The 135,053-nt window shown below is 51.6% G+C and overlaps 11 protein-coding genes across 18 annotated transcripts; 6 read left to right on the top strand and 5 right to left on the bottom strand.

Moving 5' to 3' along the window:
- Positions 1 to 15,930: 15,930 nt before the first annotated feature.
- On the top strand, positions 15,931 to 37,243 carry AGFG2 (ArfGAP with FG repeats 2). 3 transcript variants are annotated; one of them, XR_013993663.1, is made up of 14 exons: positions 16,076 to 16,492; positions 24,644 to 24,737; positions 25,539 to 25,654; positions 26,749 to 26,902; positions 27,477 to 27,642; positions 28,279 to 28,404; positions 29,080 to 29,112; positions 33,647 to 33,767; positions 33,950 to 34,035; positions 34,208 to 34,291; positions 35,267 to 35,395; positions 35,700 to 35,785; positions 36,139 to 36,284; positions 36,373 to 37,243. XR_013993663.1 is itself a non-coding variant. In XM_081054002.1 (13 exons), the coding sequence occupies exons 2-13, from the start codon at positions 24,684 to 24,686 to the stop codon at positions 36,196 to 36,198; spliced, it is 1,215 nt and encodes a 404-aa protein (XP_080910128.1). In that variant the 5' UTR covers positions 15,931 to 16,111; positions 24,644 to 24,683; the 3' UTR covers positions 36,199 to 37,243. The 3 variants fall into 3 exon arrangements, 2 of the variants coding, with proteins under 2 accessions (XP_080910128.1, XP_080910127.1); XM_081054002.1 differs by having other exon boundaries at positions 15,931 to 16,111; positions 36,139 to 37,243; XM_081054001.1 differs by having other exon boundaries at positions 36,139 to 37,243.
- A 4,092-nt stretch (positions 37,244 to 41,335) lies between these two features.
- On the top strand, positions 41,336 to 44,066 carry LOC308499730 (insulin receptor substrate 1-like). Of its 2 annotated transcripts, XR_013993634.1 has the most exons (4): positions 41,336 to 41,984; positions 42,189 to 43,318; positions 43,422 to 43,531; positions 43,670 to 44,066. XR_013993634.1 is itself a non-coding variant. In XM_081053565.1 (3 exons), exons 1-3 carry the CDS (start codon positions 41,498 to 41,500, stop codon positions 43,425 to 43,427), a joined length of 1,623 nt encoding a protein of 540 aa, XP_080909691.1. In that variant the 5' UTR covers positions 41,336 to 41,497; the 3' UTR covers positions 43,428 to 44,062. The 2 variants fall into 2 exon arrangements, 1 of the variants encoding a protein (XP_080909691.1); XM_081053565.1 differs by having other exon boundaries at positions 43,422 to 44,062.
- Positions 44,067 to 44,239: 173 nt separating this feature from the next.
- SAP25 (Sin3A associated protein 25) lies at positions 44,240 to 45,426 on the bottom strand (the record flags this gene model as incomplete). The annotated part of the gene is made up of 5 exons (XM_081052864.1): positions 45,279 to 45,426; positions 45,086 to 45,192; positions 44,841 to 44,991; positions 44,624 to 44,721; positions 44,240 to 44,542 (listed from the first exon to the last, which is right to left on the bottom strand). The coding sequence occupies exons 2-5, from the start codon at positions 45,173 to 45,175 to the stop codon at positions 44,240 to 44,242; spliced, it is 642 nt and encodes a 213-aa protein (XP_080908990.1). The 5' UTR covers positions 45,176 to 45,192; positions 45,279 to 45,426.
- Positions 45,427 to 46,143: 717 nt separating this feature from the next.
- LRCH4 (leucine rich repeats and calponin homology domain containing 4) lies at positions 46,144 to 57,861 on the bottom strand. Of its 2 annotated transcripts, none has more exons than XM_081053843.1 (18): positions 56,763 to 57,861; positions 53,097 to 53,241; positions 52,864 to 52,990; positions 52,564 to 52,669; positions 50,620 to 50,756; positions 50,365 to 50,480; positions 50,127 to 50,226; positions 49,786 to 49,876; positions 49,619 to 49,695; positions 49,449 to 49,510; positions 49,221 to 49,340; positions 49,026 to 49,094; positions 48,822 to 48,931; positions 48,622 to 48,702; positions 48,319 to 48,404; positions 48,005 to 48,142; positions 47,830 to 47,907; positions 46,144 to 47,542 (listed from the first exon to the last, which is right to left on the bottom strand). In XM_081053843.1, exons 1-18 carry the CDS (start codon positions 56,980 to 56,982, stop codon positions 47,345 to 47,347), a joined length of 2,061 nt encoding a protein of 686 aa, XP_080909969.1. In that variant the 5' UTR covers positions 56,983 to 57,861; the 3' UTR covers positions 46,144 to 47,344. The 2 variants fall into 2 exon arrangements, with proteins under 2 accessions (XP_080909969.1, XP_080909970.1); XM_081053844.1 differs by having other exon boundaries at positions 46,151 to 46,525.
- On the top strand, positions 57,498 to 65,625 carry FBXO24 (F-box protein 24; the record flags this gene model as incomplete). Its single annotated transcript, XM_081052984.1, is given in 11 exon segments — positions 57,498 to 57,542; positions 57,544 to 57,561; positions 59,597 to 59,695; positions 59,792 to 59,975; positions 60,958 to 61,196; positions 61,417 to 61,651; positions 62,289 to 62,447; positions 62,722 to 62,843; positions 63,098 to 63,229; positions 64,533 to 64,703; positions 65,017 to 65,625. Coding segments are annotated over 11 exon segments (1,767 nt in total). The 3' UTR covers positions 65,380 to 65,625.
- Positions 65,626 to 66,546: 921 nt separating this feature from the next.
- Positions 66,547 to 71,721, top strand: PCOLCE (procollagen C-endopeptidase enhancer). Of its 2 annotated transcripts, XM_081053558.1 has the most exons (10): positions 66,547 to 66,763; positions 67,622 to 67,730; positions 68,123 to 68,381; positions 68,578 to 68,652; positions 69,243 to 69,367; positions 69,899 to 70,035; positions 70,368 to 70,639; positions 70,886 to 70,963; positions 71,100 to 71,270; positions 71,399 to 71,649. In XM_081053558.1, exons 1-10 carry the CDS (start codon positions 66,669 to 66,671, stop codon positions 71,563 to 71,565), a joined length of 1,488 nt encoding a protein of 495 aa, XP_080909684.1. In that variant the 5' UTR covers positions 66,547 to 66,668; the 3' UTR covers positions 71,566 to 71,649. The 2 variants fall into 2 exon arrangements, with proteins under 2 accessions (XP_080909684.1, XP_080909685.1); XM_081053559.1 differs by lacking the exon at positions 68,578 to 68,652 and having other exon boundaries at positions 71,399 to 71,721.
- A 1,352-nt stretch (positions 71,722 to 73,073) lies between these two features.
- Positions 73,074 to 76,173, top strand: MOSPD3 (motile sperm domain containing 3). 3 transcript variants are annotated; one of them, XM_081053696.1, is made up of 6 exons: positions 73,074 to 73,170; positions 73,635 to 73,902; positions 74,129 to 74,204; positions 74,427 to 74,656; positions 75,648 to 75,812; positions 75,931 to 76,173. In XM_081053696.1, exons 2-6 carry the CDS (start codon positions 73,698 to 73,700, stop codon positions 75,960 to 75,962), a joined length of 708 nt encoding a protein of 235 aa, XP_080909822.1. In that variant the 5' UTR covers positions 73,074 to 73,170; positions 73,635 to 73,697; the 3' UTR covers positions 75,963 to 76,173. The 3 variants fall into 3 exon arrangements, with proteins under 3 accessions (XP_080909822.1, XP_080909823.1, XP_080909824.1); XM_081053697.1 differs by lacking the exon at positions 73,074 to 73,170 and adding an exon at positions 73,229 to 73,377 and having other exon boundaries at positions 75,931 to 76,163; XM_081053698.1 differs by lacking the exon at positions 73,074 to 73,170 and adding an exon at positions 73,240 to 73,381 and having other exon boundaries at positions 75,931 to 76,163.
- A 3,015-nt stretch (positions 76,174 to 79,188) lies between these two features.
- TFR2 (transferrin receptor 2) lies at positions 79,189 to 94,200 on the bottom strand. The gene is made up of 19 exons (XM_081053519.1): positions 94,144 to 94,200; positions 92,986 to 93,046; positions 92,492 to 92,744; positions 92,207 to 92,393; positions 87,503 to 87,643; positions 87,315 to 87,426; positions 87,111 to 87,233; positions 86,708 to 86,824; positions 86,442 to 86,581; positions 85,908 to 86,071; positions 84,959 to 85,078; positions 84,450 to 84,532; positions 84,307 to 84,370; positions 84,151 to 84,218; positions 83,990 to 84,066; positions 83,815 to 83,899; positions 83,502 to 83,729; positions 82,998 to 83,138; positions 79,189 to 79,933 (listed from the first exon to the last, which is right to left on the bottom strand). Exons 2-19 carry the CDS (start codon positions 93,016 to 93,018, stop codon positions 79,649 to 79,651), a joined length of 2,421 nt encoding a protein of 806 aa, XP_080909645.1. The 5' UTR covers positions 93,019 to 93,046; positions 94,144 to 94,200; the 3' UTR covers positions 79,189 to 79,648.
- Positions 94,201 to 94,573: 373 nt separating this feature from the next.
- ACTL6B (actin like 6B) lies at positions 94,574 to 107,169 on the bottom strand. The gene is made up of 14 exons (XM_081053520.1): positions 107,031 to 107,169; positions 106,503 to 106,579; positions 106,138 to 106,303; positions 105,731 to 105,831; positions 100,065 to 100,162; positions 99,326 to 99,420; positions 99,155 to 99,261; positions 98,300 to 98,389; positions 98,078 to 98,139; positions 97,864 to 97,978; positions 97,648 to 97,728; positions 97,453 to 97,548; positions 97,161 to 97,247; positions 94,574 to 94,857 (listed from the first exon to the last, which is right to left on the bottom strand). Exons 1-14 carry the CDS (start codon positions 107,053 to 107,055, stop codon positions 94,777 to 94,779), a joined length of 1,281 nt encoding a protein of 426 aa, XP_080909646.1. The 5' UTR covers positions 107,056 to 107,169; the 3' UTR covers positions 94,574 to 94,776.
- A 6,647-nt stretch (positions 107,170 to 113,816) lies between these two features.
- Positions 113,817 to 119,282, top strand: GNB2 (G protein subunit beta 2). The gene is made up of 10 exons (XM_081053521.1): positions 113,817 to 114,259; positions 116,471 to 116,616; positions 116,831 to 116,869; positions 116,986 to 117,092; positions 117,420 to 117,483; positions 117,576 to 117,738; positions 117,833 to 117,899; positions 118,208 to 118,409; positions 118,501 to 118,717; positions 118,797 to 119,282. Exons 2-10 carry the CDS (start codon positions 116,560 to 116,562, stop codon positions 118,901 to 118,903), a joined length of 1,023 nt encoding a protein of 340 aa, XP_080909647.1. The 5' UTR covers positions 113,817 to 114,259; positions 116,471 to 116,559; the 3' UTR covers positions 118,904 to 119,282.
- Positions 119,283 to 119,595: 313 nt separating this feature from the next.
- GIGYF1 (GRB10 interacting GYF protein 1) lies at positions 119,596 to 129,011 on the bottom strand. The gene is made up of 25 exons (XM_081053518.1): positions 128,878 to 129,011; positions 128,511 to 128,621; positions 128,287 to 128,416; positions 128,082 to 128,177; positions 127,841 to 127,952; positions 127,625 to 127,733; positions 127,235 to 127,275; positions 126,856 to 127,026; positions 126,374 to 126,627; positions 126,146 to 126,254; positions 125,476 to 125,613; positions 125,182 to 125,282; positions 124,795 to 124,966; positions 124,501 to 124,667; positions 124,285 to 124,385; positions 124,082 to 124,198; positions 123,858 to 123,958; positions 123,650 to 123,732; positions 123,398 to 123,547; positions 123,088 to 123,315; positions 122,701 to 122,888; positions 122,438 to 122,598; positions 122,186 to 122,349; positions 121,976 to 122,105; positions 119,596 to 121,876 (listed from the first exon to the last, which is right to left on the bottom strand). Exons 2-25 carry the CDS (start codon positions 128,543 to 128,545, stop codon positions 121,824 to 121,826), a joined length of 3,111 nt encoding a protein of 1,036 aa, XP_080909644.1. The 5' UTR covers positions 128,546 to 128,621; positions 128,878 to 129,011; the 3' UTR covers positions 119,596 to 121,823.
- Between the last annotated feature and the right edge of the window lie 6,042 nt (positions 129,012 to 135,053).

Raw genomic sequence — 135,053 nt, 5'->3', positions numbered from 1 at the left:
ATGCATATTTTTTCCATCAACGGCAGCACAACTATCTTCATGGGGATCAGTGAAACTTTTTGGTGTTAAAGAGAGAGCCCTAACATTAATGCCACAGATTTATTTGTACATGAGCAAAGTGTAAATAAATTATGGAATACCCATACGATGGAATATTTGACAGCCATACAAAGAAACGAAGATGCTTTTTAGGGACTTCTATGGAATGATTTCCAAGATATATTGTTAACTGAAAAAAGTGAGTTGCAAATGCAGTGGGCTACAAATTGTTTATACGCCCATAAGATACTGGAGACTCTGGCACATTTACTTTCCCCCAGAGAAGGAGCTGGGGATCACACAGTCTAGAAATTAGGGCTAAGAAGAGAGATTTTTCACAATAAACCCTTAGCACCTTTTGTATTTTGAATCATGTGAATATATTGCCTATTTTTCAAAATCAAATTAAATTAAAATTTTAAGAAGGGAGAGTCTTCCAAATAGGTTGGAATCGATGGATTTAGATTCTGTCTCCTCAACATCACTCACACCCATCCAATCTTCTCATAAAATTCTTGAGTAGCTCCTCACTGCTTTTTGCATCAGTTTTAAATTCATCAACATGGCATTCACAGCCCTCTTGATCTGGCCCTTTTCAGATTTCTCTCTCTGTCCTCCCTTCTAAACTCTCTGTTCAGGGCTGCTGACCCCCTCCAACGCCCTGAGGGGACCTGGTTTTTCATACCTCCATCCACTGCTCATGTTCTACTTGGAGCCCCCTTCCTCCTCTAATTTCCCTGGCTCATTTCCACCCATGTTCCAGGATTCAACTCATGTGTTACCTCATCTAGGAAGCACTTTCTGCCCCTCTTCCAGGGTGAGTTAGACAATCCTTCTCATTCAGTCAGTCTTTTGTAAAGGTTTATTGTCACCACTTCTGGCCAGGACCCCTACTAGTGCTGTGGGTACAGAAATTTAAAACATAGCCCCTGCTCTTAAGAAAATAGCCAGTTCATGGAAAGTTACCAGTTAAGATTAAATCAATGCCTCCTAACCAAGTTCTAAGCCTGCAGACTGGGAAGCCAACTTGAGTGTGAAATTTCAATCTTTCAACTGACAAAGCAGTTTCTACCTTCTTCCCTTGTCTTCCTAAGACACTGTGCACACACCAGTCAAAGTATTTTTACATTGTAATACAGAACTCAGTTGTCTCATTTATCCCCTCTACCAGACTGTGCTCCAAGAGAAGGAAGTAAAATGCAGAGACAGACAGAGAGAGAGAGAGATTACATGAAGGTGGTAGAATTATCATCAGGCCTTGAAGGACGGAAGTAATTTCCACCCTTGTAGAGGAGGAGAAAGGACATTCCAACTTGAGAGAACAGGGTGAGCAAAGGAGGCATGTGGCAAGATTAAGATTAAAGAAGATGTGTGTTCCCTGTGGCTGTAATAAAGGCTGTGTGTGTGTGTGTGTGTGTGTGTGTGTGTGTGTGTGTGTGTGTGTGGAGAGCAGGATTGTGGAAGAGCTGTGGGAGATAAACTGGGTTCAGATTCTTTGAAAGAGTTTGAGAAATAAGGTGACACAATTCAATTTGGGTTTTAGGTAGAAATCTATGGTGGTGGTTTAGAAGATGGATTAGAATGGGGGGGTCTGTTTGCACTGCTATAACAGAATATCATAGACAGGGGTGTTTATAAACGACACAAATTATGTTTCTCAAAATTCTGGAGGCTGAGAAGTCCAAGATCAAGGTGCTAGCACATATGGTGTCTTATGAGGGCCCACTTCCTGGTTTGTAAACAGCCATCTTCTCACTGTGGCAGAAAGGGCAAGTGAGCTCTCTTGTATAAGGGCACCATCACATTCATTAGGGCTCTGCCAAAAGGGCACACCTCCCAAAGGCCCCGCCTCCAAGTGCCATCATGCTGGGGGTTAGGATTTCAATTTATGAATTTGATGGAGGACACACATCCAGTCTATAGCAGGAGGGGGGCAGAGATAGGCAACCGGGAGATGGGTTAGGAATCAGGACACGCTAACTAACTGAACATGGATAGTGAGGGAGACACTGGACCTTTCCCTTTCCTCGGTCCCCATGTGCACCAATCACCACGTGCTATTGATTTTAGCATCTGCATTGCCACTGCCTTAGCTTAACCTTCCCTATCTTGTCCTCCTGTCTGGGGCAAGCTGTATAACTTCATGATGCCTTCCAGTTACATTGCTCTCAACTGCTAAAGAAAAGCAGCCTTGGTCTTTTTTTTTTTTTTTTTTTTTGGATAACAGCTTTATTGAGATACAATTAACATACAATTCACCCACTTACGGTATACATTTAGTGTATTCATAGAATTGTGCAACTATCACCACAATCAGTTTTAGAACATTTTTATAATTTCCAAAAAAAACCTCATACACTTTAGCTGTCACTTTTCAATGCCGCCATCCCTTCTCAGTCCTGGACAACTACTAATTTACTTTCTGTCTCTATAGATTTGTCTATTCTGACATTTCATATAAATTAAATCATGCAATATGTGGTCTTTTTTGTGTTTGAATTCTTTCACTTAGCAGAATGTTTTCGAGGGTCATCCATGTAGCATATATATCAGTACTTCATTCTTTTTTATTGTCAAATAATATTCTATTGTATTTATTCATTCATTAGTTGATGGACATTTGGATTGTTTCCACTTTTTGACTGTTATGCATACTGTTGCTATGAACATTTACATGCAAGTTTTTGTGGGGACATATGTTTTCAGTTCTCATGGGTGTACACCTAGAAGTGGAGTTGCTGAGTCCTGAGTAACTGCCAAATGATGTCTCCAAAGCAGCCAAACCATTTTCAAGCCCATCACCAGTGTATGAAGGTTCCTAGTTTTCTGCAACTTCACCGATACTTCTCATTTCTATCTTTTTTATTATAGCCATCCTACTGTGTATGAAGGGGTATATCATTGATTGCATTTCCCTAATGACTTATGATGTTGAGCATCTTTTCATGTGCTTATTGGTCATTTGTATATCTTCTTTAGAGAAATGTTTATTCAGATCCTTTACCCATTTTTAATTGGGTTATTTGTCTTACTAATACTGAGTTGTAATAGTTCTTTATATAGTCTAGATATGAACCCTTTATCACATATATGATTTGCAAAAATATTCTCCCATTCTGTGCTGTCTTTTTGCTTTTTGATATGCCCTTTGAAACACAGAAACTTTTAATTTTAATGAATTCCAATTCATTTATTTATTTACTTCATGGCTTATGTTTTTGATGTCATATCTAAGAAAAAATTTCCAATACAAGGTCACAAAAATTTATGACTATATTACCTTCTAAGTGTTTTATAGTTTTAGCTCTTACATTAGGTCTTTAGTCAAGTTTGAATTAAGTTTTTTATATGATATGAGTTAGGAGTCCAACTTAATTCTTTGGCCTGTAGATATCCAGCTGTTCCCTTAATGTTTGTTGAAAAGACCATTTTTCCCCATTTAGTTGTCTTGGCAATCTTGTCAAAAAATCAATTTACCACAAACATAAGGGTTTATTTCTGGACTTCACTTTTATTTCATTAATCTATTTCTATCCTTATGTAAGTAACACACTGTATTGCTTACTCTAGCTTTGTCATAAATTTTGAAATCAGAAAGTGTGAGTCCTCAAACTTTGTTCTTTTCCAAGATTGTTTTGGCTATTCTGAGTCCCTTGAATTTCCATATGAATATTAGGATCAGGTTGTCAATTTCTGCCAAGAAGCTACCTGGGATTTTGATAGGGATTGCATTGACTCTGTAGATCAATTTGGGAAGTATTGCCATCTTAACGATAGCAAGTCTTCTAGTCCATGAATAGAGAATATTTTTCTACTTATTTCATTATTTTTAAATTTCTCTCAACAAGTCTTTGTAGTTTTCAGAATATACATTTTGCACTTCTTTTGTTAAATTTATTCCTAAGTATTTATTCTTTTCGATGTTATTGTAAATTGAGCTGTTCTTAATTTCACTTTTAGACTATTCACTGCTAGTGTATACAAATGCAATTGATTTTTGCCTATTGGTCCTGTATCTTGCAACCTTGCTGAATTCATTTGTTAGTTCTATTAATTTTTAGTGGATTTCTAAAAATTGTCTATATACAAAATCATATAATTGTTAATAGTTTCATTTTTTTCCTTTCCAATCCAGATGCCTTTTATTCAATTTTCTTGCCTAATTGCCTCGGCTAGACCTCCCGTACAATATTTAATAGAAGTGGTGAGAAAGGACATCCTTGTCTTGTTCTTTATCTTAGGGGGAAAGCATTCAGTCTTTCACTATTAAGTGTGATCTTTGCTGTAGGGTTTTTGTAGATTCCCTTTATCAGATTGGGGAAGTTCCCTTGAATCCTAGTTTGTTTAGTGTTTTTATCATGAAGGGGTGTTGGATTTTATCAAATGCCTTTTTTTGCATCTATTGAAATGGTCATAGGGTTTTTGTTTTTTAGCCTACTGATATGGTATATTACATTAACTAATTTTTTTGGATATGAAACCGATCTAGCATTCCACAAATAAACCCCATTTAGCCATGGTATGTAATCCTTTTTATATGTTTCTGGTCTCAGTTGGCTCATATTTTGTTGATGATTTTTGTGTCCTTATTCATATTGGTCTTCATCTGGTTTTGGTATCAGGGTATACTGGCCTCATAGAATGAGTTGGGAAGTATTTCCTCCTATTTTATTTTTTGGAAGAGTCTGTGAAGAATTGGTATTAATTCTTTAAATGTTGGCAGATTCATCAGTAAAGACATATGGGCCTGGGGTTTTCTTTGTATGGAGTTTGTTTTGCTTTGTTTTATAATTACATCTCTTGTTACAGGTCTATTCAGATTTTTTTTCTTGACTTAATCTCCATAGTTTGTATGTTTCTAGGAATTTGTCTATTTCATATAAGTTATCTAATTTATTGATATATAGCTGTTCATAGTATTCCCTTATAATCCTTTTATTTTGGTAAGGTCAGTAGTAAGTAATACCCCTCTTTCATTCCTGATTTTAGTAATTTGAGTCTTGTTTCCAATTATTAGTGATAATTAGACATTATTAATTTCTTGCTCAGTCTAGCTAAAGTTTTGTCAATTTTGTTCATCTTTTCAAATAAGTAAATTTTGGTTTCATAGGTTTTCTCTACTGTTTTCTTATTTTCTATTTTATTAATTTCCTCTCTAGTCTTCATACTTCCTTCCTTCTTCTTGCTTTAAGTTCAGTTTTCTCTTCTTTTACCAGTGTCTTAAGTTGGAAGGTTGGTTATTGGTTTCAGATCTTTCTCGTACTTTCTAAGTACTGCTTTAGCTGCATCTCACAAGTTGTGGTATATTGATTAATTTTCATCCATCTCAAAGTATTTTCTAATTTAACTTGTGATTTCTTCTTTGACCCAAGGTTATTTAGGACTATTGTTTAATTGTCACATATTTGTGAATTGTCCAAATTTCTCTTTATTATTAATTTTTAATTTTATTTATTATATTTGAAGAACATGTTTTGCATAATTTCAATCTTTTTTAATTTATTGAGATTTGTTTTATGGCATAACATAGTATATTCTGGAGAGTGTTCCAAGTACACTAGAGAAATACATATATTCTGCAGTTCATGGGTGAAATATTCTATGGATGTCTGTTAGGTGTAGTTGGTGTATACTGTTAATCCAATCTTCTATTTCCATGTTATCTTCTGCCTACTGTGTTTCCCCAAAAATAAGACCTAGCTGGACCATCAGCTCTAATGCGTCTTTTGGAGCAAACATTAACATAAGACCTGGTCTTATATTATATTGTATAAGACCCAGTCTTTATATTATATTATATTATATTATATTATATTATATTATATTATATCTTACTTTAATATAAGACTGGGTCTTATATTAATGTTTGCTATATTAATGTTTACTCCAAAAGATGCATTAGAGCTGATGGTCCTGCTAGGTCTTATTTTCTGGGAAACACGGTACTTATTCTCTCCGTTATTGAAAGCAGGGTATTAAAGTCTTCTACTATTTTATTGAATTGTGTACTTCTCCTTTTGATTCTGGCAGTTTTCATTTTATGTATTATGGGGCTCTATTATTAGTTGCACATAAGTTTATAATTGTTATATTTCCCTGATGGATTAACCATTTTGTCATTATAAATTGTTCCTGTTTATCTCTAATAACACTTTTTGTTTTGAAGTTTATTTTGCCTGGTAATAGTATGGCTTTTTCATCTTAATTATTACTATTTTTATGGTAACTTTTTCCATCCTTTTGCGTGCAGCCTTGGGCCTTGAGTAATCATAACTGGACCCTGAATACAGAAGATTGAATTATAGGCTGCCTAATAAAAACATTCTAAGTCTGAAAATGATTAACCAATCAAATAAGACCCTCCCATGCTTAGGCAGGTGACAGTGAGAGAGAGAAGGATGCTATGAGAGAGGTTATGTGGACCATGAGAGACAGAAGAGATAATAACCAATCCCCAGCCTAATGTCAGATTCTGGGTAGATTTCCAGTTCCAGCCCACCTATATTCTTACACACTTTTTCCCCCTAAACTTTTCATTTAGACTTTATTTCTTGCAAACAAACTACCAAACTACCCTAACCACCATAGAAGTTTATTCCAGGAGTGAAGTTGCAAGCAACAGAATCTCAGAAGAGGTATGAAATCTGTAATGACATAGTGGAGAAGAAGCAGAAATAATCTCTGTATCCCTGAATGGGAAATTAGAAGTCTATGGATCAGTAAAACAGTTAATGGAGTCTTGTATTCAGATATACGTTCATTGAAAGTAAAGCTTTGGTGGACTTTATTGCCATTCCTTTAGAGCACATCCGATCACTGGAAGTACTTTCAAAACCATATATGCCTGGATTGCATCTGCAGAAATTCTGATTTAATTGTTCTGGGGCCAGGCCAGGGTATTAGGATTTTTCAAATCTTCCCAGCTAATTCTAAATTAAATTACGGTTTGAGAGATATTCTAAGAGAATAAGGAATATAAAGACTGTATGACTAAATTAACATTTTTCACAGCATTAAGTGATTTTCATCAAGATGTAACAAATTTTAGTCCCAGGGTACCTGGGTAGAAACAGATAACAATATTCAAGGCCTCTCTCCTGCCCTGCAACAAAAAACACCTTTTACTATTAGCCAATGGTTGAAGACCACTGAAAATTTGATCCCCAAAGTGAATATTGATTATATTCTACTTTTTGAGTGGCGAGCTTACCAGTGCTTATTTATTTTTACACATCATAGTTAATATACAGAGGGTGCCAAAAAATGTATACACGTTTTAAGAAAGGAAAAAACTGTATTAAAATTGTAATACTCAATATATACCGGTAACAAAAGATGAATACAAGTCATCTTTGACTTCTGCAGTTACAAGAGGTGCTCAAAGTGGTTACCATCAGCGTAATTATAATACAGTTTTTCCTTTCTTAAAATATGTATTCATTTTTTTTTGTTTCTGATTTGTTTGTCCATTTATTTATTTATTATGTTTTTATTTTTTTAAATTTATTGGGGTGACAATTGTTAGTAAAATTACATAGATTTCAAAAGTAATTCTGTATTACATCATCTATAAATCCCATTGTGTGTTCTCCACCCAGAGTCAGTTCTCCTTCCATCACCATATATTTGATCCCTCTTACCCTCTGGTAACCACTAAACTATTGTCTGTGTCTATGAGTTTGTATTCATTTTTTTGGCATCCTCTGTATGTAATATATATTCTTTGTATATTTTTAAATATGTTATCATAAAATTTTTCTGTCAAATTGTAGGAAAAGGACACAGTAAATTGCCAAACATAGCGGTAGCTATGTTCACAACTGTGCTGGACTTCTATGGTTAAAATTAGTCTTGATTATCAAGAACTGAAATCCTGGCAGTTGGAGTAGCAATATCTTGAGAGGATGGAGCTCTCTAGTCCTCTGGGCCCCTACAAATAATTTCTACTGCATTCTTGATTGCCAAGCAAATGTGATGAACCCCCTCATCATGAGGAACATCTGGTCGTAGTAGTTTGGAAATACCATAAAACCAAGAATGGTGTGCACAATCTGAGCAGGGAAAATAGGAATTATAGACAAAATGAATTGCAGGAATGTTCAAGGGAGTTGTTGCAGGACTGACTATGTGGCCTTGAATCCCATGGTGTTAAAATCAAGGAGGATAAGGGAGGTTAGACTATTATTTATTTCCTTCCTCCCTCTCTTTATTTCTCTTCTTCTCTGTCCCAACCACTCCCATTTTCCTTCTCTTCCTGCACAGTTTGGCTGATTATACTTCTTTGAAGAGCCTGATGGCTTTTGCCACACTGTAGATAATTAAATATCAAGATTGAGGGAGAAAGGAATGACAGTCTGTCACCAATGACCTGCTAACATCTGCCTACCTCCATCCGCATTTCTTCAGAGAATTTCACCACTGATGAACGACTAATTTAGCAAAGCCTCTTCGTTGTGTGTGGTGGGGGAAGGGTGACACAGGAAGAGCTGTCTCAGCCAGGAACATGGAAGGAGGGTGGTTAATCAAAATGAAGTTACTGATAACATTGGGAAAGGAGGAAGCTAAGCTAAGTGGTCAGAACCAAAAGCAGACATGTATTAAAAGCAAAGTGAGTGGACCATCCAGTCTCTGTTCTTTGCTGAGGCCACTCTGACATGCTACCTGTGGTCATATTGGTTGTTGAAATTCTGAAATGTTTTTCTGTCAGTTGGTAAATTGCTGCCTAGACTCTCCTGGTGCCTCCAACCCCATCTATCTGCCTCCAGGCCACCAGACTTCCCTCTCATCCTGAAACTAAAGGGTTAACACATGGCACAATTATTGGTCACCAAGAATCTGACTTAGTGCTAAAGTCAGTGTCTATTCTAACTGGCTGGTGACCAGGTGGTAACCAACTGCTAAATATTTTGGATATCACCCCTAGCTGTGGCCACAAAAGAAATCAAGCCTAGCAGGTGTGACCATTTTAGTGCAAAAAAAAAAAAATGGCCTAACACACTGAGTTGAGGTTTTCGCTTCTGCTTGAAATGTTGACAGGAACAGAACCGATAGGCAGGCCTGGGTTCTGCTTGATTTACATAGCAAAATAATTCCTTAATTTAACAGACAAAGATGTAACTCAAGCCAGCACACTGCATAGTGGCAGGCCCTCTGGCTGTAATCATCCCTGAGTCATAGACCCAGAGCTCCTTGGAAAGGATGAGAACCTCAAAGAAAGACTGCTACAGCATCATTCAATTCTCCCTGCTGGTTGGTACCAAAGATTGACAGGACTTGAAAAATAATGGAGGGTTATCTCAAGCTGAATTAGGTGGGTATATGATATATGATAAAACGTTTTTTTCCTGTTTCTCTTTACCCACACCATCAGAAGCTATTTGTCTTCAGCTGGTAGATGTAGCAGCATGTCTTCACAAGGACCTAATCGCTTTACCTAGGGTGACCAATGATCGAGTTTGCCCAGGACTATCTGAGTTCTGCATCCCAGGAAACCCCTGGGTTCCTGGCAAACAGGGATGGTTGATCATGTTAATTTACCCCTCCATTAGACGTCACCCTAATCTTCTAAATCAATGATATCACACTGATTTGCCTTGAACATTAGGAAGTAGCAAGTATCTTTGATATCTAGTTGAGACATGAACTTAATGGAGATGTGAGATAATACTTGCACAAATACAAGGACCTGCCATACATATCAGTGAAGCGCTTAGGGGATGACTGTATAATGTATAATAATGTAATATAATGTATATAATATAATGTATGTAATGTAATAATGTATAAAAGACTGTCTCCTGCAAAATGAAACGAAGGGGTAGGAAATGAAGGACAAGGTTCGTACCTTTTCAACTAACAAGGAGTTTTGGAAGCAGCACGTACCTCTATTTTAGCAGAGCCTTTTTCACTGGAAGAAACAAAAGTTTGTTCAACAAAGATCTAATAAGGAAAACAGAAGAGAGAATGAGAGAGACCAAATCTCCTAGATCTGAGGTTATAGTGGATTCAAGCTTCACTGAAACCCAAGGAAATTCTGGGTCCACAAAAATTCCGGCAATAGGAATTTGTGGATTTTCTTCTATCTCAGATTGTTTATGTGGCTTAGACATCATCTACCATTCCCCTTGGTGTTTGTTTCCTTCCATCTGATTCCATATTTCTCACCTGAAAAGCCCAAGAAAGAGAATCTGATTACCTTGTCTTTTTTTCAATTTTTTTACCTTTTCTTTTTTAAGTTTATGTTTTTATTTATAATAAAATTTGACACGTACATAATTTAAAGAGTTAACTACTTCCAATGGCTTGTTAGAAAAAAAATAATAGAAGATCCCTTTCAACGCTTCTCTATTTCCAGCTCCTCACAAGTAAGCACTTTCAGTTCTTGTAGATGGTTGTTTTGTTATTTGGTAGTTATCACCATATTTCCAAATAATATGGTTATATATTTAATTCTTGGTTTCTTTTTCAGTTTTAGCCATTATATATTGATCTACTAATGTGGACAATAAGATCTAGCTCTCTTTCACTTCCAGTCTCTTATTCTCTCTCTCTCTCTCTCACTCACACACACACACACACACACGCTTCCCATGTCACCATCCTCTGAACATATTTGTCATTTTAATTATGGTTATATTTCTATAACTATGTAAGTGCTATTTATAATTGAGCCATACAATATAATGTTGTTATTATTCTATTTGTTTTCCCTGGAGTTAATAATTGTCATGTCTTTTTGTTTGCCTAGTTTTCTAGGTATTTCTCGCTAATTGAACCCCTGATGTATAATTGTCTTCTATTATTCTATTATTTTCGAACATATGCAATAGGCTGTTGCAGATATAAAGGTTTGTTCTCTGCCTTCAAGGAGAAGGTAAGTTATTGGGTCTTCTATCAGTTTCATCTTCTTAAAGAAATCCCTCCTAGAACTTTCTTCAATATGAACTGGCTGCTGTCTAGGCCTGCAGTTCAGCTGTCAGCTTGTAATCTCCTTTTACCACCCCACTAGGAATTCCCGTTATTTTTCTGGTGTTTGATATCCTCATTCATGGATCCCGAGTCTTCCTCCTTCCTGCTTCATCCCTTCACTTTGGTGATATACTTCACCAGTAGCTTCTGAAAAAGAGTGCTCAGAAAATGTTTAAGACTGTGTAGCAAAGACTGCTACTTATTCCACCCATGTCTGTCTTCTATTTTTCCACAGTAATAGAGTTTTTAGCTGGACACAAGACCATCCAAAATAAAGTCTATATTTCTACATTTTCCAGCCTCCCTTGCAACCAAGGTTTGGCTGTGTGATCAAATTCTGATCAATGGGATGTAAGCAGAAGTGATATTTGGCAGTTTGTAAGAAACTTCCTGAAGAGATTGCTGACAAATACCCCTTGTTTCCCCTTCATCATCCCTTCCTCCATCTGGTATCTGTGACTCATTTGCTACTATCCTGAACCATGAGGATGGCAGCCACATCCTGGGCATGGCAGGGAGTGGGGGCTGGAATGAATCTGAGTTGTTGAGAGTTTCATAGAATAGAGCCCCTCTAGCGACCTGGATTTTTATGAGAAAAAAAAATTGTAACTATTGTTTTGGGTTTTCTGTCACTTGCATCTGAACTTCGAATTAATGAAAATGTCTTTATTCTAGAGTAATTGATAATTGTAGGTTGGCTGTATAAGGAATTGCAGGTTAGAAATTATTTTTCTACAGAATTTTTAATGTATTGCTCCTTTGCCTTCTACCCTCCAGAGTTGCTAGTGTAAATTCTAGTTTGGATCATTTATTTGTCCCCTTAGAAACTTACAATACATATAAATAGTTTATCGCCACTATACGAAAGTTCACAAGGATATGCCTGGGTGAGGTTCTAAGTTTTTCACAATTGTGCTGGGACACTTGATAGGTCCTTTATTGCAGATCTCAAAAAGAGCCAGCACAATACATTTCTCAAGGGTGAGGGGCATAACATGAAGCACAAAAGCCATTTCAGGGTCTGTCTCAGGTGTTTGACATGGGGAAACTGGGTAGGCAGAGAGGCAGGCAGAAGCTTCCTAGACCTAGTTTAGCTCTGAGAAGCAGTAGAGTAGTGGAGTGTACGACAATCAGACAGGCAGGCACTGCATGAGGAAGCCTCTCTCTCTGGGATAGCAAGGTAAAAGAGGGATTTTACATTATGAAAAATGCTATAAGTCGTTGGATGTACAAGTAAGAAGTTGGACCACCTCAGTAGCATAAATTAATAAAGTAGATCTGATATTATCAAACACACCTTCATTTCAGATACTCAGAGAAACCTCACAAAAGTTGGCTACACGTTAGGCTACAAAGAAAGACTCATTAAGTTTTAAAAAATAGAAATAATACGTATGTCATTCTCTGATCAAAATGCAATACAACTAGACATTAACATTAAAACTAAGAGAAAAAATGTCTCGATCACCTGAAAAATTTTATTGTTCATTTTTAAAAGAAACTCTTGAATCAACAAAAAAAAATGCAAACCAAAATGCTGAATATTTAGAAAATAATAATAAACACCATATCAGAATCTGTGAGCTACAGCTCAAACAGTGCTCAGATGAAATATTTTGGGCCTTACTTAATAAAAAGAGTAAGTGAATTAAGTAGGAGGCTGGATACCATAATAGTCTGAGGCCATAATAGAGCACCTAGCTTCTTGGGAACCTTTCAGGAATCTAGTGGCAGGTTCAACTCTCATAGAGGGTGTGGTGATTTATATGCTCTAGAAAAAACATTTATTCTATACTTGGTTTTCTTTCCCAGCCTCTGACTATTTCACTATCTCTGGAATTACTGACTGCATAACACAGGGTGGTGCGGACAAAATTATCTCCAACCAAGGGAGAGAAATAAAACAGTTGGCAAGCCATGGGCCATTATCATATTTCCCATCCACCAGAAGCAGCTGGTCTTATAGAACAATGAAATGTTGTTCTGAAAACAGATCTGACAGTATCCAGGAGACTGCACCTGTGAGACTAGGATGCTTTCTTGCAGAAAGTGATATGTGATCTCAAACGGTAACTGAAATGCAGTGTCAATTATCCCTCATCCAATATAGAGGTTCAGAAACCAAGGGTTGGGTGAAGAGTGACAGCTTTCACTATTACTTTTCTCTCTAAAAATATTTGCTTTCCATCCCCCAATTCACTCATGATCTGTTGACTTAACTACCCAAGGGTGAGGTGGTTTCACCAGGGAACCAATAAGAGTTCCACCTAACCGTTTGGGATTCTTCCTGACACTGGGGCAATGGTTCCTGTGCTAGCTCTGCTCCCCTGATTAAGAAGGGGGAAATAGTGTTATTCCCTAATAAGGCCTGGGGGCTTCCTTGCACCACCAAACCCCGTGGTACAAATTAACAGAAAACTATCACAATCCATATCAACATTCTAATTTCCCTCCCCCACTATTGTATACATCAGGGTTTGGTGGTAGCTTAGTCTACCAATTTTTTCAAGGTTTCAGGATAGTAAAAATAACCTTTGGTTAATGAGAAACCATACAAGGAATGGGCAGTACTTGGAAACTGTTGACTCTGAAACTTAGAAGGAACATTTAAAGTGATCTGAGATGTCATATCTGCATATCTGGATGTGACTTGATGTTGCCTCCTTTTAGGGATGTTAATGTGCATTTGTGGCTGTGATAACTAGAGAGGTGGAACAAAGTACACACTGAAGTGTTCGGGGCTTAGTTCTGGGCCGTCTTCTCTGTCTCCATGCTGTACCTAACTAAGCAAGCTCATCCAGTCCCATGGCTTTAAATAACTCCTCTAGACTGATGACTCCTAAACCTCCTGCAATTCTATATATACCTTACACCTGAAACTAATAAAAATAAAAATAAAATAAAAATTCTATATATACCTGCCTATTTGATCAACCCCTTGGAGGCCTCCAAAGGGTCTCAAATCAACATGTCCAAAGCAAAACTACTAATTTCTGGCTATCAGCATCCTCTAACCTGCTCTTGCTACAGTCTATTCTTTTCCAATAAACGGCACCATAAACAAACCAGTTGTTAAAAAATAAATCTAGAGCTGCCCTGTCCAATACGGTAGTCACTAACCAGTGTCGCTAAATTTTATTTAATTAAAATAAAAATGTCAGGTCCTCAGTTTTACTAGTCTTGTTTCAAGTGCTCAATAGCCACATGTAGCTAGTAGCGACCACATTAGACAGTCAGATATGGAACATTTCCATCATCACAGAGAGTTCTCTATTGGATGGCGCTTCTCTAGAGAGGTTGCCTTTGATTCCTCTTTCCCTCACCTCCTACCACCCTGATCTATGCCACCATTTCCTTTCACCTGGACTGCTAAACTCACTTCCTAATTGCCCTAATTCCAATCTCACCCACCCATAACCATTTCTCTTATAATGGATAGAATGATTTTTTTCAAAACTGAAAATCAGATCATGTCTTGCCCTTGCTACAATCCTTCCAAGGCTTCTGTGGCTGAGACTGGTTTTATCCTAACATCCTTTCTCTCCTTCCACCTCTGAAGTTTAGATGAGCACGTGGAGGCCCAAAATAAAGAACACATTCTCCAGAGTCCCTCCTTACACTTAAGTGTGGTCATGTGACTGAGTTCTGACCAATGAGGTTGTATGCAATTTCCTGGCTTGTCCTTAAAAAGAGCAGGCTCTTCCTGCTACTGTAACAGACACATGACTGAAGCTATAATAGGTCATGAGGTAAACTTGGGAATGAAGGTAATGCATTATGGAGCAGCATTACGGGTCGCTGACATAATGGACCAACCCACCAGCCCTGGAATGCCTACCTAGACTGTTACATGAGAGAAATAAACTTCATCTTGTTTAAGCCCCAATTATTTTGGGGTTTCATCATAGTGCGACCTAATTCTAACTAATACTGCTTTCCATCACACTTAGAAGAAAATCCAAACTGCTTACCAAAGTCCAGAAGGTTTTACATGATGCGGTCCCACTCCAGTATAATCCCTCCACTTTCCCCTCACTACACTTCAGTCATTCTGGCTTTCTTTTTTTGCTGCTTAAACACACCAAGCTTCTTCACATGCTTTTGCACATGCTTTTACCTCTTCCTGTCTTGCTTCTCCTCAGATCTCATCATGGCTGACTCCTTTTTGTTATTCAGGTCTCAGCTTGCTTTAGACGTAGTTCCTCTGAACCGTTTTAAAATACCCAACAAGTCACTCTCTTTTACAATACCGTATTTTAATTCTCTGCACAAAACTTATCACTCACTGATGATTTTTTAACTAGTCTGTCGTCCGCCTCCCCTTGCTAGAATGTAAGCTTCATGAAGATGGGAGTTTTGATTGGTTGTCTAGAACAGTGCCTGAAACCTAGTAGCCATTCCGTGTTTGTCAAATGAATGGTCAAATACTATTCCATGGATAGTGTGGTTATTAAAAGCAGTTCTAACGTCAGACAACCCAGATTAAAATCCTGGCTGGGCCACGTACCAGTTGTGTGACCTACTGCAAATTATATAACCTAAAACTCTCTGTAAAGTGAGATTTCCTATGGCATAAAGTAGGAGTAAGTAAAATAGCATTTATAAAGCACTTCCTCTCCTTCTCCCTCCCTTCCTCTAAGAGCTCCTTCGTTCCCGCCCTCCCCTCAGCCCCTCATACTCATATGGCCACCTCTCTTCGGCGCTGCTAGCCTCTCAGCAGTCCAGCTGAGAGAAGGCCTTTGAAATTTGGCGGGAATAAACATCGTCAGACGGGAGGACCAGAGCTGCGCACGCGTGGGACCCCTACTCTTTCTCGCGCACGGACGTTGCAGTCCCGGCAGCCAATCATAGTTAGCGTCGGAGCCTAAATTCCGAGAATTCACCAATCGAATCTGGGAGGCGGGCCGCCGTGAAAGCGGTGGCGAGAGGGGGCGGGGACAAGGAGACGGCACGCACAGTTCTCGCAGCCAGTTCTCTGCGGGCCAATGGGAGAGGCCTGAGGTCTGAAGGCAGTGAGGCGTGGCATTGGCGGCTCCGCAGCTTGAGGCCGTGCAATGTCGGGCCAATCAGAGTGAGGAGACTAGCCAATCACTGTGCAGGATAGGTGAGACTGGGGGTGAGGAGTCTCGCGCGGACGCTGCGGGCTTCCGAGCTTCTGTCAGGGGAGCCGGGCGTGCGGAGGCGACTGAGGAGGCGGGAAGTGGGTTGTGGTTAAGGGGCAATTGCTGACTTGCGGGGACGAGGTCCGAGACAGTGGGGCAGCCATGGTGATGGCGGCGAAAAAGGGCCCAGGGCCAGGTGGCGGGGTTGGCGGGGGAAAGGCGGAGGCGGAGGCGGCCTCGGAGGTGTGGTGTCGCCGGGTGAGGGAGCTGGGTGCCTGCAGCCAGGCCGGGAATCGCCACTGCTTCGAGTGCGCCCAGCGCGGGGTCACCTACGTGGATATCACCGTGGGCAGCTTCGTCTGCACCACCTGCTCGGGCCTCCTGTGAGTGGACCGGCGCGGGGGGAAGACCGGGAAGGAGTGGCGGAGAGTCGGCGTGGGGGACAACGAGGATAAGGGGCGTAGGGACAGCCGAGGTAGGGGACGCGGAAAGGCCTGGAGGGACGCGCCAGGTGTGGCGAGAGGGTTGTCTAATGCAGAGGTGTCGTGGTCAAGGAAAGGGGACAAGGGAGTCTAGACGCACGATTGGAGTCGCGTTTCATGGAGAGGAAGGACACCGGAGAGGAATGGAGAAACAGCCTTAGGGAGACGAGGAGAACCGAAAAATGGGGGAAATTGAAGGGACCTGAGGGGAGAGGGTTAGAGATTTAAAAGGCCAGAGAATGACATATACCTTGAAAGGGAATTTAATGTAGATTGGGGGCGTGGGGTGCAAAAAGGAAAAAGGGCAAACTGGGCTCAAGATGAGGGAGTGCCTTTCTTCCTTCCTGCTTGTGCCCATCCTCGAGTGTGAGACGGAGAAACCGAGTTAAAATAGGTAAACTAACCCAGGTTGACAGCACGGAGATAGAGGTAGGTAAGGAGCCATGTTCCAGTGTTCAGATGCCGATTCTAATCTTGCAGGGTTTAGAAATGCTACCCAGAAGTAGGTATCGTACAAATCTAAGAGATGAGAACTGATGGGTTGCCTTGTTAGAGAGCTTAACTTTTCCGAAGGTTTGGGGATCTGGATGAGCCATCCTTAAATATAATAATTTGTACGTTTGAGCTCCTTGTGGCCATGACTCGATCCCCGTAGTAGCATCTGGCAACTCTTTCTAGATTGGGGGTTGTTGTATCATCTGATATGCTACGCTTGGCACTTGCACTCTATTTGGTCATGCCTGAGCTAATTTAGAACTACATTTCTAGCCCAGATTTCTGATTATATAGTAATTTTTTTTCCCCTTAGGGAATTTGGTTAGATGCATGATTAACATTTGATACCAAGCCTGTATCTCTGTTTTTTTAATGTTTATCAAGGAATTTATTTTGACGTTTTGAGTATTGTTTTAATACATGGGGTGGTTGGTTTGGTCGTTGGCTTTGTTTTTAACAAGGAGCACTTTCCTTGTTTCTTTTTATACCTTTAGGAGCCAAGGAGGGAGCAGTATTGTTCTTGCCTGACAGAAGGGAGAACAGAAGCAAAGAGGTTCAGTAACTAATCTAAGGCCATATGGAGCTCGCTGTTGTCAGCATTTGTTGTTTGACATTAGTTATGATCATGGCAGACCAGAAATGAGGATCCAAGCCTTCTAAGATACAGTTTAGGATTGTTTTTCTATTCAGTTTTTACCTCCTTTGCCAATCTTCTATGTTCTGATCAACCTCACTTATGTGCTGTAGAAGGGACTTGATTTTGGTCTAAGTAAAAACCACTGTGGCTCATGGGACAATGATTTAAACAGAATCCAAAGAGGAATGAATGTGTCTGTCACAAGTTGAGATAGAGACTCAAATGAAGCAAAAGGATAAGACTTGAGACTGGGATAAGTACTCTGAGAAGAGAAGGAGCAAAGTTTAGGAATATGAATAGCGCAAAGTGGAATGCGAAAGCAGATTTCTGGAAATCTCATTATGAAAAGGAAAATCTGATTAGAGAGTCTGGAAAAAAGTAAAGGGAAGCAGGAAGCTAAAGTTGTTATATCAGAGTCTAGGTCTTAGGAAGAAAATGTTAAGAAACAGTGTAGTTCATTCAGATTAGCTGTGCCGGAATGAAAAACGCTGAGTACATTAGAAGTGCTGCCATCATTATCATTATTTTATCTATCTTGGTTTAAAGTATCCCATTGATAACATTTCCCTTCTATAATGAATCTCCTTTAGTCAGGACCACGGAAGGACCTTTAGAAGGAGGGCCACGGGATCTGGGACACATTAAAAATCTGGCTTTTTTTGCTGGGATAGTTAACTCCTTAAATGTCAGTGCACAATTTGCAGAACTTTACCACTTTTCCCTGTGGTCATTATTGTTGATCCCATTAATGAAAAGTCAAACACCTGTGATCTGGAGAGACACTGGGTGGAGGTGACTATGGCCTGAGGATTAATTTAATAGAGAAGTACCCCCACGAGGCCTGGCTTTGTCTAGGGTATGTGTACCTCCAACTAGAGGCTTAGCTTTTTAGGAACTTAAGTTCAGTGGGAACAAGGGGTAGGAATCTACCAGCCGCCCCCCCCCCCTTTTTTTTATTTTTATGTTTTTTAGTTTCAAAAGTTTCTAAAAAGGACATTTTTGCTTAGTATTTTGGTAAAGCATTGTGAGACTTACTCAGAGTGGTTCTTGAGGTGGTAGACTGTAGGGAACACATTTTGGTGGTTGGGAAATGAGACGCCAGGCCAACCCTTTGTTAGCAGGAAGTGAGAGTAGCGTGAGGGATCAAGAGGAGGCTGGACCAATAAAAGAAACTGAACTGAAGGCATGTTGTGATTATAAAGAGAGAACTATCAAAAGAAACTCTACACGAAAACTGTAGTTTCCCTGACTGTCTGGGTTCTGGTGGTACTTCTCATTTGTTAATTGGAGTGCTAATTAGCACGGACTAGAGCAGGGCACATAAAGCTTTTAAAAGGGTCTTAACAAAGTATTACCTGTGTCCTTTGGTGTCTTGTGGGAAGGGCTGGGAGCGGGCAGGTGGGCCTTAGGCACAATGTGTGGGGTGGGGCGTGTTTATTGCAGCTGCAGAGTGAGGGAGCACACGCAGTCCAGCAGGTGACGGAGAGGAGAGGCATGGCTCCACAGTGACACGTACAGTTAACATCTTAAATCCACATGGTTGATTGCCCATAGGTTAGGATTTTGTGGTACTGGGAAGTGAAAATTGTGGTAGGCCAACAATGTGCACATACATTAAGTCAGTCAACAAATATTTATTGAGTGTCTATCAAGCCCCAGATACTGTTTTAGGCACTTGGAGGTATGGTAGTGGACAAAACTGACCAAGTACCTACCTTCATGTAGCTTACGTGCTAGTGGAGGCCATGGACTTCTATCATGAAATATATAATTGCAGGTAGTGATAAATGCTTTGAAGTAAAATAAAGCTCAGCATGGGCTAGAGAGTGGTAAGGACTCATTGAGGTACAATGATGAAAAGAGAAGAAATATTCTTTGTTAAAATGAAGAGGATATGGGGGTGAGGGGGTCGGGAATTGAAGTACCAAAGTTAGCGCCATAGCCAGAGAAAGGAAATGGCAGGATTGGCTTTGTAATTTGAAAGCTAGTTTTCTGTTGAGTATGTTTCAGATATGTCTGTTTCTTAGGGGGATGAAGTATTCTGGAGGCAATGACAAGGATTACCAGAGTTCCCAGCTGGCCAGATTGGCTGAGGTGACTGTTCCAGCCAAAGTTAAATTTTCCCAGATCTGAAGAAAACTTCAGATTTTAATGTTGGTGGGTGGGTATGACTATGCCTTCATTTCTGCATATGTGAGCTCATTCTCGATCTCACTTTTTTAATAAGAAATACTTCTCAGCTGTAGCAAAAACCCACAGCGTTGGTGTGAAGGATTGAGAGAGAGGCTGTCAGTTTCTGCCGTTTCTAAATTTATATACATGCTGCCACAATTGTAGGTCCCAAATTTGACCTAGTTTTTACTCATTTGGTTTCTTTCCAATACCTAATTTCCTTAACCTGGATATAGATCCTTTTAATTTGCCTAATATATACATGGGCGTGTTTGTTTAGTTGTATTTCTGACTCTTCTACTAGAGGATGAATCTGCCATTTGAAGCTAGGTTGGGGTAAAAATTACCGCTAAAAAGGATTCATTTCCAAAGCAGTGCCTTGAATGTTCTTTCTTGTTCTGTTTGCTGGCATGCCTCATGAGTAAACCACTTTTCCTGAAAAAGAAAATAGATGTTGAGGCCTGAGATCTCATTGACATCAGGGATGGGCACTACCTTGGACACCAGGTTTTTCAAGAAGTATGTGATGTGCTTCCCCGACCCGGCTGTTTGGATCCATCCTTTAATCTGTCTTCCTGCGGGTCTCAGTAGTGGATACTTGTCTCTTCTATTTCTGCACAATTTTACTCTGATGACCGGATTAAGTCAGGATTAGGGCCAACAGAGCTTGGAGCTGGGTGTCAAGAGATGTGCTTGACAGACAGCTCTTTATTTGTGACAAGTTCCTAACCCTCCTTGTCCCTCAATTTCCCTATCTGGCTCGCTGGTAGTGGCTCCTTATTGAAGCACTTTTATCTCCATGGAGGGAAAGGTGTAGTATGTTATTCAATAATTCAGTACTTTTCCATCTGTCTGGGCTGGAGAGATAGACATGTGCCTTGCCCTTATTTTAGTCCCATCCCACCATCCCCTCTCGCCTCACCTTTCATATTCACCTCTGCCCAGCAGCGTCTCACTAAATTCCAGACTTAAGCACTTTATCATATTGGGGAGGGGAGCCTTGGAGAACTTGAAAAGCCCCTAAAAACATAATAAATTACCAAAGTGATGAAAAGAAAGGGAAAAACAATGTGAAAGGATTGGCCTTGAGCCTGAAGAGGAGGGCAGCTGGTAATATGATTCTACATAGAGGACAGCTGTTTATCATTGTCACCGAGGAACAACAACAGGAAATGGGTTGAAGCAGGGGAATTCAGATTAGGAAGAAGTTTCCTAAAATTAGTGAAATTGACCCTGGAGCAGGGTAATAGGGGAACCTTCCTATTAGAAACTATTAAGAGTCTGTAAAAGGGACTCTTGGTGATGTTTGAGTTCAAGATAAGAACTGAACTAGTTAACTAAACCCTGCTCAGACTCAAAGGTGTGGAATCCCAGGAGCAAAGAAACACAGTCTGGGTGTATGAATTGAACACAAATGTTCCGAGGTAAGGAATTCCCAACTTCAGATTTGGCACAAGTGAAAGAATTCGGGTGCTGGGTGGAACTGTTTTTTTCCATTGTTGACCTGGCAGAACCTTCTTATCTGAGCAGCTGAGCAGGTTTGAGGCTTTTATAAAGCAAGATATAAGCAAAATGTGGGCCACTCTGAGGGTGATGACCACAGAGAAACAACAGGCATGGTATTTGTAGAAATAGTCGGGTGCTTAATGGAGGGGAGAGAAAGTCTAAGGAAGAATTGGGCAGACTTTAGGATCTCTGCAAGTTACTTGCCAAGAGTATTTCAAAGAGTGATTCAGAGTACTTCAAATGTCAGTTAGGTGCATTTCTATGAAAAAGAAACTGAAATGGAAAAAGACATCATGACTGGGCTGAAGGCTTGTATCCTAATGTACTAATGTACTTGCTTTCATTTGGAAAAACTTGTACTATTCTGGGCAAATAAATTTATCTCTATATTTCCCCAGCACCTCCTGGTTAGAAATAACAGAATGGATTTGCTGTGCTAACTGAAGGGCAGGACCTCCTTCTAGCTCTCACTTCTTCTTTTGGGGAGAGCCTGAGAGTTAATTTGGGGAGACGAGGTGCAAGTTGGAGAGTTGGGTCTGTTTGATTTCAGGCCAGTGACTCACCTCTGGCCCATTGTATGACCATGGCATGCACACGACGAAAAGCAACACTCCTAGACCACTTGAGGTCAGCTACTGGAGGGGAGGGGATCTTGTTTCTAAATTGCTTTTCTCAGCCAGCAGTGGCCTCTCTGATTCAGAAACAAATTCTCTGACTCATAAGCCGTGTAACTAGGCCCTCTTCCCGGGATGCAGAGTGTTGTGTTGCCGTGTAGAGAATTCTCTCTGCCCCCAAACTGTGGCTCTGGTTATTGCACATAATCCAGTCTGCAGACATCAAGGTCAAAGCAATGCTTTCTGTACTGTGCTATGGAAATATCCTGTTCCATCAGATTCATTTGGCCCAAAGCACCTAAATCACTCATTTTCTCTGCCTTCCCTTCATCCTATCTCCCCCCCACCCCACCCCCCAAAAAACCCCTTCAGTTTAACCTCAGCCATAGAAAATTCTGTTGTAAATATGCCCTCTAGATTCCTGTGTGGGTCAAGCCCCCCCTCCCCTGCCCCCTACGAGGAAGCACACCTCCCTGTTTATACTTTGCTAATACTTCCTGGTTGTCCTTTCCGGAAATGTCAGTGACCTTTTTGTGATAGGCTTAAAATCTGTTTTTCTAGTATAAACATGATACATTTTCCTTTTCCCATGGCCATTTCTCTTCCCCCGCTGCTGCATCCTGGTGCCACATTCTTCCCGATTGGCCTGTGTGCCTAAATGGCACCCTACTGCGTTGAGAAGTACGGGCGTCCAGGTTCCCTGAGTCCTTCTTATAAGCCAGCAGCTGGTGATCAAGGACGGGTCCTGTACTTTTTGCATCCCCCAGAGTGCCTACCACAGTACCTTGTGTTTTGTCAAAGTGAACATTTGTTAGTCGGAGGTGAGGATCGTCAGGACAGAGGGGTCTGCTCGGGCTGGACCTCAGGAAGGTCTGGCATTCTGGGGGGCGAGGGTCTGCTTACGGAGAGAAAGGGGAAGGGAAGGAGTACAGAGAGAAGCAGGCTGTCTGGCCTTCAAAGCAAAACAAAACCAAGCCATTAGTAAGGGAGGCTTTAGGAGAGAAAACTGGAATCTCTCTGAAATGTGATCAGAAGAGAGCCTTCAGATCAAGTTTCAGAGCTACTGTTTGACATATAGTAACAAAGCTTTACTTTTGGTTTTTCCCACCCTTGTCTTTCCTAGGGGCATCAGTCCTCTTTGATATTTGTTTTTTTAAGGGGTATTTTGAGACCCTTTACTTAAAAGTCTAGCAGCAGAATTGCTGAAAACGCCCTCAGCTATAGCCTGCAGTGTTCTAGCCTTTGTTAGAATCAGTAATCAGTCATTTATCATCCAAAAGGGCACGTGCCCTTTGCTATTCACTCTGTGCTGTCATCTGTGCCCCCCTCCCTGCCACCTTCACTTACACTAAACTGGAACTGCCATGCCGCTCGCTCTTCCAGACTTGGCAGGGGCACTTTTATGCTGTGTGTACACCTGTAAGTGTGAATATGCGTTTTCCCCACCTTTTTCTTGGTATTTCCATTTGGTGAATTTTGTTATCGCTTCCTTCTCCTTTTGCTTTCCTGAGGGCATCAACAAGGAACCTATTCTAGCGTTACAATACTTTTATTTTCATCTTGATTCACTCATTTTTTTTCAGGAGAGTAAAGGTCTGAAGAGGCCTCATCAGTTGAGACTTTCCCACATGTGCCAGTGGTCTTTCACTGCTGGTCCCAGGGTCTACTGTATTTGTTTTGGTCCATCCCTTTTTTTTTTTTTAATCTGATGAGGGCAAGACGTCTGGACCCAAGGCAAAGTTAAGGTATAAGGAAAGGGGCACCTATGAAACCCTGCCTGGCTTAGCCCCAAGTTTCCCCTGTTGGAACACTCTGGAGGGCAGTTGAGGGGGGTAGCAAGAAAGCCTTCTCCTCTGTTGTAATCTCCACAGGGCTTCTGTGGGCAGAACTGGACTCCCAGGGAGTTAACAGAACACACAGAGCTGGTACAAAAGCATTGCTACAGGATATATGTTCCTGACTCATTCCAATCTCACATCTCATTGTTGAGCCTCACTTCCTCCTGCCTTACTGAAAGATCTAGAAATGAGAAAGTAAAGAACATTTCTTTTCCAGAGAGCTGTTCCATCCCTACCACCATGCCAACCTTCTGTGTAGACAAGAGGAGGGGCAGCCAGCCTAGAGCCCCTGTTTTTTGTCTCCAAATCTTATCTTTTTCCGTACTACCAAGAATAGTCGTGGGCCTCCCTTTTTGCCTTCCCTCATTCTGGAGGGATTTGTGGCTCATGGGCTCTGGGACCTTGATGATGTGCTATTGGCGTAAAACAGTGCTAAACCAGGAAGTGGTAAGTGGTACGTCTGAGTTCTCAGAAGTACCCCCTCAGCCTGGAGGCTGAACACTGAAATGTTGGGGTCTGAATCGAGGGAGAGGAGGGACAGTCTCCATCTTCCTCTCCCGAATGACTGGGATCACAACATATCCCTGACTCTGTTGCCCCTATCTCTTCTAGAAGCCTCTGAAACATCCTTGCTTCCCTTCTTTCCTTGAATTAGGAAGTAGCTTCAGGCAGGGAGTTCTACCTGAGCTTAATTTATGTGCTGTTTTATTCTTTCTCCCTTCTCCTCCTCCCATAAACAGACCTGCAGTGCTAACTGCGTTATACTCCTCTCTCTGTTTCTCTCTCACAGGAGAGGCCTGAACCCCCCTCACAGAGTCAAGTCCATCTCCATGACAACTTTCACTGAGTCTGAAGTACTATTCCTGCAATCCCGTGGAAACGAGGTGAGCTGCCCACTGGTGGACTGTTTACAGACTGTAGTTGCCTTATCTGCTGGGGCACTTTGGCTCAAAATTAAAACCCTGCAGTTTTCTTTTCTGGTGGAATTTCTCTATTTTAGTATGTAAGGTATCTTATGTATATTTGTATATTTACAGAATCTTAGTTATACAAATTGTGGTTTGTCTGGGCCTCTTGTTGGAGGAATCAGGGAAAGGAGCAAAATCTCTGCAGGGGGGTTGCCCCTGGGCACTCGAAGGGGCAAATGGGTCGAGTTCCGCCTTGATGAGCATTTAGAGTTGACCAGGCTACCCCCTCTGAGTAAGATCTCCAGGAGCTGACTTGCGCTTTGGCAACCCAGGTTTACGTCCATATCATTTCCTGGAAAGTGAGTTAAACCCCTTCCTCAGCCAAATCTGCTGGCAGGAGCATACCATTCTTGGTGTTAGCAGTACTTCTAGCTTGCGGGCAATTGGCTTCCTTGGAGGGTGTTCTTACTGGAAGCCACAGCTCTGAAAATTGCTCCTGACCCCACCCAAGTTTAGTTCCCCATAATTCTCATGGCCTTCTGTTTTCTAGGATGTGTCACCATGTGTAATTATAAATTTATTTTTGTTGATCTAAAGCATGAGCTCCCCATGAGATGATAATGCTGTGAGGACGGGTCGTGTCTGTTTTGTAGGTGTGCCCATCCTCAGACGTGTCCATGATCGATAAATATTTATTGATGAATAAATTGGATGCAGTATCATTCCCATTTCATCTTTCGACCCCAAGTCCTCTGTCACCTACTTCCATTCCTTTAGGTTTGCAGGAAGATTTGGCTGGGTCTTTTTGATGCTCGAACATCTTTAATACCCGACTCCAGGGATCCTCAGAAGGTGAAGGAGTTTCTCCAGGAAAAATATGAGAAGAAGAGATGGTAAGAAAGAAGAAAGAGATTTCTATCTTGGAGACATGTGTCCAAGACATAGTTCATCTGACAGTCCAGTTTCTAGAGTTGAATTGGGGCTTCTCTCAAAAGCTAGACTTGGGTAGAGTTTGTTCCACTCAGATGCAGTTAGGGCTAAATTTTGACTTCAAAATCATAAAACTAGATGAAAGGACAACTTGGTCTCGGTCACTGACCTTGCCAATTTGATGTCCCCTCTTTCGGGGAGACAGTAGACTGATTGGAAGGGGGAGCTAGGCCTTGGGGTGTGGGTTAGTTTTTATAGCTCAGCCAATGACATATATGGAGAGGGGTGGCTGGAAGCACATGTCCTATATAGTTTTATGCTTTATCTCATCATTTCATTCATGATGTTATATGTTTTCCTCTTCAGGAAAACAGCGTCTCTGTTCTCCCTTGCCATTTTTCTCCCCAGGTGTCACTTCTTGTTGTTTGATTTCTGGGGTATGTGCATGTTGAGGGGTACCTATAGGGTGGAGAAGAGAATGCAGACAGCAAGGAGATTGATGTGACTCAGGCAGCATTTTGGAGTCCCTACTGGGGATGTCCAGAAGATTCTTCCAGAATAGAGACCACACACACTATAGAGGGAGAGGTTTTATCAGAAGTAGCAGGAGCTGGCAGAAGAGATTGTGAGAACTTAGAAGCTGAGGTGGCAGGAACTTTTTCTATGGGACTGAGAAGGAAGAATCTGAAGAAACTCCCAGGAAATAAAAGGGGGGACCTTGAGTAGGAAGTTGGGAAACAGGATCATCCGTCAGCGTTATTGCAGGTGCTATTACTTAAAACCCAGATGGTATCAGAAAGAGGAGGGGATAATAGGCACCAGCCAGAGCAAACTGAACATTCTTGCCGAAAAAAAGGAGCATCTGGCCGTAAAGGGGAAGCTCAAGAGAGGCAGAACTTTGTTAAGTTGCTAAATTCCCTTCAGTTCAAAAAAGAGAATTAGTAGGGAAAAATGAGAAAGGATTAACTGCTGTAACCTGTGTTTTCTCCAGCACCTAAGCGGAGCATGGTCCAAGGTTTTACACCTCTTCTTCCAGCCTAACTATTCTTTCTTGCAGGTATGTGCCCCCCGACCAAGTCAAGGGGCCCCCTTATACCAAAGGCAGTGGCTCCGCCCCTGTTCAGGGCTCCATGCCAGAAGGGAAGCCCCTGCGGACGCTTCTGGGGGATCCTGTGCCATCTCTCTCAGCTGCTGCCTCCACCTCTAGCCAGGTAACTCTCACATCTGCCCTTCAAGATTATTTTGGGGTTTGGGAGACAGGAGTGTCAGTTTTCTAAATCAAATCTCCTGGACTTAGCAGACAACAGTTCAGGAGCTGAGAGTTGGTTCTCAGCCCTGCTCTCACCTAAGTCTTCATCTATCACCTTGGACTCGTATCTTTTGGAACAAAGAACCCAACAGGGTTTAGGGAAGTCGGAGTATGAACTCCAAACCTGACCATTCCTCCAAGGAAACACAGAAGGGGCCGGGACTCTGCTTCAAGTACCTGGGAAAGAGGAGGAGGTAACAGCTTCAGGGGGACTGTTGGGCAACACCCCTGTGTATGTCAGGGTTACCGTGACTGCTGTGCTCTAAGTGTGTGGTTTGGGAGCTGGTGTCCTGAGAAGACAGAGGTAGTAGGTATGAGACAGGCTAAGGCAGCTCCTGCCCGGACATCCTCGCAGCTGAGGGCAGTTTCTCACTCTCTCTCTCCCCTGGCCTGTCTGGGGGCAGCCTGGGGAGCCCTGCAGGGGCTGGGGCATGTCTGGGATTCCAGGTGCTACATATACTGCCTTCTCCTCCAAGTCTGTCAGTCAATCCCAGGCTCGGACATCCCAGCTCCGAAGCGCTCAGCCACCGCCCCACTCCTCAGTCAAGAAAGCCAGCACTGACCTGCTGGCTGACATTGGCGGAGACCCCTTTGCTGCTCCCCAGGCCGTACCTACCTTTGCTGCATTCCCAGCCTTTGGGGGTAAGTGGGACTTGGAAGGAGAACCTTTCTATAACATATGTACCGTAATACAAGGAATTCGCTCCCTTTGGGTGACCCCTAGCTCTCTTCACATGAACGAATGTGACAGGAGGGTTGGGGTCAAATGGGTGTGGCATGGATTATGTTTGGGAGTTGGGGGCTCCTAGCACTTTCTTTTAGAACACTGGAAATAACCTTTTTATTACTTTCTCTATTAAAATGAGGGCAAGGGGATTATGTGTTCCATTTCCCCTGCCCCCTTCCTGAAGATCAGCATTAGCCAATAATAGAGTGTTGAATAAAGTGGTATCTAGTTTCCCTCTTTCCTTTTCAAGCCCTTTCCCACCCCCACCCAAAAAAAATTTTTTCACATGATTCTGCCCAAACTAAGCCTTGACAAAAATATTAACGCCTTACGATGCAAGGTGGTGGGGAGTGAGCTTGGAGGCGTCTGAGATCCCCTGTCCCCCATATGTGTCTGGCTCTCTGCGTCAGGCCCCTGCCGTCTCCCTCTGAAGAAGACCCTGTGAAAAGGCAGATGTCCCATCCAGTGGCCTTGGCTTTTAGAATTAGTGTGTATTATATAGATTAATATACATGTTATATACATAACCTTTATATTCCTTTCACCTATAGGCCAAACACCTTCCCACGGGGCCTTTGCCAACTTCGATGCCTTTGGCAGTAGCCCCAGCTCTTCTGCATTTGGAAGCATTCCTCTGACTGGCCAAGCCCCATTCCAGGCCCAGCCAACACCCACAGGTAAACTCTGCCCCACCAGTTTCCTTTCTCTCTTCCCACTGCATCCAGTTGTCCACATCCATTCATCACCCTTCGTCCACATCTGCACCAGCCTACAGAACTATACAAAGGAGACAAAGAGAAGAAGCTCCAGGAAAGGATGATAGGAATCTGATGAGATTCTTGTAAGGAAGAGGGGGTTCTACTGTTCTATGTTTTCATGGAAGGAAAATGGCTAAAATTACCACAGGAGCTGTGGAGGCTGTGTACTGGAAGATTTCTGACTGGGAAGTATGGGAGACCTGAGTCCTAGAAAAATTGAGAAAGGACATGATATTTTCTCTAGACTGAGTGCCCAGAGGGCAAGCACTGGGTCAGAGTCTGAGGCGGTCTCCAGAAGTCCCCACCCATCCTTAGCAGAAGCCTGTAAACTCCATATTGTGCAGTCGATGCGTATGTTATACTATAGAAAGCGAGTCTAAAGGCCGCCTTAAAGCATTCAGTCCCTCTCTAAGCACCCAGGCATCGAGTCTTCAGAGGCTTTGGACTGTCCTTCTTCCTTTGGACATCCTTGGATGCTGGAGGGCAGCTGGGACATTATAAAGACAGATGTCTGAGGAAAGCCAGTGACTTACGCTCTCTCCTTCTCTCTTCCCCCATCTATGCACCCTTTCCCTTCTCTACCCTCACTGCCAGCCAGTCGGATGCTAACTGGAAGTTACAGCTTTGGTAAGTTACTCTGCCCACCCCACAGCCTACCCAAGGTAGGAGCCTGCCTCGGGTCCTCTGACCCTAGAGTTTGGAGGTTCCGGAGGAACGTTTCAAATTTAGCCATTTTACAGATGAGGCAGTTCAGCAGTTTCCCTAGTTGTGCAATGCACAGAGCGGCAGAGCTCACCCCGGGCCCAGACATTCTGACTCTCATGTTGCCCACAGTCTTCCCACTGTGCCATCATGAACTGGCTACTTGCTTTTGTTTTTATTTTATTTTATCTAAAAAAAAAAAAACATTTTATAAAAATAAAAATTAACAAAAGAAGTTCTCACATCATGAAATTTCTAAAGCAAACACTGTCAGACACGATGACAATCTAATAAAGCAACAGAGAGGGAGACGAGTAGACTCTCACATGATTAATAGATGAAGGTGATAGACAAAAAAGGAAGGAAGGAAGTCGACCTTTTGAGTAACACTTCAACAAGTTTTAACTATTAAATGTAATAGAACTTTGTAACCAAAAGACAATATATAGTGTTTTCAAACATGTAACCATTTTATAATTTGACCATATAGTGGGAAACAAAATCTCCATAAATTCTAACAAATAGAAATTGTTAGAACATTCTGTGTGACAAAAGATGTCCCAAACAAAACTTAAAGGCATGAAACAGATAGCGAGAAGATACTGTCAACATGGAAAACAAAAGCTAAAACAAAAAGCTAATAGCCATAATGTGTGTTTTTTAAAATGCCTATCAGTAAGAAAGAATAGATTCATGGACAAAAGATACAAGCAGATAATACCCGGGGGCGGGGGGGGAATATGAACGTGTCTTCAACCTGACTAATCAGGGAAAATACAAGTTAAGGTAAAAATCATTTTGAACATTATATTCGCAAACATTTTAAAGACTGATAGTGGCCAATATTGTGTGGGGAAATGGGCCCTTTTGTGCACTGTTGGTAAGACTGTAAATTGGTATAGGGATATTCAGTGTAGCAAGAGGGAAGTATTCCTGGGAATGGAAGCTCAAAATGAAACAGCCTGCAAAGTTGTTATAAATTGGTCTGTTCAGAAATAGTCCTAGCACCATTGATTGTTTTAAAGACTTTAAAGGAGAGAAAGAAGGCATTGACCCTGGAGCCATCCCTGGCTGAACCTGGGATGAACCTTTTGTTCAGCATCTGACCAACTCAGAAAGCAGAGTCTGCAGCCATATCCAGAGCCAGCCCACATTTATGAGGCTTTTGTCATTGCAAGGGGCATCCACGGATCATCTCCAGGAGGAAAGAAAGGTTCCACATTTTGCAGTTGAGGAAACTGGCTAAACTTGATCAGTGACCTGGCCGAAACTAAATGGCTGCTAAGTGACAGATTGCATTCACTTTGCCCCACGCCCTGCTCACAAGGTTGTTTGTGTGACATAAAGAACTACTGGGTATGAAGTAGGGAAATTTGGAGGAGAGGTGGGCGTCTCTTCTGACAAGCCTGGTTGTATTTTTATATTTCTGAGGGGGAGTTTGGAGAGGGGAGGTTTCTAAAACTGCAGTTTCCCCCCTGAAATTATTATAAGGCATGTGTACAAATACAGCTTCCTGGAATGAGGCTCTGGACGTGTATAAGAAGAAAACTGAAGCACGGGTATTCCTGCGGCAGCGTCCTTTCTGAGAATGCGCCATCTGTGCGGGGTTCCCACCGCACCTGAGCAAGGGCTGGCTCTGCCCTCTGGTGTCCACAGGAGACACACAGCACTGCCCGCAGGTGGGAGGACAGCCTTCTCCAGCCTGGCCGAGCAGAGGATCTGGTCCTCACTGAGCAGAGCTCCCTGACATGAAGGCCCAGAGCAGGCCTGACGAGCCTGACCTAAGTGAGGACAGGGAACTGTGTTCGCTGAGAAAATCTATGTACCCTGAGTCAGTCAGGTGAGGGAAGGGCCTGGGGCTGGAGAATCAGAAGATTGAACACTGCCTGGCTGACTTCCCCGCCTTCCTCATAGCCAGAGGAGTGGAGTGAGGACCAAGCATGCACTGTAGCATTATAGCTTCATACTTGTTCCTCTTAGAAGTCCAGGGTTGGGGAGGGAGAGAGGCCAAGGAGAGCACTGTCCTTTAAGTGGTGACATGCTAGAAGCAGCCTGTCTTTAGAAACTTGTAGCAGGCAGGCACTGGGCACTTGCCTTCCCTGCTGGAGTCTCAGCTCCTCCAAGGTAGAGCCTGGTCATGGTCAGTTATGCTCAGTGCCTAGCACAGGGCAGATACCCTTTAAAAGAGGTTTTGGAGAAATACAGCATAAGCCTTTAGAAAAGAAAGAACATGGAGATTCAAATTACAGTTCTGAGCGTTCCGGAAAAAGCCCAAAACTACTGACAAGAAACTAGGCTGGTTTGAAGATTCGGAGGGGCCAGAGAGCAACGCAGATTTGAGAACCAGCCTGGCTTTGCCATTTCTTTCCTGTCTCCTGTCTTTATCTTTTCCCTTCCCTTCTTCCTCTGGTCTCTGGGAGGAAAAGTATCTTCCAGGGTGAAGGACACGCCCTCATCTTTCCCCACTTTCTGCAGGGTTTTGTCACATCAGCTTTCTCATCTGAATTTTACCTCCACTTCCTCCACCTCTCTGGCACATTCCCTTTTTCTCAGAAATATGCTTAAAGTCGCCCATCCTGCAAAATGTTTCCACAGCCTTCTCATGCTAGTCTCTTATCTCAACTCCTTTCCACAGCCGTACCTCTGGGAAGAGGAGTCGATGGCCTTCGCGTACTCATTTTTTGTTGGCCTGTTTTATCATTTTTTTTACACATATTATGGCATAATTTACATACTGTTCTGCACCTTGATTTTTTTTTAAATTTAACGGTACTGTTAGATCTTTTTTATCAGTACATTAAGAGCTTCCTCATTTTTTATAGCTGCACAATAGTCCAACATATGTTTATCATAATTTATTTAATCGATCCCGTTGATGAACATTTAGGATGAGTTAGTCTTTTGCTGTTAAACAGTGTTACAGTTAATAACCCTGTATATTTTGCACTTGGAAGTTAGAGCTGTAAGAAAATTCCTGGCAGCGGAATTGGTCTTGTCCCGGGGACACAGCTGATACAGAAATAAATTATATCACTACAAATAAGTCAAGTGCTATGAAGGAAAAGAACAAGGTGCTATGAGAGGAAAACCAGGACTGAATTCCCATTACTAATGGAAAGGCTTATCCGAAGACCCGGTTCTGTTAAGCCTGACGGGTGAGTAGGAGTTAAGCCAAGACCACAGTTGGGGCCTCTTGTTCAAGGCAGAGGCAGAGCATGTGGAAAGGCCGGAGCTGAGGGTCCAGGGGAGGGTCTTGTTCCCTTGTGTTCATGACCCGAGCCAGCCATCCTGTCTTCGAGACCTTGTCTTGTTTCTCTGACCCTGGAAATCATTTCTTAAATCATAGATTATGATAGTACCTCACATTTGTGTTACGCTGTACAGATTTCAAACCACTTACCTCTGAGGGTCTTTACAGCCACCTTATGAGAGAGCGAGGAAAAAATGGCTTAGGAGAGAAATGGTTTGCTCAAGTCACAGCAGTAGCCAGTGGTAGAGGCACAAGTAGAATCCAGTTTTTCTCACTCTACCTACTCAAATATTTATTCATTCTTGAGCACGGTCATGTGACAGACACTATGCAAAGTGTGTTTCCCTTCAGTATGACTCTTCCAGCCTCATAAAAATAAACGCTTTTCCCATTTGTAGCTTTGTCTTACCCTCAGAACAGCCCAGAATAGTAAACACAGATAAAGAGGCTTTCATAAAATGACAGGGCCTCAGGCCTCTTCTTGTGACCCAAGGTTGCTCAGGATTTCCAGGACTCCTGCTCTTTTGTAAAACTCCCTCTTACTCTCCATGCTTTTTCTTTTTAGATGTGAAGACCAGGGCGGGCAGGAGAACCCTGCCGACGGCCCTGCCCAGTGAGCAGTGTGCCCAAGCCCTGATCTCAGCTCATAACGTCAGGATGCCCCCTGCCTCCCAGGAGGAGGCAGTTCCCGTGGGAGAGGGCAGGGTGCTGTCATCGCCGCCAGTGCCATCTCCACATTCCATGAGACTCTCCCAAGTGCTCTTGGACCTTTCTGCCCTTCACAGCTCCTCCCCGACCCTCTCTACCTGCCCCTGTAGGTGATTTATCTATAAATGGAAATGCTGCTTCGAAGAAATTACAGACTTTTCCATCTCTTGAGGGAAACGGGAAGTGTAAGTCACACTAGAGCAGGAAGGACGATGGCCTGACATGAGGAAGAACTGCTTTTCTCTCAGTGGTGATGGCTTTGAGTGCTAGGGAGACAGAAAAGCTGAGTATCACGTTGCCTGGAATTCTTGGCGGGAAACAAGCCCTCCTGAACTGGGTGACCCACAGGAAGAGTCATGGGAAGGCTGGCTCAGAGACCCCAGCTGGTGGCTCTCACGCCACCACTCCACTCTTCCATTGCACCCCCACCTCTGTCTCTTCCTGCCCCTTCCATCTTGTCTCAGCCCAACATGTCCTGTTTTATTTCCTATGACTGCCCAGGGAGCAGCCAGGTGACGCCATTTGGTGTCTCTCCTCTTACACCGGCCAGTCAGCCAAGCAGCCTCGTAGACATGGGTGGCCTGCTGGGACCTGGGGCGTCAGCTGGAGTTATCCCTAGCAGGTAGGCCCAGACTTGGGGGTTTGCCTTAGGACAGGAGAGCTGGCCGAGAAACCTGGCCTTGCTTTTCCCAGCCCACCCAGCTGCTCATGTCTGGCAGGACTGGCTTTGTGTCTCCCAGCCCCTTGCCCCGCTTATCTCCTTGCTCCTGGAACATGTGCATGCCAACTTCTCTCCCTATATAGCAGCGTCTTTGGGATGACCAGCCAGATCCCCACACTCCAGTCAGCCACACCTGGTGGAGCAGGCAGCACAGGGCTTGCCTTTGGAGGTGAGTCTTGACTGTGGAGCCCAGGGAGGGGCTCCAAGGCCAAAAGGACACTGGGCAGGGAGGAGAGTGGAGGGAAGATTTAGAGGAATGCTCAGTTATCACAATATTAAGCAGATGAGGAAAAAAATAACCATCTCTTTTTCTCACCTCTACCCTATTCCACCCTGAGCAGCCTTCACCAACCCTTTCACAGCACCTGCTGCTCACCCCCAGCTGCCTTCCACCAACCCATTCCAGCCCAATGGCTTGGCCACAGGTAAGCCTCCCAGACTGTCCGGTGGCCCTTTCTCTGCAGGGTGCAAATTCCCCAGCACCTCTCACCGGATACCCCTCTTCTCACACTGTCAGAAGTAGCAGCAGGCGGCCTCAGCTGGCACTTGTGGTCCTCCAAAACAACTCCCCCTGGCCCCCTTCACCAGCCCAGAGAGGACCGATTTGAATTTCCAGGCCGCCTAGTGGGCAAAAAAAGTAAAAGCAACCAAGTCACAGACTCAGAACTTCAGAATTCGAAAAAACAGAGTGCTACTTAACCTGTAGCAGTTCTGAAGCTTGTTTTAGTGTTGACTGATAGTGGCCATGAGTCTCCTTCCCCAACCCTTTGTCCTCTAGAAGCCCAGCCTCTCTCCTTTCTGTATCCTAAGGTGAGCCCCTGAAATCATGACCTTATTCCCTGCCCTCATCAGGCAGAGTCCTGTGGTCTCCTCTCACCCAGCTCCTCAACCTCTGCTTTTCTCTCTTCAAACTCATGCTCCCCCTTTGTTTTGTTCTCAAAAACCTTGAGGCCATGACGAGAGAATTATAGCTGCCAGAGGTACCCATGTGGCGGGCCCAGAGTGGAGTGCTTTCCCTGTGTTATTTAATTTTCACAGCAGCCTTAGGAGGTAGGTACTGCCCCATTTTAGAGATGAGAGAACTGAGGCACAGAAAGGACTAACAATTAGCTTTAGTTTATGCAGTTGAATAGGTAGCCAAAAGCTGCCCCCAATTCCATGCCATGCCCATGCTCGTAACCACTGTGCTCTCCGTGCCACAAGCCATGCGGGCAAGAAGGGGCAAGTTTGGTGAGTTGCATGGAAGCTGAAGAGTTCCGTGGCTCATGCAGGGTATTTCCACTGGGTACCTCTGGTTAGGGAAACAATCCCAATTCCCGATCTCGGAGGGATTTCGGAAGAACTGTTCTCCAGTCGCCCTTTCAGAACTTCACCTGAGCCTCATGTCCGTCACTCTACAGGGCCCAGCTTTGGGATGAGCAGTGCTGGGCCTGGCTTCCCCCAGCCAGTGCCTCCCACTGGGGCCTTTGCCAGCACCTTCCCACCACCGCTGTTCTCCTCACAGGCCTCGATGACCCAGCCGCAGAACGGTAAGGGATTCAGACCATGCCTTCCTCCCCACCCCAGGGACTGCGTGTGCACACCCACGGGAACATTAGGGAGCCAGGCAGGTGGGAGCTAGTTCCGTTTTGGACCACTGGGGAGGAGTCAAGCATCAGACCTGCCTGCGTCCTATGACTGCTCCATACCTCTGTTCGCGTCCTCGGAAGGGCCCCTGTCACTGCCCCCCTGGGATGTGGCTGTGCCTGCCCTGCAGGGAGGTGGTCGGAGTCGGTCAGCACCAGCGTGAGGGTCAGGGCTCCCATCTGCTGAGTTTCTGCTCTTGCTCCCCAGGCTCTTCCTTCAGCGACTTAGGATCAGCCAAGCTGGGACAGAGGCCACTGAGCCAGCCAGCGGGCATCTCCACCAACCCCTTCATGGTGAGTGGCCGGGCGCAGCATGGTGTGGGACGTGGCCTCTCCCTCCGGGGCTCAGGGACAGAATCCTTGCAGGAGAAGAGGGTCAGGTGGGCTGGAACTCAGGCCCCTTCCTCATGAAATTCTGCCTCATCCCAGCCAGGGATGAGTGGGGTGGTTAGTTGATGACCTCAGTCTTTCTGGCCCTGTCATCTCCCACACCCCTGTCCCCCTCCATTCGCCTCTTAGCTCCCCATGTTCCCACTCCCCTCAGCACAGTAATACGGAGGGAGGAAGGAATCCTTAACTGCATTTCTTCTGTGGCCTCCAGCTTTTCTCCCCTCATCTAACAATTTGTGGTGGTTGTTTCTTTCCAGACTGGATCCTCATCAAGCCCATTTGCCTCCAAACCTCCGACCACCAACCCATTCTTGTAGCACTGTGTCCTGGGGGCCCTCTTCCCTGCTCTCTGGGGCCCCTCTACTGCCTGGAGTTCTGGTGACCACAAGCCTGTAGCATTTCTGTGGGTTTGAGACCAGAACGGGCCTTGTTTTGCAGGGTAGGGGTCTTGGAGATGCCGGAGGTGCTAATGCTTTGCTTGGGGCTTGCAGATGAAAGGGCAGGAGGCGCAGGAGGAGAGAAGGCAGAGCCTGGCCTGAGGAGCGATGGTGTTTTATTTCTGCAGTTATTAATTATGAGGACAGTAATCTTCCTCCTGTCCCGCCTTCAGCATATGCAGCTCTCCCTTCATTCCCAGCCCCGCGGGTGGAGGAGGCTGTAGGCACAAACTGGCCACTGTTCCCCTGTGGGAACCACTCTTTCCCCATGCCCAGCTTTCAAACACTGTTCTCCCAGACAGAAGCTCAGGGGGGAGACCAGGCTAAAGGTGGGGACGAGGCCCAGTGTTGATGTGAGACAGTCATCAGACAGGCTGAGAAAGCCCTGGGGGGCCAGAGCACCCTTTCTCCATGTGTTTGCTTCCCCAGCTCCCTCCCTCATCCTGGGCACTCGGGATGACTAGTTTTACCTACATACTTAGACATGCCCAACTTCTGTCAAGCACTTTAGTTAGCTGTGGTGTCATGTTTGGATACCAGTGTTTTATATTTATACATAGAGAGAATTTTCTAATATAGCCTATTATATATATATATATATGTGTGTGTGTATGTATACACACACACACACAGACACACACACACACACACACACACACACGTGCAGCCATTCTCCCTCTCCCAGACAGCTCTTTTACATGGGGAATGGGCTGAATCCCCATCCGTGCCTCGACCAGCAAAGCTGGAGCTCCAGGGGGTGGGGGGAGGGCAGCTACATGTCCTGACCACCCCAGAGCCGGGGCTTTTCCAGGGAAAGGCTTTGTGCAATTGACTATTTTTGTTGCTTTTTTCCACATGCCTCCCTGGCCCCCAAATCTCTGCACCAAAGCTGCTGCGGGCAATGTTGGAAAAAGAACTGTATTTGAAAGAAAAAGAAAATGGCTCTCGTGGTCTTGCTTTGGGCCAGCTTGAGGGACCTCGTGTCAGTCAACGTGACTGCCTGGGGGACAGAACCAACGCCAGGGCTCTTGGTCTCAGAGCCAGCCCCTGTCTGAACTGGAGTCCCGTGTTAGTGCCGGGGTGGGGGGGGTGGGGGGGGGACACGGCAGGACAGGGGCTGCCTCTGCCAGGACGGAGTTGGTGATGGTGGTAAGGGGGTGATTCCTCCTGGGAGTGGGCAAAAGAGGTACCAGCTGGAAGGTGGGGGTAGACCACTGTTACACTGTTTCCACCTGAGGATGTTGTGTCAACAGCCTTGGTGTCTGGGCTGTTTGTGTGGTGACAAGACTCCTGGCTTGGGTTAAACACCTCACCTGGCTGAGGAGAGGCCCAGGACTCAGCCTTGGGGTCAAAAGAGGTTCCTCCCTTTTCCATGTTGCCCAGGAATTCCTGGCCCTTTAGCTGCTCATTCTTGGGGTTTCTGTGGGTCTTTCCACCCAATGACCTTTAACAGCTTAACAGCAAGGAGAGGCGGGGATTGAGTTATCACTTTATTTGAGGATTTTTCTGGAAATACATCCAGCTGCTGCTATTTGCCCAGCCAGGGATGGGCTCCCCACATTTCCACCATTCCTGTCTTGTGTCTGTGTTCCCATTCTCCCAGCCTCCACCCTCCTTCCATCTCCTGGTGGGATCTCCCAGGGTAAACCAACATCCCTTTTTCCCCTGGATTTATCATGTTCTGTCTATTCCCTTTTCCCAGTATTTCTCTCTGCCATCCTTGATTATCTCTGGCCTTCTCCCTGTCTGGCCTTCTCTCCGCTTAGAGCCGGGGAAGGTGGGATGGAGCTGATATCTGTTGTGGTATAGTAGGGGGAGGAGCCTTTTCTTATTCCCCCACCCCCACTCCTCCTTTCCAAACCAAGAAAACTGAGGTTTGGAAGTGCGATTTAAAGGACCAGGAGCTGCAGTGCCTCTCACTGCATGTTTCAGTCACTCCTGCTGTTTCCCAGGATGTCCTTACTGCTTGGTGCTGGGCCCAGGGCCTCCCTGCAGCGCCCCCGCCTTTCCTCCCAGCCCCTCTGTCCAACATGGACTCCAGCCAGCTCTCTGGCCAGAGCTGGATGACCAGTCGGAGAAGTTTTACTGGGTCAGCCTCAGGCCCCAGGACAGAAAAATCAAGAGTTCCCTGGGCACAGGCCAAGACTAGAACTGCAGCTGCCTCTCGGCCTCGAACAGCCTCCATCGGGCCTCCTCTTCAGGCGAGTGGCAGAGAATGGAAAAATGCCTGGCCTGATAAAAAAGATCTAAATGGCTGGGCCTCACGCTGGTTCTTCCTGCCTCACACCCTGAGACATCCCAGCACAGCCCTGCCTGGTAGTTGCAAATCTGAACCCCACTACATAAACATGAAGCTGGAGGGATTCACCCAGGCTCCCACCAGGTTTCTCACCAAGACCTCATGTCTCCCCACTCTCCCACACACACCACTGTTGTGACTATACTTTTCAGACAACTGCCCTCTGGCTGGGTCCCAGCCTTCAGCAGGTGACCTGCAACTGCCCCTGTGGGTGAGGAAGCAGGAGCCGTCCCCAGGATCTCTGTGAAGAGCTCCATTCTGTCCACAATGGTTCCGTGGAGCCATGGTGGGGGAGGGCTAAAGGAAGGAAGGGGCTCAATGTATGGCACAGTTCCTCTATCCCCCTCCCTCCACAAAGGAGTGGGAACTCAGGATGGGGGAGGGAGGGGTACACAGGAACAGCCCAGCCTTGGTACCCCAGCCTCCTCCCTCTAGGTTCCTCTCCTGGGTAACAAGATAATTCCACAGGGACTTAGAATGTGGAGATCACATCCCACCACCCCATTCTCCTGCACCTGGCAGGAGAATGCATAGGCGGACCCCTCTGCTTGGGGTAAGTATTCTCACCTAGCAGAGCTGAGGTTCTGCCACTTCCTCTCTCTGGGGAGCAACTCAAGTTACCAGGGCAACAGGCTAGAATAAATCTTGTCTGGGTGAGGCCAAGGGCAGTATGGTTGCTAGGGCAACTGATTAGGCCAGTTGTTTGGCTCCAGGCTTTTCCTGGTACCCAGCAAGCTAAATCACCTGGCGCTGATTACCAACCCATCTACCACTGCTGCTTGCCCAGAACCCAGGCACTCCGATCCCTGCTGTTTCCTACGTTATCTTTACCCAGCACTTAGAGGTTTGATGACACGAAGTGGTCTGGAGCTGCTCTCTATGACAGCAGCTGTGAATTCACGGGACTAGGGTGCTGCAAAGTGGTCTGGTTGATGGGAACTGGGAAAGAGTAGGTGTGAAGAGACCCTCGTGTGGGTAGTTTCAAATCAAGCCTGGGGAATAAGGCTCCAGGCCAGGAGCAGAGCAGGTGCATGAGCTCTCTGCCACACTCTTTGAGGCAGCACCCAGCCTAGGAAGTGGAGGGGCCTGCAGACAGCTTTTGTGTCCCTGCCACTTGGCACATGGTGCATATATCAAGGCCACACTGGGGACTATGGCCTTGCACATAATGTTTTGGTTGCCACTTAAGGATCCATCACATACCTGCCCCTCCCTGGCCAATACCCATCAATTGTGGCAGCTGCCAATGGCCCCACTGTGCTCCCTGAGCTGCCAACCCCTCTCCTGCACCTTGGTGGGGCTTTAGCTGATGGGGGGGGGCACCTGGAGTAGGCCCTGGGCATCACCTGCCTGCTATCTGGATGCCCATCCTCAGGATACTTGTTGGTTCAAGGACCTCGAGGGGCCATTAGACTCCTTGCCCTAAATTTCAAGTCAGGAGAAGGGCAGAGACGCTGGGAATCAAGACGGCATCCCTCTCTCAGCATCACCCTTGAAAAGGTGTTCAAGGATCCTACCCTCCACGCACACTGCATCAGCGGCTCCTCTAGTACTCCAGCCCCTTCCTTCCAGGCCTGAGAAGTGGAGAAGCTCTGTCTCCCTGCTTAGGCTGTCCTGGCCCTTGGACTGGTCAGAAAAAGGTTTCTTTGCTTCAGTACTCTTGTTACATCTCCTTCAGTACCTGACTGTCCACGTATACCATCTTTAATACTAGGGGCCACATGTTGCCCTCTTTCCCTTCCCCACCCTCAGCTCCCCCCTTTAGGTACCTTACTCGCCACAAGAGATATCATGAGGTCCTCTAAGGCCCCCATCTGTGTCAACCGCTGGTTTGTCTTGCAGAATGTGCACTGACCAGCGCCATCTCCCCCCAAGTGAGTTGGTTTGTGAAAGGATCAGAAGTGGGCTGTAAAAATGTCTGAATTCCAACCCCATCTCAAACCTCTGAGGAAGCAAGGGGCAAAGGGGGTACCTCCGCCAGAGTCTGCACTTCCTTGATCAGAGCTATCAGCTGGCCCATGGAGGTATTTTTGGACTGTGGTGGTGAGAAGGCGCTGGGGCAAAGGGGCAGCATGAGGGAAATGCCCCCTAAGGAATGGCCCCTTCCTCCACAGGATCTCCTCCAGTGGCCACTTGCTGGGATCCTGGTGGGCATGCGCCGTGCACAGGGACCAATCCAGAAGTTTCTTTATCCCAAGACACCTTATCACCGCAAACCCACAGACCCACAGAGAAACTAAACTTTCAGCTCCTGGGAAATCAGAACAACCCCAATGTTCAGCGGCTGGGTCCTGGTATTATTTGGGAAGGAAGAGTGCAAAACCAGTCCTGGGTAGGAAGCGGGGACACAGGTGCTGCAAGGCGAGAGCCCGAGTGGCGAATGGCGGGAGCTGAAAGGAGGTGTTGCCCTAAGGATGGCCGGACTTAGCCGCCCCTGATCTCCAGGACTGCGGACGCCGCTGCCAGCGCTGTCAAGGCAGACATTCGCTTGCGCCGCCCACCGTCGCTTTCCCCAGCAGTCAGCTCAAGTCGGTGGAGACGCCCCCACACTCCCCGCTCCGGCCAAAGCCCAGTACAAGGGGGTGGGGGTGGAAGCCGTCTCTCCTAGACTTCCCAACTCAGACTCCGCTTCCATTGCCAGGCGTCCAGCGCCCGGGTCGCGCGAGGGTTAACCCCCGGGGGTGGGGACTCCGGAGCGGTCGGAGGAGGGAGGGAGGGAGGGAAGAGGAGGCACGGGGAACCGCCAGGGTCCAGCCTCCGAGGCCTTTGGAGACCCGGGCAGTCACTAGGCACACGCTGCGCGCAGCGAGGGGCCACTGCGGACTCCCCGCTCTAAACTTCAAGTCCGGAGCAGGGGAGAGACGCTGGGTATCAAGACAGATGTCAGCCACCTCTACCCCACTTCTTCTGGCCCTTCCCCAGCCGTCTCGGCCCCTCCTCCAGCCATTTTATAGCCTGTGGTCAGGAATGAACCCCAGAGACGGCGGCCCCACGGCAACCCCGGAGTCCGAATTGACCGACGTGCCCCTGGGTCCGCCGCCTCCCTGGGCCTGCCCGGCTGACGTGCGGCTCTGCGGCCACCTGCGGAAGCAGAAGTCCCAGCGCCGCCGCTTCTTCGTGCTCCGCGCTGACCCGCCGCGCCTCGAGTGTTACGAGAGCGAGAAGAAGTTCCGCGCCGGCCGAGCACCCCCCAAGCTTAGCATGAGCCTGGCGGGCGCGTGCACCATCAGCAAGCGCATGGACGCGCGCCAGCGCCACCTGATTGTCCTTTACACGCGCGACTGCAGCCTAGGCGTGGCGGCGGCCAGCGAGACGGAGCAACAGGCGTGGTACAGCGCCCTGCTGGAGGCGCGCGCCACCGCCGCCGGTGAGGCCAGAGCCCGGGGCGGAGAGGGGCTGGGGGCCGGGGTTGGATGGTCGTGGATCTGGTCTAGCCACAGCCAATCCCTCCCCAGGTTACCGAAATCAAGCTCAAACATTGAGCGTTTATACACTTTTTCAGTTCTCGGGGCACAGTGATTCTGACCACCCAGCTCAGGAGCCCTCTGTGACCATCCCATTGTCCCTCCAGATCCCAGTTCCCACGAGGACCCCGGGACCTGGATCCTCACTCCGTTTCAAGACGTCTGGCCTGTGACGCTGCGGCCCAAGGGCCTGGGGCGGACACCAGGTCTAGGAAGCGGTGGCTACCGACTGTGTCTGAGTTCAGGGGAACTGAGCCTGCTGCGGGAGCCCAGGAGCAGAGGTTCCAGGGACACCCAGGCATCACCACCGCCAGCCCTGCGCCTGTCCCTGCTCAGCGTGCGCCGCTGTGGCCACGCAGACTCCTTCTTCTTCCTGGAGCTTGGTCGTTCGGCGCCCACGGGTCCCGGGGAGCTGTGGTTACAGGCGCCCGACTCGGTGGTGGCCCAAAGCATTCATGAGACTGTCCTGGCTGCTATGAAGCGACTCGGGGACGGTGGTGTGGGTGGCCGGGCTGAACCCCTGCCAAGGGATCCTCTGACAAGCGCCCCTAGGCCGTCATCTGTCCCCCAACCTCATGAGACCCCAGTCTCTGAGGCCCCATCAAGCGGCCTGAGCCATCGGGGGTGCCTGGGTAAGAGGAATGAGCCTGCAACAACCCTAGAGAGCCTGGTGTCGCCGGGGGAGGCAGCCTCATACCCTGAGGGGTTGGAGCAGGGTGGGGGCCACATACGTGTGGGAGCTGGGAGTGATTACCAGTCCATGCAGGGCAAGGAAGCGGGTGGCTACATGGTGATGGCAGCCCCCAGCATTCCGGCTGCTGCCAACACCACTCCCCACCATCCGCGCCAAGATTGGGAGGGCACTGAATACATGCCCATGAGCCACTTTCCGCCAGGGTCCTTTTCCTTGAGTTCCCTGCCCTTTTCCTACAAGCCTGGGTACCCTGGACACTGGCTCCAAGGCCCCTATCGGGGCACTGGGGACAGCTGGGGTACCGCAGGGGCTCAGCCCTGCTTGCAGCCACCATCTGAGCTAGCGGGGGAACACGTGTACATCGAGTACCCAGCCCCAGACTGTGTCGGAAGGGGCACTGCCATACCGGACACCCCCGACAGCCACCTCAACTACGTGGACCTGGACCTGGTCCCTCCTCTGGAGGCGCAAGGCAGTGCCCCCGGGGCCAGCACACACTGCCTGCACAGCTATGCCAGAATCCAGTTCCAGAACGACGGGGAGGTAAGGGTGAGAGAGAGCCCGCCGGGTCTAGCTGACAGGATGGACCAGAGGCGGGGAAGAGAAAATAGGACAAAGTTATAAACGTCTTCCCACCTGTTTCCAGGACTGAGGGGCTCAGATACCCCAGATACCCCCTACGACGTGTGACCACAGAGGCCTTGAGCTGCCCTTACAGCCTGCTGCCCACTCTGTCCCTTCCAGCTGGGGTGCCTGGTAAATCTTCAGGAGGAGGTTCCCCAAGAAGTTGGATTCTTTTAAGAGAAAATTCTAGAACCCCTACCAACAAGAAAAACCCTATGAACTTCTGGGCTTTCTCAGCCAGAGCCTGACCCTCTCTGTTTCCCCACACAGTTCCTGCGACATCAGTCCACAGTCTCGGGTCAGCCCTGGCCCTTCACTCTCCTCCTATGATAACTCCCACATGGACCCGCCCCTCCCCCCCCACACCTGCAGTGCCGCTGAGTGTCTCCTCCAAGGCAAAGAGCTAACCTCCAGTCCCAGAGCTGAACTTCTGGGGTCCCAGCACAAGAAGGATGAAAGTACCAGGTATCTCGCTTTTTAGTGCCCCCCAAAAGTGATGTGCCATCCCCTTACTCCCTCATTTGCCTCTCCCAGTGCCAGCTACAGGCTCACACAATCCTCCCTTCTGGCGGACCTGGCAAAGCAGATGGAGTCCTTGCTTCTTATATACTCAGTCTGGGGGATTGGACTGTGGATCCCCCCCTCATTAAAGGTGCCTTGACCAATGAGTGACAAGAACTTGAGGGGAGGGCAGCCAAAGCCATGACTGAGAAAGAGACCCCATCCCTACCTCCGTGCCCCTCTCTGCTACAGGCCACAAGGAGCCTGTTTGCAAACCAACACTTTTATTAATAGAAACCTGCCTGGAAGAGTAGGGGGCCCAAGGAATCCCCAGAGGGGCTACGGTTGATGGGTGTCTGGGGTCTGTGGGAGACATGGGTCAGTGCAGCGAGAACAGCTAGGGCAACCACTGGGGCCTGGCTGATCAGAGACAGGGTCTGGGGGACCCGCCGGGGGCGAGGGAGCCCCTAAGGAGCCGGAGGAGCTGGACCTTGGCTCCCCCTGGCTCATCTGCAAGAGGCCGGTGAGGGCGATCAGCTCAGGCCCACTGAGCCAGACAGTGGGGCAGCGTGGGGACTGGCGTGGGTGGACCCAGGGAGACATGATAGGGGGTGGGAGCAGCAGCTTCAGAGAGCCCGTGACCTGAGGAGAGAAGAGGGGAAGTGTCTCCTTCCAAGGCCTGCATGAAGGCTGGGGTGAGGCCAGGGAAGGAAGAGCGCTCACCTGCTGAGGGGCCTCAGACAGGTACAGGGGAACACGCTGCCCACGGGGCAGCAGAGGATCTGAAAGAAAGATATCTTCACAGCCCATCACCGGGAACCCTGGGGAAGAGAAGCTGCTAGGGTAACAGGCTGGGGCTCCCACCCCAGGGAGCTCTGAACCAGTTCCCTGCGCTCACACCACCATCAGTCCCGAGCCTGAGGGGACCAAGGAAAATTACCTGCATCCCTGGGTGCCTGCTCACCATTCTGATGTCCTGCCGTGGGGGCCAGGGGCCCGCAGCCCCTGCCTGAGGCTGCCTCGTACAGGGGCCAGGAGGGATGACACAAGGTCCGGCCTGAGAAGGAGGCGCCAGACCCACAGCTGGGCCGCTGTGGACGGTGGGGAAAGCGCACTGGAGCTTCAGCCAAATCCCAGGGCATCCCTGCCCCACGCCCAGGCAGAGCCACAGCTACCCCTGCTCACCCACACCAGCTGAGAGCCCGCTTTAGCCTCATAGTTGGGGTCCCATGGTGCCTGCAGCGTCATCCTTGAGGGGGCCACCTCCCAGGCCATCTGAGGGGAAAGGGGATCTGGGGGGGGGGCTTGCAGAGATTAAAAGAGGCTCAGGAGTCCGTGAAAGGGTATCGGGGCGAGAGGTGCCAGGCCTGGTACCTACCCGGGGTTCCTGGAGACTGCTCAGCAGCCAGGCCTGAGGGGGCCCGCGCCAGCAGCTGCTCTCTCCGGGTCCAGGACGGCCGCGGGGACCTGGGCTGAGGGCTGGGGGGCAGGGTGGGTAAGAGGCGCACCCGTCGTAGCCTCCCCGCTCACCAACCCCCCCCAAGTCTGAATATTTGCAAGGCAGCGCCGAGGGCACCTGGTGCAGGGAAGCTACACATACGCATTCTTTGGTAGGTCCTGTGAGATTTCCTCACTATGGGACCCCTCCCACGTCGAACTTCCCCCCGAGTGCCTCTCACCTGTCCTGTGGGGGGGTTCCTGGCTCCCCCAGGGCTTCCTCTCCAGAGTTCCAGGCCTGGCTGGGGGCACTGCCCACAGAGGGGCCCTGGTCCTCCGGCGCCTGCTCCTCGCCGGCGCCCCACCGCCGCGAGGGCCAGGGCAGCATGCCGCGTCTGAGAGGAGGGCAGGGTAGCGCAGCACCTCGGGGGGGTACCCTGGGCTGCCCGGGCCTCCCGCCCTGGCCGCCTGGCGCCCCGCGGGCTCCCAGGCAGTCCCAACCTCCCTCGGCGGCCAGCACTACCTTGCGGGGCTCTGGGAGCCCAGGTCACCCGCCCGCCTCTCAGGGCCTCGCCTCGACGCCGGCGCCCAGCGCGTTTCCGGGCCACGTGGTGCGCGCTCCCGCCGGCGCTCCCGCGAGCGCCCCCTGGCGGCGGGGTGGGGGCGCCGGGCCGCCTGCAGCCGGGTGTGAAGGGTGGTGGCGCGGGCCAGTCACTGCACAACCTGCACATGGATGTTGAGGCGACGCCTTCCCCGCAACGCATGGCACGGCTTTCGTTCGCAGACACACACACACACACACACCTGAGCCGCAACTTCGAGACCTTCCGGCTTCTTTATTGCACTTGATACAACATCCGGCGCCCGTCTTCCATCCCAGACCCTCAACCACACCCAGAGGCAGCCAGGTGCCTTGCTGGGCAGCACTGCTTCCAAGCCCTCGGGCCAAACGGGGCCTGAGGAAGAGGGCCAGGCCCGAGGCCGCCCTCACCAGTCCTTGCTAAAGAGCAGAGCCCAGGAGCAGCTGTCTTCTCTGTTCCTGGGTCCCAGGCGTGTCGGGGCCCTGCGCCCCCAACTCCACCCCTAAGACTGTTCCAGCAGTGCGTGGACGACAGCAGCGATGTAGGGGAGGCCCCTTCCCGGGGCCCCCTCCTCTTCCAGGATGTGATGGGGCTGGCACAGGGACTCCTGGGGGGGAGGGGCCCAGGTTAAGTCCCCCTTGACACCTTCTCCTCTGGGATTCCCTGCCCTTCACAAAGGGCAGGGGGGAGACACCCTAAAGGAGCCTGGTCAAAGGGGGCTGACAGGATGGCCCTTCAAAATGTAGAAGGTGAAGATCAGGGGCACTTGGACACAGCTTGGGGACAAATGTGACGCAAGGAAGCTGCCAGCAGATAACAAAAGGGAGATGACACAGGGGCCCACGGCTCAGGGGGAAGGAGAGACCTGTCATTTCCAGAGGGAAATGCTGGAGTAGGCAGGCTGGCACATAGAACCCAATGGGCACTGCAAGGACTGGGCCTGGCCACAGCAGGAGCAGACGCAAACACACACACACACACAGGCAGCCACGGTCTGTACAATTTATACAAGAGACGGGGACCCAGCCTGGGCCCTGCATCCCCTACAAATATAGAGTTCTCTCTACAAAATATAGATAATTTAGCCCCCTATAGCAGGGGTGGGAAGTGGGGGTGGAGAGAATAAAAGTAGGAAGGTTAAGGTCTACCCCATCTCGGGGAGCAGAGGGCAGGGCTGGGTGGGAGAGAGCATCAAGGCACCATCAGCACTTGAGAAGGGAGGGGCTACAGGAGGGCAGCCAGAGGCTGGGGGCCCAGGGTCAGGGGGCACCAGAGTGGGGCCTCTGAGGTCAGTGTTTGTGAGGGGAGGGGGATTCACTAGTGTCTTTGGTAGGGACTGAAGGCACCACTGGTGGGGATGGGGGTTGCACAGGAGTCTTATAAATAGAAACAGGGCAAGGTGGTGTGGGAGGGATGACTTCAGGTTCTAGGAACCCAGGAGCCGAGTGTAGACGACATAGAGCAGCAGCATGAAGACCATGTAGAAGAGGATGAAGCCGCCCAGGCCAGAGGGGGGCCAGAGGGGCGGGGGGGGCCTGCCCCCAACCCGCTTCACGACCTCCAGGGTGGTCCACAGCCCCTGGGCAGTGCCCTGGAGGAGATCCGAGGGCGAGCACAGGTCAGCCTGGGAAGGGAGAGTAGGACAGATGGACAAGGACAAAGGGCAGACGTCAGCAGCAGCAGCAGCAAGACAATTCTCGCCCCCCCACTGCCCTCACATGCCAGAGCCAGAGACACGCCAACATGCAAAGTGCAGGGAAGGGAGGCATGCAGAGAAGGGAGCCGTGCAGGACAGGGGCTCCCTTCTGGGGAGCAGACACCCCCCGTGAATGGAACCCTGTCATCCATGCAAAGGGCTCAGCTGAGCCCAGGACACCACCATTCTTTATAGGAGAGACCAGCCCCCCATACCTCAGGCACCCCCATTTTTCGGCAGGCTTCTAAGAAACTCTCCACATTCTTCCGAGACTTGAGGGTACTGAGTTTTGGCTAGGGAAGCATAAGAAAGGAAAGAGGAGAGAGTAAGGCAGGGGGCACAGGAGTCCCTTGTCCCATTCCCTATTTCCCACCCTGTGCCCCAACTGACCACAGCCGGTGAGGGCACATGAATGAAGGGCACAGAGCGGGGCCTCAGCTGGTTGGCCAGCTGACAGAGGATGACGCCATTGGCCAGAGCCTCTGCCAGGTCCTCCGGCAGAGGACGCTGCAGCCGTGATTCAAGGACCTGGGAGGCCATGGAAGATGGGGAAAGAGGTCAGGATCAGCCGGGTACGCCAGCCCTCCCCTCCCATCCTCAGCCAAAGCACCAGGGTGGACAAAGAGGATACTGAGCTAGGTTAGGAGACTCCAGGAGGTGCCATGCTGAGCCCATGCTCCACCCACACAGATTCCAACTTTCACCTGGCGCAGCTGAGCCATCAGCTCCTTCTCATCCGGAAGCTGGGGGGATCGTCGAGGTCTCAAGACGGAGTCTGGTGAGGAAGGGCCTAGAGAAAAGCAGGCTGTGTGGGCTGTCTGCACTGCCACCCTAGACTGTGGCTGGGTCACAGTGCCTGGCGCCCACATCTCCCGCCTCTGTGCTTGTGGGATTTTCTACACAAAGGGACAATTGACCAGAGGACTCCCAGGCCAGAAGCAGTGATCACAGCCCAGGGGTTAGTGCTGGGTTAGCACTTGGGTAAGTGGTAGGGAGGGGAGACCCACCTGAGCCACTCTGAGAAGAACGAAAGAGGAAGCTGTTTGGTCTCTGGATGGAGCCGAGTAACCGGGGAGCAGGCGCTGTTGCTGGGAGCCAGAGCCAGGGAAAAGGGGCAGGTGAGAGGCAGCCCTCAGTGTCGCACTTCTCCCTCAGGCCACCCTCATCTACACAAACCCCCATCCTCTTCCCAAAGCCCTTGTCCCACCTGGTCCAGATATAGGAAGGGGCTCCTGGGAGGTGGGGGCTGGGGCAGGGTTGGGGGGCCCCTGCGCCCCTGAAGCTCCCAGTTGGGTGGCACTGGACTTTGGCGTGCCGCTGAGGAAAGACAGAAAGGGAATTAGAGGGGATGATCAGGGAGAGGCTGTTTAGGGAAAGGGCTCAGGGAGGTGGATTCTAGGGGGACACATACTTGTAGGTGACCTGAGCGGACGAGGCAGCAGCACCTCCACCAGCAGCCCTGACCCCCAGCTTCAGAAAACTAGAAATTGCAGGAAATATGGGGTCAGCAGTGTCAGGCAAGGGGCTGCCAACCCCGAATGACTCTGGAGGATTCATTTCCACTCATTTCCAGGGCCCACCACCTGGCAGTAGCCTGCGCCCATACCTGTCCTTTTTGGGGGCTCCCCACATTCCACTCTGCTGCTGCTGCTGCCGCCGCTCACGCTCCTGCCACAGCTGCAAGGTGTCCGGGCGCCGCCGCTCCTCCCCAGCCAGTTCTTCCCGCCTGAGGGGCAAAGGCAGGATGAGAAGGGTAGAGAAGTTCAGGGAAGAGGACAGGGTGCAGGGAGATGGAGTAAAAGGAGGAGGTGCCAGCTCAGGTGGCTCTGGGTACCTGCTGCTTGATGCCCTCTCCCCGTCCCCTGCCACAGGGCTTAATTCTGGTGGCCGCTGCTCCTGAAGAAAGAATAGGGGAGAGGCTGAGGGAGTGCCTGGTCCTCAAGCCTGCACTGGCCCCTCCTTCCTCACAGCAGAAGGACATAAGGACAAGGGCTGGCCCCTCACCTCGGCAGCACCTCGCTCTTCGTCCTCCCCCGGCACATGGCTGTCAATGAAGTCAATCTGCTCGGGGTCTCCGTCAGCTGGAGAAGCCAGGACACGTCAGCAAGCAGATGGGGGCCTTCAAGCTTATCCGTTCATCTTAGCCCCAGGCCCCTGACCCCACTACTCACCAGAGCCATCCTCCTTACGCTCTCGGGGGCCCCGAGGCTCCCGGGCCAACTCGGAGATCCGGAATGACAACTCCGAAAAGTCATCTGTTGACTATAAATGTAGAAATGCAGACATAGGAGGCATTCTCTCTGTAGTACTGGGGACCCACCCATGGGGTTCAGGGCCTTGGGATCTGCTGCTGAGCCAGCTCTTCCCCGGAATACTTGGGCAAAGGAAGGAAGAGGACAGCTCCAGCCACCATGTGTCATTATGAGATTTAGAGGCACAAGGCAACGGGTCCCGGCTCAGATGCTCCCCTGGGGCCGAGACTACCAATGTCCCTTGAAAAGGAGGCACTTACCTCGTTTCCAGACCACCTCTTGCTGCCACTGTCAACACTGTGGAAGCCTGAGTCCAGCCCACCATCGTACCGACGTCCAGGAAATAAGTCCTCAGCTGGGCTGGGGCCAGCCAGGGAAACCCAGTCAGTGCTATACTGGGTAACAAGCCTATCTTCCCTCCAGAAACTATGGGGACCCTGGTGCCAGAAAGGGGCATTAAGGCTCCAGGAGCTTCCTTCCTTCCCACATAGGACTCACCAGGGACTGAAACTCGGGGGGCGGGAAGGGGCCAAGTCCCCCAGTGCAGCACCCCCACGCCGCCCAGCCTCTGTTGACAAGTACTTGAAGATGTGAAGTTTCCCCTTCAGGCAGATCTAAGTGTAAAGAGGAGCATGAAAGGGGTCAAATGGAAGCAAGGGGGCACCTCAGATCCTGCTTGGCTACCAACGGGCCCCCCCACTACTGCCCGATCTCAGCCCTGTCCCTATAGCCCTCCCCAGGCCCACCCCTCACCTGGGCAGGCGGACTCTGCAGGGGGTTGCTGTCCAACAGGATGATCTGCAGGTGCCTGAGGCGGCAGAAGGAGACCGGGATGCGGGAGATGCGGTTACAGGAGAAATCCAGGCGCACAAGAGGAAGGTCCCCCAGCTCTGGGGGTGGGTGGGGAAGAGTCAGAAGTATCTCCAAAGTGGGGTGGCCTTGTGCTCACTTCCTCTGCCCTCTGCTCGGGCCAGCCAGTCTCCTGTGGGTCCCCCACAACCTGTGTCCTGGCTGGCTGAGGGCACCGCCAGGAACAGGCTCCCTGCACTCTTCCCCCTCAGCTCTCACCCACCTGCAGGCTTCCCCTCCCCCATGAGGCCTGACTTCAGCTCCTGCCCATCCCAGGTGCTTGCTCCTGTTTTCCTCCCTGCCCACTCCGGACTCCAACTGCTCCTTCATTCTCACAAGCCCCAACCAACTGGGACACTACTTTGCTCAAAAACGTTCCATGATTTGCAGCTGGGGCTACCGAGGGTGAGTGGGCTGTGCCCTACACAAGGGCACCCAGACAGTGTGCAATCCCACCTGCCCTGCCCCTGGGTGAGGCTGTGCCTGCCCATAGAAGGGGTACCTCTGTCTACTTCCCAAAAAGGCACTATTGGATTACTGGTGGCCCGAGACACAGAACAAAAATCACCATTCCCTAGTCAGACAACCCTCCAGCCCATCAGCTTCTGGGCCTTTTCACATGCTGTTTACTCAACTGGGAGAATGCCATTGTCTGTCCACACATCTTTCAAGGTTCAGCTCAAGTGTGTCCTCCTCCATGCAATCTTTCCAGACACTAGGTTGGAATTCATTGCTCCTTCCTGTGTCCCCTGGGCATTTTGCTAGGGTCTCTTTTATGGTCCAGCAAAAGCCCTGATCAAAATGCTTATTTGTATCCCTACTGCCTTTGAAGGAAAGATGGCCAGCGTAGGAGGAGGGGGCAGCCCAGAGAAACTGGATGACCCCCTGAGCTCTGTTTCTTGCTCTTCAGAACCAAGATTGACATGGCACAGGTCCTTCCTGCCTAGCCTGGCTTGCTTTTCTAATCACACCGGTGCTGGGCCCGGCTCCTGCCCACCCGCATGCTCTGCACATGGGATTTCCTCTCTGCGATGCCGAGTGGGGAGAACGCTCCCTTAATGGTCAGCTCCCTCTGTACCTCTGGGGCGAAACCTTCCTCAAGTCGCCCAAGCAGGGCCTGTGTCTCCTCTCGCTCCTGCAGCTCTCTAAGGATCCTGTTCAAACACTTTCCTCTGCTTGTTTCTCCCATTAAGATTTAATTAAGCCATTACATTTTAAGAGTTGGCCCCAGATCTGAGTGACATCACTCACTTCTACCTGTTCCCCACATAAAACACAGAAACACACACACAAAACAATGCTGGCTGAATTAAAGAAGGTATGCCTGCTTTGGAGCAGAGGCTATCAAATGTTGGGGTGCACCACAATAAGCTCATTAAAATAGGGCTGCTTGGGCTCCAGCTTGTGGCCCCACTGATTCAGACTCTCTGGGGAGCAAGCGCAGGGCAATCTGACCCAGGTGTTGGAGAGCTCCTGTTGGGGTGAGTGGTGGCACTGGGTAACCCTGAAGGCCCCTTCTGACCTTGGGATTCTACAGGGTGCCAATGCACTCACCTACCCCCCTTCCTGTGTCTTTCCCCACATTTGTAAGATAGATGTGGGGAAAGACACAGGAAGGGGGGTAGGCCGCCGCAGACGTGACTCAAGGACCTGGGGCCTTGTCAGCCTCAGAGGGTTGCTGGTCAAGAGCAAATAAAATAATTTATAGTCTGTTTTATACACTGCAAAAGCCTGGTCAAATAAGGCATTATTTTTGTGTGAAGATCCCTTTTCTCTGACTTCTCCAAAGTAGTGTCTCTGTCTGTCTGTCTCTCTCCCTCTCCCACCACCTCTCTTCATTTTCCTTACCATCAGGCAGGGTGCTGAGCTGGTTCCTCCGCACATTGAGATCCCGCAGGGAAGGGAGGCTGCAGAGCTCTGTGGGGAGGGACTGCAACTCATTGCTGCTCACGTCCTGGATGAGGAAAGAAGCAGGGAGGAGCCACAAGACCCGGAGCATCAGAAACCGCCTCAGTCTCTGGCCACCTCCCTTAGTCCCAGCCTTTCCCCTAGGGCGCATCCTGCCTTTCCCCAACTTCCCCCCAAAAGGGCCGGGGGCCTGGTGCCTGGCCCAATAGCCCCTCTTCTCGCCCTCCTCTCCGTCCTCACAAGCTGTCGCAGGCTTCCCAAGGTGCTGATGTCGGGAGGCAGGGCCCCCAGTTTATTGTTGCTGACAATGAGCACCCGCAGAGGCAGCTGGCAGATGTAGGGGGGCAGCGACGACAGCTGGTTTCGGCTGTGGAAGGGAAAACGGCAGCGGTCTCACACTCCCCAGGCACGTGTCCCCGCATGGCCCTCCTCTGAAGGTCACGCCACACCCTCCCCTGGCCCTGCCTCCCTACCTGAGGTTGAGGTAGGTGAGGGCTGTGAGATTTCCCAAAGCTGGATTCAGGCATCTCAGGCAATTGTGGTAGAGACTCAGGCCCTCCAGGGACACCAGCTGGCATGCTGCCTCCGGCACCTCGGGGAACCGGTTCCGGGACAGGTCTAGGGGAAGCAAGTGTCAAGGGAGAGCTGTGGAGTTGCCCAGCCCTGGACAGGAGGACCTTGAATTTCTCCAGAGCCAGCTGCCGAGCCCTCTACCATCCTCGCAGACCTGAAGAATCAGGACTATAAACCTGGGCTCCCGGAGAGAGAACAAAGCCTACTGCAAACTGGAATACATTCCAGAATGGCAAAGGAGAGGCAAAGGCCTTAGAGTCACCGGGCTGGAGAAGCCCAGATTTGGGGGAGTGGGGACAAGTCCACTGTCTTCAAACACAAATGGCAGACTACCCTGGGAGGGTGGCTGGATCCTATAACTCTCGTGCTTCCTGGTGCTCTGTGACACCAGGAGAGATGGAAGGCAAAGGTTGTAGGAGAGGGCCGGTACTCCAAGGAAAATAGCAGGTGATGGGCTGGAAGGCTCAAGACAAGAATATGGACCACCTCTGGGGAGACCACTGAGAAAGACCATCCCTCCTCAGGGGCTGTCTCCCAACCTCAGCCTGCTTTTAACTCAGGGGAGAAACCAAGGGTCATTAAAGCCTGGCTCTGGAGTTAAGGCTCCTGACAATGGACAATGGTTTGTCACCAGCCCCTGGGATCTGCAAGCCAGGTCCAAGATCCTATGAAGTAATAGATCAGGAAGAAAAGGAAAGTCACCCAAGCGGGAGGTGGGAACTGGAGTCCTCTGGTGCCTACCATCTGGGCACACCTTCCTGGGCTGGCTCCTTCCCACCCTCCTCTTCCAGCCCTCCTCTGCTTCCTCTCTTACCACCCCAGACTTCAGGCAATCAGGACCATTGTCTGTGTCCCGGGCACAGAGAGGAGTGGAGAGCGTAGGAAGGAGGGTAGAGTCTATGACGGCCCCCTAATCTCAAGTGGCGGCTTGCTAGTCCAACACAAGGAGTCCGGCAATTGGGGTTCCCAGCAGTCTGGAGGCACTCACGGCTTAGACCTCTACCAGCCTGGGTTTCTGTTTCCTCTGCTCAGCCTGAGGGGCCCAGGGCCTGCTGGGGGAAGTCCTGGGCAGTAGTACTTGTGTGAGCTTCTTACATGGCCCTCCTCAGGGAGAGGAGAGCAAAAGCTGAGGGGAGGAGAAGCTGGGGTATATCCCCCAAGGAAATGAGTCTTGTGCCAGGAAATGTAGTAGAAACAATCTGTCAGGTTCTGTCTCTGGTGGGCCCTGTGTTTGCCAGGGCAGATGACAGCCTGATGCCCCAGAAATCGCTCTCTCTCCCTCTCTGCTCCCAGCCCTGTGGTGCACACAGACAGCAGACCTGTCACGGGAGAAGACAGTTCCACGGAGGGTGGAAGGATCACATGCAGTCCTCCTTCTCTCACCTTCCACCTGCCTGCTTTCTCTGCACCCACCACACGTGTGTGCACGCATGCATGTGCATGATGGGGGAGGAGAACAAGTGCCGATGGGAAAGTGGGTGTCAAGGGCAAGAGCATGGAGCGGAAGGGAGTGCAGAAGGGAGCCCCGGCAGCAGCAGGCAGGGCACAGGAGGCACAGGATGTGGTCTGTGAGAGAATGAGCGCCACTTCTCCTTTGTGAGAGCGGCCCCTCCCCCATCTCAGGAGGCGTCCTACTCTCTGGCCCCAGGAGCAGAGTCTGCGGGATATCAGGGACCTGTGCCACAGGACACAGGCACCAAAAACACTGGTTCAGAAAGAGCTGGGAAAGCAGGGGGAGGTTTAAAATTATTCCAGCAGCAGCGAACTGAAGCTTTTAGTCTGGGTTGGAGGGCAAGGAGGTGTGGAGGACAGGGTACGGGCAACACTGTGTTTCTGTCACTTCCCCTTTCCACCCCATGCTATAAGCACCCTGCTGGTGGAGAGGGGACAGAGGAGAGTTCTGGACAAGATAGGCCCCGCTGGGCTTAGAACCCGGGCCCTGAAAGGACTGAGGATTCTTGTGTGAACAGGGCAGAGAGGGGTTCTCAGAAAGCTGGGATTTTCCCACTTCACACGCAAGCTCACTCACAAGAGAACTGGCTGCACCCTGAGCGGGAATGCTGGGGGAGGAGGGTGAAAGAGGGGAGAGCTGGGAGGAGCAGGGAGTTCTTGGTAGTTTTCCCCAGGAGTCCACTCACAGAGACAGAGCCCTAAGGAAGTAAAGAATAACATTTGGTCTTTGTCAAAAAACAAGCAAGGGGGAGGGGAAGGGAACAGACAGCGCGAATGTCACACAGCTGCTGAGGTCAATCTGGAGCTTGGGGGTTAGGTAGCTGGAGGAGATGGAGAGGATGGCTCCCGGGGCTCACCCTTTTCCTGAACCCACTCACTGCACAATGGGCAAGTCAGTTTACCCCACAAGCCAAGAAAAGTAGAGAGGTTTAAACTGGTTCTCCCCAGAACAGTGGGGGAAGAGAGAGTGACTGTGCCCACTTAAGTGTTTGCAAGGGAGCAGGCACCTGCTAAGGGAGAAATGTAGTCTCAGGGCAGTGTCAACAGGAGGACACTCAGCCCCAAATCCTACCCTGGGCCAGGCTGGGGTGGGGCTTCGGGAATGTAGTCCTCCTCTCCACTTCCAATCCTCAGCACCCCCCAGCTGCCAGCCCAAAGTCACAGGTTGCCTCCAGAGCAGCTAAGGCCCGACTCACTCACTGTTCTAGTAGAGTCCCCCAAACCCTACCATCCACAGACACCAGAATGGAGGGAACATGATTAGAGGGATCCGGCGGGTGGGGCCGTGGGGGGGGGGGTAGTAAGTCTCTAGGCTCCCAGCACTCCCAGCTGGGAGATAAGGTTTTCCTCCCTTTCAGCAACTGCCTCAAAGCCCCTCTCCCTAGGGAAAGCAGAAACCGCAATGGGAATTCGAGGGTCCCTATGAGGTCACAGACTTCACAGTGACCTCACACACGCAAGAAGGGGGAGTTGTCTCAGATAAGGGGGGTCAGGAATAATAGGCGGAAGAGCTGGGGAGAAAAGAGTTAGGGGAGATGGGAGATTAGCTTCTTTCCGACAGGCTGGCTGGGGGAAGAGGGCCAGCGACTTGAGGGGGCGGGACTACAAGCCAAGTAAGCAGAAACATCAGGTTGTTAGGGACAAATTCATGGGAAGTGGGAGCCCAAGTCTGCTCGGATCTCGGTGGAACGGGGCAAAGAGTTGCAGACGAAGTGGAGGAACAGAAAGGAGTCGTTAGAGGGGCTCCTGGGGGCTGCTTTATGGAATGTTCAGAACTGAAGTTGAAGAAGTCATGCAAATGAGCCAACCAGGTGAGGGGCGGGACCATTATACAGGTGCGCCAATATGCAAATAAAGAGCAGCGGAGGGTGCGGGCTCTCACAATCTTCGTCCAGGGACGCTGGGCGTGCCGTGCAATCGAGAAACGTGTTCATTGTCTAGTCGTTCTTAAAGTGGGGAGGGGGTGGCAGCAGGCTTATGCAAGTCAGCAGGGTCGAGAACCCCGACGGCCAGGTGAAGGGGTGGGCCACACTCCCGGGCCCCAAGAGAAACAAGCGAGGGGCGGGACTATGTAAATGAGGGTCCCGGCTGGGCTCGGGGCGGGGAGCACTCACCAGCTTGGGTGATGTCTGACAGGTCGTAGCTGCGGGCCGCGCCCCGGGGGAAGTGCTTCAAGCGCCGGTTAGACAGGTTCAGGGTCCCGGTGGCCACGGCCTCCTCGAGGGCCCGCTCTGCACTGCGGCTCCCAGGCAGACCCGGAGACCCTGGAACGGAGGTTGTGGCCGCCGACTCTTCACCCCCGGCGGCGAATGGGGCCGCTACCACCGCCGCCATCCGCTCCCGGCGGCTCCCGCTGCCTGACTGACGGCACCGGCCGTCCCTTCTTGCCCCTCCCCCTCCTTGGAGCCGCCGTAGTGGCTTCAAGGGGCAGGAAGTGGGCCCAGCGACCCGGCGGACCAATCGCGGTCCCCAGACGCGTCGGAAGTGGCTAATCAGAACCCGCCGGGGAGGTGGAGACTCCCGCGCTGGAGGGAGGCGAGAGAAGGGAGGGGGACTAGAATGGAGCTCTCGCCAACTGCCGACGCTCCAGCCCGCTCATCGCATCCAATCACAATGCTTAGGGCTGAAGATGAAACCAATCAGGTCCAACCAGGAGGCGGGGACGCCCGCGCTCATCTAGAAGTGATAAGAGGCCGAGAGACCGCAAGCCCGGGACTACTAGTCCTCTTCCAATGAAGACCAATCGCAAGCCAGATACAGGAGACTGACTGTCAAAAAGACCAATTAGATCATCCAGAAGGAACCTGGCCCTACCTCTTCTCTGAGGGACGACTCTAACTACCAATAGCATGGGCGAGAAGGCAGTCCCTTCGCTAAGTAGGAGGCGTGAGCTAGAACTTTGAGACAGGTAAAGTATGGGAGCTCGGCGCGCCGTGTGTGATGGGCGCATTATAAGGGCACAAGTGTGTGCAGTTCGAACTGGACGTGTTAGGAAGCGAGTCAGTTTTGAGCGCCTAAGTTGTACCGGGGGGGTGCTAGGCGACTCTTGAGGCCAGTGCGCAGAGGGTCGTCGTAGGCGAAGGGACTGTGGGGGCCCGGCGGGCGGCTTCCCAGAGCCTGGAGAGACCCTGCTCAGCTTCTGGAGGGAGGGTTCCAGGAGACCGGGAAAGCCTTGAGAGCTGCCGCCCGGCCTGCCAGCTCACCCAGAGGAGCGCGCCGGTGCAGGAATTGGGATGATAAGACTGGGGATTTAGTCTAGAAAGGACCGTCTCATCTAGAAGTCCTCCTTTTTACAAATGAAAACAGGCGGAGGAAAGTGGGTGAGTCGGCAGGAGCAAACAGCAAGGTACTGACAGCTTGCACTAGAACCCAGGCTTCCCACTACATCAGCTTTTACGGTGGACTTTTTCTTTTCTCACTCTCTTTGCCTCCTGGGGTGAAATGAAGTGTATAAAGAGGACCCAGTTATGAGAGGAAGCTGATGATACTTTTGGTCTGCTGAGAGATCGAACGTGCAGAGAGATCTAATCTTTAGATGCATGAAGACCTTTCGTAGTCCACTTAGAATGTTAATAGTTGCCTAACCACTCATAAGTCACATCTCAGATGCTGACATTCTTAAACATTTATTGAATTATTAAAATTCCATCCTGGGTATCCCAAACCAGCTGTTTACTAGTCACCGTGAATAAGGGAGTTTGGATGGGTGATAGTCTGTTAGCACAATAAACAAACAAGTCTGTAATACTGCACAGCTCAGGGCTGGCTGTGAGCCCCTGGAAGAGTCAGCTGCTCCTTAGATTTACTGGTGCAGATCTGCGCCTATCTGAACAGACACAACCCGTTTCTCCTCATAAGTGTCACCCCGCCCCCCAACATAAAAATAAGTGAATAACTTAGACTCTGAGAGATACCCTAAACTTTCAGAGTAAATTAGCCCTTTCCACCATAAGGGGTTTTCTTTCATACAGTTACTGTCCCAAGAAAGCAGTCTGCTTTTGGATGTATTTTTCATGAGACTATGAAGAGTTTGGCTGAATTGTTCCCACTTTCATCTGGTGCATGCTTTTGTGAGATAGATGGTCATTAGCAGGGTCACCTCACTTGTTAAACTGAATTTATACTTTTTTCTTTTTTTGAGTTTATATTCTTGAGCTACAAATCTTCTGGAGGCCCTGGCCTGCTGAGATATGAAGAATTCACCAGTGTTTCTCTACAGAGTTAGTACTAAAAGGACCTCAAGTGGAAAAACCTCCTACTACTCCCTGAAAGTAAAGGCCTCATGTACCAGTAGTTCACACTATTTCTCCTGTAAAATGCATATCCTAGGAGCCATTGGGTGGCTACAGCTGAGCTAGAACTGAAGCGCTAAGACAGAAAATCCCAGGCAAGGTTGGGGAAAATAGGTCACAGTGGCTAGGCAGTGAGGTCACAGAGAGGTTTGTCTGCCCCAGACTCCATGGGGAGGGGCCTGGGAGGCAGAGGGGCCCCAGAGGTCCCCCAAGTCCAAGCAGGGGACATGGTGTGGGAAAGGCAGCAGGGACAAGGCCCAGGACGGGTGCCAAGGGGCCTGGAGAAATGAGGGCAGGAGCAGGGAGGGGGCAGTCAGGATGGTGAGAAGAAGCCAGAGAAAGCAGCAAAATTTCAGTGGGCTGTGTGCAGATGGGAGGAGAGGCTCAGGGTGAGGGGTGGGGGCAGGGCAAGGGAAGGGCAGGAAGAGAGTAGCAAGAGATCTGGGGAGGGGTTACTTGAAGAAGTTGGACCCAGGAACAAGGCAGACAGGGAGAGACTGATCCATGGACCTAGAGAGAAAGATGGAAGGATTTGACAGCACAGAGCTGAAAGTCAGCGCTATGTGTCCCCCAGCTAGTAATTAATGAAAGACAGACTGAGAGAAGGAAGAAAAAGAGGCACGATCCTCATGGAACCCCTGTGCTCCCCCTTCTAGGTAAAGCGGAGCTGCCCTTCATGTGGCCCAGAGCTTGAGGTTGAAGAAGAGAAGGGGAGAGGGAACCCTATTTCTGTTCAGTTGTTTCCCCCAGAGCTGGTGAGTCCTTGGGGAAGAGGTATTAAGAATGAAGGACTGGGGGCCAGACCACTGAGGGGCCCCGATGATCCCCACTTCCTCCCTCCTGTCCCCCAGGTGGAACATATCATCTCATTCCTCCCAGTCAGAGATGTAGTCGCCCTAGGCCAGACCTGCCACTACTTCCACGAAGTGTGCGATGCTGAGAGCGTGTGGAGACGCATCTGTCGCAGGCTCAGTCCTCGCCTACGAGAGCAGGGTTCTGGGGTCCGGCCCTGGAAGAGAGCTGCCATTCTTAACTGTACACCTTTCCCAGAACCTCCGGTTCTCTTTGCCTCTGTCCTTCCTTATTCTGGGATCCCTCCTGCTCCATAGAGTTGCCTGATGACCTCAGCATTCCCAGCTCTTCCAGAGCCCCTTTCTCTGGAAGAAACTGTTAGATTCAAACATAAGTCATGGAGTACTTCGAGTCTAGAAGCTTAAAGTACTAGAGCCACCCTCTGATAGACATCCCACCCAGAGCTCCCATGAACTAGCTAGCATCCCTTCCGTGTCTCCCTCCATATTCAAACTCACTCCAAAATCTTACCCTAGAGACGTCTTCCACTCCCCAGAAATGGACTTTTCCCTCCTGTAAACCAGGGTTTCTCAACCTTACCACTACTGAGGTTTTGGACCCAATAATTCATTGAAGTAGGGGACTGTCCTGTGCGTCACAGGATGTTTAACAGCATCCCTGGCCTCTACCCACTAGATGTCAGTAGCACCTCCCCCGTGGTGACAACCCAGTGTCCCCTGAGAGAGAGAATCTCCCCCAGGTTGAGAAACATGCTCTAAACCACCTCCCTTCTCAGGGAGCCGCTATCCACTGACTTCATCTCACACATCAGAGATGAAGGGAGATCCAGACAGGAGAGCCAAAGCTAGGCGTGAATGAGGGTTACTGGTCTTTCTGAGTCATTCCTTGTCACTCCTTTCTATGTATTTATTCTTATATTTCCCTCGATGTCTCTGATGCAAAGTTGGACCAAAGAAGTGCTCACTTAGGTGCATGTTTATGGATCTGAGCTGAGGTGGGCTAGAGAACTAACGTTCAGACGGAGTATAATTGAGGATATCCTCTAAACTTTCTATATGTCCTTTGGAAGGGTCTGTTCCCTAGTACTAGGGATAGAGAGGAACTCAGTAGCAGAGTATCTGAGAAATCTTGTTTGCCCAAGCTCTGATGCATCTCCCTGTGTCATCCCAACCCCTTGAATCTTCCATATCCTTCCCTTCTCCAGACACGAAAGGCCTGTATTTCCAGGCATTTGGGGGCCGCCGCCGCTGTCTCAGCAAGAGTGTAGCCCCCCTGCTAGCCCATGGCTACCGCCGCTTCTTGCCCACCAAGGACCACATCTTCATTCTCGACTATTCTGGGACCCTCTTCTTCCTCAAAAATGCCCTGGTCTCCTCCACCCTTGGCCAGATCCAGTGGAAGCGAGCCTGCCGCTATGTTGTACTGTGTCGTGGAGCCAAGGACGTGAGTAGCAGAACCCTGGCAGCTGAGAACCCACCCTACCTTCTGGGCCCCATGGCCCACACCCTTCCTGAGGTGTCCTCCTCAGGACAGCTGCCTTCCCATACAAGGAACCGGAAAAAAAGTCCTCATTTCCCAGCTGTGTACCAATTATCTCATCTCCCACCCCAACCTCATCCCACTCCAAGCCCTAGATCCCAGACGCCTTTGTCTTTTCCTACAGTTTGCCTCAGACCCAAGATGTGACACAGTGTACCGTAAATACCTCTATGTACTGGCCACTCGGGAGCAGCTGGGAGTGGCAGGCGCAACGGGCAGCCGGGCCTGTGACTGTGTCGAAGTCTACCTGCAGTCTAGTGGGCAGCGGGTCTTCAAGATGACCTTCCACCACTCCATGAGCTTCAAACAAATGGTGCTGGTTGGTCAGGAGACCCAGCGGGCTCTCCTGCTCCTCACAGGTGTGGCTTTGAGCATTGCTGCTTTGCAAATTGTTTTCTGCAGATTCTTCAGGACCCGCTGCAGGGGGTGGGGGAGGGAGACCTCTCCAGCCGGCTTCTGCATGCCACCTCACCTGGTCTCCAACCAAGTAGCTCTGATTTTGTCTGACTCCTGTCTAGGATTCTGCATATTTCATCTGAGTAAAGGGCCCTGATTTAAATTCTAATCTCCCTAACTTCCATGGCGGTACCTCACTTTACACCGCAAACGGCTCCCCTACTTTCTCTGTGTTTCCTATCCCTGACCACACTCCCAAGCCTAAGAGCTTCTGGACTTTGTAATTCTGGGCAGAGCCCTGAATTCCCAGACATCATTCCCAACATTCAGATTAAATTCTGCCGAATCTAACTAGGTATTTTTCTCCACTCATCTCTCACACTGAAGGACTGCCCTGATTTATTTTTGATGGTAAGCAGCTGGACTCTGGGAAACTTGAGGTCACTCTTCCCTTATTTCATCTCTATCCTTTTTCTTCCAACCCCACTGTAGGGCAGTAAACATTTCATTCCGTATGGCTTAGGGGGTCTTTTGGGAAGTTAATATGGATCTTGGAGGTCCCCTCCCCCATGTAATTGTCTGCCTCCCCTTACTCCGCAGAGGAAGGAAAGATCTACTTTTTGGTAGTGAATGAAACCCAGCTGGACCAACCACGTTCCTACACAGTTCAGCTGGTCCTGAGGAAGATATCCTATTGCCTGCCTCACCTGCGTGTGGCCTGCATGGCTTCCAACCAGAGCAGTACTCTCTATATCACGGGTAAGAACCCCTCCCTTGTTCTTCAGACCCCAGCCCTGGACAGATCTTCCAGACACAGACACCATCCCCCACCCACCCGCAATTCTTCTTCCAGCTCTGTGGTGGACCCATAGGGCATCCTAGTAAAAGATGTTTCGATTCCCAGACATCATAGCTGGGTAATTTCCAGTGGGTGTGAGACTCCCTGGATCTTGCAGCTTTCATCCTAGGTGGGGCCTTATCACTAGGAAATGGGTGCCCAAAGCTGCTGAACTGAGGGCTCCCGACCCCCCAGACCAGGGGGGAGTGTATTTTGAGGTGCATACCCCAGGGGTGTATCGTGATCTCTTTGGGACCCTTCAAGCATTTGACCCCTTGGACCATCAGATGCCACTTGCTCTCTCACTGCCTGCCAAGGTACGATCCTGGAGGACGGGGCAGATCAGAGGGGGAGGAGCTTTAGGGGTTGAAATGTTCTGAAGATCTATAATAGGAGCCAGAACCAAATGATTGATCAGGGAGGCATGGGATCCAGAGAGGGGGGTGATACAGAGGGCAAGGCCAAAAGAGATCAGCCAGGGATAGCAGGTCAGTGGTTGGGAGGCTTTGGAGTTCAGGGTTCCTCTGGAGGGAACTGAATGCCTACCTCCCCTTTCTATCTTACCCGCTAGGTCCTATTCTGTGCTCTTGGCTACAATCACCTTGGCCTGGTGGATGAATTTGGCCGAATCTTTATGCAAGGAAATAACAGATATGGGCAGCTGGGAACAGGGGACAAAATGGACCGAGGGGAACCCACACAGGTGAGACTGTTTCCTAGCAACTCTCATCCTGACCCCCTTCCTCAATTCCCTGACCCCTGGATCACTCCACTTCTCCAATTACCATAGAATCCATTTCTGCTGCCTAGGAAGTTAAGCCAACCAGTAGGTAACGCCTGTGATACTGTTGTGTGTCTTACCAGGGTTGGCACTGAGGTTCGTTCTGTGCAGTGCATGCTGTAAGTACAGTAGGACTTGAGTGAAGTGGGGAGACCTGAGTGGGCTGGACTAAGTAAAAGAAGTGAGATGCGAGCAGGGTCTAGTGGATTAGATAGGATTCGGGTGGGGATAGGGAAAGGCATCCTGTGTAATGGGAACAGGGACAACGCTTGCACATACCTGGGACAGTGAAAAGACTGGCCTGACTAAAGGAGAGAGGGTATTTTATAAATGGGTAGATATGTGTTGGTAGAGGTAGGTGTGAGCTTGGAGAGGTATAGATTTGGGAAAGAGTCATTGCAGGTTCTGGAGCAGGAGAAGGCAACCCCCACAGGTGATTGTGAGCAGGTCAGCTGGCCGGAGTGCACAGGAAGCTTTGAGTGAGAAGCCCCCTGGGAGGCTGTTGAGTGACAGCAGCACTTGAGACGAGGGCCTGGTGCTAGTACAGGGGAGGAAGAATGGAAAGGAATGGAAACAGGAGATGCTTTGAAAAAAAATGAAGAAGCCCTGGAAACTGATTAGATGTGAGCAGAGAGGTGTAGGACATACGTGGCTCTGGCAATAGGTCCCTTGAAGCAAAATGGTATTAGCAACAAACGTGAATTGGGACGGGATGCTGCTTTGAGGAAAGGGCGTGAATGTGGACTTTCTGCAGTAAAACACTAAAATTGAAATGTCTCACTGGCAATTAGATTCTAAGTTGGAAATGACAAAATTAGAGCTAGAGGAGAAAACCTGGACAGGAGCTGCCATAGTAGGCAGGGGGAATGGAAAAGTTGTCGCTGAGATAGGAGGCACGCTCTCAAATGCCATGTCCCAGAAGCCATGGCAAGAAGTTTCAAAGAGGAGGGAGTGGTCAGTAGTGACAGTGATACTGTAGGAAAGTATTTTATGGACCTGGAAAGATGGTCAGGCCGTACTTTTAGGAGGGAGAGATTGCTGCTGATCTGTGTTCAGCAGGGCAGACCTCCTGGGCGGGGCGGGGTGGGGGATTTGCTGAGTCCCATTTCTCCCCTCTCTTATTTTCCCTAGATTCTGCCCTGAGTCTTCTTGTCACCCTTCTCCAAGCTGGGCCCTGAGTCCCTTGGTGTTCCTCGCCTTAGGGACTCTGGCCCTGTGTCCTCAGGTGCATTATCTGCAACGTCCCATTGCTCTGTGGTGTGGCCTCAACCACTCCCTGGTGCTGAGTCAGGCCTCGGACTTCAGGAAGGAGCTGCTGGGCTGTGGCTGTGGGGCTGGAGGTCGCCTCCCTGGCTGGCCTAAGGGAAGTGCCTCCTTCGTCAAGCTCCATGTCAAGGTCAGAGAGCAGGGTCAGGCGTGCTGGCAACCAGGGAGGGCAGGTAGTCCACAGGACTGTAGTTGGGACTCCTACAGGGACCCCATTTCTCCAGCACCACCCCCCACTCCCTTTCCTGCCGTCCACCGTGGCTACTGGCTCTCTCCCTTAGCAAATCCTGCTGGCCATCCCTGACCTCACACAACCTTGGCGCTCAGCCAGCCAGCTCATTTGCTGGCTCATGGCTGATCTGAGCGGGAGGGACACAGCAGCTGGGGCTTCATGGGAACCCCGCAGTAAAGGCCCCACTCAGCCACGCTCCTTCTCCTCCAAGGTCCCTTTGTGTGCCTGCTCCCTCTGCTCTACCAGAGAATGTCTCTACATGCTGTCCAGCCATGACATTGAGCACCATCCCGCCTATCGAGACCTCCCAGCCAGCAAGGTGGTGGGGACCCCCGAGCCCAACCCCGAGTCTGGAGAGCCCCAGGACCCTGGGGGGACAGCTTGGGCCTGTGAGGAATACCTCAGCCAGATTCACAGTTGCCCCACATTGCTGGACCGCATGGAAAAGATGAAGGAGATTGTGGGCTGGATGCCCTTGATGGCTGCACAGAAGGATTTCTTCTGGGAGGCCCTAGACATGCTTCAGAGGGCTGCGGAAGGGGTTGACCAAGCCCCCCCAACCCCTGAGAGTTGACCCCTCTCCTAGTCTCAGCTCTGGAGGGAGAGTCTGGCCCGGGGCCAAAGGCTAAGGAGAGATGGAGCAGTAGCAATGAACACTGTATGTGTGCATGGGGAGGGGGACGCATTAGGTTGGGGTCTGATAGACACGCCAGGGTGGGCAGGGAATTATTTTGTAAAATGTTCAGGGGGCTGCCCAGGAGGGACCCCCAACTTGACTATCATGGACAAGAGATTTGATGGACAAATAGAATAAAAGGCTAAAGAGAGCCCCGGTTTGGAACCCTGGGTCCTGGGAAGACCATGGGGGAGGGGATGGGGGACCTGATGCCTGACTCAGTGGGCGAGGGAGGGCAGGAGCGTGGATGGGGCAGGCAGAGCAGAAGCAGCTCAAGCTTTCAGGCGCTGCAGAGTTGACAGCATCTGAATCCTTCAGCTTGCTTTCTCCTTCCATTCCCAAGACCTGACCCGGTCTTCTTGACTGGAATTCCTAACTCCATCTCTGGAATAATTCAGTCAACCTGTGCTCCTTGGTGCTCTCCGCTTGGATCCTCTTATTCCCATTCTGAGGAAGTCACTTCGGACTTCAGAAAGCTTCCCACCCCTTTCCCTTCATCCCTATGACATCAATCTCGCTTTGCTCCGCTTCCTGTTTATTTTCCAGGTCTGGTTTCACTGTCCTTTTCCCCTACTTTCAGCTTCATCCTCCTCTTCATCCACACGCCACACCTCCCTACCCCGCTCCCATACCTCCTTTCTCCTTGGCCTAGTCTGGCCCAGAAGTGGAGAGAAGACAGTGGAAATTTGAAGTTGGAAAATGAGCTGGAAAAGGTGATGGTCAGGGAGGGGGTGAGAGGTTGGGATTCCAGGAAAGGACTCCTGGATGCTGAGGAAGCAACAATGGGGAAGATCGTGAGTGGGCTGGACAGTGCTCAGCGAGGACCAGAGGCTGTGTTCACAGGATGTGCAGGCACTGGACGCAGAGGACTTCCAGATGACATTACTTGATGCCTAGAGTATAGCTGAGGCCCTCATGGTCCCTCAGCCCTTCATTGCTCCACCCCCTACTTAGGTCGATATTTATGTGTCCTGGACCTAGAGAGGCCCCTGGACTCACCACTGTCCCAGCTCTACTCTCCCTGTCCCGCCTTCCCCGCCGCCCTCCCCACTGGCCAGTCCCCACGCCCACACAGGCCGGCTGCCTCATCTGGCACTGATTATCCCTGCTGCTGCGGCTGCCGGCTGCCGCTGCTAAACTCAGCTGCTGCCTCTGTCTGAAGGACCCCAGCGCCTCTCCCCCCAGCCATGCTGCCTGCTGCCACAGCCTCCCTCGTGGGGCCCCTCCTCACTGCCTGGGCCCTGCTGCCTTTTGCCCAGGGCCAGACCCCCAACTACACCAGGTAGGTCTCTTAGCACCGTCCAATTAGCTTGAGTAAGCTTCAAAAGCCTGGTGGGTTATGCCTGTGGATCTTGTAGATGCTTTTGCTAATAAATCATCCAAGAGCACTCCTGCAGCCCCCTACCCTTCTCCGGCCCCCAAGTCCTCCCCCCGTACTGCAAGACCACTGTCTCCTGTGGGTCGCCAGACCCCGTTCCTTCAGCCTCTGTCCTCTGCCCTCTAAGTCTCCCCATACACCCAGACCGTTGGCCCCCCATGGAACCTTAGAGCGCCAAGACCTTGAACTTGCCTGGTAGCTGGACATCTGGATTCCAGGAAGGAATTAGAGATTGTGGGGGGAAGTGGGGGCAGCGAGTGGGAGATTTGGAAGTCAGATACTCAAGTAGTTATCTGGACCAAGAGCAGAGCAAAGGCTGGGAGCTCAGGGAGCCTGGTCTCCGGTTCAGTTTAAGGGCCATCTCTGCTGCTTCTCCCTCAACTCACCACCCCCTCCCCCGCACCGCCTCGTGGCTGTGTCTACATCTGGAAGTAGTTAGGCGGCTCCTGTCCCAACTGCCTGGCAGGGTGAGGGGGGAGAGTGAGGAAGGGGGGCTGAGGAGGATTCCGGGAATTCCTGTTGGGGTGGGGGTGGGGACTGGGGTTGGAGGGATGGACACATTGCTGGCCCCACTTTTTTCTGATCCTCTGCTATAGTGTTTCCCACCCCAATTCTCTCCTGGCCGGCTGAGACCATCCCAGACCCCTTAGGCCTTTCTCCCTCATGCTCCGGGCTTCCCTCCCTGGCCTCCCCATTCTCATGACCCTATCCGATTGGCCCACTGCTCCCTGACCCATGGCTGACCCCTCTTCTGTCCTCCAGACCCGTGTTCCTGTGCGGAGGGGATGTGACTGGGGAGTCAGGTTACGTGGCAAGTGAGGGTTTTCCCAACCTCTACCCCCCCAATAAGGAGTGCGTCTGGACAATAACGGTGAGGAGGCCCCTCTGCTCGTGACCCCTTTTCAATCTGGAGGCCTGGGTGCAGCCAGCACCACCCTTCTCCCGGGGTAGTCCCAGCCCCCTCCCCTCTGGACCCTGATGGCCTCAGTGTCCACAGCGATACCACTCTTAACCCGTCATTTCAAGCCTGCTTCTCCGTCCCTCCCTCCATCCCTGACACCTGTAATGTCCCCACACACCTCAGGTGTCGTCCCTTGCACAAGCCGCCAGCCCCGTGCAGAGCCCAGGCCCTCTGCACCCTGATGGCGCTCCTTCCTCTTCAGGCCCAAATTTCTGTAGGAAATGCTTGGGGAAAGGGAGATGCCCTTTGCTTGTGCTGTGTGTGGCCTGACTTTGTGGGTCCCGCCCTGTCCCTGCAATCAGGTCCCCGAAGGCCAGACTGTGTCCCTTTCATTCCGAGTCTTCGACCTGGAGCTGCACCCCGCCTGCCGTTATGATGCTCTGGAGGTCTTTGCCGGGTCTGGAACCTCTGGCCAGCGGCTCGGCCGCTTCTGCGGGACCTTCCGGCCGGCGCCCTTAGTCGCCCCTGGCAACCAGGTGACCCTGAGGATGACGGCGGATGAGGGCACTGGAGGACGAGGCTTCCTGCTCTGGTACAGCGGGCGGGCCACCTCAGGCACTGGTGAGACCTCCCTCACCTTCGCCTTCCCCCTCTCCTGGCCCCGCCCCGGCACAGGCCCCGCCCCCAGCCTTAACTTTCACCCCGAGAGCCTAGGAGCCCATTATCTCCCTTTCCCTTTTTCCTCACTAACTGCCCCTCCAGTCCCTCCTCCCCGTCTTCTCTCCCCTCTCCCGCTCCCACCCACCCCCTCTTCCAGGGCCCCCCCCAGGCGCGAGGCGGAAATGGGTCACCGACCCACGGGTGGAATGGGCGGCCTGGGGTTACTGGGATGGTGAGTAACAGCCCGCCCCCGTCCGCAATCGGGCTCCCTCAGACAGGCGTGTGGGGGCACCCCAGTGGTAGGGGACCAGGTTCCCTGACCCGGAGCCCCCTACACCCAGCCCGGGGCTCCCGATTGCGGTCCCATCACCCGCTCCTGGCGGAGAAGTCTCCCCTAAAATGTTTAAGGCAGGTACCTCCCTAAAGGGGTCTAGGGGGTGTGCCCCATTTTAAGGGGATCCTCACGGCATGAGGACTCTCCAGCCTGCAAAGGGAACTTCTCTGTCTGGCGGGGGAGATGGGATCTCCCAGGGGAAGAGAGGTGTGGCCGCGGGTCAGGGGGCGGGGCAAGTAGGGGCGTGTCCAGCCAATTCCTCCTCCCCCTTCCACCGCCCGCCTGGTGCGCCGCGGTTCCAAAACTTCCCTGAGCCTCGCTCCTCCCAGCCCCCTCTCTGCTAACCTCTTTCCTCCTCTTCTCGTCCCCTCATCCTGAGACCCGACATCCAAACTTCCTGCACCGACAGGCTCCCAACCTAGAGCTCTTCTCGAGCTGACCTCGCGTCTCCACCGCCCCCCACCCCCACTCCTCTCTCGCCTCCCCAGAGCACCAATTTTGCGGGGGGCGGCTGGAGAAGGCCCAGGGAACCCTGACCACGCCCAACTGGCCCGAGTCTGATTACCCCCCGGGCATCAGCTGTTCCTGGCACATCATCGCGCCCCCGGACCAGGTACAGACCCCTGCCCGGGCTGCCCTCGGGGACCCGGGCGGCGTCCTCCAGCATGCAGCCAGCAAAGATTTATTGAACGTCTATGTCCTGAGTCCTGAGCTTGCGCTGGTGGGGAGTCAAAACAGAGCCAACATAACATGCTTGCACGCAAAATAAATAAATAAAAAATAAAAAATAAATAAATAAATAAATAAAATTACACCTAAGACGAGCGAGGTACACGATACGATAAACTGGTGGGGGGAGGGGGCGGGGGATGGATTCCGGGTCTGTTCCTTAAGAATGAGTCAGGACTTGACTTCGCCAACAATGGCGATGGACGCCACTGCAGGGTTCCGGTGTGTGTGATCCCTTGAGTTGTGGTGTGAATGCATTAAGAGGAGGGCGCAAGGGGATGCGGGAGGTGAGAGAGGAGGCTGCTGCGAGCGTCCAGAGGCGGCAAGAGGTAGAGGAGTTGAGAGGTGCCGAGCTCCTGAACCCTCTGGCAGCCCGGGGACCCACCGCGCAGCCTCGCCTCTGCCCTGCTGCCAGGTGATCTCACTGACCTTCGGGAAGTTTGACCTGGAGCCCGACACGTACTGCCGCTACGACTCGGTCAGCGTGTTCAACGGAGCCGTGAGCGACGACTCCAAGAGGCTGGGGAAGTTCTGCGGTGACACAGTCCCGGGGTGAGGGGGCGGGACCCAGCTGGGTGGCTCGAGTGTATCCACCTTCTCAGGTGCAGGAGTGGGAGGACCTCACTGCTGTTGGGAGGGACAGGGCTTAGCTGAAGAGGCAGGGTCTGAACCTGTGAACCCCAAACCAGTGGGTGGAGCAGGTAGGGTACCAGGCTCGTACCAGGTCTAGGGTCTGTGGATCCAGGGGCCCGTCGGGACTGCGAAGCTGAAGTCAGGAAGCTAATGCATTCAACTGAGGGGCAGAGGTTGAAAGGCCACTGGCCTGGGTAAGGCAGGGTACACAGCCCCATTGACACCTTCCCCCAATGCCCTGCTGCCCACAGTCCCATCTCCTCCGAAGGGAATGAGCTCCTTGTCCAGTTCGTCTCAGACCTCAGCGTCACAGCCGATGGCTTCTCAGCCTCCTACAGGACCCTGCCGCGGGGCGCCGCCAAAGAAGGGCCTGCCCGGAGTCCAGAGGAGGGTGCCCGGCCAGGACCCCAGCTCCTTGGCCCTAGCCCCAAGCCGGGAAACCGACCCAAAGTCAAGCCTGAATCCCCACCTACTGAGAAAAAGAAAGCCTCACCTGCCGCTGAGGCGACCCCGGTGGGCCCCAGTGAGTCTGGGAAGGGGGAGGAAGGAGTCGCAGACTAAGACGGTTCTGTCAGAGTTCCTTTCTTGGCTCACTTGTTCATTCATACAATACTCACTGTGACTTCCGTGCTAATGTCTGGTACTGGGTGCTGGGACCCAAAGCTGGACAGAACTCTGAACAAGTTCAAATCAATGAGGCTGTTACAGAGAAAGTGACCTCCCTGCTGGGTAGGTCACCCTTCACACACTGTCCCCCTCTCCCTCCTAGATGTACCCGGTGTCACCTGCCCAAAGCAGTGCCGGCGGACAGGCACTTTGCAGAGCAACTTCTGTACCAGCAACCTGGGTAAGAAGCCTCATCCCTAAGCTCTGCTCTTCCAGCACCTCTCACCTTCCCTCCTGTCCCCAAAGTGCCCCTTCCTTCTGCTTCCAGCCCTGCCCTGACCTCCTGTTTCCTCCCACTCACCTTCACTCTCCCACAGTGGTGACCGCAACAGTGAAGTCCATGGTTCGGGGTCCAGGGGAGGGCCTCACTGTCACTGTCAGTCTCATTGGTGCTTACAAAACCGGAGGCCTGGACCTGCCCTCTCCACCCACTGACACCTCCCTGAAGTTTTACGTGCCCTGCAAGCAGTGCCCTCCCATGAAGAAAGGTAACAGAAATATGGGGAGGTGGGGACTGGGACTTAGCCTCATGGAAGTGACAGAGGGACTCAGATAAGAAGATACCATCTACAAAGTATATAACATGAGTTTTTAATCCCTCCTTCCCCTCCCCCAGGAGTCAGTTATCTGCTGATGGGCCAGGTAGAAGAGAACAGAGGTCCCGTCCTTCCTCCAGAGAGCTTTGTGGTCCTCTACAGGCCCAACCAGGACCAGATCCTCAGCAACCTCAGCAAGAGAAGGTGCCCTTCCCAGCCTGTTCCGGCTGCTGGGTCCCAGACCTGAGCCCCAGGCTGGCCTCCAGCCCCTGGCCCTAGGGACCCCTTTTTTAACCAAATAAATATTCCTTGACTGAGGAAGGGATCACATCTCCATTTCTATGGTTTTGGTGCTCATCTTGGGGATTTCTTGTCATGCATTCATTAAACTCAAGACATTTACTATACAGGAGAATATTTTAAGAATGTAGGTGGATCTTGTCACCCCTTAGCTCAAAACACTCCTGCATTCTCAACACACACACACACACACATTTAGATGGATATGTTAATGAGCTTGATTGTGGTGATCTTTTATATATACACGAGGTCAGACAATTACGTTTGCAAATTTTCCACCATGCACTTACACAGTGGGAAGTTTGCAAACTTAACTGTCCGACTTATGTGTGTGTACAAAACCATCAAGTGGTAGACCTTAAATATATACAATTTTTATGTCAAAGATATCTCGAATCTGTTAAAAAGAAATTTTTTAAAATCTCCCATAATTTTCTATCAGTCTCAGAATAAAATCCAAATGCCTACTGTGTGCTCAAAGACTCTAGGTGATCTGCATCCTGCCTCCCACCCCATTCACCTTGGACTATTGTCTTCCTTACCACCACTGTTCCAGTCACACTGGCTCCTTGACCATTTCTAGTACACTGGCTTTGCCTGTAGTATTCCCTCATTCCGGAATTCTCTTCCATAGATAGCTCATGGCTCGCTTCCTAACTTCAATCAGAAGTTTGTCCTAGTTACTCAGTCATTTGTTCATTCCAAAAGGCAGGCACTGTTTTAGGCACCAAAGATACAACAAAACAAAGTCTCTGCTCTTGTGGAAAGGAGAGTACATTCTACTGGAGCAGAGATGAACAGTAAAATATATAAGTTCAAACAGCTCTGAGTGCTGTGAAGACAACAAAAGCGTGATTAAGAGGACAAAGTCAGATTCTACATTTGATAGGGTGCTCAGGGAAGACTTTTGCATGAGATCAACTTTGTTTTTGCTCCACTGCTAACCAGTTGTGTGTCCTGGGGTGAGATTGTCACCTTGCTGAGGTTTCCTTGGCTGTAAGATTTGAAGATTTGGTGTGATGATGTAAATGGCAGGGTTGGTAAATCTTAATCCCTGTGCAAAATGTGAGTGATTTTCAAGTTTCATGTAGGAAACAGAGAATCAGGAGAGGAACCCTAGGCTGAGACCCAAATCCAACTGGGAGCAACCTCGAACTACTACTACTGTAGGAAACAGCTTTGATTGCTGCAGAAGCTTCTAAGAGAGCCTGGGATTGAAGTGGAGAAAGAGGGCTTTTTTATGGGATGGAAGTCTAGCGATCTGGGCAGTCTGAGTGGGGAGGAAGGAACAAGGCCCGTTCCCAGCCTCGCCCAGGTCCACCAGAGTAACTCCAGGGCTAGAGTTCTAGCCAGAGACACTGGTCAAGTTTTATGTCACCAGGATCAAGTCAATTACGTCTTTAGGCGCACCCATCGGCGTATACTTTTGGCGGAAACGAGGTTGCCCTGACCAATGACAGAGGCCGTACGGCGGAAGTACAGAAAGCGTCTCTCGGGCAGATGGCTGCTCCGATACGGTCACAAATTGATTGGCAGGTACCGTGACCAGAAGGTGAGCATCGTAGCTTGAACCGCCGATCGGAGGCGGAAACCTTAAGGAGCGCAAGCCCGAGCTCAGGGAGGGGTCGGAGGGACAGTAACAGGTCTCTGGTAGCCGGAGGCAGGAAGGGCAGGTCCGGAGGAGACCTCTGCGGCAGGCGGAGTCTGGCGGGAGAGAAGGGACGGAAACCCTGGACGCCCGGAAGGGGCGGAGCCTAGTGTGGGTGGGGCTTATGCAGATAGCCCGGTTGGGAGCCGCGAGGGGACGGGTTTACGGGGTGGGAGTGACCATGGAGGCTGGGCTTGGGGGCGGGACCTAAGGGGACTGGGCAGCGCCGGAGAGGGCAAGGGTTTGGGGGCTGGGTCCTGGTCTGCGGGAGCCTCATCTAGCGAGGTTTCGAGGCCGCGGTGGCGGCGGCGCCATAAATCCAGGCCCTGCCCCACGATCTCATCTCTTTCTCCGCTTTCGCTCCCCAGCTCTAGATTCCAGGCCCTGTCCCCCGAGCTCTGCCCTCGGATGTCCCACCGCCCAGAGCCTGCATGCGCCGCGGGGCGCCCCAGGACCAGGAGCTCGTGGGTCCGGGTGCTCCTGGGCGGGGATCCCGGGGCGCCCCTCCTCCCTCGGTACCTGTTATCCCGGTCCTCGTCTTTCCCCCGGATCTAGTATTCAGAGCGGACCAACGGAGCGGACCCCGGCAGCTGCTGACCCTCTATAACCCCACGGGAGCTGCGCTTCGCTTCCGAGGTGAAGGGATGGGCGCCTCGTGCTGTGGATGTGGAGGCTGGTGGCAGGACATTGGGGGCGTGCATGGGCTGGAGGAGTCAGATGAGTGTGGTCAGATGTCCAGCCGTGGCGGACTGGAAGAGTCATGGGGGTAGAAGGCAAGGGGGATTCTAGTGTCCCGTCATGGGAAAGGCTTGTGTAGGGTCTCTGAGGCAATAGTCGGTCTTTCTGTGCCTTTATCCCCCAGTTCTGTGCACAGCACCTGCCAAATACACAGTGTTTGATGCAGAAGGATATGTGAAGCCTCAGTCCTGCATTGACATGTGAGTTGGGAGGGTGGCGAAGCCAGATGTCACTGCCACCTCTCTCTGAATTACTGAGCTGTAGTCTTAGGTCTCAGACGTGGTCCTCTTCAACCTGTTTTCCCCACCCTCTGTCTGCGACCATATGGGAAAGTTTCCTGGGAGGGTGGGACCTGGGTCCACTTGGATCACTGCCTCTCACTCACTTCCTCTCATTTGGCTTCTCTCCTATCTTGGGATCAGTGTGATTCGCCACGTGTCCCCCACTCCCAGCCAGTATGATGTCCAGGACCGCTTCCGCATTGAGCTGTCTGAGGAGGGAGCTGAGGGCCGAGTGGTGGGGCGCAAGGACATCACCTCGGTTCTGAGGGCCCCAGCGTACCCCCTTGAACTTCAGGAACAATCCAACCCAATGCCCCACCCAGGACCTCCTTCCTGGACAGCGCCACCCACAGCCAGACACCTCCCAGAAAGTAAGTTTTGGGGGATGGGAATTCTTTAGTTCTCTGGGTAGGGAGAACCTGGCATTCCCTAGAGATAAGTTCAGCTGGAGTTGAAGACATCTTCTGGTTCAGTCTTTTTCTTTTTGGTGGAAACATTCCTGGGAGTTGAAATTTTATATCAAGTTAGGGAATAAGCAGACTTTGCAGTTTCCCTGGTTTCTGGCCTCTACTTAGATGGAAAAGTTCTTCCTTAGCTCTAACTTCTGTACTTTCTACCATGTGCCAGCTCAGTTCAGCTCAATAAGAAACTTGTACTGAGCGGTTATGCTGTACCAAGTTGTGTGCTGGGTCTGGGAGGTGGAGGTCCCTGCTGGACACACAGGTACACAGGAACTAGTAATCAGGCAGAGTGAAGTAAAAAAGAATGCTGAGGGGGCGGACGGGTGGCTCAGTTGGTTAGAGCTGAGCTCTGGGCAACGGGGCTGCCGGTTCGATTCCACGTGGGCCAGCGAGCTGCGCCCCCCGCAACTAGAATGAAGTCAATGAGCTGCTGCTCAGCTCCCGGGTGGCCAGATGGCTCAGTTGGTTGGAGCGTGGGCTCTCAACCACAAGGTTGCCAGTTTGACTCCTTGACTCCCCCAAGGGATGGTGGGCTCTGCTCCCCATCCCCCGCAACTAAGATTGAACATGGCACCTTGAGCTGAGCTGAACCCTCCACAACTAAGATGGAAAGGACAACAACTTGACTTGGAAAAATCCCAGAAGTACACACTGTTCCCTAATAAAGTCCTGTTCCCCTTCCCCAATAAAATCTTTAAAAAAAAAAATGCTGAGGAACCAGAAGAGAGAGGTTTTCTTGTGGCTGTGGGGACAAAGGCTCCAGGAAGAGAGACGACACTTACTATGTGCCCCTGGAAGGCAATAAAAAGTAGATACACCTTCCATGTTCAGCCGCCTCCCTGGAAGACCTTGGGTTGGGCAGGAATGGGGGCTGGAACTTGTGCTGATCCTTGTTTCCCAGAATCCCACTCGCAACTGGCCACCAGCTCCTTCCTCCTCTTCTTGCTGACGGGCATAGTCTCGGTGGCCTTCCTTCTGCTCCCGCTCCAGGATGAACTCGGCAGCCAGCTACCCCAAATCCTTCACGTCTCCATGGGACAAAAGTTGGTGGCAGCCTATGTCTTGGGTGAGCACAGGAGTGGCCAGGGGATCCAGGCCCCAGAGAAAGAGGGATGAGGCCTGGGAAGAGGGCTTCTGGAGCCCCAGGGCTGCTCCTAGGACCTTGCTCTTTCTCCCCTCTCCAGGTCTGCTCACCATGGTTTTCCTCCGGACCTGAGCGCCGTGCTCAACCTCCACCCCCTCCTGGGCAGGGATGTGGACGTGAGACAGCCACTGTGATGCTCAGACCTTGGCCTCCACCCCTATTGCCCTCTTCCTTGTTCCTGCCCGCTTCCCCCATCACCCCCGACAAAAAGTACCCAGGGATTTGTATTCATTTTCCACGTTGAATAAAATAAATTTGTAAAATTAAACTGAGAAATGTAGGGAACATGCCCCTTTCTTCCTACTTTTTTTGCTCCAGTTCCTCCTACTCCCAATTCCTTGGGGACCCAGGGCCTAAGGCAGGGAAGAGGCCCAGTCAGGATTTAGGAGAGCTGGGTTTTAGTCCTGGCACTACACCAAAAAAACTGACCTTGAGCAAGACCTTTCATTTCTCTGAACTTCAGTTTTTATCTTCTAAACGAAGGAATTGGGAGAGTTGGTTCTTTTTTTTTTCTCACCCATCTTTTCACCCCACCCCCTTTGGCAACATCAGTTTGTTCTCTATACTTTTGGGTCTGTTTCTGTTTTGTTTGGCTTATTCATTTTTAAAACTTTTTTAGGTTCCACGTGTAAGTGAAATACAGTTTTTATATTTGTCTGACTTATTTCACTTAGCATTAATGCCCACTAGGTCCATCCTTGTCATAAATGGCCCAAGATTTCATTCTTTTTATGGCTGAGTAATATTCCAGAGTGTGTGTGTGTGTGTTTGTGTGTGTGTGTGCATGCGCGCGCTCATGCCTGTACCACATTTCTTTATCCATTCATCTATTGATGGACACTTAGCAGCACAGGTAGATTATTGACTGGGGACAAAAATCAGCAAGGTAATGTTGTTAAGACAGACTTAGTCTATTAACACTGATGGAAAGCTATCAGTTGTTTCAGCTTTACTTTGGGGGCCTTAGGAGCTGCCCCACTGCCCAGGGAGTCTTGTCCTTCCCACACACGGAGCTGGCTCCAGTGGGGCATGGCGCCAGTAGTGTGCAGAGAATGGCTCTGCAGCCTGTGTCAGGGAGTATGGGGGAGGGCTCTCAGTATGGGGGAGGGCTCTTCTTCTGTTTTTGTAGGGTTTGCAGTGAACCCCTCACCAAATTACATGTGTATGACTGATAACCATTCATACTGGGCTGGCTCTGCCCCTTTGGAGGCCAATCATGACCCCAAAGTACATTTGAGGTATCACACACAAATGACCCTGTTGGTATTTGCTGTGAAAAGGCCTTGTTGCCGGTGGGATCAGGAAGGCTTTCTGGGACACAGTTTTGAAGGGGGCAGCTGTAGGGATGGGAGGGGTTCGGGACACAGACCTTTTTATTTAAGTAAATTTCTTTAGAAGACAATACTGAGCTTGCAGCAGTTGGAGTATTAGTTTCCTGTGACTGCTCTAACAATTTATCGCAAATTTAGTAGCTTAAAACAACACAGATGGCGTTCCTTCTGGAGGCACCAGGGGAGGATGTCTCCTTGCTGCCTTTTCTAACTTCTAGAGTCCATCTTCATTCCTTGGCTTGCAGTCCCTTCCTCCATCTTTCAAGCCAGGAGTGGAAATAACGAATGACCAATGTTTTAAACCTCTAAAGAGAAAAAAATAAAAAAGCCAAGAGTGTAGCATTTTCAAATCTCTCTCTGACTCTGACACTCGGCTTCTGTTGTCACTTCTCCTTTCTCTATCATTGATTTTCCTGCCTCCTTTTATAAGGACCTTAGTGATTACATTACCACCACCACCACCCCCGCCCCCCCCCAATCCGGGATAACTTCCCTGTGCTAGTTTGCTAAGGCTGCCATGTTCTGTGTGGCTTAAACTACAGAAATTTATTTCTTCACAGTTCTGGAGACTAGAAGTCCAAGATCAAAGGGTTAACAGATTTGGTTTCTCCTGAACCCTCTCTTCTTGGCTTGCAGACTGCCGCCTTCTCGCTATGTCCTCCCACAGTCTTTCTCCTGTGTGCGCACCCCTGGGGTCTGTGTGTCAAGCTTCCTCTTCATTCACAGTTTTGGGGGATTAGTCCAGACCGGTATTCTGTCTACCACAGGGAGCAAATGAACAAGGTGAAGAAGGGCTGAGATGCCACTTTGGAAAATTTGTTCTGGACTGTGTCAGGGAAGCAAACAGTCAAGGGGGGGGTTCTGGCCCTGGCCCCGCCTCCTGAGGTCCCACCAAGTCAGGCTCAGGAGGCTAAGGAAGGGTCAGTTTCATCCTAGAACCCAGGGGCTGGGACACCCCAAGCCACACAAGAAGCCTCACATCCCACGTCCTGAGGAGGTGGGTAGGACCCTGAGAGGCGTGCACTGGGAGTTTTGCAGCTGCCCTGGGAGCGAGAGGCAGGGCCACAGGGTCTCTGCCTTCTGAGACAAAGATGAAAGGTAAAGTGGTGCCACCTGCCCTTGTAATTCCCTGCCTTCCTGAAGCTTTCAGCTCACTGGACAAAGATTGGCCAAAGGGGAACCTAGCAGGAGAGACGTCCTAGGCCAGGCCACCATGTGACCACTGAAGTCTCACAGGACTCCATGCTCAGAAGGGTCCTGTGTTTGGGTTTACAGCTCTGTGGTCGCTATCTTGAAATTCTTAATGATTCTACCTTTGAATTTATGTTTTGGAAGTGCAGTCCAATGGGACAGTAGAGCATGTGCTTGGGGTCCTGCCTCACCTGAATGGCTTGCCTGCCAGCTCCCTGCCCCATCGAGTGACAACTGCCACCTTCCTGCCCCATCGAGTGACAACTGCCACCTTCCTGCCCCAGCAGGAACCTGGGTGCAGGTACAGGGAGGACCCAGGTGTGGACCAGGGGCATGGTTGGGTATACCTGTACCAAGTTGTGCGACAGAACCCTGGGTGCCTATGGGGATCTTCCCCAGAGTAATTCCCAGCCTGGGGGATTTGGGCATTAAATAGCAATGACACGTTGAGCAACTGTGGAAGAAAGAAAAAAGCTTTCTTCTTGCTTCTTGAACAAGAGGCCCTGCATTTTCATTTTGCACCAGACCTTACAAATTATGCAGCTGTGCTTGGTCTCAGGAGAAGGTTCAGAGCCAGCCCCCCACCCATGGTGGTTTTTGGAGAAGGGCCCTCATTTCTTTAGGCAATTTCCTTCCTTAGGCAACAAAACAGCTCAGAGTTTCCCCCATGGAGACAGCATTCCTACTTGCAAACTCTCTGGCCCCTTCTGCTCAACCCTTCCCTAGGTCTCAGGTGAGCGATGGTTGGGTGGATGAGGGGGAGGAAGCACCAAGGTGCTCATAAACAACAGACGCCCATGTGGTTTATTGCAGGACAAATCCCAGCCCCCTACCACAAGCTACCTGTTGGCCATAAGGTTAGGATTTCAGCTGTCTCTCCCACCGAGAGCTGGCCAGGTCCCAGGGCCTAGGAAACCTTCCAGAGTGGTCTCTGGGTGTGGGCGTCGTGGCTCCTGAAGGGGGAGGGACTGATATTGATGGAGCAACTGCTGCTCTCTAATTATCTGACAGTATGACCGTCCATCATGGAAGGCACTGTTCATCTACTCCTACACTGTAGGGTCAGGGGTGTGTGGGTGTTTACACTGGGCCCTAGGGAGAGACAGGAAGGGCTAATGAGTAATTGGTCAGCAACAAGAGGTGGTGCAGTCACCCAAAAATCTCTCAAGCAGAAAAAGGAGGAGCTGTCGGCCAGGAGCTGGGGCATATGACCCCCACCTCACGTCCCCACGGATCTCAGAAGTTGTTATCAATGTTCCAGATGTCTCCGCTGAGTGCATTGGCGGCCCCCTGCAGCGTCCAGGTGAGCAGGGCCAGCTGGCGCCGAAAGCGGCTCTCCTGGAAGGCCAGGCCGGGTGCCACCCCGGAGGAGGCAGTCCCCAGAGCCTTAGAGCTGCTGGAGCGCAGCAGCCGCACGTGGTCGAGCAGGGCACCCAGCGTGTGGTCTCCATGACCCAGGAAGATGTGTCGGAAAGGAGAGTCCGCTGGTGACACGTACTGGGACAGGAAGTAGAACTCCACCTGCACAGAGAGGGGGATCAGGCCGAAGTTGGGGTTCTGCCCAGGAGCGAAGGCCTGAACAATTCGAAACAAAGATTGGAACCTAGTACTTGCTTGATAAATATGGTGGAGCAGCTTCTTTAAGTCCCACCTCCCTCTGGCTATACAATCAGGAATTGCCACTCTGTGAAGTCACAAGTAGCCTGGTAGGATGCGTTTTCCAGCTTGTTTTAGGTTGGATCCCTTCCTTTCTATCCCTTGAAACTCCAAGTCTGCCTGTAGGTCTCCCAGCCTTCCCTCCTCACCCATTCACTACCCAAAGCCTCAAAGAATAGTCTATAGTCCCTGTTGCTCCTCCCTTTCCCACACGCCAGCCATTCGCCCCACCTCCACCAATGTCCACAGCCCAAACTCAAAGGTCACGGGGACAGCCCAGTCCTAATGAAGTGCCTGACGCTCTGTCCTCACCCTCTGACTCAGATACAGTTTGTTTTTCTGAGATGGCCTTGCTCCTAGCCCAGCTCTCCTCCCACCTTTCTGCTAGCCTCTCTGTTTCCTTCTGCTCCTACCTGTCGGCAGGCCCAAGGTTCAGCCTCTACCTTCTGTTCTTCTCTTTACCTACAATCCAGTGGTTTTCAATCCTGGCTGCATATCAGAATCACTAGGAGAAGGTATTTAAATTACCATTGCCTGGGTGCCACCCCAGCAAAATCAGAATCTCTAGGGGTAGTCTCACACACTCATCTTTTTAAGGCTTCCACCATTCGTTGAAAGAGCTCATCCACATCCCTGACTTCAACCAAGACCTTGTGGGGATAGTTGCCAAGTCTAATTGACAAATCATCCACTGGAACCCTGCCCTCAGACTTCTGGGCCTCCCCACTGGGGTAGGGGGCACCTGGACACAGCCCCACACACAAGTGGGCACCAACTTCTTCCAAAACCTGACCCTCACACTCACGTTCCCTCATGAGCACCAGTCTTCCCCAGGTGCCAGGCTCTCAGTCTTGAAGGTGAGGGCAAGTGGGGTGAGCACAGGCTTTGTGGTCAGACTGCCTGGTTTTTAAATTCGGCTCCACCACTTACTGTGATCTTGAATATGTTATTTAGCCCATCTGAGCCTCAGTTTCTGTGTATGATACTAGCAACCTCACAGGATTTGGGAGAGTCCTGTGAGAGAAAGTGAAGTAAAGCCCTAGCACATGGTAGCCCTCAATAAATGGCAGCTGCTATGATTATTCTCCTCCTCTTCTCTGAACACCCATTCTGTCCATTTTCCTTCCAAATGTCTCACATCAGTACAGCCTCTCACCCACAGGTGGCATAAGCTTCCACTTGCCACCCTCACCCAGAGATCAGTCATCATTAATTTCATTCCCTCTTCAGGCCATTTACATTCTGGCCAAATCCTTCCTAAAACTCCACTTTGCTTACATCTCCTTCCCTGCTCAAACATCTTCCTGATTTCCTTGATACCCAGACCCTAAAAATTCAAATTTATTATCCTGGCATTCAAGGCTCCCCACAGTTGGTCCCTAGGGCCTCTGTTCAGGCTCTGCTGGTCCATACCCTGATCATAAGGAGAGTCAGGCCTATTTCATTGCCTCGTCCTTATTCTGGGGCTCTCTACCCTGAAATGTCCTCTTTCTTTGCACCAACTCAAGTTCTGTCTGTTGTTCAAGACCCAAGTCACAGTCTAAAGCAAGAGTCAGCAAACTTTTTCTGCAAAAACCTCGACAGTAAATATTTCTGTTCCAACTACTCAACTTTGCTACTGTAGCACAAAAGCAGCCATAGGCCGTATGAAAACCAGTAAGCGTAGCTGCGTTGCAATAAAACTTTATTTACAAAAACAGAAGGCAGGCCAAATTTGGCCTGCTGGCTGTAGTTAACTAACCCCTGGTCTAGAGCCACAAAGTCCCCTGGGTCTTGCCCAGTCCTGCGTTTCAGGTTCTGAAATCCTAAGTCTTTTCCTCTCCAGCCTGAGTCTGAATCATTACCTTATATACAGATGTCATTATCCCCTTAGGGGACAACTTTGGGGATGGGGTGAAGGGGGTGTCTTTTTGTGTCCTGGAGTCTGGCATAACAGGGGTTAAAGCAAGATCTGTGAATGAGAATGAACAATGCCCAACCTCTTGTCTCACTGGCAGGGTCACAGCAGGGTCATGTCTGGGTGGAGGAGACAAAGGGAAGGGGAGATGAAGACATCAGGAAGGGGGGAGGAAGAAGAGAATTCTGAGGTAAGAGAAGAATGACAGAGACCAGGAGCAAGGGGCAAGAACGAAAGAGCAAGAGGGATGGGTTTGTGAACAGAAAGAAGGAATGAGGGATGCCAAGGGAAATGGGCAGGGACCCAAGCAGGAAAAAGGAAGGGGGAGAAAGAATATGAATCTACAAGGATCACACATGTTCTCCCACCTCACTGAGGATGGTCCTACTTATAATTTTGCCATATAGACTTTTTCCTACACCTACAGTCCCTAACCATCCATTTACTGAAATCAAGGGGTTGCAAGGTTGAGTTCAGAAGGAAGAGGAGGGGTTGGAACTGGAGATGGGGTTCGGGTTGCAAAGTACTAAAGCTAAGCAGGAGGGATTGGCGAGGGAATAAAATCTAGTATAAATTTCAAGTGACACCTCCAAGCAGCCTTTCTGGATTTCACCCATCTCATTACTAGAAAAGTGATCTCCAAGCTCTGAATTTCTTAAGTCTTTTTCACCTCCCAGGTCATAACCCTGTACCTCTTGGACCACCGTGGAATGCTTTTACTCTCCAAAAGTGTGTGTGTGTGTGTGTGTGTGTGTGTGTGTGTGTGTGTGTGTGTGTGTGTTGGGGAGGGTTCCAGCTCTGCCCTACGTTGGCTGAGCTACTGTGGCCAAAGGGCTGGCCCTCTTTCCTCACTTTGTGGGGCCTGCCTCGGTGGTTGCTCCAGCCTGGCCGGTCTGGGAACACTGAGCATCCAGGACTCGACGCGCCAGAGGACAGGGCCCGAGGGAAGGCAGTGAGAGGGACAAGGAGCACAAAGACAGAGGGGCCAGGCAGCGGGAGCGCGAGGGCGGCGGCCAGGGGGCGGGGCCTCACCCGCATGATGCGCACATTGTACATGCGCATCAGCCGCTCGTCGCTCTCCTCCGAGCTGTAGATCTCCTTCCGCAGCTTCTCCGCCGCCCGGATGTAGTCCCCGCGCGCGGAGTACACCCACTGGAGGGTCAGCCCGCGGGCCTGCGTGTGGAGGCATGGGCTGGGGCCGGCGGCAAGGGCCAGGACCCAGCCTAGGATGGAAGTCAAGGGGCTGGGGGACAGGGCTCACCCGGGGCTTGGCAGGAGTGGGTAGGTATAGGGGGGAGGCTGGGGGGCGTAATGAAGTCAGATGGAAGACCTGTGAGGTTGGGGGAAGCAGATCCCAGGGGTTTGGGAGGGGCTTAGGTGACTGGAGCAGAAGTAAGGGGGCCAGGTTGTCATAGGGGCCCTAGACTCCAAGGAGGGTGGGGGGAGGAGGGACCAGACGCCTTGGCCTGGGCAGCACTCTAAGGGGATATAGCGACCCCACCCCCAGAAGCGCTGAGCGGGGTTGGCGTCTTGGACCTTGAGGTCCCCTGAGAACTCGTTGAGGCTGCTGATGTGCCTGAGGACCACGTCCCCATAGCGGCCAAAGTCGAGGGGCAGCAGGTGATCATGGCTGAGCCGGATGAGGAGCTGTCCTGTGAGTTGAGCCACAGCCTGGGCCACCGCAGGCAGGCGGCCCTGCAACATCTTGTGCAGGTTGTCATAGGTGTCCTCCTTCGTGTGCAGGAACGGGTACGCCTGGCCATCCTGCTAGGACAGGGGGTGCTAGCTCGGGGGCATGGTGCACACAGGCTGAGGGGCTCTGCTCTGGGGCGAGGCCAGTGCGTCTTACCTCCACAAAGGAGAACTCAACAGCAGGGACCCCTGCGAAAGCTGTGAAGGAATAGGCACTGCTGTCCATGGGAAGCGGCTGGATCCTGGGAGGGGCACAGGTTACAGTGCCCTGTGGCTTCAGGCTTACCCCACATCAGCCCCAGCGCTCCTCCCTCCCCCTTGCCCCAACTTACACCTCTGTATCCCAGCTGTGATTGTTGAATGCTACCTGCTCGTAAAGAGTCTGCCCGCTTTGGTTAGGAGAATCCACCTGAGGGCAGGTTGGGAGGCACAGTCAGGCTCTCTGGCCCTCCCCCCAACTTCCCTCCGTACACCGCTCCTGCTGGGCTCTTGCCTGCTTCAGGATGTTCTCAATGAGGCTGATCAGAAGGGGGCTGGTCTTGGCATAGAACTTGTCATCCCCTGCAGAGAGGGACACCAGGCTCAGGGCTTGGTCCTGAGGGCAGGTGTGCACCTGAGGAGGCCCCGGGGTGACACTGCCCCTGCTCACCCAGCACAGCGTTGTCCAGGCTCACGTAGACCACAGCTTTGAGATGCAGCAGGCTGAGGTAGCCCTGTGGGTGAGGGGTGTGGGATGTGAACACACCCCACTTCTCCCCACTGCCTGACTATCTGCCCAGGACCCCACATTACCTCCAGCCACTCCGTGGAGCCCACACTCCCAAAGTCACCTCCATCCCAGCTGATGAAGAGAAGACTTCTGCGGGGCCGGAAGCCTAGGGACAGGGAGGGGGGGAGTAGGCTCAGCTGGAGGCCAAGCAAAGACCCCCTCTTTGTTTTCCTCTGTTCTAGTCTCCTGGGGTCTCTCCTTCCCTCTCATCAAGCCCCCAGCCCAGCCCATCTCACCTGGGTCTGCCCTGCCACAACTCTAATAGTGATGAAGATGGCTTACATATAGAATCTCCTGTTTAATCTACACTCAACCATGGACTGTTACCACTTTCAGGTTTAAATGAGGAAATGGAGGTACAGTCACTTGTCCAGAGCCACGCAGCTAGGACGTGAGTGAGTGGCCAGGTTTGGAGCCCAGGTCTGAGTGGCCACCCTGCAGCCCGTGCTCCTAACTGCCTCTCTGCCCTACGCTGACTTGGGCCACAGCCCTCACTGCCCGGCCCAGGCCCAGGCCCAGGCCCTGACCTTACCATTGCTCACCATGGAGGAAAAGGTCCGCACCAGCTCCAGCAGTATGGCGGTCCCCACAGCAGACTTGGCGGTTCCGGGGCCCCACGCATCCCTCTGGGCCCCAATGACAACATAATGATCTGGGGGAGGGGATGTTTGGGGTCCACCTCTTACACTGGCAGTACCCAGAGGCTTCTCCCTCCACCCTGGAGGGCAAGTGCCCACAGGCCTCAACACCATTTCTCCAGGCCCCTCATCTCTGCATCTACCTCACATCTCTGCAACGCCTGCTGTCCCTAAGGAGAGTGCCCTATACCTGGCCCTGCCTGGATGGCCTCCTCCTTCAGCGGAATGCCTGGGGTCATTCTGGACTCCATTACCTCCTAGGTCAACCATGTCCTACTATTTGCCAGGTCCTGACAGGTTTTCGCTTTTTAAATCACCCCCTCCCCACCCATATTCCCACCACCAGCACTTTCATCTGAGCCTCATTCCAGGTTGCCCTGTGCCTCTCCCTCTGTGCTTATAGGTACCACTCTCTTCCCAAGCTGTTCTTGTGACCCCACGCTTCAGTTCAAGAACCCGCTTTGATTCCCCACTGCTATCCACATCTAGTTATGCTTGAAAGGCTCAGCTACCTTATCTGATTTCCCTTTCATGATATAACAACACCCAACTATGGTTGCCTACCTCCGGTGCTAGATAACTCACTACTGCACAAAGCAGCCCATTCTGTCTCTGCATAGGCTGGACTTTGAGATCTCACTGCCACCCTCCATGGTCTCAGTTTAGACCCAACTTGCCAGCTTTTCTCCCTGCTAACCCCTGCCGCAACCTCCACTTCAGCCAAAGCCGCCTCCCTCCACTGGGCACCATCTGACCCACTCTCCTGGGCCTCTTGCTCCAGGATCCTCTCTGGCCAAGGTTTATAAGCAGCTCTCCTCTCACTAGATGGGCAAGCAAGCACACCTGGCTCCGATCGTCCCTCAATGCAGCCGAAGATGTTGTTGATGGGGGTAGAGACCCTGTGATTGTTGACCCCTAGGTGCAGGCCTGGCCCAGGGCCCAGGCGATAAGGGGAGCCTGGGAGCCGCCCTTGCCATTCCTGGGGAGTCACAGGACCTTCAAGCTTCCTGGAGAGGGGTGGGGCCGAAAAGGTTGGAAGTAGCAGAGAGGCTCGGGCTATAAAAGAGACCAAAGCCTCCTCTTCACTTTTTTTCTCCCTCCCACCCTCTGGCTCTACTCTCTGCCTCTGCACCCTGCCTGAGGGGGCAGTCCAGCCAGGGCTGATTGGACAGTTGTGCAGGTTGTGTCCTGCTCAAGGGGGCCCAGCAGAAGTGAGTGTGATACTCAGCAGGTGCTCCACTCACCAAACCTTGGACCCTGACAAGAGGCTATGCCCTCCCAGAACATGCCTTTTTTTATTTCATCCAAAGGTGTTTTATTGGCTAGCTGCAGCCTACTTCTCCCTGCCTTCTCTTCTGGTTCCCACATGTCCCTCACCTCAGCAGGAGGGAGGCAATGTCAGCGCTGATGGGCTGGGCTGGGATGCTGGGTAGGCCGGAGGACTGGACTGGAGGGAACTGGGTTTGATTGAAGGAAGGGAAGCCAGGCGTGTAGGGGTCCCCAGTTCCCAGGTGCACCTGTGGAGAGAGGGGTGCCCACTGAAACTGTGGGCTGAGCTTCCAGAAATAGCGTGCCAGCCTCATCCCGAGCAAGGTGTAGTCCCAGGACCCTAGGAAGGCACTGCCAGCTCCCCCTAGACTCACGTGTCCATACACAGCCCGGTGGCTGGACAGCCCTGGCTTGTGTGGATCCTGGGAGAAGTCGGCTGGGTCAGGATATATGAGCACTCCTTGGGCCCCAAAGTCCTGGGCACTGGCCACCTGGGGAAGGGAGGGGCTGAAGGACTCCTTTTCCCAGAGACAACTGATTAATAAGAGCAGGAGAAGCAAGTAAAAGGGAAATGGCATGGCCCTTGATCTGCAGCTGTGGATCTACAGAGAGCCCGTGGGCACCCCCTGGCTCTCATCTTGCGCCTTCCCGCAGTGCCTCGGCAGCCCTCCCCGCCAACATTCTCTTATGACCCACTCGGTTTTGTTTTCCCTCTGACACACTCCTAGACGCTATCCAACCCTGGGGTTCCCCAGCCCCCCATCCAGGGACCCTCACCTTTTGGGCAAAGCTGATCAACCCCGAGCGCACCAGCAGGAGGCGCCCGGCCGGCTCCACACCCCGGGCCCGGAGGCGCTGGAGGTCCTCCGGCCGCCCGTAGTGGGCGTACACTAGCTCTCCCTGAGGGTGGGGAGTTTAGTCAGGCGCGCTCGCCACGTCCCTCCTCCGCCAGGGCAAGGGGGCGCGGCAGGAGGCGCTCACCGTGGCGTTGCCCGTGGCGCTGTAGGGACAGTAGACGTCGGGGTCCTCCAGCGGCAGCTCCTCCCCGGGCTCCCCGGCCGCATCGACCCAACGCAAGGTGTTGGGGTGAGCCCTGAGGAGTGTGAGTGGTGAGCGTCCCCCACCCCGCGCGCCCCCCCCGCCGCGCCCCTCGCCCTCCACGGACTCACCGGTCGGGGAACTGCAGCCCCACGTAATGAGTGTCAGTCCACACGTGGTCCAGCTTCTGGCGCAAGAGAGCAGCGCGGACTTCCTGAGCCAGGGCGGCCATCCCGGCAGAGCCAGCCATCCTTTTCCGAAGGCTGGTTTGCCTGAGCGGGGAGAAGTGGGATTGGGGCGCCAGAGGGGAGAGGGGCTGGGACTTCTGGGCGCCTGAAGGAGAGGGAGGTGGGGGGGAAGGATGCCAGAGACATGGGTCGCCGTGGGCACCGGGTGCTGAGGGGCTTCCAAGCTTGTCGCTGACCCTGCCTAATATTACCATCCATTCCATCACCACCAGGCTACGACCTAGTGTTTCCAGGGCCTCCTGCTTAAAATCTTAGCTGCCCATAGCTAGGGGTCCTGTCCACCATCCCTTAGGTTCTTCCTGGCTCAAGCCTAACTCACCAATCTATCTACTGCCACCTCCACACATATGGACACTGGCCTGTACTCTGCCCTAGGCATGAAATCTTTTCTTCCAAAGGGCTAACTGGACAGAGGTGGGACCCTCCATCTTCCCTGTCCTCCACCTGGGCATCACGAGACACCTTACACCAAGGTTCCCCGTGGAATCGATGGAGACCCTGTCTTCTTCCATAGTCACCACCTAGTAACTAGTGAACCTGTTGTCACCTGAACTCTTCCTGTTCTTCCATGTCACCTCTGCCACAGCCCCCCCACCCACCCATGACCTCTGTCAACCTGCTCTACCTGTGCCTTCTCCACGGCAAACTCCTCCTTCTTTAGCATCATCACTGAATACCCCTTCTGCCCTTTGCCTTGTCAGAAACCCTGCTCTCCCCTGAGAAGCCAGGTCTCCTGTGGGACTCCTGAAGGTGGCTCAGGTTCACATACCACCGGGTCTTGGACTGGCGGCATGCTCCTGGCTTCACTGTTTACATTTGTGACCATGTCTCCTGTGGTAAAACTCTTTCCTTTGAAGCCTGTGCCCTCCAGCTCTCCCACCCTCTGTCCGACTTCACTGCTATTAACTTCTAGCCAATCGGTCACTTGGCCACTTGCATTGAGGACTTTATCATTTTTCTCTCCATGCCATGGTCCACTAAGCTTCTGCACTGCTTCAAAAATCCATGCGGATGTGCCCTTTGGTCTCAGCCACCGTCCTCTCCTCTCTCATGAGGACTATTGCAACCCATGGTCATAGTGGCTTTCTTAGTACCATTCCTGCACCGCCCCCACCCCCAGGAGCTCAACTGTCTTGTTTGAAAGTGCACCCATCAATGTGTTCATAAAACAGAGGGTGCACAATGGATTCCTGTACAACAGGAAGAAACAAAAAACTAAATATATGCTTGTACAGTGCTCTATAGATAGACCTTGAAAACACTGTTAGGTTAAAAACAAGTTTATCAAAATTAAAAGCACACACTAGAGATGGCTATATCTGAATAGTAAGTCTTGGAGTGATTTTTTAAAAAAAATTTACTTCTTTGTATTTGTCCATGTTGCTTAAATTTTAAAATAATGAACATATAGCATTTTATGCAAAAATTAATGTTTTGAAAAATCTACATTATGCAAAAATTAATGTTTTGAAAAATCTACATGTGCACACAAAACGTGACATGCTGTATTTTGCCATGTATACTGCACACTTTTTTGCCCAAGTTTGTGAGGGGAAAAATAAGGATGTGCATTATACATGGGTAGTACGAATTCCGTATTTATATAAATATTTTAAAATTCTTTTATTTATGCTTATGAGTTAAAAGTATAACTCTAGAAATCAATAACGATATCTGTATGCAAAATAATACCCTGGACTACGATAATCAGTTTTGTTGAATTTACGACAAACTTGCAACGATGAAGAGTTCTTGCCCGTCTATGCTGCGTAAATATCATAAATTTGTTACCGGTACATAAATGTCTCGTACCTTGTATCTGTTCTTGTGTTTTGTAATTATTTGTTGCATAAAATTTCTTGTACCATAATATGTTAAAAAAAATGCTAAAATTCCTTTATAATACAAAAACAAGTACCTAAATGTAAACAAATAAAATTTTAAATTAAAAAATTAAAACAAAAGATTTTTTCCCCTGAAAGTTTGGGCCAAAAACATGGGTGTGCATTATACACGAGAGCGCATTTATACACGTCAAAATATGGTATATGACAAAGCCACATGTGTATTTAAAGGCACACATCAAACACATTAGGTAAGGTGCTTATGGGGGAAGGGAAGGCGGAGGAGTCCTCAGGGACAGGGAGGGAAAGTTAAACAGGAAAGCCTTTTCACTCTCCTTGACCAGTGAGGAAACTACAGTGGTCTCAAGGGTATGATCAACTCCATAGCTTAAAAAAAAATCCCTCCCCCCAACATCTGATCATGATACTCTGTTGTTTGCAACTTTTCAGTTTTCACTCTTTCCTTTTAGAATAAAATCCAAAGCTGTTCATGTAACCAGTAAGGCCCTTTTTGCCTGAGCCATATCCACCTGGCCAGCCACATGGACTTTCTTTCACTTCCTCCACGAGACCACCATCTTCCTGCTTCAGACCTGTTGCACATGCTGTTCTCTGGTGTGAAATGCTTCCTACTTTGTCTTTGCTTGGCAATCAACTCACCCCTCAGGTCTTAACTTGTCACTTCCTCAAGGAAGCTTTCCTTGACCCCCAATCTAAATCAGGTTCCCTGGGTTATAGCCATTCCTCACCTCCTATACTTTCCCTTCAAAGCCATGGTCCTGGTAATAATTATGCAGTCATGGATGGGATTATTACTGTAGTATCGATTTCCTCCAGTAGACTATGAGCTCCAGGAGGGAAAGGTCCTGACCATTTCATTCTCTCCTATATTGCTACCAGCTACTTAGCCCAGCACCAGCCACATAGTAGGTACTCACAAATATTTGTTAGATAAAGGAATGAATGACCTCATCATTGTCACTTCCAGGCCAGCCACCCACTTCCCTGGCCTCACCCCGGATCTTGTCATTACCCAGACCTCCATCTCCGGGATATTTAGCCATTGAGAATGTACCGAGCACCTACTAAGTGCCAGGCACTGTGGGAGGCGCTGGAGACTCCAAAATAAACAGGATACAGTTTATCAGATAAATCTTAAAAGCTCCAGAATCCCACTCTCTGACTAGAGTTTTTCAGGTTCCAGCTTACTCCCTTACCCTCATTATACTTGTTCTTCAACTGTATGGAGCATTCCAGACTGTCCAATTTCTCCAAGGCTGTCATCAGCTCCTAGTTTCTTTTCTCTTTCCCCATCCAACCTAGAATCACTTCATTGCTTGTTATCCTCTTGCCTACCTGCCCTTTGATGGCATCCACAGTGCCACAGCCCACCCTCAGACCTGTCAAACCATCCACCTGCTCAGCCTGTACCCAGACTGCCAAGTGTTGCTCAAAACAACAAAAAAGCCCTACATGTCATTGATGCCACCGATTTAAGGTCTTTTAAGCAAGGTGGGTCCAGCAGAATCAAAAGAGTAATAATACACCTTGATCAAGTTCAGTGTTGATCTCATGAAGGAAAGGAAATCTACAGAGGGTGCCAAAAAAAGTATACGTATTTTAAGAAAGGAGAAAACCGTATTAAAATTGTAATGCTCAATATATACCGATAACAAAAGATGAATACAAGTCATGTGTATACATTTTTTTGGCACCCCTGGTATTAATACAAATGACTACATAAACATGAATAAAAGAACAATAAAAGAACAATTAGGTATTTGTCTCAGTACACTCTTGAAAAATATGTGAAAAAAGTCCCATACCTTTTCCTCCTTTCCTGATCATTAAAAAAAAAAATAAATAAAAAATCCCAGTGAGCTAAGAGTGAAGGAAATTTTCTTAATTCATGTTTAAAAAGCTATCCAGAGTCTGCAGCGAAGTTCACACTCAATGACAAAGTATTATAGAAACATTCCTATGAAAGTCAGGAAATAGGTAAGGACATCTATTGATATCAATATCTAAATTCATGTCCTCTTCGATGCAATAAGAAATGAAAGAGGCATAAAAGGTATCGGCATTGGAAAAGAAGCTATGTGTCTCTCACTATCTATAGCTTGTATGATTTTGTACTTGGAAAACCGAGGAGAATCCATTGAAAAACTACTCCTGACCTAAAAGTCTGGCTCTTCTGTGGACCTACCTGGCAGCTCCTTCCCATCAGGGAAGGGTGACCTCAGCAGAACAAAAAATCAAAAAAAACACTGGCCTGCTTGTGCTGTGCTGCAGGCCCACACAGTCTGTCTGTCTGGCTTCTCTCATAATGTAGATGAGGGGAGCGTCTATGCCCACAAATGCATTTCCTTGCTTGTTTTTCTGATTCCCTAAAAAAACTCTTCTCAGAGCCCCCCAGAGCTCCCTGCTGCCACAGGTCAAACTCCAAGCTCCTTGCTGTTGCACTCGAGATTTTTCAGGGTCTGTCCCATGTCTGGACCCCAGTGTTCTCATTCAGGGAGCTCCTAAATCTCCTAAACTGCCACCCTCAGAGCCTGAGCCCTCTCTCCTCTCAGCTCCGATGCCTGCCATCCTTCCCAGGACCAATGAACAGGAGCGCCAGCCAGGCAGGTGGAAGGACTCAGAAGGGGAACCCCAACACCAGGGTCCCGGGAGAGGAAGCAAAGAGGCGAGTCTGGCAGACGAGGGTTTCTGAAGGCCAGGAAGGGGGCAGCATGATCCTTACCTGATGGTGTCCTCCAGGCTCCCCTCCCCCAGGTGCCGCAGGAACATGGCCTGGAGGTCGCTCCAGTATAATGTGCCCTGGTGGGCATCCAGGCTGGTCTCGTAGTTGATATCCTCGCTGACCACCAGCACATCATCCCCGCATGCCTGGCAGGACCCTCGGAAGGCCACATAGCCCAGAAGGAAGGCTGGTGGGTGGCAAGATGGAGATTCTTCTTGTGCCCTCCTCCTCCCAGAAATCTCCCCCAGCCCAGGCAGTTCACTGTGGGGGCCAAATGATTCTCACCCCCAGTGAAGATCAGCAGGGCCATCAGGACCAGGTAGGGCGTGGCCCTTCGTCCTGCTGCTGCCCAGAGTCCAAGGCTTTGCCGCCCTGGCCGAGAGCCCCGGGGCTCAGGGCCCCTCAGCTCCATGGGGCAGAGGCGGGAGGGTGGCTCAGCTGCCTCTTCCCCGTCTTCCTCTTCCTCCTGCAGTCGCCCCTGCTGGGTGCCTTCCACATGCTTGTAGATGGTCTGAGAGGGTCCTGGGGACAACCTTTTCTGTGGGGGCCACGGTGGGCATGAGATTGGGGAGAGAGGTGTGGAGGACAGGGAGGGATCTAACAATCATTGGGTCAGTGACTTTGGGGTGCCAAAAGAGCACAAGGCAGAGGAGAGGGTCCTGAGAGGCAAGCTGGACGGTAGAGATTGAGGTGGCAAGTGGAGGGCCTTGGGGTTTGGGAGGAGGCTGAAGGACCTGGAGAGGAGGCCTAGGATATCCCCCGACCCCACTCAGTCTTACCGCTCCCTGGAGTAGACCCCAAAGCCGCTCCATGCTCGTGCCCCCTCCTGAGTCCTGCAGGCTGTCCCCCACCCCCAGTGATAAACCGTTTGTGGGAGCCGCATGAGGGCCCCTTATCAGCCCTGGCAGGCAGCCTGAGCTCAGGCGTTCCTTGCCCCTCCACTAAGGGTGGGGGCACAACCCTGGCCTCAGCCCACCCTTCCAGACATGGCCCCCCAGCCCAAGCTAGAGGATGAGGGGCTGTACCCTTCCCTGCCAATCCCTCCACAGTCCCACTCCCTGCAAAACAATCAATTTTTTGACCTTGGAGCAGACTTTGGCCTTCCAGTTACCGTCAGGGGTGGGGGAGGAGGGCTGATGGCTGGGGAGGGCAGAGATATGGATGCCCTGACCCCTTTCCTGCTTCCACCCCTCTCAGTGTTCTAGGGACCCGTCTAGCTCCCCATCATGAAAACCTCTCCCCCTCCTCGTCTGGCTTGCAAGCCCAATGCCCAGGGTCTGTAACACATTAGTGGCTCCCTTGTCTGGATGCCTGCCCCAGTGGGATCCTAAGCTGAAGGTGCCTAAGCTGAAGGCCACAGTGATGTGACCTGGGGGTTTGGTCTGACCATGTGGGTGTCAGGCTGAAATGTGGGTCTCAGGCTCCTACTGGTGCTGGGGAGGGAGGGACATGGGTGGGAGCCAATGGTCAGGCAAGACCAATGTGTTCCAGGATGGGAGTCCTGGATTCAGAGATCTGTGGGTCACCAGGCATCGTGGAAAGAGTGTTGGCCAAGGCGTAGGCAGAGCGGGGTGACCTTGGACAAACCATGGCCCTCTTTGGGCACCTATGCCTGTTTGGTGACCAAAGGATTTGGACCACACGAGTTTCTACCTCTTTTAGGTCTAGGGACCCCAGTAACACATCACAGGCACAAACCGCTAAGTTTTACCCACAATTTCAGGCAGGCGGCGCAGGTTCCCAAGCCCCACCGAGGACTCCAGGACACGTAGTGCTGGAATAGGAGGGCTGAGAGACCCCGTGTTGGAGTCACTCCTGGGAAACCTCAGCTCTTACCCAAGTCGGGAGAGAAGTTCTGAGCTACTGGGGTGCACCAGTGCCCCAGTCCCCGCCCTATTCTTGTCACCGCCAAGAGACCCAGCGTAGCCCCAGCTCACCTCAGCTGCAGGTCTGGAGGTATTGAGACACTGTCTTCCTGAGGCCCGAGGCCCCGCCCACCTATGTCCTACCTCCGCCCCTCCCATTCTAGGCCCAACCTCTGGCCTTGCACTCGCTTCAGCCCCTCCCCTGCCTCAGCATCTCCTTTCCAGCAACCCCTTTCCTCCCCAACTCGGCCCCTCCCTGGGGGACTCAGTGCGCGGCTCTGCCGGGTCCTCGCTGCGTGATCCTCCTTGTGCGATCCGCCCTGGATCGCAGCCCCTTTGAATCCTGCGTCATCCGTGGCTCCTGCGGCTTCGTTCCCTTCCGCAGACCTTGCCTCGCTGTCCACCATGGGATCACGAATGGATGTAGGTGTGGCCCCCCCATCACCAACTCCCAGACCCCTGCACCCACTCTCCACTCCCCGGGAGGCCAAACTTTTTTTTTCCCGTAAAACATTTTTACTCCTTTCAACCCAGAAACATCACAATCTAAGAGGACGAGAGGGATGGGAAAGAGAAAGGGACGATGGGGGCTTCGATCTGCGCTAGAAGAGGCCAGGCGGGGGAGGGGGGGAGGAACCGTCTCCTCCTTTGAGCGCCCCTCCGCCCCTCCCCCACCGCTGCGGCGGGCCTGAAGAGGGGGAGACCTCAGGGGCACTTCCGCTCCACGCACTGCTTTCCGCCCTCCTCGTATTCCTGTTTGGAGATCCACATCTGCTGGAAAGTGCCCTGGGTGCGGGGGACAACATCTACGGTCAGGGAGGCCCTGGAACAGTGTGGGGAAGCGCCTCCCCACTTTCCACCCGTGCAGGCTCAGCGCCTGGAAACCCTCCTCCTGGCCTTCCCGGCCCCTCAGGCCCACCTCCCTCCTGCAACGACCTCCCGCCCCCATTCTCCCACCAACTCCTTCATATTCGGAGGGCTAATACCCCTCTTCTTATAGGTCAATCATAACATAATCATAACATTGATTCACTTATTCAACAAGTATTTCCTGCGCACCTGTGTGACCTGGGCCAGCCCCAGGCCAGTCAACCAGCACCCCAACACCACACACACACACACACACACACACACACACACACACACACACAGACACACGCACGCTCCTCCTCCACCAGGTACCCTGTCACTCTCTCTCATTCCCAAGAAATAAATCATTCCTCCACCCTCACCATTTCTGCCCCACCTAACTAGCGATGGAGTTGTCTTCACTCTGGCGCCCCATCCCCACACCCCTGTTGAAACTTGCCGCTTGAGGGTCTCCTGCACTGGACATCCCAGAGTGTCCCTTCTCTTAGGTGGTTCCTCTGTCTCTGCCTGAAAGTTAGTGTCTGTGTCCCTGGTTCTGCCTGTTTCTCTCCTTGCCTCACAGAACAAGGTTTCCTGGATTCTGCTCGGGAGTTAAATCCTCCCCAACCCCCCCTTTTCCCTTGCTGATCTCGGAGCTGAGTACCACACCCAAATACTCAGCTGACACCTCTCCCTGAGTATCCCTCAGAACCTCAAATTTAACATGTCCACCACTGAGTTCTCTGTCTTCCCCAGGTCTGGCCCAACCCTGCCTCTGTGGTCTTTTTCACCTTCTACAGGAGCGCTGTCCAAAACAGGGACCACAGCCGCCACGTGTGCTTATTGAGCACTTGAAAGGGGGCTGGTCTAAACTGAGATGTGCTCTGTGTAAAATAAACACTCGATATTGAAGACTAAGTCCAGAAAAAAGAATGTAAAATATATCAATCATTTTTCTATTGATCGCACATTGAAATAATGTTTTGATAGATTAGATAAAATATATTCTTTAAACTTACTTCCACCGTATTCTTTGGATTCTTTTGGCTACTAGAAAACTTGACACCGCATATGTGGCTGTCCTTACGTTCCTATCGCACAGATCTGCCAGAAGCTAGCATCCTGAGCGTCATCTTGGACGCCTTCCGGCTTACCTCTTACAGCCGGTGTCCACATTCTGCCAGTCAGACCTCTGATAAGCTCCCAATTCCACCCCAAAACCACTCCTCTGTCAAACTCCAGGCACAGTGGAGACCACTGAGCCCCAGTGAGCTTCCTAAACTCATATGGCCTCTGCTTTGGGCCTTGCCTGCCAATCCCATGGTCCAAATACCCTCTCTCCCTCTTTGCCTCGTGAGTTCTTACTCTGTCAGCTTGAATGCGCCTTACAGGCCCTTCATGACACCTGAGCTGGATCAGGTCCTCCCTTAAAGGAACACTCCCATACTTTGTGGTGACTTTCTGTGTAATGGTCTTGGCTTCTAGAGTGTCCGTGCTCATGGAGGCAAGGATTCTTTCAGGCTTTGTGTCCACTTCCAGCACACAGGAGGCGCACAATAGCTGTATAGCTAACATGCTCCCAGCCTTGAACTAACTCGATTGTTAGTCTCCTCCCTTTCTGACCCTGGGGACTCCCTCTCCAGTGGATGTCCTCTTTGTCCTGCCATGGCCTTGCCGTCTCCCCTATGTGACTGACACCTCCAGATGCATTTTGCATCTCCAGCTCCCTGCTCAACGTTCTTCTTCTGCCCAGCAGTAGGTCCAAACTGAACTCACCACCTACTGCCCAGAACCAACCGGCCTGCCTCCTTCTCTGTTTGGCCTTTGCTCTCCTCCCTCCACCCACTTCTACCCACTCTATGATTCTAGGACAACAGAGCTTCCATGCAAGGTGTCCTCTCATCCAGCTCACTCCCCGGTCCCCAGAGACATAGTCTTCCCAAACATGTCTGTAACCATCACCTTGCCTTGCCCCAGCCTGTCATGTCTCCTCTCTGCTGAGTACAGTGGGTGCCTCACCCTGGCACACAGGCCACAAACCTTGTCCCAACCAACCTCTCCAACTTCCTGTCCCTCTGCTCCCTGATTTGTGTCCTGATGGAGAATTCATCCCTCTGGGAGCACTGACTGCCCTTCCTCAAAACTAAATGTTGGTTGTGTGAATAAATGAGGAGGCAGGCGAGGCAGTGGGGCTGCCCCTTCTCTGTAGTCAGAGCTAGGACAGGCCCCTGTCCACTCACCAGTGAGGCCAAGATGGAGCCCCCAATCCAGGGGCTGAATTTGCGCTCCATGGTACTGTTGCTGGCAATGAGTTTCAGTCTCATGCTCTGGGGGGAAAGAAGGGCTAGGGGAAGCAGACACCTGGGTTCCGAGGAAGGAGAAGGTTTGGGGTGGGGAAGACTGGGAAGCCAGAGGGGGAGGGGTCTACTCTGGTGGCCAGAACGATAGGTGTTTGGGAAGGAGGGAGAACTTGGTCCTAAAGGGCTAAGCCAGGACTGGAGACCGGGACCCTGGCTGGGGGTGGGCTCCTACCGGTGGGGTCTTCTGGGAAAGCTCTCGATTGAGCCTGTCAGTGAAACCCTGAAGAAGCGTGTTCCCGCCCGTGACAATGACACTGCCATACAGGCCCTGAGAGCAGGGAAGAGGAGTGAGCAGACAAGGAACAGCCCTTCCCTGTCTCCCCACTTTTCCTGGGCCCCTTTGCTCAGCCACAGGCTCAGGCCTCACCGGGCGAATGTCGATGTCACACATGCCAATGCTGGTGGTCACCACATGACCCACACCTAACATAGTGTTTCCCGACAGGCCCTGCAGAGAAAGGTGACGTGGGCTTTGGGCCCTCTGCCCCTCTCCTCAGACTCCTGTGACCCTTCCAGCCTCCCCCACACCTCAGCATCAGGAGACCCCAGCCAGCCCACCCCAGTGCCATCCCGCCAGCCCAACCTTGACATTGGAGGGATCGAACAGGCCCTCAGGGATGCGGAGCCGCTCAGCGCCATAGTCTGTGTTGTAGCCATTGGGCATTTCATAATGCACTGTGGGCATTTGCGCAGCCACCCTGCCCAGGAAGTAGGGACACTCTGTCGAGAGTGCTCACAAAGGACAAGAGGTCCCTCCTGAGCCTCTTTCCCACCCCCCAACTGCGGGCCCCACTCACTGCTCATCGTAGGGAGAGTCTGACACCTGCAGCACGGATGCCTGGAAGTCCTGGATCACCTCCTGAGAACCCAGGGACGTGGTGATGGTGAGGGCCGGAGCCCTCAGGCCCCCCAGCCCCATCCCAGCTCCAGGGCCTTTGTCCCTTCCTCTCTACTCATGGCGGGGGGGCTGGGAGTTGGGGAGGGCAGGGTGTTTCAGGGGGCCCTCTCCAGTGCCTCACATTGCACATGTAGTTATGCCAGGACTTGGAAACCTGGGGTAGCTTCTCCTTCTTCTTCCAGTTTGGGGGGGCGCCCTCCCGTACAGGCTCCTGTGGGGGCACAACCTATCAGCACCCTTCCCCATCCCACACTTGCCCAGCCCACTCTGACCACACCTGCATTCGTAGCACTTGCTGGCTCTGCAGCTAATGGGCACCGGGATCTCTGTTCTGTTGCCCATAAAAGCTGTTTCTCCCCTTCCCTGTTAGAGAAGAGACAATGGGGAGAACCTGTCTCCATGTATGCCATGCATGAATCGACTATAGCTGGTCTGAAAGGCCAGACTCAGAGAAAGCTGAGGGCATGGGGAATACAGTGCAACCAGAACCTAAGGAAACAGCCTTTACTGAGCTCTGTTTATGTTTCGTGTGTGCGCGCGCGCGCGCGTGTGTGTGTGTGTGTGTGTGTGTGGCGGGGGGGGGGGATGGTGTCCAGGGCGGACCCTTACATGCAGTATCTCATATAACACTCACAGCAGCCCTATGTGCTGTGATTCCACATTACATGGGAGGAAACTGAGGCATGGGGAGTTTCAGTCTCATGCTGTAGGTCACACAGCTCTTACATGGTAGAAGCAGATCTTGAACCTGGGTCTATCGGACCCCACAACTCACCACACCGGCCCTACACATCCTGCAACCACCTGGCTGTGTGACCTGGGTCACATCCCTCAGCCTGTCTGGATCTCTGATGCCTTGATTGTAAATTGAGGAACTGGATCCAGGGTCCTTTGGGGGCCCTGCTGCTCCCGGCTCTGATATCTGATGGGTCAGTGGGTTATAGGGTGAGTGCCCAGGACACCCCAGAGGTCCCACCTTGGCTGCGATCATGTAAGGCGGAATGATGTCGATGGCCATTTCCTGGAAGAGCTCCCGGCACTGCATAGAGATGAAGTCTCCTGCCAGGGGTGATTTGACGATGCCTGAAAGGGGAGGGGTGTCAAGGTCTGGTCCCCCAAGGCACCCCGACCCCTACCGAGGCCCCACCTTGCTGCAGGACGTAGCCATCATGCACTGGAATGGCTGTTGTATGGGTGGCCCCACTGTCCAGCACGAGGCCCGTGGAGCGTCCGTTTGCAAAGCTGGCATGGGATGGGTAGGTCAAAGAGACAGCAGCACCAAAGGAGGGGGCTGGCACCAGGCCTGACCTAGTCACTCTCTTCTCTCCTAGGGTCCATTCCCAGTCTGCAAATCAATCCTGGTTTGTGACCTATCTGCTGGAGGAAGGCTCCTGAGACCCCTCTCACTGCTTCGCTGTCTGAATTACATCTTTCTCTATTCCTTCCTTCTGAGCTCCCAGCCTCTCTTTAGTCTTGGTCTATGTCTTATGGGCTCCCTGAAATTAGGGGCCATATTGCCATAGTGCCTAGCACAGGGTTCAATGCAAGGCAGATCCTTTAAAAAAGGAATGCTGATTGGCTGTTTGGGAAGGAAACTCCTCAGTGTCAAGGACCCCTCCCTCCTCTCTCCAGCCCCAGCCCCAGCCCCTGCTGTCTACTTGGCCCAAATCTCTCTCTTCCAAAGAAATGGAAGGGGCTGCTGATCTGGCCACCACAGGGTCTAAGGTACTTAGCCCACAGGAGATATCTGCACTAATAAGGGTTAGGGGGGTGTCTACCCATCCAGGACCTTATCTCCATAGAATCAGGCCTAGCCCTCAGTTCAGCACACCACGCACCCCACCCTGGCCCTCCGCCCAGGTGGAGCAGCTCAACCCAGAGGATACGCAGTGAGCACAGCTGTCTTGCATAAGAAGAAGGCAGGAATGTTGTACTGCTCGAACATCAGCTCCGTCAGCTTCTCCCGCTTGGCCCGTGTGTTCCACTGGGGAGAAAGTGCAGGAGAGGAGGATTCAGGAATGGAGAGGCCCAGACCCATGCACGTACACACACACACACACACACACACATACACACAAACAAAAAAGAACTTTGGGAACAGAGGTCAGCCCCCTAGACCCTCATAAATCTTTAGAATGTGAGAACTATAAAGAATTTTAAAGATCACAATCCAAACCCAGCTGGAGAAGACAAAACTCAAACAGGGATAGTGACTTGCCCAAGATTACAGAGAAAGTTCTTGGCAGAGCTGATTCTAGAGTCATAGTCTCTTAACTCTTGGCCCAGTGTTCTTTATTGTACAATATACACACTTCAGTCTCCTCTAAGCCCCAGAACATTTCTCTTCTTTCTATTCTAATCATCTCAGAGGCAAGAAGCTGGAGAAGAAGATTTCTGGGTAAAAATGGTGGATTGAATACAAACATCTAATTTTATTCCCTTCCAAGTTCTCAGCAAAACTATAATAAAGGGGCAATTTAAAAAGACGTAAACTCACAGAAGCCAAGGAACACATAGAGAGATGCTCACACTGTTGGCCATTAGGAAAATGCAGATTAAAAGCACAATGAGATACCACTTTACACCCACTAGGATGGTGACAATAATTAAAAAACAAAACAAAACAAAACAGAAAATAACGAGCATTGGAAAGGATGTGGAGAAATTAAAACCATTGTCCATTGCGGGTGGGAAGGTAAATGGTTCAGCCATTGTGGAAAATAACTGGCAGTTCTTCAAAAAGTTTAACATAACATTACCATATGACCCAGCAATTCCACTCCTAGTTATAGACCCAAAAGAACTGAAAACAGGTACTCAAACAAATCTTGTACATAAATGTTCATAGGAGCACTATCCACAATAGCCAAAAATGGAAACAACACAAATGTCCATCGATGAGGAATGGACAAACAAATTGTTGTATATCCACATAATGGAATATTTATTACTCAGACAGTAAATAATAATGTATCGATATATACTACAACATGAAATATTGCTCTGCCATAATAAAGAATACTACATAATAAATACTACATAATAAAGAATACTACAGCGTGGATGAACCTCATAAACATGCTAAGTGAAAGAATACAGACATAAAAAGTCACATAATGTATGATTCCATTCATACAAAAAATCCAGAATAGATATATCCATACATGCAGAAAGCAGATTGATGGTTGCCAAGAGCTGGGAGCAGGAGGAGTGGAGAGAAACTGCTTTATGAAAATGGATTTTCTTTGGGGGTGAAAATGTTTTGGAACTAGATAGAGGTGATGGTTGTACAACATTGTGAATGTATTAAATGGCACTGAATTGTTAACATTAAAATGGTTAATGTTGTGCTATGTGAATTTTACCTCAGAGAGGGAGGGAGGGAAGGAGAGAGAGAGAGAGAGAGATCCTTCAAGGACCGTGAATAAATAATAAGAAAGGAGAAAATGGCAGCATATTTTTGCAGGTTAGAAATCAGATATGTGAGTGGTAACTGACTTAACAGATTCAAGAATGCTGACTCCTAAGCCAGTAGTGGAAAAAAAAACAGGAATAACCCGTGTTAAATCACAGAATACCCACAGGGCTCAGGAATTGGGAGTTTCAGGTATCTCTGGAAGTGGAGATGAAGGGAAAGTTAAAAAAAGATTACTTAAAACTATTTAAGTAACAGATCCCTAAACTCTCTCCCCAATTCTGTGTCACTGAGCTATTACCCACACCAACTTCAGCAGAAAATGAAAAAGTTTACTCAGGATGGAGTAAAACTTTGGATCTCTGAACAGGTCAGACACTTGATACAGTTGGGAGTGAGAACACCATACTTAAAACAGGGCAATTGGGCCGGCCCAGTGGCTCAGGCGGTTGGAGCTCCATGCTCCTAACTCTGAAGGCTACCGGTTCGATTCCCACATGGGCCAGTGGGCTCTCAACCACAAAGTTGCCGGTTCAACTCCTCAAGTCCTGCAGGAGATGGTGGGCAGCGCCCCCTGCAACTAAGATTGAACACAGCACCTTGAGCTGAGTTGTAGCTCAGTTGATTGGAGCACCGGCTCTCAACCACAGGTTGCCAGTTCAATTCCTCGAGTTCCGCAAAGGATGGTGGGCAACTAGCAATGGCAACGGCAACTGGACCTGGAGGTGAGCTGCGCCCTCCACAACTAAGACTGAAAGGACAACTTGAAGCTGAACAGCACCCTCCACAACTAAGATTGAAAGGACAACAACTTGACTTGGAAAAAAGTCCTGGAAGTACACACTGTTCCCCAATAAAATTCTGTTCCCCTTCCCCAATAAAAAAAAAAAAGAAAGAAAAATAGGGCAATTAAGTGATGCCATACATATGGAATCCTGAAAACATCAGCCTTATTCCCTCACTTGGTTCTCAGAACAGGGGTGGCCAGGCCTGTGTTTAGGGTGGAAGTCTTTCCTGTGGGTTACATCAAAGATCTCAAGATTCCAATTACCATAGACTGTCTAACAAACATCCCACTCAGATCAACCTATAGCAAAGATCATACAGCTTCCAATCAGCTTTTTAGTCCTCCCCCTTAAACATAAGTGGACAGCAAGGTGTTGCAGACACCTAAGAAAAGCCTCTAAAATGAGAGAGACCCTCCAAAAAGGGCAGAAAAAAAGCAACTTGGAAGAACAGTTTATACAGAGATGAAAACTTCCAAAAACAAAAACACAACTTATAATATCCTTATGAGATAACAGATGATATTGCACCCATGAAACAAGAATAGGATGCTCTAAAATTCAGGCCGACCCAGTGGCTCAGGTGGTTAGAGCTCCATGCTCCTAACTTCGAAGGCTGCGGGTCTGATTCCCACATGGGCCAGTGGGCTCTCAACCACAAGGTTGCCAGTTCAATTCTTCGAGCCCCGCAAAAGATGGTGGGCTCTGGCCCCTGCAACTAAGATTGAACACGGCACCTTGAGTTGAGCTGCTGTTGAGCTCCCGGATGGCTCAGTTGGTTGGAGCACATCCTCTCAACCGCAAGGTGGCTGGTTCGACTCCCGCAAGGGCTGGGGGGCTGCGCCCCCTGCAACTAGCAACAGGAATTGGACTTGGAGCTGAGCTGCGCCCTCCACAACTAAGACTGAAAGGACAACAACTTGACTTGGAAAAAAGTGCTGGAAGTACACACTGTTCCCCAATAAAGTCCTGTTCCCCTTCCCCAATAAAAATCTTAAAAAAAAATAAAAGGTAACATTCATGTAATAAAATAAGAGCTCCTGGAAATTAAAAACACAGGATCAGAAATGAAAACCTCAATAGAAGGGTTAACATTTACAACCATATGGACAGACCTAGAGAACATTATGCTAAGTGAAATAAGTCAGACGGAGAAACACAAATACCATATGATCTCACTTATGTGCGGAATCTAAAGAACAGAGTAAATGAGCACACTAATCAGAAACTAACCAGTCTCAGAAATATAGAGAAAAACTGAGGGTTGCTAGATGGGAGGGGAGTGGGGATGAGAGAGAAGGTGAGGGGATTAGAAAGCACAAATTGGTAAGCACAAGATTGCCATGGGAATACAACAGTTTGGGGAATATAATCAATAATGTTGTGAAGATTTTGTAGGGTATCCAATGGACACTTGTCTTATTAGTGAGAAAACTTCATGGACAGTGTAGATGCCTGACCACTGCAGTGTACACCTGAAGCTGAAGCTGAATAATACTGAATGTCAACTACAAATATACATATATACATATATGTGTGTGTGTGTGTATATATATATATATATATATACACACACACACACACACACACACACACACACATACTACATAGTCACAGATGTGGAGTACAGCTTAGGGAATAGAGTCAATGGAATTGTAACAGCTATATACGATGTCAGAGGGGAAGTAGTTTGGGGGAAGAGTAGTTTGGGGGAAGAGGATTATCACTTTGTGAAGGGTTGTAAATGTCTAACTATTATATTGTTTTGTATATCTGAAACTAATAAAAATAAAATAAAAAATAGAAGGGTTAAAAAATAAATCTGAAGGAATATCTTAGAAATTTGAGGAAAAGAAAACGAGATGGAAACATAAGAGAAAAGATGAAAATTCGAAAATCAGTTCAGGATGTGTGAAATTCAAATAATAACATTTCCCAAAAGATAGAACAGAAAATTGAGATAAATAAATAATTTAAATTACTGAATTGAATAATTACTAAACTAGTTTTTCACTGATTGAAAGACATAGGTTTCTAGATTGAAGGGACATACTGAGTGTCTAGAGCAATGGGTGAAAATAAACCAATATAATGTGAAATTATAGAACACTAAAGACAAAGTGAAAAATCTATAAACTTTCAGAAAGAAAAATTACATCAAAGGATCAGGAATTTGGATATTTTCAGCCTTTCTGATGGTAACAATAGATTCTGGAAGACAATGAAGAAGTGCCTTCAATATTCTGAAGAAAACTGATTTCCAATTTGAAGTGTTATACCTAGCTAAGCTATCAATGCAAGGTCAGACATGCAAGGTCTCAAAAAAGTTTACTTCCCATGACTTTCCTAAGGCAGTTACTGGAGAATGTGCTCCCTGAAACTAAGGGAGTCATAAGATACAGGAAACAGGACTTCTAACACAGGAGAGAGACAAAGAAATTCCCTAAAATGATGATGAAGGGAGATGTCAGAATGATAGCTATGTCCTCCGAGTAGAAAGCAACCAGTCCAAAGTGGAACAAAGCAGTGGGTTCTTGGAGAGTTTTCTTCAAGAAGATGAAATTGATAGAATACCTAAAGGAACTAATGTTTTGAGAAAAATATAAATAACTAATGAATAATTTAGGGTCACATTATTAAGTAGATAGAAAACTATGCAAAATAAAAACCAAGACAATTTTCAGTTCTAGGAAAAACAAAAGGTTATTCAGGAAAGGAAAAGTAACCACAGTTTACTGCCTGACTCAGCCTTGATTAGCATACATAATAATAGCAGCAGTGTAAATACTGAATATGGATCTTTTAAAAACCTAAAATGCAACTGTACTTGAAGGTAGGAGTGAAAAATCATGTGTGGTAAGGGTTAGGGGAGGAAAGAGAGCTAAATGCCTATTTTCTATAATCAGAAATCTATAGATAATGCCAAAACTTAAAAAAATCCATAAGCATCAATTTAAGTGTAATATTCATGAATATGAAAGAAAAATGACAAAAAAAGTTAGCTAAAAGAGAGAAAAGCAGTTGCCTGTGGAAAGACGAAATTGAAGGAGGAGCATAAATGGCATTTTTTCTTAACATACTTTATGTACATATATAATATTGACAAAAATTTAAGTTAAAAGTTCAAAAAAGGACTTTTTTTTGGGGGGGAGGGTAGTGGATAAGGCTGATTGGGGAAAGGGTGAGTGGATCGAATAGGAGGAGAGAGATGGAGACTAAATCAGGGAGGAAGGAAAGTGGATGTAGTTGGAAAGAAAGTCTGAAAATTGAGGTGGAGTGATTGATGGCATGGCAGAGGAGAGAGATGAATGGTGGGCCCTGGGCTGGACTAAGGGCTTGATGAGGCACTTACCGGGGCCTCAGACATGAGCACTGGGTGCAGGTTTGGCTCAGACTTGACGTGTTTGCTGTAGGTGTGATCCAGAATGGCACGGAAGCATTCCCAGTCCTCGACTGGGGTCAGGAGACCAGCAGGAAGAGATGAGAGTGGGTAGGCAGGGGTCCAGACACAGGTAGAAAAGGAAGGGGAAAGACCAAGTCCAGGGAAGAGGAAATGAGACCAGCTGTAGCAGAAATCCCCCCTTCTCAGGTATCTGACAGGGCCCCTGGGTTGGGAACCAGGCAGCTGTGGGAAGCAGGGAGGGGATCCCTGGGACTTGGCAGTTGCAAAGAAAACTCCATGGGTGTGGGGTGTTGCGTCCCAGGTTATGGGGTGGGCTCCAGATCTGTGTCAAAAGGCGGTGGGTGGGGGCCCCTTACTCATGCCATTCTTGAGGGGTGACATGACCTCTGCTCCATCCCGAGGCACATGCAGGGCGTTGGTGTCGATGTGGAAGATCTTTCCTTTCTTCTCTTTCTCCCCCTCCAACTCCAGCCCGCCCCCCTCCTCCGCGGCCAGCAGCCCCACCGTGGTGGGGAAGTCAGCCTGGAGGGGTGAATGGGCAGGGAGAGGGAGAACCCTCTTGACCCTGTACGGGCACAAGGCAGGGCCCTCAGCCCGCCCCTCGGTTTACCCCCACATTCCCCGCTCAGCAGAGCTCTCTGGGCTGTGAGAGCCCTGGGTCACAGGGAAGCCTGGAGGGGAGTCCGGAGCCCCTAGGAGCCCCTAGGTCTGGAAGGCTCACCTTGGGGCAGTCCTCTCCAGCGTACCCAGCGCGGACTGAGAAGGAGCCAATATCAAAGACCAGCGCACCCACCTCATCTGTGCGGGGAGACAGGATTGTGAGGGGGGTCTCACCCACACTCTCTGCCCTTGTATAGCTCCGAGGGGAGGTCAGGGCAGAGCCACAGTCTTGCCACTTTTAACACCCGCCTGGGCAGATGGGAGCTCGGCCTGGAGTCCAGGATCCTGAGAGTGGGGGTCATGCCTCGAGAGTCCCTTCTTGCTCAATGGCCTTGTTTAAGCCACTCTCTTTTCTGGGAAGGAAAGGGCCGGGGGGTCGGGCGGTGGTGGGTTGAATTGTGGAGAGGTTGGGCCCGGTAAGAGCGAGCGTCCGGGGAGGACCGAAAGTAGGAGTGGCGCAGGACCCAAACCCCGGCGCGGAGGTGACGGGCCCCGGGGTGGCCAGAGCTTAGGTCGCGCGGGTTCGGGGCGCAGGGCTGCAGGTGAGGCCTCTTCAGGCTGGGAAGCCCGATGCCGGAGGCTCGCTCACCTCCACCGTAGACGCCCCCGCTCATAGTGCCCTCTTAGCGCTGCCCTCGGCCCGTGGGCGGCGGCGGGATCAGCACCGAGGCGGCCGGACAGCTCCCGGGATCTTGGTAGGGGCGGGGCGCGGGGCGGCCAATCGGGAGGCCGGATCCCCCGCCCCCAATAGCACCGCGGATTGGCTGTGAGGCGAGACAATAACCCCGCCGGGGGCCGCTGCTTTAAAGGGCCAGACGCGTCCACCGAAGGCGGCGGAGAGGGGGCTAGCGGGACGAGAGCTAGGACGTTGAGACTGACCCTAATGGAGAGACAAGCAGAGCGCAGGCGTACTCAAGAGATGGAGACTTTGTCCATCCAGACACCAGTACTCTGAAGGATGACGGATGGGGCCCCACCTCCCTTACTTTTTAAAGTGGAGTCGAGGAGAGGGCGCCATAGTCCGGGAGAGTCGTCCATCCTCAGTCAGGCTCCTGAGCAATGTTCTGCCATATCCAGGCCTGAATGCAATCACTGGGAGAAGGAGGGAAGGGAAGGAGAGGGAAAGATACGGGAGTGGGGGTGTCTCCATCTTCTCCGTTTCTTTCTACCCTTGTCTTTCTCATGGTCCCTCTTTTCCTCGCCCATCCCCTGGTGCCCAGGCCTTATACATACACACGTGTTCACACGTGTATACACATTCACACAGCGCGCAGCTTTAGCTTCCTTGCCCTACCCCTCTGTCTTCATATGTTCTCCTCAGAAGGCATTTATCAAGGAAACCACTAGAAGGCTCCTAGGTTCATCTGCACTCCTGGCATGAGGCCACCTCCAGAGCAGTTCTGATAGCGAAGGTGAGGGAGCACCTCTTCCAGCTTCGCTTAGATGTGAGACTTTCATGTGAGCATGTGTGTAGGTGTGTGCCTGCATGTGTTTGTGTGTGTCAGTATATGTGTACATATCTGTATGTATGTGTGTGCAAATGTGCATGTGAATACATGTGCGTGTTGGGGGCACTCCCACCTACTTGTTTGGGGGTGGGAGGAGCATTAAGATCAGAGATAGCAGAGGAAGAGGGTACTGTTTGAGGCAGCATGCCCCTGAAGGTTCTCTGCTCACCAGACGACCACTCTGGAAGAGACTCTACCCATCCCAAGCCAAAGGACGGATGGTTTGAGCTGGTTTATCGGTTACCCACTGGTAATGTGGGTATTTCACATGCCCAGTGTTGGTTCTGAGTCCAGGCATCGCTCCCCAGACTGGAGGGGTCCAGGCTTCATTGGAATGAATGAGCTATAGGGCACAGAGCTGACTCAGGAGCTGTGGAATTGAAATATTCCTGCGAGACCTTAGGTCAGTCATTGACCTCTATAAACTGAGGCCTGGATACATTCGACAAGCCCCTTAACCTCTCAGTGCCTGCATTGTTTTATTTTTCAAAATGCTAAGGTGAGAATTAAAGGGTCACTACAGGGGTAAGTGATTCTATTCATGGCCTTCACCTCTCCGTTTTTTGACGTTTAATGGTGTTGCTTCACTTCTTCTGTAAGTTCATCCTGTCAATTCCCACTAATTCCCCAACCTTCCAGTCTGAATCTCACATTCAGAAACTACCCCAGGCAGGAGAAAGCTTACTGATATAAATCCAACTCCTAAATTTTACAGGGATTTTCCCAGATAGAGGTGGGTGGGACCCTGTCTTGGGTCACACAGGCTGTTGGGACAGAGCCAAGACTAGAACTCACATCTCTTATCAGCCAGGTGACAGATGACCTTGTTTCATAACACCTCTGTGTCCCTCTCCAAGCTTCACTGTTCCCATCTGTAGAGTCTGGTGGTGAGGATTCAATTTGGTGTCAGAATCAAGTGTTGGGCTAATTGTTTGGCACCCAAGACTATTCACTAAACATTGGGTCCTAAGAACGTCCCTGGGGAGTTTTTGAGTCTTTAATATTCTTATTCATAAGTTAGGGATCTGTAGTCTATCTGATAATGATAAGTGAATTTTCCTGTCCTGGTTGCTGGAAAAGCTGGTCGGCTAACTACAGAACTAGACTTGATTTACCTCTCAGTGAACTGTGACCAGATACATTTGTCATGGTATCTGACATGCCATTCTATTATGAAAGTAGTTAAGGAAGAGGTTATTAATTTATTTCATTTATTTCATTCATAAATTAATGTCATTCATCGATCCAACAAACATCTTTTATGTCTACAGTGTGAGAGGCATTGTGCAAAGTATGGGAATACTGAAGTGCTTAAGATATATCCCTGCTCTCAGGGAGTTTGGGTGTAGTGGGGAGCTCACACGTGCATGAAAGTGGGGTGAAATGGCGGCCCAGAGAAGGGAGGGGCCACCTGTCTCTGGGAGTCCATGGTGGCTTCTAGAAGTGAAGTTTGAGCTGAATTGTGAAGGATGAATAGGGGTTAACTGATGGACAAAGTGGGAAAGGTCTTCCACACAGAAAAAAAACATGTGCAAAGGTCTAGAGACATGAACATTTCTGGCATATGTGAAAATTGTTAGGAGCTCAGTCTGAAAGGAGTTGGTGGCAGAGACCACTGTCAGGGGGAGATGAAACTGGAAAAGTAGTCAAAGACCAACTTATTCATGCCTGAACTCTGTTTTTATTTAGCCAACACAAAGCATCTACTATATGCCAGGCACTGTTATAAATGCTTTACAAATATTAAGTAATTTAGTCCTCATAATGACCCAATTATTATCCCCATTTTGCAGGGGGAACAGAGGCATGGAGAGGTTCAGTGATTTGCCCAAGATCACTCAGCTGGTAAGTGATATTTGAACTGTGAAAACTATTGATCCTGGGGGAAATGTTGCCATGCTTACAGTCATTTCATAGATGTTCTCTAGGTGCCTGATAGACACTGGGAATAAAATGGCTCATATAACTTGATGCGACTCTTGTCCAGTTTAATGTCTATCCTGGAAGATAAATGATTAAACAATTCAATAAAGTCATCAGGAAGTTCTCACATTCCAGGCCCGCATTCAGGTTGGCCAAACCTGAGCACTTGGTAATGATGTCAAAAGTGGTAGGGACAGGACCCTCAGACCCCACACTTTGGAAATGACTTGGCATCTTGTGAGAGTCTGCTCATTGCTTGGAGAGTTCTCCCCCAGCCCTCTGCCAGATAAACCAAGTGCTTTGGCTTCACAGGGAACCCCTAGCCTAGAACAGGCGGCTAGTGCCCAGAAATAAATAGTCCAGCAAGCTGCAATAGGAATGGAGCCAGCATTGCAGTGGGGCACAAACAACAGTGTGGTCAGGGAGACAGTACTGAAACTAAGCCTGAGAAAATGACCTGAATTTTCATGGCTGACAAGGAAGTAAAGTTGGAGTGAGGGTGGAAGGCGTTTTGAGTAGAGGAGACAAGACCCAGCCTGTGTGTCATGCAAAGAAGTTTGGCCCTTCTCATGGAATTGATGGGTAACGACTGCATGGTTTTGAACAGTAAAGTTATACGATCCAATTTGCATTTTAGAAAGATATCTCTGGCGGCTATTTGGTAGGTTGATTAGAGAGGGACTACCCTAGAAGCCAGGAAATAGGCAAGAATCAAGGTGATAGGAGTTGGTATACAGTAGAAGGGATGGATTTAAGCAATATACAAGAGGTAGAATTGAAAAGATGTATCCACCAGTGACATAGACTGCTAGCCTTACATCAATAGCCATCTCCCTTCTTTAATTCTTAATAATGTTTTAGCTGGGTATATGACTAGAGACTACATTCCCCAGCCTTCTTTGCATCTGGCCAACTTCTGAGCAGAAGTTAGTGGTGTCCTTAAACAGGAAGACACTTGTGCTTCCCACCCCAACCACCTTCTCAATGGATGAAATTCAGATATAATAGTGGAAGCTGCTTGTGCCACGTTGGACACAGAGATGGAAACTACATTTTGAGAATGGCAGAGACGCCCCCCCAGATCTGGAGGATATATTTTGGGGTTATCACTTAAGTCATTGAATTTTTGGGACTCTTTGTTATAGCAGCTTGGACTATATTAATTAGTTGACCATCCTTTGGATATGCTCAATAAAGAAGTGAGAAGCTCCTGGGTGGATCATGGTGCTGTTAATTGGGCCAAGAGATACAGAAATGGGGTAGGGTTGGGTAGAGTGGGGTGGAGTTGAAGATTAATTTAGTTTTGAATATGTTGAGTATGAAATGTCGGAGAACAGTGCTGTGTAGTAAATGTTTTAACAACCAGTTCTTTTGGAAAGGGGAGCCCTGATCTGAAACACTTGCCAATTTCCATGATGTAAATACACCCACCATGATGATTACAAGTTACTACTGTCTACATGACTTCACTGAACAAGGAGTGGGGAAGAGAGGTACACAATGGGCTCTTGTGAGCTGGCCTGAGCTGGCACAAGCTGACTCCAGCACACCACTGTCTATGAGCATCCAGATGGAGATATTCAGTCTGCAGTTGGACATATACCAAGTCTGCACATGGGGAAAGACATCTGGGCTGAAGATAGAGGTTTGAGAGTTATGAGCAATTAGGGGGTAGTTAAAGACACAGTAATGGATGAAATCACCAGTGAATAACATGGAGAGTGAGAAGAGGAGGCTGAAGTCAGGATCCTGGAAAAAACAATGTTTACAGAATGCACCATGGAGAAGAAGGTCAAGGAGACGCCTGAGAAAGAACAGTCAGAGGAAGGAGGAAGTGTCCCATGACCTGTCAGAGCCAGGTTCTTCCAGGTGCTCCAGGGCTTCTGATTTCTCAGACAAATTTGTCATCCACTGGTCATCCTCTACCTGTCTGTATCCTTCACCTCTCCCTCCACCGACCCCTTACCACCTGTCATTCCCATTATCATCTAAACAGACTCCAGTAGCTACCATCAAAAACAAATACAATAATACCACATTCTCCTTCCACCGATGCCGCCCCTTTCTACACCCCCTCCAAGCCAAGATTCCCAAAGCCTTGGCCACTTAGTCTCCACTGCCTGATTTCTCACTCAACCTCAGCCCACTGCAAGCAGAGCATCCATTGCAAATGTTCCAGCAAAGTCACCAGTGGCCTCCACGTTACTCAATCCTATGCTCACGTCTCAGTCTAGTCTTGCTTCATCTCTCTGCAGCATTCAACACAATTTACCATTCATGTTTTGGAACACTCTTTTCTTTTGGATTCCGGAACTCCACATTCTCCTGATTTTCTTCTTAGCTTTCTGGCTTCTCCTTTGGCAGCTTGTCTGCCTCTGCTTGACCTCTAAATATTGGAGCTCCTCAGAGCTTGGTCTTAGGCCATCTTGTCCTTTCCCTGCACCTCTTTATGATTTCATCTGCTCTAAAACGCCACTCACTCTCAAGGCTCTAATCCAACCCAGACTCTGCTGCTGAGCCCCAGACCTGCTTGGACAGCCACCTACTGAACATATTTCCTTGCACCTCTCCTAGGACCTCAAACCTAACGCGTCCCAACTTAAAACTGATGGTGTCCCTCCCAAATGTTCTGCTCTCAGTAAGTGGCACTTCCAGGACATCAGTACTAATTGTTATTTCAATAATCATATACAGTCTCTTTCCTCTGTAAATTGTGAGCTCCCAGCAGGCAGAGCAGGGTGCATGTGTTCACGTTTGTCTCCTCAGCACCCAGGACAGTGCCTGATAGACCACGGATCTGACAAATATTTGCTGGATGAGTTAAAACAGGGAAGCTTATCAGCACAGAAACCAAAGTGAAAGGAAGCAGTCAGATGCCCTATAGAGATTAACAAAATTGGGTTCTAGTCCTAGGCTGATAGTTTTCTAAGTGACTTTAGGGAAGTCACTCTGCCCATCTGTAGATTGAGAGGAAATCGAAGTAAATTATCTATAAGGTCCCTTCCAAGTTCTAACATCTAATTGACATCTATTACCTACTGTTAATATATTACTGAATTGGTAAGTGCACATAAATGGAATTTGGACATAACTAAGAATGTGACTTTTTCTTTTCTTTTTTTTTTACTTCCAGCATCTTTTTTATTTTATTTCTCTAATACAGTTAACATACAATATTTTTTCTTACTTTCTTTAAAAAATTGTGCTTAGGAAACTATTTGTAATGCTTTAACAGAGGCTAAATGAAAAGTGTCTGTTTTGATACTTTACTTTTAAGTTGCATGAGGACTCACTGAGGGTTATTCACTGATTTAAACTTTCCAAAGCATTTTTACAATCCGTGTGGAATCATAACAATCCAAGGTGACTTGAAGGACAGGTCAACATTCTCATTTTACAGAGGTGAAAACAGGCCTATACAGGTACTTACATTTTCATCCCTTTACAGAGATGGCCCACAGGGGGTTTCATCAAGAGTCTAGTACTGTTATTCATTGTACAGTGAAGTCGCTAAAACTGCCTTGGTTCATATCTCTACTCTTCAGCACTGGGAATTGTTTCCACTACTATAAAATGGGAACAACGCTAGTACTTAACTTCACAGTATTGTCGCGAGGATTCCACAAGTATGAGTTATTATTACAGTGTCATGCAGATTTGTAAAGAGTTCTACAAAATCCCACTTTTGGTGGGAAACTGCCTGGGCAAGACCCTTTTCACGGCATTCCCAGGTTCCCGAGAGCCGGCAGTGGGCCCCATTCATTCCTGCTCAGGGACTTTCAGAACCACAGCCCTCTCCCTCCGCCTCCCGGAGGCCTCCTGCCCAGTCCTGCCAGGGTCAGGATCTCTGAAACTCCGTTCCCTGAAGGGCGTGGTCTTACCCGGGTGGGGGCGTGGTCAAACCCAGAACTGAGGCGTTGAGCTTCCCTTCCCCGTCTGGAGCCACCCAATCCGGGAGGGTAGGTCACGTGACCACAGAGCCGTTTCACCCTCCCTTATGCCGATACCACCTTTGTCAGTCCCAGGGGGAATGTCTTACTCCCTTTCGGGAAGCAAAGCATTAATTTTTGTCCGTTTTGCGTCGAAATGGCGTGGGGCAATATCTTCGTTTTGACAGAGTCCGTCTTTGCCCCTTAGGTGGCATTTTCCCTTCGGGTCTCCCCCCACTAAGTAGTTGGTCTCGCCCTGCCGGGCCCTGGGCGCGGCGGCGACGGCCGCGTCACTGGCGGGCGGGATCCCTCCGCTCTGGGGAGAGCAGCGCTGGACTGTTGAGTTGGGGTGACTGAGGAAATCCATCCGCGTCGCCGCCGCTGCCGCCTCCGCCGCGGAGGAAGACAGGACCTCCCGCGCTCCGCTAGCGACCCTTCGCAGAGTCCCACCGCCACAGGTACCTCCGGTGACAAAAGGAGTCCTCATCTCCCCCAGCCCCAAATTCCCTTGAGGGGAAACCTCTCTTTCTTCTGTCTCCCCGATCTGGCCTCTTGGGAGCGGACGTAACTCCCCAGACCTCCCCTCCCTTCCATCGGCCCCGTCGCTTCTAAACCCGGAAGGGGAACCGGGGGACCCTCATCCCCAATAACGCACGCGCTCCTTGCACCTTCAGGCGCGTTTTGTCTGACCTCAGATCCCATCCCGGCCTCGCCTGCCTCTTGCTCCCTGAGAAGTTGGGGGGCAAATTCGGGGCTTTCTCTAGGCCCTGTTCTGCCCCCCACCCCCGTTAGCCCCTGGGTAGCCCCCCTCGTGTCTTTCCGTTTCGCACTCCCGCCAGTGTTCGCCTCGCAGAACTCTAGAATCCTCAGAGAAGCAGGCAAGGCCGCGAGGCCACCCTTCCCTTCGTCTCCACCCTAACCTCGCTTTGGGTTCTGCCCGTGTTTTCTGGCCCCATTACCCTGGACGGGAGTCCTCGGCACCCCATTCCCTTTACTAGTCCTAAGCCCAAGTCTAGCTCCAGGGCGCCCCCACCCCTTGCCTACATTTCTTTTGGGCAAAATGGAGGTCGTGGGGGCCGGAGGGCCAGGCTTCCTGCGCTTCGCGGCGCGGCACCGGTCCGCGCCTTCCAGCTGCCAGACCCAGGACCCTCCCTGGTCCCCTCCCCTTCGCCCCGCCAGACCTGCGGAGGCGGTGGCACCCCCATTTCTCCTTGGAGCCCCGGCTGCTCCGTGCCCAGAATCTGGGGACCCTGGAGCGCGAGGGGGACTGAGGGCTGGGAGCGTCGCCCCCGCCCCCAGCTTCCTTCTGCCCCGGGCCTTTGGCGTCGCCGCGCGGCCGGGCCTGCTGACAGCTGGAAGGAAGGGGCTTTGTCTGGAGCTGGGAAGGTGGGGTGGAGGGCTGTGCCCCCTCCCCGCTTTTTCGGAGCGGCATCCCCTGGCGCTGGCTCGGAAGGCTGAACTGACAGCGGGAAAATGTCGGTGGGGAAGAGGAACGCCCAGGCCCGGGGGAAGTGGGAGCAGGGTGGGGGACGCCCGGGTTGGCGGCGGACTGTGTGCATGGGCAGATCACACAGGTGTCCGAAGGGGGGGCCAGGACTCCGAGCCCTGGAGCGGAGCCAGCCAGGCCCCTGGGGCGCCGGCGACGAACCCGCAGACTGGGCTCCTGGGGTGCGGAGGACACAGGGCCAGGCCGCCTGGGGCCGCCTCTCGCCCGCCCGCCGGCGCCGGGGAGAGAGCAGCTCCGTGCCTTGGGGCCGGGAACCTCTCTTCCGAGCCCTAATTACTCGCGAGCGGTTCCCACGGGCTTTCCGCGGCGCGCTGGGGCGAGAGGCCTCGGCTCTGGAGGGAGCAGCGGCTTGAGACTGTCCTCCCCGCCACCCTCGCCTCCACCCCGCGCGGGCGGCTAATGGGGCGCAGCCGGCCTGGGGATTATCCAGGGTGAGCGGTCCCGAACCTATTAGTGCCCAATCGGCTTTTCCCAAATCCTGTAAACAGTCACCCGGTTCTGGGGAGGAGCGGGAGGCTGGTTCTGGCGGGGGCGATGGGGCCGGGGGTGGGGTCACCCACCCGACAGGTCTCTGCCGTGGATGCGGTTGCCTGGGCAACCGGGCTAGGGTGGGGGCACTTCACCAATGAGGTGCTCTCAGTCCGGGTGACGGTTGCCTAGGCAACCCCACGAACATCTCAGCTTCCCCCTCTGGTCTCCCCCCCCCCAGTCTAAGCTTGGGGGTGTGTGTGGAGGGTGTGCGACGTGTGGGGGTGAATTTAGAGAGGCACCGCCCCTTTTAAAATGAGGTGCTATGAGGGCGGTGCCTGTGCGGGCAGGGGCGGACGCCAGGTCTGTTTTCGAAGGGACTCTCCCCGCCCTCTTGCCCCCCCCCAGTTCCTGTCGCGGGTGTCCCGCCCGGGCTGCTGTCCGAGGGAGGGGTTTCCCCTGCGCTTCCTCTTGCACTTCCCGCTCCGTTTCCGGGGGGCGGGAGGAAGATTGGGGAAGTCAGCTATTCCTAGGCCCCATCTTTTCTGTGCCAGAGGCCCCGGGTTCTGCAAAGGGGCTGCGGCCACCGCAGCCGCCCCCTCCCCCCTCTACCCTTTCCGGCCGCGCTTCAACCCCGCCTTGCCCCCCTTCTTCCCCGCGACCTTGGGCCTGACGTCAGCCCTGCATCCCCCAGGCCTCGGGCCAGCGGCGAGGAGCTGCCTCCCCCAGCCCCCGTCCCGCGGCCCCCAGCCGCCCCCAACCCCGCCCCACGGGCCTGGCGCCATGAGTGAGCTGGAGCAACTGAGACAGGAGGCTGAGCAGCTCCGGAACCAGATCCGGGTGAGGGCCTGGCCGGCTGAGCTGGGAGGGCTGAGTGGGCAGGGCCAGGCATCTGTGTGTGCCGGGCAGGGGGAGGGGTCCTTTGTGTGTGTGAGGGGTAACCTAACCCCCCTTACTGTCTTATCCTCTCCACTCCTGTCTCCTGCGTTTCTTCTCCTCCCCCTCCTGGTCTTCTCTCCTGCCTCTTTCTGACTGGCTCTGCCATCTCTTGTAGGATGCCCGAAAAGCATGTGGGGATTCAACACTGACCCAGGTGAGATGAGTCCAGGGCTGGACTTGGGGCTTAGGGAAGGAGCTCCGGTTTGAGGCATACTGCTTAGTGGGCCCTGCCTCCTGACCCGCCCTGACCCGTTCTCCCTCTACCTCTAGATCACAGCTGGGCTGGACCCAGTGGGGAGAATCCAGATGAGGACACGGAGAACCCTCCGTGGGCACCTGGCAAAAATCTATGCCATGCATTGGGGGACAGACTCAAGGTGTGTGTGCGGTGGGGGCTGGGTGTGAGCCTTTGTGTTTGCCCCAGGACTCAGTGGAGCAGGGAGAGTTGGGGGCAGTGGGAGTGGCAGCCTTGCAGAGTTGGGGGATGAACAGGATGCCCATGTTGCTGAGTGTGTTTGGGAAGATGGAGACTCCCAGACATCCCCAGGGGATGGACAAGAGGACCGTACCAACAGGAACTTCTGAGCTGCTGCTAGGAGTTGTCTCAGAAGTGCTCCCCACCAGATGGGAGACTGGGAAGGGCATCTGTCCTCCAGAAGGGGCTTCACCCTGACCCCTCTGCCTCTCCTGCCACTCTCCGACAGGCTGCTGGTCAGCGCCTCCCAGGATGGGAAGCTTATCATCTGGGACAGCTATACTACCAACAAGGTAGATAGAGGTGGTACCTGAAGCTGGATGGGGCTGGGATGCAGGCCCTGCCTAGCTGGCTCTGACCCCGGGGTACTGCCCCTCCTCCCTAGGTCCATGCCATCCCGCTGCGCTCCTCCTGGGTCATGACCTGTGCCTACGCGCCCTCAGGGAACTTTGTGGCCTGTGGGGGGTTGGACAACATCTGCTCCATCTACAGCCTGAAGACCCGTGAGGGCAATGTCAGGGTCAGCCGAGAGCTGCCTGGCCACACTGGTGAGAGGGGCCTGTTCGGGCATAGGTGCTGCTGGTGGGGGAGGGGCTGTGTTGCCCTCCCTTAAAGACCTGGTTGACCAGCCCCTTTCCCCAGGGTACCTGTCGTGCTGCCGCTTCCTGGATGACAACCAAATCATCACCAGCTCTGGGGACACCACCTGGTGAGGTCCTCCCAGGGCTAGGCATTGTAGCTCACCCCACACTTCCTGCCTGGGGGGCCACTGCCTCAGTGCTCGGCACATAGTACACACCCTGACTGAGCAAGTGAGGGCAGAGCCCTCATTCTGAACACCTAGCCTCTGCCGTGGCGGGAAGGGAGGCGAGAAGAGGACGCTGCTGAGACCTAGTGGCTCCTGGCACCCCTTCCATGGAGGCTCTGTCAAGGCTGGGCTCCCATGGTCGAGGGGTAGGGAGGCAGGGAGTCTGTCCTGCACCTCTCTCTGATCCCATCCTTCTGTCACCTCTCCAGTGCCCTGTGGGACATTGAGACAGGCCAGCAGACGGTGGGTTTTGCTGGACACAGTGGGGATGTGATGTCCTTGTCACTGGCCCCCGATGGCCGCACCTTTGTGTCAGGTGCCTGTGATGCCTCTATCAAGCTGTGGGATGTACGGGATTCGATGTGCCGACAGACCTTCATCGGCCACGAATCTGACATCAATGCTGTGGCTGTAAGTTCCGGGCTAGGCTGGGCTGGCCGTCTCTGCCATGCTCCTGGCCCTGCTCAGTGCCCTCATCCCACTCTGGTCCTGTGTCCTGTAGTTCTTCCCCAACGGCTATGCCTTCACCACGGGCTCCGATGATGCCACGTGCCGCCTCTTTGACCTGCGGGCTGACCAGGAGCTGCTCATGTACTCCCACGACAACATCATCTGCGGCATCACCTCTGTGGCCTTCTCGCGCAGTGGCCGGCTGCTGCTCGCTGGCTATGACGACTTCAACTGCAACATCTGGGATGCCATGAAGGGTGACCGTGCAGGTGAGAGCTGGTGCTGAATGGGGACAGGTGGGGACAGAGAACCAGGCCAGATGAGCTCTGACGTACCCCTCCCTCACAGGTGTCCTCGCTGGCCACGACAACCGTGTGAGCTGCCTCGGGGTCACTGATGATGGCATGGCTGTAGCCACAGGCTCCTGGGACTCCTTCCTCAAGATCTGGAACTAATAGCCCCAACCCCAACTGGGTCTGGCCAGGAGGGGCCCTGCCCATGCCCACACTACAGGCCGGGAGCTTTGGGGCTGGGGGCATACAAGCCTCCCTCCCCGGGCCACGGGGCCTTGGGTCCCTGCTCCCCTACCCAGGTTTGGTTCCTCCCGGGGGTGGGGGGGTCCCCACTGTGGAGATAAAGATTGCAATAGAATGGGGGAAGAGGAGGAGCAGAAAGCCCTCATCCTTTCGCTGCCCTGGGGTCAGGGCCTCATCCCCCTGGAGGGCCAGAGGCAGGAGGTAGAAACTCCAGGGGCTGGATTTTTTAAAACTGGTTTAATTTTAATTTTTATTATATTTTCAGTTTTTCCATAAAGGAACCAATTCCAACTCTGTACCTGGTCTCCCCCCTTGCTTGTCTTTCTCACTTTGGGGTCTGTCCCAGAGGGCACATCAGCCGGAGGGTGCGGGGCTCCACCAAGGAGAGGAAAGAAATCCCATTCTTTCTGACCCACGCTGGAGTCACAGGCAGAAGGAAGGACCTTCTGCCCGGTGGGGCCATAGGTGTTCTTCCTAAGTACCCAGCTACCACTCGTGTCTGGCTGGGTCAGGCTGACTGCTTTGCCAGCAGCTCTTGGACTTCCTTCCCAGTTTTGTGCCTCTCCTCCCCAGTGTTCCCCCTCCCCCAAGAAAAGATGCAGAAGCAGAAGGGAACACACACCAAGTTTTATTGGGGGGCGTATTTACAAGGGCAGGGGTAGGTAGAGGGTAAGTCATGGGGTGGGGGAGATTGTAGGTACAAGGCAGACAAGGGATTACAGAATGGCCCCTGCACCCACCCCAACTCTGGGAAGGGTGGGAGAGCAGCCGGGGCCCAGGAAGATGGGCTGGGAAAGGAGAGCAATAGGGGCCGAGTCCCTGGGCTGGGGGGCTCAGGGGCTTGTAAACATTGACCACTCTCAGAAGGGGATGGGGTGGGAGAGGGCTCCCCCTACACTTCCTCACAGGGTTAAGGCCTCTCCAGGCTCAAGGGCCCCCTAAGTTCAAAGTCTCTTTAGCTGGGGGTAAGGGGAAGGAAGAGAGGGGAAGAGTGTCGTCCCCCCTCCCCCTGCATTGGCTGCGGCAGGGGTGGGGGCAGTTACATTCAGTCACAACAGTACTCCCCCCACACCTCTAATGCCGCCAAATACTGGCGCAAGGAAAGGGGGAGCTGGGGGGCCAGCAGCAGCAAGTCATTTCCCCCTGGCCCATCATCCCCTTATTGCTTTAGAGAGAATATTGTCTTTTCACGGATGCTAACACTGTTGAAACCAGGGAGAAGCGGGTGGAGGGACTCCCTCCACCCACCAAGGCCAGCTTTATCCCCCAAACACTGACCCAGTTGCCACTTTGGTGCAAAAAAAAAAAAAAAAAAAAAAAAAAATGTGGTCTCCGGGGATGGATGGGGAAAGAAAACTGGGGCCACTCCCCATTTCCCCAGGGCAGGACGGATCAAATACATTCATGGAGGGGAGGCAGCGGCAGAATCCTGCCCTAATACTGCACTCTGAGCAATGAGGTCAACAGAAGTTAGATGAGAAACCCAAAAGGTACAAGAAAAAAAAACCAAACCAGGAATGGAGACAAACCCAGGCAGGTGATTGGGAATACATCAGTGAGCAGTAGAAGGACTGCCGCCCCACTCAGGAGACAGACACTTCTATTCTTGACCCCCCCCACCTTACCCAACATTAAAAACTCATCAGGGGAGCAAGGGAGGGGAGAGGCCACTCCTCTCCAGTTTGGTCAATGGAGGGGTACACAGCCAGCTGGCTGCAAGTGGGGGGCTCCTTTCTAACAGCCCCCACACTGCAACTGAAGCCCCCAGCTGCCCACTCTCGGCCTCCTGGGCCTCTCCTCTAGCCCCCTTTTCACAGGAGAAACAGTCATTAAGGGGTGCCTTTCCCCAGCTCCTGGAGGAACTGCTCTGCCCCCACCTCACTCAAGGCTGAGGCAGGGGGCGCAGCAGGGGCTTGTGGCCCGAAGAATACATTCATGTGGCAAGGCAGGGAGCTGGGGCTTTCAGCTTCACACCCAGGTCATCCCCCCAATGGCAGCGGAGGGGAAGCCCCTCACCAGGGCCAGAGTGGAAGTTCTGCTGCCCTGACAGCCAGATGAGGTTGGCACCAGGCCGGCCCTCTGCCATCTACCCCATCAGCCACCTGGGGAGGTGAGATGGCACAGCCCATTTGTGCAACTTTCCCCCAAAGCAGCAAAGCCAAGGGGCTCCTTTGGCCCCAATCCCAGACACCTCTGCCAGTCACAGCAACAAGGGGGCCATTCACAGAGGTCCGGCTGGCAGGGTTGAGGGGGCCTTGCTGTGCAAACTGCTGGCGCCCCAGCTTCCAGTTACCCCAATGGCCCACCAGGTGGGGCAGGGAGGGTAAGTGCAGCCTTGGGGGCCAGGCAGGACAGATCTGTGGGGGCATGTCCCCACTGCCCCAAAATAACAGTGTGTTTTTTCTTTTCAGCCTCCTAACCTTTTTTTCATTGTTTTTCCTTTTTCTTAAAAAAAAAACCCCAAAAAACAAAAAACAAAAAAAACAAAACCAAAACTCCATGGACCTTCCACTGTCACCCTCACAATCCCCAGAGGGGGAAGAGGTGATTAGAGTCTAGTTTTTTAACAATTTTTTTTTGTCTCTCCTAACGTTTTCTTCAATGTTGTTTAAAATTTTTTAAAAAGAAAAGGAAAACAAAAAACCCTTCCCCCCAATCTGTAAAGTGCCTCGTGGTGGGTGAGTTAAGGTGCATTGTGTGGTTTGTAACAAGTGCTGGGGACCCTGCCCCTGCTTCCTCCTATGCTCCTCGTTGGGAGCCTGCAGACTGGGGACCCGAGGGTCCAAGCTGCTGCTGCTGCTCCTGGCCTACAGCCCAGGGGGCTGGTGGGACGGGCTGGTCAGTAGTCCTCCACGCTCTCAATCTCACCAGAAGGTCCGTGCAGGGAGTACCCTGAAGCCAGAAGAAGCTAGGTTGGAGCTCTTTCACCCCCAGGCAACTGCTCCATGCTGAGGAAGGAGCCTCCTAACTGGTCCCACCCCTAAAACATACCCAAGATGCTAGGGTCCGAGTGCAGCATCAGTGCCCGCCTCTTGGCCTTGCTGCCCTCCCCAGGGCCAAGTTTGGTGCTATGGTTGGTCTGAAAGGCCGTCTGCAGGGAGCCACTGCTCAGCCAAGCCTCCTGCCAGGCAGCAGAAGGAGGGGAGTCAGGAGGGCGCGCGGTGGCCTCAGCCTCACCTGCGTGGGGCTGTGAAAGCTCACCTGCTGCTGCTGCCGTTGTTGGCTGGCTTTCTGCTTAGCCCTCCGCTCCAGGAATTGTTTGGCAAATTCTTTGGCTTCCAGCGTGTCCCCCAGGCAGGAACGGATATAATCGTGGACATCATAGGGGGATTCGACCTCCTTGAGGATCGCTACAGCCATGGGTACTATGGGGCAGGATAGGGGCTGTCAGTGCCCCCCTGGGAGGTCTGGCACCCTGCGCCAGCCCAGCTCCCCACGGCCTGCCCCCCATACCATCCAGGCTGCCCGTGCTGCTCAGTGTGTGTAGCATCTGCTCACACCACTGGGTGAAGCCATCCTGGGGCCTGGGGATGCCCTGTAATAGCTTCAGCAGCTTCTCTTCCTCCTCTGTCTTTTTGCGCACAGGCCGACCTGACAGGTGGCTATAGGAGTCACTGAGCGGGACACAAGGGTGAATGAGAGGCAAGAGATCAGCTCCAGTGTTCTACATCCTTCCATCCTGGCCCTAGCCCGGACCCTGCGGCCCTGGCACCCACCTGAGAGAAGGGCTGCTCCGGCTGTTCTTCAGGCCCAGGCTACGGGCCAGACTCCCGCTGGTCTTGAGGGTGTCCTCCCAGAGCCCCAGGCCGCTGCTGCTGCCCCCACTCTTGTCGGGCCCGCCCCACAGCGGCCCAGCCTCAGATACCCACTGGTTCAGGGGGGCAGTGCCCAGGCCCCCAAGCTGCTACAGATGGCAGGAAGTCAGGGTGGCCCGAACAGGGACACCCATACTCAAGAAAGCTAAGTGGGAAGACTCACTTATGTGTCAAGGGGGGGCAAATATGGACCAACAATCCCCACCCCACCCCTGGGGAGCCGAATGGAAGGGTTCCTGAGGGCCCCAAAGCTACAAGTCAGGTGAAAGAAAGGCCCAGACTGCTCACCACACGGTGGTTGGGGGCCTGGGCCCGTGATGGTTCCCGAGGCGGGGGCTGCTTATGCAGCTGTCGCTCGCCCTCCAGCTGCAGCTCAAGCAGCGTCTTCATGGAAAGTCCTTGCTTGGCCAGGCCGGCCCACAGTGGGGGCGGGGAGCTGGGTGCAGGGGGCACTGGGACGGAAGCCACCGCCTGCTGCTGCTGCAGCAACTTCAGCAGTAGCTCCTGCTGCCGCACCTGAACCAGCGAAGACAGTGAGGGCCAGCCGCCTGCCCACACGCTCGGGCCCAGCAGGTCAGCGGCGCAGCGGGGCACCCACCTGCTTGCGCCGAAAGAGCTCCTCTTCCTCCTGCCGCCGCTTCTGCTCCTCCTGCTGCTGCTGCTGCTGCTGGCGCCGCTTCTCCTCACGGCGCTTTCGCTCCTCCTCCTCCCGCTTAGCCCTGAGCTCCACTTCTCTGCGCTCTTGGAACTGACAGTCATGATCCCACGTCAGACCTGGGGGCACCAGGCCTTCCCAGCCTCAGTCCCGCCCTTGACACCCAAGGGCTCCAGCCCCAGGAAGCCTACTCACTTTATGTTGCAGCTGGAGTTGTTCTAGAATTGGACCCTGAGTCGAAGAGTTAATTGGTATGTCCCAAAGACTGGCCTCACCGCCTGCAGGAGGCAAAGGCACTTGCAGGAGCGAGCTCAGGCTTCCTGGGCTGAAGCAGCTTGAGCGGCAGGCACAGTCCCTGGTCCCCCAATGCCCCCAACAGACCGCTGCGGGGGCCACACTGTACCTGACTGTGATGAGGCTGAGGTATGTATGTCCCAGAGGGAGCCTGAATCCGGCACCGACAAGGAACGGTTCATCGTCGGGAGCAGGTTCTGGTCCCCACCTCTGAGGAGCAAAGCACCGCTTCTCAGCACCCAGGCTACCCCATCTCCCCACTTTACATATCCTGAGGGCTCATACACACACACAGCCAGTGAAGACTGATTTGACAGAGAACAGCCCACAGACCTGGCGGGTTTGAGAGCTTGGAGCTGCTGCAGGAAGGCGGTGAGTTGCTGCTGCTGCGGTGGCGTCAGGTCCCCCAGAGCCGCCTTCTCCCGGAGCCCACACTGCTGGAGGGAGCGGCTGTAGAGAGGAGGACAGACTGAGGGGATGCAGGCCAACACAGCCAGAGCCTGTCCCTACTTAGAAGCTCTTCTAGGCCCCGGTACCTGTTGACTAGCTGAAGAAATTGCTGGTGCTGCAGCTGCTGGTACAAGGCCGCTGCTGCCAGCTCCTGTTGCTTCTTCAGCCGCTCCTGGTCCATGTTTCCCTGAGTGAGGGCGAAAGCATTCCCACAGCTTTGACCTCGTGCTCCCCACTCCCCGCTGACTTCCATCAAGCTCCCACCTCCCCTCCCTGCTCCTTGCAAAGGTGGGGATGCTCACCAGCAGTGGAGGTGGCGAGGGCCCCGGGGCAAAGGGCACACGACCCCACATCTTGATCACCTCACCCAGTGGCTGAAAGCCCTCATCACAGCCACGCTTCACAAGCAGGGCCATGGAGAAGTAGCCCGCTTGGAACCACTCCGCCATCTCCTGTGTTGTGAAGGGTCCTGGACCGGGAAGGGGGTGGGGTGGGGTTGCAATCAGAAAGGTGTGCCAGAGAAGCCCTGAAAGAGAACAGTGGAGTGCCCCTGCCCCAGCAGCCCCTCCTGCATGCCCCCTACTCCCCACAGCCACCTTGGATCTCCCCCTGTGGATCCTTGTAGAACCACTTCCGGGCTGCACCGTGGCTGAGGGGGAGGGCAGTGGCAGCTGCAGAGTGGCGCAGGCCCTGGGCCTGCATGGCGGCTGTGAACTGCTCTTCCTCCAGAGAGCTGTCCTGCAGGGATGCCACAAGCTTCTCTGCCTCCTGGGAGCCCAGGGAGAAAGGGAAGGCTCAACTGCCCAATCACAGCAACAGCAAAATGGGGCTGGGGCTAAGGTGGGGATGGGGTCAGCTGGACACAGCAGGATAGACAGGGAAAAGCTTGGAACCCAGGCAGGGACACAAGGAACAATGGCTTTCTGTCCCCCTACAGGGGAAGACCCTAGAGCCTTCTTAGGCCCCCCCCACTCCCTCCCAACCTGCTGAAGGTGCTTCAAGCCTTCATCATCTTCCAGATCTCCAGGTGGGCCAGGGGGTGAGCCCACCCCAGGACTCAGCTGCAGTCCCCTCAAATCGTCTCCTAGGAGCAATGAAAGGAAGGTAGAATGGAGCGGGGTCCATAGAAGGGGCGAGACAGCTCCCTATCTACCCTTATTCCAAAAAAGAGGGTTCTACCCTTGTGGGTGCCACCCTTGTGGGCTCCACAAAGAAGGGGAAGGTTTTCCCCACCAGCCCTTGGCTCCAGAGAAAGGGTGGCCCCACCCTCTGGCTACCTTCAGCAGCTGGCAGGTCTTTCTCCACAGGGTCACCTCCGTCCCCATTAGCTCCCCAGAGTGGGCCCAAGGTAGCCAGTGGGGATGGGGAGCTAGACTTCTCCTCTGGAGGCGGCAGTGGAGTCAGTTCCTTCCCACCTGAAGGGACAGGTAATTACCAGGATTCAAAAGCAAAGAACTGGGAGGCCTTTAAGACGATTTAGCACAAACCTTCCGTGTATGGCCAGATCTTGGGCCTCTGACTCTCACCTGTATTGAGTATTGAGTTGACATACTTACCTTTGGTCAGCACGACTAACACTCAGTAACTCAACCCCACAAACCCCACTTTGCACACCTCCTCTTTTGCCCCTGCAACACGGGCCACAGGTGCACTGTGTCCACAGCGCTGCTCAGGGCTGCATGCACAATACTCTAGATTTAATACTCCAAGGGGCTGGCAAAGCTCATTTTGATGACGCCTGATTTTTATCTGACATGCTGCCTTAGACGCAGCCCTGCTGTTTCCGGGTTCCTCCCCACACCTGTCAGCACCTGCCTTTCTCACATTTCTAAGCAGCTTTCTCCTAAAGGTGGGTGGACAGCCAGTGCCCAGCTGGAGGGAGCCCTATGCCAGCATGCCCAACCCCAGGCTCTCAGGCTTTCTCCTCGCCCCACCCTGCAGGCTTACCTGCTTCAGGCCCCTCCTCGTCCAACACTTCGGAGGGCTCTTCCTCCTCTTCCTCCAGACCCTGGAAGTCAAGCTCCTGCTCCTCAGGAATGGGCTCCTTGGGGCCCTTCTGGATGGGGTTAGAGGATACAATGGGAGGTAAGGGGGCATAGGATAAACAGTTGGCAGGAAGAGGGCAGGTTCCCGCCCACCTCTAATAAAAGTTTCCCCTGGCTTCCTCACAGATACCTTGAGAGGCAGGAAGGCCCCCGAGGCATCGAAGGTGCCCATTTCTTCATCCTCATCGTCCAGGCACCACTCTGGGAGGCCGTCCTTGTCGTCATCAAAGCCGTCAGGCCCTCGGCACCTCCGGAGGTGAGAGCTGCCCCCACCCACCCGGCCCTCCTCTTCACCACACCCTCCTCGATCCCCTCGCAAATCAAACTCAAACTTGCGACGCCGGTCCCCATGTTCTCGCCAGCCAGCAGAGCGGGGGCCGCCATCTGGGCAGGAAAAGGTAGAGGAGGAGAATCAGTACCCCTGTCAAGCCAGAGGCTCCACTCTTCTGCTGCCCACAAGACCCCCCAAGTTTTCCAGGACTGCAACCCAACCCACCCCGCTCCAGAAAGCTTTTGGCTCCCTCCACCTGGCCACAGGAGCCTCATGCCCAGGAAGTTCTTTATGCCCCACCCTACCCCCCACAAGAGGCCCCCATCTGGCCCCAATCTCACCAGGGCTGGCTGAGCGCCAGCGGTCGCCATCTCGTCGGGGTCCTGCCCCAAGTCTCCAGCTGCCCTCCTCCTCCTCCTCTTGCTCCTCCCGAAGAGAACGCCAGTTCTCGCTATCCGAGCGGGCATGTTCCTTCCTCGGGCCAGCCCCTCCGTCCTCAAACCCAGATCGTGCTTGGGAACGGGGGAAGACACAGTCAGCAGAGTGGCAGCCATGGTCCCTGGAAGACTCCTACTATAAACCTTGCTGGTAAAAAGGAGCCCAGCCCCGAGCCCCTACCTCCCTCAGGAAACATCCCCTCCCTGGGGCCACCCATTTCAGTCTCCCCTCCCCCTCTCAATGACCTTCAGGGTCTAGCACCACCCTCACCACTATCCATACCTCCATCCCTCCTGGCCGACTTCTCAAACCGCCTCTCACCTCTGCAGGAGAGACAGGTGTTGGTCAAAGGAGGACAGCTTCCCCTCCCCGACCTGTGGGATCTCTGTATACCTGTCCATTTTGCCCTGAGAAAGGTGAAGGGAGGGAGGGGACAGGGGACTAGCGAAAAGTCAGGCTAGGGAGGGAGCCCAAGGGGGACTGAGAGAATGAGAAGGAAAGGGCAGGACCGCAGGGTCAGAGGGCAGAGAGAACGATCTCTGACCAGGCCTTATTTAGTTGGTCTCCTGTTGCCCTCTAATGACAAAACCTAAACCTCCCTCCATGGGACTCTGGATGTCACCCCGGGCTTCTCTCTCCTCTGCTGCTAAGCCCCCTCCTTCCAGCCTGCACCTGTCATCCCAACTCTGGCTACGCTGGATCTCCCGGGGGTTCCGACCAAAGGCCCCATCGCCTTCTTCAATGCTTCTTTGGTAAAAGCAACTGTCACCACGGCCACGGCCTGGAGAAGCAATGAGACACACGGAAAACATGCCAGATCATCTCTGCACATCCGCAGGACCACAGGCCCCGCCTCTGCTGTCCCCAGAACACATCATCACCCCCTACCTCGGCTCCGCGTGCTGCCCCTGCCACGGGAGGCGCCGCCTGGGGGGGGGCCAGCCCCTTTCCCCATCAGCCTCAGCACAGCCACACTGTTCACTGACAGGGAGAAGTTTCTCTGAGGAGGGAGCCAGGGGTGGGAGTGAGGACCCAGGCACCTGACCACCCCCACCCTGTCCAGAACTCCAGCCCCCCACAAAGGCGGAGCCCCAGCACACCAGCCTGCAGTTGCCCAGCCCGGCCCCACCTGCTCCTCCTCGGTCAGAGGCTCCAGTGCCAGGGGCTGCAGCGGCTCCTCCTGCAGCACCGCAGCAAATTCCTTGTCCTGCAGCTCATCGGGCACCTGTCAATGGGGCAGGCGGGCCAAGACACCACATGCTTCTGGGCCCTGTCCACTGGCGGAGGCCACACGGGCACCTGGGCCACATCCTCCACCCTGCGCCACCCCCTACCTTGTTCTCCTTGATGTAGAGGGCCAGCATCTCCTCTCGCCCATAGCGATAGTCGGCCAGCTTGTATTTGGGCATGGCGGGGGATGGGGGTGGGGAGGCTACGCTGCCACCGCTTGAAAGTGCCCTCAGCCTAGAGAAGGGACACAGGGAAGGAGAAAGACAGGTGTCTGAGCAACCCTATTCTTCCCAGCTTCCCCGTGCCCCCCACGGCACATCTGACTCACCACTCAGGCCCAAAGTTGAGGGTCTCTGCTGCCATTGTGAAGCTGAGCGTGTCCTAAAGGTCGGAGGAGATGAACACGGACGTGGGGACCTGGCGTTCACTCTCCAAACACCTGTGGAGACATGGGGGACACTGGGCTTAGAAACAATACACCCAAACAACCCTGAGAGGACGAGGAATATATCCTCACCTTGGTGGGCACAGTAATGAGTCTAAAAGGACTCACCTAAACCACCCACATGCCACTCACACCATGAGTTAAGAACCAAAGAGTTAACCAAAGGGAGAAGACCTGAGGGAGGAAGGAAACAAGGCAGCCAGGGCCCCTTTTAGCTTCTGTCGGAGCCCCTCCCTCACCCCAGACTCACCTGGCAGCCTTACCCCAGGAAGCAGTTAGAGTGGGAGCCCGACTCTCTTCAGGCAGGAGCCTATGCTGGAGTGAATCAGGGTCCCCAAGCTACTGGACGTTGGTGTGAACGCAGTGGTACCTGGGGAAGGACCTTCACATTTGGGCAAGACCCTTAACGAGAGGTGAGGGGAAGAAGGTGGGTTAAATGAATGGGTCAGACAGCCCTCCCTGCTTCTAGCCCTCCTCTGTCCTGTACAATAGGGACCACAGCCCCTGCTCCTGCTCATCTCTGTCCCCATTTGGCCTCACGAGCAGTTAATTCACTCAGCAAAGCATGTCTGAGGTGCTGGAGGTGTGGCAGAGAACACACGCGGCACCTCTCTGGGTCTCAGCACTCTTTCCTGCATGGCGGAGTATTCAGTAAGGGGGTGTCTAAGGTTTGCATGGACGTTCAGGACAAAGATAAAACAAAAACAACCAAACCAACCAACCAACCACTGGAACCACAAATATTTTAAAGAGGAAAGGTTATGGAGAGAAGGATTAGAAATTAATCTGGGCGGAAAATTACTTCCCTCCTGAAAAATCTCAGAGCTGGCTATTGGTGGCGAGAATCCAGAGACTCAGTTTTGAGAGAAACCCAGTTCAGGGGAATTGGGGTGGGGATGCTATTCCAGAGCCAAAGGTGGGGCACACACTGAAGGCTGCAGGCAGGCGAGTCCAGCCAGCACACCCATGGACTGGTTTACCAAACAGGAACCAACACCCAGGCCCCTTCCCTGGATCTGGACGAGCCCAAGCACAAGTACAAAGAGCCAAGAAGGGAACAACATTATTAAGATACAAGCAGGAAGAAGGCCCCTCACCATAAAGGAGAAACACAGTCGGTTACTGAGACTGACAGAAGTGGCAGTGGTGGCCGTGACCTGTCCCTCTAAGCATCAGCACAGGAGATTCTCAGGAGGCCGCTCATCCCTGGCGGTTCCGAGCGGAGGACGAGCAGACAGGGTCTCAGGGGGCTGCACAAGGGTTCCCTCAGTGGCTGGGGGGGAGGCTGGACCAGACCTCCACGATGCCCATCAACTCTAAGACTCCACAACTCTGGGAAGGAAGGAAAGAGGGTTTCTACCAGAAGGAACAAGAAGACAAGTCTGTTGAAAGCTCTTCCTTTCACGGAATTCAAGTAGGACTCCCAGGACAATAGAGTAAGGTTAATTCTTTCTACACTACAATCCTTATGTAATTTGGCCAATGGATGAAACTTGAAGACATTATGCTAAGTGAAACGAGCCAGTCACAATAGAACAGATATTGTATGATTCCTCTTATGAGGTTACTAGAGGAGTCAAATTCAAAGAGACAACAAAGTAGAATGGTGGGTGCCAGGGCTATGGGGCAAGGGGAATGGGGAGTTGCTGTTTAACGGGTACAGAATTTCAGCTGAAATGGGGCAAATGAAACAGTTCTGGACAGGATGGTTGGTGATGGCCGAACAATGTGAACGTCTTTAATATTGCAAAACTGTAAACTTCAAAATGGTTAAAATGGTGTATGTTGGGGGCAGCCGGATGGCTCAGCTGGTTAGAGCACGAGCTCTCAGCAGCAAGACTGCAGGTTCAGGACGGTGGGCTGCGCCCCCTGCAACTAAGATTGAAAACAGCCACTGGACTTGGATCTGAGCTGCGCCCTCCACAACTAGTTTGAAGGACAACGACTTGGAGCTCACGGGCCCTGGAGAAACACACTGTTCCCCAATGAAAAAAAAAAAATTAAAAAGAGGTATATGTTATATTTTACCACCATTTAAAAAAGGTTTAGGAAAAAAAGGCATTTGGGAATAGCTATTACATACCTAAGCCTTCCCAATTCCAAAAAAACACTCCATATTCTTCAAACAAATCTCAGGAGAGGCTGTTCTGACCCTCCTCCGGTTCACCCCAGAAGAGCCTGTCTTCTAGAGGAACAGGAGTCCTGTGGCACGGAAGGCTGCTGTGGGGCGGGGGGAACGGAAAAGGGACAACTCACCCTCCCACCCTGCCAAGGAGTGGCAAAGGTGGCTCTCCTTGGTGCTTTCCACGTCTGGCCTTCACCTTTTTGTCCTGGTTGTAAGGAGCAAAGTGAGGAAAGCGGCTTCCAGTGTGAAAAGCAAGAAAACTGTAGAGGCAAAGGGAGAGGCAGTCAGGGGGGAAGAGGAAGCACAGGAGCAGCTGGAGAAAAAGGCCAGGTCTCCCGGCGGGCCCAGCCAGGAGAGGATTGGTCCCAGAGCTGGTGGCTGACCGGCCCTTCCTTGACAAGCAGCAAGCATGCCTCCCATGGTTTCCACCCCTCCAAGCAGATATATGCGTCTTTTCCACATGCTTCCTCGAAGCTAGCAGTTCTCAACTGGGGGAGGGGGGTGACTGCTCCCCACGGGACATTTGGCAAAATCTGGAGACATTTTTGGTTGACATGACTGGGAATTACTACTGGCATCTAATGGGTAGAGGCCAGGGATGCTGCTGAAATCCTACAATACTCAGGTCGGCCCCCACAACAGAGAACTACCTGGTTCAAAATGTCACTAGTGCCACGGCTGAGAAACAGGTAATGTTTCTCCTCTACGCCGTGAGCACAGGTAATCCTATGCTGTTTATGGGGAAGAATGGAAGACAGAAACCAAATTTACTGCAGTTCATTCTCCCACTGAAGAGCAAGGAAATCATTCCCTAATTATACTGTCCCATGAGAGAAATATGAAATTCTGCCAAGAGGAAAATCCTCGGGAAAACACTAGACTGAAAGAAACTGTCCCAAATTTTTCTATCACAAACTCTCAAAGGCAAGCGTTTGGTTCCCTTTCCAGTGAAGGAAAGAGTGGGAAAGGCAGCAGAGGACTGGGGACACGGCCTTTCCTGGCTACTTGACCTAAGGGCCTCCTCACAGGCTCATTCCAGCTTAGCCCCACCGCTTGCCCTGCCCCGAGGCCGCCTGCCTCATCTGTACTGGCTCTTCGTGCTCAGGCCTCAGCATACCCTCACTCTCCTGGCATCTGAATTATTGCTATTAAAAGGCTGCCCCCTGCCGGACTCCAGGGGAAAGGACACACACTGGTCCTGGGTGCTCACAACAGGCTTCAGGGAACAAGAGGGGAGCCTGTTCTCTGGGGTTCAGAATTCACAAAAGGCAAAGATTCAGAGACTGGGCGGTCCCAGTACACACTAAGTTAAGAACATTATTTCCTCATTCCATCACCCCTAAAATTAGCCCCAATCCAGAGCAATGTGCCTTGGCACAGAAAGGTACCACTATTAACAGAAGTAGAATCCCAAATTCCCCAACATTTGAGCAATTGCCCAGCTCCAAGCCTGTTGGAGGTGACTCCGCCCTTTCACAGGATGGAACGATTCTCCCAGCATGGTAGGGTGAGAACTCTGAGGCTTAAAAAGGGGGTGCAAGCCCACATTCCTCTCGGATGGTCAGCTATCCCAGCTCTCTACCCTCTGAGCCATCCTGACAAATTCTGCCCCTTGGCATGTCTATTAGTTAACAGTTTTCAAAGCAATTCCACACTTTACCTCATTTGATCCCTTTTGCCCACTTGCCCAGTCTTGGGTTCCAGCCAGGGAAAACAAGGGAGGCTGCAGCTGCAACGGCAGGGGACCCAGACATCCCTAGACACTATCCAACTGAAGAAGGGGCACGTAAGCAGCAAGAACCATCCCAAACTCTCAAACATACTTTGTGTTTCAAGCCATTTTAAATTTCTCATTAGATTAATTTTAAAATCCTTCACACAGCTGCCTCTTTTCACCTTCTCAGCTCTATTCCAAATTCCAAACACAGAAATAAAAGCGAGGATGAACGGGTCTTTTAATCCATCAAAAAATCACACACAATACTAATACATCCACTGGCTGAAAAAGCCAGGCCAGGGGTCTAAGCACACAACTCACTTGACTGTGATTACCATATGGGACACTTGAGGCCCCTGGTCCCCAGCGATGGCAGCAACATACAGTACACATCTGCCCCAACCTTTCCCAATGACATGCTACACCTACAATGTAGGAAACGAAACGAGCTGGAGTGAGGGTTGGCGACCGGGAACTGCACAGGGGACAGTACAGATGAAGGAACCAGAGAGCAAACTCGCAAAGTGCGAGCGGCAGAGGGGACAGAGGGGACGCACGGTGTCTGAGCTGCAAAGGCAAAAGGGGGGGGGGGTCTTGGTGGGAGGCTAAGTTGTAACTGGCATGTCAGCTCCAAGGGGCGTTGGAGAGGTAGTGTAAAGGGTGATGACTGTTGGGAAAGCAGCACTGAGCAGCAAGAGAGGAGTAAGACTGGGGTGGCTGGAGGAACGACTAGGCCAAGAAGTACTGATTTAGCATGCCCCAGGCAGGGACTGGCGCGATGGTGGGCCGGGGCGGGAAGCTTACTAGGATTCTAGTAACGACTGGGTAAGAGGTGCGCGATGAGGGTCTCCTTCAAGTTAACTCAAAAAAGGGGGAAAGTGTAAGGGGCCGTGGCCAGGGAGCTGCTGCATCAGGGGGCTTGGGCTGGGAAGGGCCAAGCCTGGCGACAAAAAAAGACGAACGTGTTGAACACGGCTGGGCAACCGGAGGAAGGAGACCCCAATGACCAAGCACTAATGTTGCTGACTGAAAGGAAATTCAGCTGAAGACCCAGTAGAGGTACTCTGGTTCAGGGGAAAAGGCTTCCACGTTAGCCAGCCGTGCAACGCTTGGACTTTAAACCCGCAGGGCCCAGCTAATTTTGACAAGAACCCCGAGACACGTTAAGGAATCTCTGGGGAGCGCCCGGCATTCGGGTCGGGGGCCTCGGCGCGGGCCCGGCGGAGGATGCGGCGCGGGGGAGGCCGGGGGCCCTGGGCCGGGCTTCCGAGGGGCAGGAGACGACCGTTAGGAGCGCGGGGGTGGGAAGGAGGCAAACTGGCCGGGAGGACGGCGTGCCCTTCAGGGAGGGGCGCCAGGTGCGCGGGGCGTGGGTGAGGGCGGCCACCCCCCGGGACGGACGGCGGCGTAGGGGGCCGTCGCGCCGGGGGGAGGGCCGGGGGGCGGACGCACCCGGCGGCAGCGGCCACGGGAGGAGCTGGGGGAGGTCCGTGCCGGCGGCCCGCGCTCTGGCTCCGGCTCTCGCAGGCTCGACGCGGTCGCCTCGGCGTCGGGGGCGGGCCTGCCCCGGGCCCGACTGCGGGCCAGGGGCTGCGGGACCGCCGAGCGCTTACCGCGGCGGGCGGGCGGGCGGCGCGAGGCTCCGGTCGCGGGGCGTGGGCGGCGGGCGGGCGGCGCGCGGCGGGCCGGGGGCGGCTGCGGGGGAGGGGGCGCTGGCGCTCCCGCGGCGGCCGCTCCTCTCTGTTTGTGTTTGTAGCAAGATGGCTGCCCGCCTCGTACCACGTGACGCGGACGCGGGGCCGCGGGGCCGCCCCCTCCGCCGCCGCCGCCGCCTCCTCCCTCCGCGGCTCCCGCCCGCTCGGACCCGCACGGCCTCGCGCGCTCCCCGCGTGCCCCGCCGGCGCGGCCCGGACGCCCGCCGCCTCCGACCCCCCCCCAGCACGTGACCCGGGAGCCCGGCTCGTCACGTGACGCGGGGGCTGCTGCGGGCAGATGGGGAGGGGTGTCCCCGTTGTACTCCGCGGCTATCCACCGGCACGTGACGCGCGACCCTCGCGACGGGGCCGCCGCTAGTGGCATCACCGGCCTTTCCCGGTCAGACGGCTTCCTCCAGGAAGCCCGCCTGTATTGAAAGAGACTACAAACGATCTCGAGGTGTGTTTATCAGACGTCCTGGGATATATACATTGAATGAGGAACCTAATGATTTAGAAACAGTCCCAGGCAGCGCTGACTGATGAGACCTGGAGTTTTACCTGACTCCACCACTGAGGAACAGTTGAAGCTTTCTCGTATAGTAAGGAGTTGATGCTGTCGTCTGCCCCGTACCTGGCTGGCCCCCACTCCACTCCCTTCCTGGAGCGCTGAAAGCAGTAAAATGGGTGAATGTGAAAGACTTTGAAAAGCAATTAACTACTATGCAAATGTAAGACTTAGATTGACACCTCCTTTGTTTAAAACAGGTTTTCAGGAATTTTCTGAATCCCTGAACCTTTTCGAATGGAGAAGTTTTGTGTGTGTTTCCACCATTTTCCTTGGAGGTCATTCCAGAATGTGTACTCTGCTACCCAGCATCCTAAAAGAA

This window comes from Rhinolophus hipposideros, assembly GCF_964194185.1.
Source record: "Rhinolophus hipposideros genome assembly, chromosome: 7".
NCBI lineage: Eukaryota > Metazoa > Chordata > Mammalia > Chiroptera > Rhinolophidae > Rhinolophus > Rhinolophus hipposideros.
The sequence above is the reverse complement of the archived record's forward strand: the minus strand, read 5'-3'. Positions and strand labels throughout refer to the sequence as shown.

What these genes read in the sequence shown, in the direction of transcription:
- LOC308499730 (XM_081053565.1), top strand. Translation starts at nt 41,498, where the DNA reads ATGTCAGCCACCTCTACCCCACTTCTTCTGGCCCTTCCCCAGCCGTCT. An exon ending in GGCGCGCGCCACCGCCGCCG is followed by an intron (nt 41,985 to 42,188) that starts GTGAGGCCAGAG and finishes TTGTCCCTCCAG; the next exon opens with ATCCCAGTTCCCACGAGGAC.
- ACTL6B (XM_081053520.1), bottom strand. Translation starts at nt 107,055, where the DNA reads ATGAGCGGGGGCGTCTACGGTGGAG. An exon ending in ACCCCTCAAGAATGGCATGA is followed by an intron (nt 105,832 to 106,137) that starts GTAAGGGGCCCC and finishes TCCTGACCCCAG; the next exon opens with TCGAGGACTGGGAATGCTTC. An exon ending in CTTACATGATCGCAGCCAAG is followed by an intron (nt 98,390 to 99,154) that starts GTGGGACCTCTG and finishes GTGCCCCCACAG; the next exon opens with GAGCCTGTACGGGAGGGCGC.
- PCOLCE (XM_081053558.1), top strand. Translation starts at nt 66,669, where the DNA reads ATGCTGCCTGCTGCCACAGCCTCCCTCGTGGGGCCCCTCCTCACTGCC. An exon ending in TCATCGCGCCCCCGGACCAG is followed by an intron (nt 69,368 to 69,898) that starts GTACAGACCCCT and finishes CCCTGCTGCCAG; the next exon opens with GTGATCTCACTGACCTTCGG. An exon ending in CTTCTGTACCAGCAACCTGG is followed by an intron (nt 70,964 to 71,099) that starts GTAAGAAGCCTC and finishes ACTCTCCCACAG; the next exon opens with TGGTGACCGCAACAGTGAAG.
- TFR2 (XM_081053519.1), bottom strand. Translation starts at nt 93,018, where the DNA reads ATGGAGCGGCTTTGGGGTCTACTCCAGGGAGCG. An exon ending in GGGCTGCAGTTCCCCGACCG is followed by an intron (nt 87,427 to 87,502) that starts GTGAGTCCGTGG and finishes CACACTCCTCAG; the next exon opens with GGCTCACCCCAACACCTTGC. An exon ending in AGTTCTCAGGGGACCTCAAG is followed by an intron (nt 83,139 to 83,501) that starts GTCCAAGACGCC and finishes CTCCACACGCAG; the next exon opens with GCCCGCGGGCTGACCCTCCA.
- GNB2 (XM_081053521.1), top strand. Translation starts at nt 116,560, where the DNA reads ATGAGTGAGCTGGAGCAACTGAGACAGGAGGCTGAGCAGCTCCGGAAC. An exon ending in AGCTCCGGAACCAGATCCGG is followed by an intron (nt 116,617 to 116,830) that starts GTGAGGGCCTGG and finishes CATCTCTTGTAG; the next exon opens with GATGCCCGAAAAGCATGTGG. An exon ending in CTGACATCAATGCTGTGGCT is followed by an intron (nt 118,410 to 118,500) that starts GTAAGTTCCGGG and finishes TGTGTCCTGTAG; the next exon opens with TTCTTCCCCAACGGCTATGC.
- GIGYF1 (XM_081053518.1), bottom strand. Translation starts at nt 128,545, where the DNA reads ATGGCAGCAGAGACCCTCAACTTTGGGCCTGAGTG. An exon ending in AGACCTGCCAGCTGCTGAAG is followed by an intron (nt 125,283 to 125,475) that starts GTAGCCAGAGGG and finishes CATTGCTCCTAG; the next exon opens with GAGACGATTTGAGGGGACTG. An exon ending in TTTCTTCAGCTAGTCAACAG is followed by an intron (nt 124,199 to 124,284) that starts GTACCGGGGCCT and finishes TCCTCTCTACAG; the next exon opens with CCGCTCCCTCCAGCAGTGTG.
- AGFG2 (XM_081054001.1), top strand. Translation starts at nt 16,272, where the DNA reads ATGGTGATGGCGGCGAAAAAGGGCCCAGGGCCAGGTGGCGGGGTTGGC. An exon ending in CACAGGGCTTGCCTTTGGAG is followed by an intron (nt 34,036 to 34,207) that starts GTGAGTCTTGAC and finishes CACCCTGAGCAG; the next exon opens with CCTTCACCAACCCTTTCACA. An exon ending in GATGACCCAGCCGCAGAACG is followed by an intron (nt 35,396 to 35,699) that starts GTAAGGGATTCA and finishes CTTGCTCCCCAG; the next exon opens with GCTCTTCCTTCAGCGACTTA.
- MOSPD3 (XM_081053696.1), top strand. Translation starts at nt 73,698, where the DNA reads ATGCGCCGCGGGGCGCCCCAGGACCAGGAGCTCGTGGGTCCGGGTGCT. An exon ending in CCTCAGTCCTGCATTGACAT is followed by an intron (nt 74,205 to 74,426) that starts GTGAGTTGGGAG and finishes TCTTGGGATCAG; the next exon opens with TGTGATTCGCCACGTGTCCC. An exon ending in AGCCAGACACCTCCCAGAAA is followed by an intron (nt 74,657 to 75,647) that starts GTAAGTTTTGGG and finishes CTTGTTTCCCAG; the next exon opens with AATCCCACTCGCAACTGGCC.
- LRCH4 (XM_081053843.1), bottom strand. Translation starts at nt 56,982, where the DNA reads ATGGCGGCGGTGGTAGCGGCCCCATTCGCCGCCGGGGGTGAAGAGTCG. An exon ending in GAGAGGGCATCAAGCAGCAG is followed by an intron (nt 49,341 to 49,448) that starts GTACCCAGAGCC and finishes TTTGCCCCTCAG; the next exon opens with GCGGGAAGAACTGGCTGGGG. An exon ending in ATGTGCCCTCACCGGCTGTG is followed by an intron (nt 47,908 to 48,004) that starts GTCAGTTGGGGC and finishes ATGCTTCCCTAG; the next exon opens with CCAAAACTCAGTACCCTCAA.